The sequence below is a fragment of the Haliotis rubra genome, unplaced genomic scaffold (genome assembly GCF_003918875.1).
Source record: "Haliotis rubra isolate DU_JTF1 unplaced genomic scaffold, ASM391887v1 Scf410, whole genome shotgun sequence".
In the NCBI taxonomy this organism is placed as follows: Eukaryota; Metazoa; Mollusca; class Gastropoda; order Lepetellida; family Haliotidae; genus Haliotis; species Haliotis rubra.
The window spans coordinates 333,199-477,377 of record NW_025767092.1 but is presented as its reverse complement, the minus strand read 5'-3'; the positions used below and the strand labels follow the sequence as shown (position 1 = coordinate 477,377).

The following is a 144,179-nucleotide window of genomic DNA, read 5'->3' as shown; positions in this document are numbered from 1 at the left end:
ACAACTTCCCATTGTATCATCAGGAACTGCAACTTCCTATTCATTGTATCATATCTTTCTATTGTTTTGAGGCAACTTCCTACTATTGTTTTGAGGTACAGTAACAATGCAGGAACTTGCAACTTCCCATTGTATCATCTTGAGGTAGTAACAATGCAGGAACTGTAACAATGCAGGAACTGCAACTTTCCTATTCTATTGTCTTGAGGTACAGTAACAATGCAGGAACTGCAACTTCCCATTGTATCATCTTGAGGTACAGTAACAATGCAGGAACTGCAACTTCCTATTCTATTGTCTTGAGGTACAGTAACAATGCAGGAACTGCAACTTTATATTCTATTGTCTTGAGGTACAGTAACAATGCAGGAACTGCAACTTCCCATTGTATCATCTTGAGGTACAGTAACAATGCAGGAAATGCAACTTCCTATTCTATTGTCTTGAGGTACAGTAACAATGCATTAACTGCAACTTCCTATTATGTTGTCTTGGAGCAAATATTATACAATATCGTATTGCCGTGTCTTGTTTCTAGCAGACATTTAAACATGTTACTGTTTTCTTACTAAAACGGTTCCTTTCCAAAGTTGTAAAATATCACAAGTCCCATTTATCAAACAGAGATGCAGTAGGGCTACAATATGCCGTACATTATTCTTTGAAGATGCGACACGAACTACTCATGCTTTTGTTGGCCCAAGAAGTTAAAACGTTTTTTAACGCCAAAGATCCTGGGATCGATTCCCACATTGGTATACATTTGGAGCCCATTCCTCATAGCCTGCAATGTAACAACAGCAACGACAAAACCAACTAACGGTGATATGAAGGATAAAATGGCTCTGAAAGATTTATGCTACTTGCATAGTTTAGTTCGGTAAGGCTACAAATATAGTCATGTAAAACAGCGGTCTCTAATGCAACTGATTGATCCGGCAGCATATGTAATATGCAGGTTGTGATAAGGTTAATGTACTTCCGGGACACATTAACGTGCGCCCTTAAGTAATCGGTAATTCTAGAAATATAGGAACTAAATTACAAATCGAAATGTAGGACGTTGCTAAGGAAACTACCGTAGAGAAACGTGACGCATCTGGCCTCAAAACTATACAACACAAGCAACACGCGTGTAAACTCTTACGTACGTTTACCGAGGGATGTGGAGCAAATTGTGACCCATTTTGTGGGAAGAGGATCATGGAGCCAGATTCAAAACATAAAACATTTCGCTTTTCTTTATATGCAACAGAAATGTTGACAGTAAAAAGATAGAAAAAACGTTCTTGTAGATTAAGAAAAATATATTCTAAACGAAGGGTTGATCGAACGATTCCGACTGTCTCACGACCATTTGGTTATCAAATAGTAAAGAATGTAGATATGTGTTTGCGGACAATGAGCGACTACAAACACATGCAACGCCAAGTCATTTCACCTGAAACAAAACGTGAATGCTTAAAAAATATTCTTCATGATTTGAACATGCAAAGGTCTTCCATGAGTTTGGAAAGCTTGTCGGGGAGTGTGTAACCTGTCATTGTATAAACGTGAAAATGAATGCTCTGATGTGTTATAAAACCCAAAGAAATGTTTACATTAAAGCAAGTAAGGGTTATCATCTCAAACTTTATGGGTAGAACAAAGAATCTTTTATTTTAGTTTCATGTGGCAGTTCATTCATACTTAAAATAATTATTATAATCGTGTTGTTATTATCTTGTAATTATGATCTCAAATACATGTTTTCGTCAAAAGTATTTCTGTCGTTCAAACTGTCAAACTGTCGACGGTCAGATCACTTACCCAGCTCACAAATACGTTTTCTTCTCTATATGACTGATTAAGATCAAATCAGCGTAGTATTTCGCACAATATAGATTTGTCCCATTTGGCTACATGTTCTTAGGACCCGTGAAGATCCGGGTTAGAATTGGTCTTCAGTACCCAATGCTTATCGTAAGAGCAACTATAACGGGAACGGGTTGTCAGGCTCGCTGACTTGGTTGACACATGTCATCGTATCCCAATTGCGTAGATTGATGCTCATGCTGTTGATCACTGGATTGTCTGTTCCAGACTCGATTATTTACATACCGCCGCCATACAGCTGGAATATTGCTGAGCACGGCGTTAAACAACCAACCAACTAAAATGTTTGTAGATTGTACATGCTGCACACAGCACCTGTCTCCCAGGACGTCATGGCAACATGAAATGAAGTGGAGCAAATTTCTTTATTGTGTGTCTTGTCTATAAATTCGGTCTAAAAATTGTGCCCAGATGAGACTACCCAGTGACTGATGTTGCAAGGGTGGCGACGTCCTGAACCACGTCACCGACCCTGACCGTTGGATCCATATTGTTGCCTTGTGCGGCCAACAGAGGTCGCTGGAGATCAATTGTAGCTGGGAATCTCCAGGGATGCTCGCTGGATTAAGCTCTAACCGATATAAACATTACACTGGGGGCAAAGGACAAAGGCTGGTAATGAGTAATGGTAAAGAGTGTGATAAAAGTCGATGGCGAGGTCATGACCACTTTCAGTTCGTCTCTGACGAAATGTTAAATGATCTGCATATCACAGCAACGATCCTGGCTGGTGAATTTAGAGCACCAACGTTGATTGAGTTGGTCTTCTTGGAACAGTTATTGTGATCCGTCTAAAGTGGAAGCTATGACTTTTCTTTCATCATAGGTAACATGTATTATCATAGACAATATATATTATGTGAACTGGTCCATAATAATTTGCCAGATGGTCTCCTTGTGGAACGGGGCAGCTGAGTAGCCCTGTCGGAAATCCAGTAAAAGCTGACCCGAATATATGCCAGATAGTTTCCATATCTAGTTATGGGTCGCTATCTATCTAAACATATATCGACAAAAAACCCTTTGTATAAAGAATCTACCGCATGTTCTCAGCACATCGTCACTATAGTCGCCCTCACAATGACAAAAGCATTGTATCCTAGCCTCCATGTGACCTTAATTGTTTCTTAATTCGGTGAAACTTTTGAGAAATCATAAGTAGAGACACCCAGGTCATCTATATTCAATTCATATTAAAGCCTAAATTCAGATCCTGCGCTCTGAGATGGGTTCATGCCCTTTATGTTACGGTGTTTTCTGTGTGACAAGATCCAGAAATATGACAAGAATGTGACCCTCGGATTGGAGATCAAAACGCATTTATCCTGCCTGACTGTGAATTAGAGCCAGCATAAGTTCTAGGTTCGTAAGATCTTGATATAAATGAAGAACCGTACACCTTCCTACCTACACCTACTACCTGCATGAATCAGAAGCCGACGGATGGGTGTTGACACTGACATGATAATACATACAATATGCTTATTATACTTGCTCAGCAAAATAATCATTTCTGGGACGGCCTTTTGCTTCAAACTTCAGCTGTGCATGTTACCAATTACTTTTACACTTTGTGCTAAGGTTTTCAAAACAAATCGGAAGAATATTATTAACAATTTCTATCTTTTATGTTTTCTGCATATTTATTCAGTGTCAGTGAGTAGCCCCAGAACGCTATAGGCACATACATACATACATACATACATACATACATACATACATACATACATACATACATACATACATACATACATACATACATACATACATACATACATACATACATACATACATACATACATACATACATACATACATACATACATATACATACATACATACATACATACATACATACATACATACATACATACATACATACATACATACATACATACATACATACATACATACATACATACATACATACATGCATACATGCATACATGCATACATGCATACATGCATACATACATACATACACCAGTGTGCAGAATCGTACCATCCGTTCCATGTTCTAACACACGCAGATGATGCAATGTTTGACAACTTACTACCTAGCCCACGCTGTGTTTGGATATCGTGTGTAAATATATGGAGCATACGCCTCACAATACTGTCAGTGTTTGGATGCAGATGGCATTACGCACATGGAGCTCTATATCATGCCTATATAAACATCATCTCTACTGGGCATGTGCGTCAACGTGGAGCACAGGAGTAATTTGTCTGCGTTGACCCCGTTCATATCTCGCCGACCTGAGATACATCAAAAACAAGCACGAAGTGAATCGCTCCCACTCATACTATCAGCTAGGTCACGGCTCCAGACATATCTAGTTCAAACACGGAAGGAAACACTTGTTCCAATGTGAATTAAGAACTATATGTCATCATTTACACAAACTGCACTATCGCACGTCCGCAGCTAGAACCAACGGCAATTAGAAAACACTCTGGAACTTCAGGTCTGGCAATGATCAAAGACAGAACCACTTTTTGTCCCAGTGATACACACCATTGGTACAAAAATGCTATCAACGGGGGAAATGGGTGTCATAATGAAAGGGTTCAAATAGAATAATGGCAATTCATCATGCAGTAACAAGCAGCTTCATCGCAGAACAGATTGTGAGGGGTGGAGTCACGCTACAATCAGTGCTTAAGAAGACTAGATTTGCATTTTTTGTCATTGACCTACATTTTTGTTCAATTTACGTGATGTAAACGTCAGAATTATGTTTGATTAAACGTGGAACATACCCGTCCTTATTCACTGACACGAACCACCATTCGAGACGATGTTTTATAACTACAAACTCCACACAGCGATGTTCAGTTATATATTATAGAGAGGTTAACGAGTGTGCCGAAAGCTACATCGAAAGCAATTTCATATAGCCTGGATCTGGTGATATTTGCTTTGCGTCACGTTTATGAGGTATGTATCAGCAATATCTTTAAATCCTTTTTTTCATTTTGCCCCCAAAGCAATATTAGTTTTGCCAGTTCGATTTTATCAAACTCCATCCTTTCCTCACAGGGCAAAGAAAGAAATGGCAGAGAGGCAGATAAATTTTCATAATTCCCATATGATCGAGCAATGGAAAAAAATAGAAACTCAATCTTTTGCTTTTCAGAAGCTTCCAGTGCATTAACCTTTATATGAGCTGTGGTAAATGAGGTATGTTACAATATTCGATCATTCCTGGTTTCCAGCTTACTGTTAGTTCTCAACAATCTGTCTGGGCGGCGCGGGGAGAACCATAGACCACTACACGTCAGCTATCGGTCACGACTAATGTGTCCAGAGCTTCATAACACTCCCACACGAACACCCCTGTGGGACATTAACTACCGAGGCCAATTCATTCCGATTCCTTCAGCAGCATTGGCTAGGGACTCTCAATATTTCTTCTTGGGTCGTGGTCAGTTTACCGCAAATTAATCAATCCCATGGAATCATTTGGTCTAATTACTCGTTGAGACGCCGGTGCACGGCGCTCTCTTTCAGGTACGTTTGCAAGAACGGTTCCACTCAAATTTACAGACATGTTCAAGGTTTATGATTCTATTAAAAGACTGTCTGGTGTTCGTGTTTAAAAGACATTTCATAAGATAAGGATTTCGGAATGTGATGATATGTTCAATCGATACTAAGCGAAAACTTGAAGACGAAATCATCGATATTTCCCCTTGTACCTTTTGTAGAGTTGCTGAGGTTGCACAAGTGTGTGTTACTTAATTAGACAGAGGCATCGAAGGCCCCTTTAAATAAAAATTGTGTAGATTTCATTCTTCAAGCATGATCAATGTATACTTCATGAAGTCATTCCGAGTCACTTCATATTCTTTGTATAATGAAAACGTCCCATAGGGAATTTGATCAACTGAATTGATTTATCGGAAATATGATAATGAAATCTATTTTCAGCCAAACGGCTTTGATCTAACGTTGTACAAGATCGTGTTTCATAGGTGTCAAACTCCGAGCATACGTCATTCTTGAGGAAATCCCTGTGTGAACTCTACAAGCATCGTGTCAGGATGAAAAAGATTTCATCGATGTGTTGACCGCTTTAGAAGAATCAGCTTCAAAATGAACAATTTGCAGTCAATTGATCTGAGAGACATTGAGTGTGTAAACCAAATCAGAATACACAAACATGAAGTGGCACCGCCATGGAAAACCCGGCTTGATTAGACGCAATGGAAATTAGGGGTTGACACCAGGTGTTTATCAAAAAGGTTAGCTTGTCCTGCTCTACCGGTTGCATTCGTTACTCACACCGTTTGCACGTTCGTGAGTACCCCAACAAAAATTAATATTTGATCCTTCTTATGTTGTAAATAGGTTCCTTCTGTGAGGCCTTTCAGCGTCTTTGATCCCCAGGTAGTACAGCACATACTGTTGGTGGGTGTCCTCCTTCTCATTCTAGAATATTCGATTTGATTTGATCAATGCTTAACTTACCGCTGAAATACTCATTTGGGGATATATGATATGAAACTTCGTATACTGATGCATGTATATTTCAGTTTGAAGATGGCCAAAGAAAGAAATAATGCATCACATGCGAAGCCGTATCTGTGTATATCCGTGAACGGTGCTGGTTCTGGCTGTTTGATACGCAGTAGTATTAATCTCCAGTAATAATACAGAAATACCGTAAATCCGGACGATGTGCATTTAAGTTCCAATGGACAATTAACCGAGGGATGAATACCTATAATGCACAAGTTTATTTTAAGCAGAGGGTCGTTGCACCTTACATTTTTTTTTTTAAATCGTTCGTTTAGTGAATAATTTACGGTACATGTCTTCGAGCTGAGATGATTTTATCGAATCACATAACAGAACCATTTCAAAACAATGTAACACATGTTATATTTGGGATTATTCTTTCTCAATAGTACAGATTCTGGTACGTTTGTTGGGTTGAATCTTATTCGGGATTCGCACCCACACCCTCACAGTCAGGCACCTAACCCACTCAGCCGACGCAGCTTCCACCAAAATGAAAGTCGGACAACTGGTAGTCTAGGCCACGGACTCTGTGTACCCTTCTGACAATGTACTTCAGTGAGAAAGTGTAATCCCAAATATAAGTTGTGTTACACTTGACCACTTTCTAAATGACAGTACCGTATTCGGTATTATACCTTTCAGGATGAGACGGGTTTTATATGGAAATCATTCATATATACGCTAATGTATTCCTTTTTAAAATGGATGTATACAAGTTGCAACGTGTTGATTTACTCCCACGACGACTCGTACTAATTGTACATTGATGTTAATTTTCCACGTGTAATGTATATCGGAAATGTGGCTATTACTTTTACACGACACAGCTGGAACAAGTCCTTATCACCTGTTGCTGAACACATGGTGTCCTCAATTTATTAATATGTTAATATTGCTGAACGCCGATTTTATTTATGTATGAAATCGTGACAAACACTGACAGCTGAAAAAGGTTTATCGACACAGATCCTCTCTAAACAATGCACTATAAAGATCGATGGTCAATTCCAAACAATGGAATGCCACCCACTGTTCCGGTACGTGTTGTGGTCTTTTCAGCCAGATTGATCATTGGAAATATTATAGATCTATTTAATATCAAATTATTATTATTATTATTTCATCAAATTATGTATGAATATTTAAGTTTAAGCAATGTGTATTCTTGAAACTATCTTGTTATCCTATTTTCAAACTTGTGTTATTTCGTATTGTAAATATTGCAAACTTGTGTTAATTCGTGTTGCAAATATTGCATAAAGTTTTCTAAAAATATTCCGGGAAAGTATGTTTTCTAACATATTGCTCTGATGAAGCGAGAGCGTCTCTCCAACGATCCCTTGCCGAATCAGACGTTTATTAACGGTATCTGTTACGGTATGCGATTACGGGGATAAAGTAAGAACTGGCCGAGAAGACATCCATGTCAGACCGCGGCATCAGCGGGGTAGCGCTGTAAAATAGCCATTAGTATGGGAATGTACAACAGCAACGACGCACGCGTGTACGTACGCACTGACGCACACGTACATGCAAGTTCATCATCACACATCTACTATGAAGGATGTGTTTCCATCCACAGAAATACAAGATCAGGTAATTAATTACTGGGTCCAGAATCTTCCAAAAGTTGCTGAAATATTCAAAGAAGGCTTTAACGTGAATTAACCTGAAATGAAGTAATATATTTACATGAAAGACAAATACTGACATCTTGTACATTTCCATGTTAGAAACATTATTAGTGCGAAACTACTTCGCGAAATATACAAATTTGTTCACAGGTTTTATGATTTTATAAGCAAAAACATATTAAAAATTCTCTGATAAAGTTATTGAGAAAGAAAGTGAGCAACAATGCCCTCAACACATCCCTTCCCCGACCCTTCCCCAAGGAAACTAATCTTGTGAATATCATAAACGACACACGCATTGATTGACAGGTCAGATCGATCTGTATTAATGGAACGTTTCATCGTGAGACTTGAAAATCAAACTATATTGAACATTACTTTTCTGAACTAGCGCAATCCCAAAGGTGACTGCAGCTTTAAAAATCCCGAAGCAAATACAGCTGTTCACTGAGTGACCATGTTTACGCCAATAATAAATGTAATATTTATATGTCAGTTTGGCTCCTACCTATAATATATCTATTAACTTGAAAACATATACCAATCGATGTGTATGAATAGATACTGTATGTTTCTGTTATGTAGAATGATTAATTACGCTTGGTGGAAACGTAATGTTAATGTAACGTAAGAATGTAATATTAGTCACGCTGGTATATAAACGACAGTTTGTGTGTTTCAATTTGAACAAATATACCAACATATTAAACGAAAGCGACAGCCGCTAGTCGACAACTGATTGTGATTGCGGATAACATGTTCTACTGTAAGCATATCCGTATTGTTGATGCAGATGTAAACATATCCGTATTGTTGATGCAGATCCTGAAGTGAAATATGCTCACGTCCGGACGATTAAATTGTCTGTATCATACACATGTACTAAAGTAGCAAACAAACAATGGCCAAACCCGGAATTACCCTCACTGGCCTTGCAACCAATGTTTTACCGTGAATGTTAGACACGTGACTAACTGTTCTCAAGTAAACATATTCAGTTGAAAATTGGAGATATTAAATGATTTTGAAATATTACAATATATTCAGGAAATTCTGCATGAGAAATGTGAATGTGCGTGGTTCGTACGCCTGGGAATATGCGTGGTTCGTGAGCGTGGGCATGTGCCTGGGAATGTGCATGGGTCGTGCGAGTGGGCGTGAGTGTGGGCGTAGGTGTGGGCGTGGGAATGTGCCTGGTTGATTTGCGTTGGCTAGGGCATGTGTCTGGGAATGTGCGAGGTGCGTGGACGAGGACATGGGCACTGGGATGTGCGTGGGATTGTGCGTGGTTCGTGGGCGTGGGTTTAGCCATGGCGTGGGCGTGACTCGATGATCGTTGGCGTGGACGTGAGTGTGGGTCGTAGGTGGTAGATCGTTCGCAGTGGGTGTAGTAGATCGCTAGACGTTAGATCGTGAGCTACTATACCATTAACATATTGAGAAATTACTCTGAAATATGGAATAAGAAATGCATGAGAAATGCGATTCAAATGCATTAAAAGTTGACTCATATTTAAACAAAATTTAGGAATGAGACACAAAAATTGAAAGTACTTTCAAACAATTACATTTTCTCTCCCAACATTTATCAATGCAATTACAATGCAAACCCGAGCTCTTCTAAACGTGGAATTTCTGAACATTTTCATCAATAATTCAAAAGTTTTCATTACTGAATATTGCAAACTCGTCGTCTGGAACAGTCAGAACATATCGATCTTGATAAAACAACCTTATCACTCCTTGGATTAGGAACAAGACTTTAAATTACATGTTCAAAGACGATGTCATCCTTTTCGTCGTCCTGATGGAAGGGACGAGAGCACTGCGTTGTGTAACAGTCCAGTCCAGGACTATCTAATAATGGCAGCATATATTAGTACTAGTCATTACGGATCTAGTTGTCACGTCCAAAATGACCATCCGGGTTTGGTCTGCTACAGCATTCCTGTGTCCAAATATAGACAGCTCATGTGTAATGTCAAGGTTATGAACACTCCCGGAACAACAAATATCCCGCCCACCGCGATTATAGTTCTTGATATGGCAACATCATATGCGAGCTCGATGATTGCACATATTAGGCACATGATCAACGACTTGCATCTTGTTGCAAAATTACTCAGTTGAATGACCATCTTTATGAAGAACATTGATACGGACAATATTGTATGTGAATGAGTGAGTAAGTTTAGTTTTAGGCCGCACTCAGCAATATTCCAGCTATATGGCGGCGGTCTGTAAATAATCGAGTCTGGACCAGACAATCCAGTGATCAACAGCATGAGCATCGATTTATGCAATTGGGAACCCATGACATGTGTCAACCAAGTCAGCGAGCCTGACCACCCGATCCCGTTAGTCGTCTTTTACGACAAGCATAGTCGCCTTTTATGACAAGAATGGGTTGCTGAAGACCTATTCTACCCCGGATCTTCACGGGTCCAATATTGTATGTATTCTAAGGTGAAAGTCAGTATCGATACTAAGGGACCATAGCTCTGAAGCAGACCTAGATCTATACCCTTCAACTGTCTTATCTCATTCATTCGCGGCCCTAAGAACAAACACGATGAATCAGAAAATTGCCAATCAATTTTCGGAGGAACAGCGTAGACGCCACGATGTGAACGTACCATATGATTATGTCGTTAACGTCAGTGAGAAGAGGTCTCACAATATCCTCTTGTCACGTAATACATGAGAATATAGGGATAGCTTATGAACTAACCCATACGTATTTATCGATCAGATCGGTGTTGGTGTATGAACATTAATCTGGAATCTGAGGAGTGACAATCAACGCTTTTTAACATTTGCAGTGGTCATCAATTTTTCCGTGAATGTGCGTTGATCATCAAGTCCTCTGGGAATGTTCCGTGATCATCAGATCTTCTTGGTGCTGTTGAAGAGGTGTGAGTTGAGTTTGAGTGAGGTCTACCAACAGTGTTGCAGAAACATATCCAGCCTCTCTCTGAAACCTCAAATTGCAAGAATATAACATCCCTAATGTTGTTTCGTTTCATGTGACCAATAGACGCAGATAGCTCTGAAAGCATTGACAGCTGATACCTCCGTGATACATCCATAATGGTAAAAGACCCTCCGGCGTACATGTTCTTAGTCATGAGTTGGTGAAGAAGAACTGGGAACCACCAATGTAATCACTAGTTTTCGGGTTACAAATAATGTCTAATTGTAGTTTGGTTTCCTGCATGCAGAGTACACCTAGGCATGCACACAGTAGAGCATGTGCTTCACTGACTGAAGGTACATGTATGTCTTTAGAATGACATGCAATAGCTATGTTTTGGGGACTCCTGCTGTGGTACTTTTGTGAGTGATTAAGTGTTGTATTCCGCCGTGTGATCAATGTTCAAGCAATACTTCCAAAGGCGTAGGGCAAACCTGGTCAGGCAAACCAGACGCTGGCAGCATAAACAACGACTAAGGGTACGAAGACGAGCAGTATGTTATGTCTCACGGCTGAACCACCTGGTGCTCCTCGTAGTGGGCTCTACCGATTACCTATAGTATGTCGTGTGTGTACGGGCGTGCGTGTATAGCGGAAGCCTTGCCTTGCTTTGTTATTGTACACAGCTAGGCATATATGTATTAAGTATATTTTTATTTAGGTATTAGGTAAATATTTACATTGGAATGATCGTGCATTGAGATGGATTTTCTTAGTTTAAACTTTTCTTTCTGCTTGGCTTTAAAGTAAATATTTTCACAATCACTGATATTACTCAAAAGAATGTCTATTAAACATCCAATAGTGTGTGTGTGTGTGTGTGTGTTTGTGTTTGTGTGTGTGTGAAGGGTCGATGTGTGTGCGCATCTATGTGTGTAAGAGGGAGGGTGTGTGTGTCTGTGCGAAGGGTGTGTGTGTGTATCAGTGTGCGGGTGTTTTGTGTAAGTGTGTGTATATGTGGGTGTAGGTCTGAATGTATGTCTTGGTGTAGGAATACCTGTGTGTTAAGACGTGTATCTGTGTGTAGGTGAGTCAGGTGTGTATTTGCCTGTATGTGTATCTGCACGTCTGTATGTGAGCGTGTAATGCTTGAGGCTGTGTATGATTGTGATATGGCCCAGAACAACATCAGTATCTATATATGATTGATTGATTGATTGATTGATTTTATTTCGGAAATGTAGGCCATCCGGCCCATATTCACATATATAGTCATTTAATTAACTTGACAGAGTTCCTTGTCATATAAATTATGACATATGACAATATTTGATTGTTTTGCCAACAACATTTAAATATGCTTACATGATACATTTAAATCATTTGCAATTGTTTTCATTATATATTGTATATGTATATTGTATCTATTATGAATAATATGCGAGTTCAATGGAAACTCCACCTATTCTGTACACACGGTTCCATACAGCACTTACCGATCGACTGACTAAGCGTTATCCCTATGGTGCCTGAAGGTACTCTGCCAAGGCCAGGATCAACATGACCTTGAACTAGAAAGAAGATAACGCTCTTATCTGATCATTATAAAGGGCAGCTGTTTGCATTGTGAAATCAATCAGATATGACATTCAGGTACACTATTGATCTAACATGAACCCATTACAAAACTGACATAGGTAACATGGATTACATTCATCAAATGAAAATGAAGTGCTCGTTTATTATAGTTTATTAGTGGTAGCTAACTGATGTACATCGCGGCATCCGCCAAAATTGGGTACAGTCAATGTACGTCTTATCATTCACGACGTGCCAATTTATCGTTGTTTCCTTGTTTTTTAAGACATTATCATTGTGTTTACAGCCTAGCCCGACGTGCTGTAGTCAGCAGAGGAACAACAACATGTTGTCATGCTAGACTGAGCCAACATTCACAGCATGGTGATAATGGTCCGCGGGTCGTCGTTCAGAGTCAGCTTTGTACCTTTGGATATTTCTGAATACATGGTGGGCTTTTAGGCTTTTTCGTGTTTCAATTTCACAAAGAGGTGTGTCTACTTTTGATGATAATGGCTATCATTTCATGAAATATAACGGCGTGTTTCTTTTTCACATTGTCCGTTATCCAGTCCACGCCACGAGTTTGCGTCATCCATATCGACGTTATAGACCCGTTTTAACATAGGCGAGCGCACTGGAAGCGCACAAAGTCTAGTATTTACTGATAAGAATCATGTATATCACACGCTATAATTTTTAGAAAATGTGGCTTTGAGGATTGCAAGGGAAATCGACCGGGAAATCTTACAGTAACCGAATCACATGACGAGGAATGTGATAAAGAAATCAGACAATACATTCTGAGTAAAACTAAACATTCAGCACCAATGAAATAAAATGTTTGCGTGCGTGCTTGTGTGATGCGTGCGTGCGCGCATGTTACGGTATGTTTCTTCTGCATTCTGTATGTTGTTTGACGTTGCACCCAGAAATAATCCAACTGTACTGTATGACGACGGCCTGTAAGTGATATCAACCAAGTCAGGACGACCAGGTGATATGTATCTGGGTACGATGACACGTGAACAAAGAAGCAGAAGCTGTTGTCCCTGACACGTTCTCCAGTTATTCGCCCCTTACAACCAGGACAAATCAGGACGATCCGGTGATATGTATCTGGGTACGATGACACGTGAACAACGAAGTAGAAATGACACGTTCTCCATTCATTCATTCCCCTTACTACCAGGACAAATCAGGACGATCCGGTATTATGTATCTGGGTACGATGTCACGTGAACAACGAAGTAGAAACTGTTGTCCCTGACACGTTCTCCAGTCATTCGCCCCTTACTACCAGGACAAATCAGGACGATCCGGTGATATGTATCTAGGTACGATGACACGTGAACAACGAAGTAGAAACTGTTGTCCCTGACACGTTCTCCATTCATTCGCCCCTTACTACCAGGACAAATCAGGACGATCCGGTGATATATATCTGGGTACGATGACACGTGAACAACGAAGTAGAAACTGTTGTCCCTGACACATTCTCCATTCATTCGCCCCTTACTACCAGGACAAATCAGGACAATCCGGTGATATGTATCTGGGTACGATGACACGTGAACAACGAAGTAGAAACTGTTGTCCCTGACACGTTCTCCATTCATTCGCCCCTTACTACCAGGACAAATTGCCTGGGATTACGTCAAACCCATAATATCCAAATGGTAGTCCATATATTAGGAAAGAAACAAATTGGGTCACATTTCACCAAAAAAATTCATTAATGGAACTGCCAAAATAGCTGGAATATTGCTGGGTTTGACAACAAAGAAACAAACAAACATTAATGGAATCTTAAGTAAATTGTATCATTAGTTCGCATGATTCTTCTCAAACAAAAACGTCCCTAACACAAAGCTGGACATGCACAAACACAAACACACGCTTGCGTCACAAATATATGTACAACGTGTATTTTGACACTGAATTTTAACCCGCTGGAGATCAAACACACGGATGTGTAACTGAACCCTGCCACAGACTTAGATAACCAGATAAGTATCATATCTGGAACATGTCTCTCAGAAACCAACGTGCAACTCGACACAGACCAAGATAACCCGATCAATATCGCACCAGGAATATGTCTCTCATACACCAGTGTGTAACTCGAGGCTGAGTTAGATAACTCGATGAATACTACGCCAGGATTATGTATCTCCAGCACGAACGTTTAACTTGACAGTGTTCAAGATAACCCTCTAATGGTGAAACCAGGAACCTGTCTCCAACAGAAAATTTGACACTGTTTTAGAAAATCCGATGAGTGAGTATACTTTCACGCCGCTTTTATATATATTCCAGCAATATACACGGCTGGGGACACCAGAAATGGGCTTCACACATTGTACCCACGTGGGGAATCGAACCCAGGTCTTCGGCGTGATGAGCAGACGCTTTAACCACTGGACTACCCCTCTGCCCGATTCTAGCCCAGAGGAAACAATGCATGAATAGATACACATATTTCTCAATGTTTCTACGTGAGACAAAAAATGTCCAATCTAAATTGCTGGAAAATGTTTTCATAAACCTTTATAACATAAATCAAAAACGGTCAAAGTGATCAATTTAAAAGTCTATTTATATACACGATTCTGGTGGCACAATTTAATCTAAACGTTTACATTCTGACAGAACAAAAATTGTTGAAATTGAAACAGTGGTGTGGAATATTTATTTATGTTTATATGCTTTATGTGAAAGTAATTGAAGCACCCTCCCTACTTAACAGATATAATGAATCAAAATAGAACTCTATCAGTGATTGGTTCTAAGCTGAGCCTCCCTCGTGTTTCCAAGCGAGCATCCATGGAAACCTTCACAGCAGTCTCACAAACGTGAGCGTCGTGAACGATTGCCTAGTCGTTGCTGAAGCCTCCCAAAACAACAAGATAAGACAGACTACGAGGTGTTTGCATTAATACATAACGATTTTCGCCTGTATATTTTGATATTAAATAACCTTAAATTCCGGTCGATCATAGAAGACAAACTTACAGTGTGGACATAGTCGATATGAAAAGACAAGAGCATGAGGTATTATTTAATGAAATAATTTTCTGACGCACAGTACGAAAACAATCTTACCGCTTCATTTCAATAATTAAGTTGATGTTGTAATGAAAAGAAACAATAACATATCGATATGCATTGATATGTTTGCATTGGAATCGTCCCATTCTGTTGACTGTATATATCTTAGAAGCTACATAATGTATTTTGAGTGGTAAGACAGGTGAAATCGATCGATAAGATTTATGACATTAATTTTATGGGACATTTTGACATGATTGCTTTCTATAAATCATATAAACCAGAAGTATTCGTTATTTTTTTTACATTGTTAGACTTTGTAAACGTGATTTAAATAAACAACAGAATAAAATAGAAATAAACATTTTATTTCTCATTCGATAAATTTGATGTATTTTAGAATTAATGGATTTTCCAGTCTGTATCACAGTCCCTGAACCAAATTATTGTCCCTAAAGCCTAGCCCTCCTTGTAATGTTAAAGCCCTAAAGGAACCAAGTCTAGATTTTCTCAGGTTCTGAATCTCTGGTCTCCCTGGGGATCGTTTTCAACTTAAATGGGTTTATTTGTTACAATCAAAATTGTAATACATTCAGAGACTAAGCGTTAGTGTATGGGTTTTCGCATGAGGACTACACATTTTATCAGGTTCCCGGCCTTCTCTACCGCTGTTCAGTATCTGCAAGTCAAGCATGTTTCAATCTTGAACGAAACGTGTCCAAAGATTGTCAAATATTTCAGTCAAGGTGAACGATTGCCATTCAAGCCGGTAGTTTATGCCTGAATGCATGCATGATATGTGCATCTCAATTTCAATGTTGTGTTTGTGCGAACTCTTCCCTTTCCACAAACAAAAACATTTCAAACCTCAATCTCAAACAATACTTTTTAGGGCAAAACAGGCTATACGACCACGAATAATGTTTTCCTCAAACTTGACTGTCAGTGTATATTTTATAAAAATAGGTTCAAATACTCCATTGATACTTAAATGTCATTTCCAATAGTATGACGTTTCTTTTGCCTTTCAGTATATTACGGAGGCGTCAAATACAATAAATATGCCAAGGTCAGGTCAAGCAACAGTATGTATGGAAAGGTGGATTTGGCGAAGTAATGTGAAAATTACAACACCGTTTACAAGGAAATGTTTAAAAGCTTCATGCAGTGAGTGAGTGAGTGAATTACGTTTTATGCCGCTTTTACCAACATTCCAGCAATATTACGACAGGGCACACCAGAAATGGGCTTCATATGTTGTACCCTTTGAAGAATCTTCGGCGTGACAAACGATCGCTTTAACCACTAGGCTACCCCACCACCCACACCATTCCGTACAACTGTACGCCTACATTGAAAGTTTTTCACTGGTCACGAGGGGGAGATGGATTACTGTACCCTCTATGTTTGCTTATGTTCCCTGAGCCCTTTGGGACCATGGGCCCCGAGGGACCAGTGAACAGCGTATGTATCTTACCGAACACCTCAATGTTTATTTGGAACTGTTTGAAGTTCGAGTATTGGATCATAATAAGGAGTACCGGAGTTAGGCAACATCCCAAACACTACCAACACGAAGTACCAAACGAAATCCCACAGTTGGGCTTTTCCAGAGGATAACATAGAAAATGTTACTTGCTTGTAAGCGGAATACATTGACTGGCTTAGCCAATCAGAAAACGACATTTATGTGTAAGGTAAGATAATGTATGAGGTCTCTTGTGATAGATTCTCAACTTCCTCGTAATATTCGTAGAATTTACATTTTCACATTATATCAGTTATATCAAATCCGGGAAAAACAACTGATGACTCAAACGGAAACATCTGTTTGATGTTGAGAAAGCTTCCTGAAGCCGACTTGGACAAACTGTCAAGAACAGATTTGTAATATTACACATCGAGCATTGACATCCTGTACATTGATTTTCGACGCAATTTTTTTGATGGTTTTATATCCATTTGAAGAAAATACAAAGAAACATTATATTTCATATATTGGTAACACCATCGATGTATTTGTATCATCATAAACACAATAAACATATTCATCTCCACATATTTCAGTAATCAAAATTTGTTTGATATTTATTTGATTTATCATTTGTACGCAAACGTCGGTCACCCGTCATAGTCTATAGGTCCACGTGCAGGCGCACACGATTGTTGAGAATCGTTGCGTTTGGGCGAAGCTGTCCAATACCGGGAACAACCTCACACACTGAAAATTTGACTTGCCTTGGCATGTGTTTATGGTGCCACTGGTATTGAAAGACACGCGTACCTGTCTGTGAACACCAGTTCATGTTTAACTTTTAGTCGGAATCGTGAAAAGGACTTTGTGTTAGCAGTTATGTATTTCAATGTTCAACGTTCAAATGCATCTAATTAGGTGAGCCATTTAGTTGAACATTACAACTTCTATGAAATATGTTTGCTCATAATGTATGTATTTTCCATTATTCTTTGCCTGGTAAGAGTCTATGATGTATCTATTTGGCATTTTTGAAAAAAATGGTGGGGAGTCATTTGGAAGTGATCCCTCATCACCAGTGGTAAGTGTGTTTGAATGGGTATCAATGCTTGCATCGCATGTTCATAGGATTTTCGGGGCGGTGGGTAGCCTAGTGGTTAAAGCGTTCGCTCGTCACGCTGAAGATCCGGGTTCGATTCCCCACATGGGTACAATGTGTGAAGCCCATTTCTGGTTTCCCCAGCCGTGAAATTGCTGGAATATTGCTGAAAGCGGCGTAAAACCAAACTCATTCACTCATAGGATTCTCACCAACCACATTTTCATGCGGATGTTACGTATGGGACATGTTTATTCTTTTCACAGCGCCCGGTATAATCACTGATGCAATTTTCGGCAGTAGTTTGTTTCCTATCGCTCAAGGAATCTGCGTCGACTGATAATCAAGTCTGATTCTGAACAAGGTCTGACGTTGACGTTCTATATTCTAAGCTTTCCCTAAGCCTGGATGCTAAATGGGAACGTGATCATTTAGTCATCATCCTTTGATGTTCTTATATAAACATGGTTGTCAATTATACTGTGTCTCCACATATCTCTTTTACGTGCCAATTAGGAATGATTGCCGGCTCCACTGAACAGCTTGAATGGTAGTGCACCGTGAATATTTTAACGACAAAACCTCAGTCAGTCTATCGATAATATGAATCGATGAATGCAATAATAGTGTTGATAAAAGACAAATCGTCAATAACTCGTACACCATAAAATGTGTCTGAGGTCTCATTTCACGACAGGTCGCTAACTGTGAATGAGGGTTGCGCCTCAACTATTGACGTCACGGAGTTGTGACCTTTGGCATGACGTCATTGCGTGACGTCATCAATGGAATGTTGAGGGTTTCCTTCAACTTGTGAGTCTGTATGCTTAATTTATCTCCTTCAAACAATCGCCATCGCCTCATAGTGCCCTAGCCTATTGTTGTAACTTTCAGATACAGTTACCCGTGGCTGAAGGTGTCAATGGTGACACAAGCTATCGTCTCAGGTGCGTTACTGGGACTCAGGTATTTTGTATTGCAAATTCAATTCATTTCGACATACAAGCAATCACCTTATCGCTTTCACATACATATATTACCTTACATATTTCATCTTCACATGCCGGCATTAAACTTATTATATATAATAAAAAAGTAGGGGAACTGAACTTTCAATTTGGATAGAAGTATAAGCGGTAACAAACTCTTCAAGACAGTCATTCTATGAACGCACCACCATTTCTCTTTATCACCGCCCCTAAACACAACGCATGAGACGCCCTTGCACAACGCAATAGCCCCATATACGTACATGGGGTGTCATTCGTGATTTTGACGATTTTCAAGAAGGTCCTTAAATCACTGTAGACCATTAATTTTGACAATCATCTTGCATCACACAGCTGTTAGTGTTTGTTTCTAGCCTGTTGTTTTTTGTTTCGTGCAATTTTCACGTCATACACCAATCATCTTTCAAGAGCTATTACTGTGCAAACAACTATGGTCATAAGGAAGTGCAAGTGGTGATGTATTATCATATGAACATTGATTGAATTCGAAATATCTACCAATGTTTTCAATCGTAAATTAAAGACGAAGTTCCCCTACTTTTTCTGAAGAATATATATCCTTGTCATCATCAACGATTTATCATCCAGTTCTAGGGAAACTGCCAATCAGGACGAGAAATACTTGCATCTTGTCGGTTGAGCCATGTATTAGAAGCGGATAGACTGCATCAAATACAATGAACAAACATCCTTTTACTGGATGTAAGACGGAAGTCCGGAACATCTAACAATGACATATACATAGTTTACTTACTTGCAGGATTTCCCACAACTACACTGCTGTTTATGAAAAGCTCCCGGAGAACAAAATCGATGATTTGAGAAGGAATGTATGGAAATCAGCACATCCTGATTGTAGACTGGTATCATACATCTTAAATAATTTCGTACTCAACAGTTAAGAATAAGCACATAAGACAGGTCCGATCCTGTTTGAATTGGTCTGGTAAGCTTCATATAACTCAGTACTAAGACAGCTTTGAGAACAGAGTTCGCTTAGCGGTTTTTCCTAGGACACCTTGACGCCAATCGCAACGCAAAGAGAGCTGCGGGAATAGCCAGCCAGCTTAAACCAACTTGAAGATTTTGAATATCCTCACATCATACACTGGATGAGCTGTCGTTTACACATCAGCTGTGTTTGATTGTACAGAAAGTACAATATTGTACCTTATAGTTTTATGACGACATGAGACTGTGTAAAGAAAATATCAGCAATCTTGAGATATCTGCAAAATATTTGGCTACAAGACATTAAATAGAGATTATTACACGAGCAAATGTGTCATATGACTTATATGAAACGGGTGTGAAATTGTGTATTTCACAATACACAATTTTGCACGAGTTTCGTATCAGTCGTGTGGCACACTTGCGAGAGTAATAATTAATTTATTATCCATTTAATTATGTACATTTGTGCAGTAATTGTGCTCATTGACGTCACGTCCAATCGTTTAATGACGTCACAGACGATGATATACGGAAACAATGGTTGCTAGGCAAAAGTGATATGTGCACATGTGCACATATGATATATATGACACTGGTTATGTTTCACCATATGGATAATAAATAGTTTTACATACGCTTGTGACATTGGGATCACTTACCCCATTACCACACTGTAAGCCGACTACAGGAAGGTGGCTCATCCAGTGTCAATACAAAACGCAGTGTCAATACAATATACAGTGTCAATACAATCTTCAGTGTCAATACAATCCGCAGTGTCAATACAATCCACAATGTAAAAATTTCACAGACCTGCTATGCATAACACAGATCGTAAGCACCAAGGTTAAACTGAAGAACATGACAACGTATCCAACGTTTCACGATCTTTGATTCGTTAGATGCATATTCGAATATTAGTCAATGGCATGACTGGTACAGAATACAGGGGAGTCAATACAAGAACATGTTTTCTCTTTTTTCTGTATATTTTAATGTTGGTTAACGACGAAATCTCCAATGCCCCAGCCCTATTAAGGCGATCTGTGCATAATTTGGAACAGATAATGCGGTTGTGGACATCAACATCAATGTTCTGCACAACTGAAGTATGATTACATGCCGCATCCCAGTCAGCTACAGGCTCAGTCATCTCTTACGACATGCTGGGTTGCTGAGTATTCGTTCTTTGATACATATGACATACTGTATACAACCGCCTCCGTGGTGTAATGGTTAGAGCGTCCGCCCGGAGAGCGGAAGGTCGCGGGTTCGATCCCCGACCGCGTCATACCAAAAAGACGTTGAACTATGGTACTTGTTCGTCCCTAACTTGCGCTCGGCATTAATGGGTACAACAAGGACTGGTCGGCTCGGAGTCAGTATAATGTGTCTGAGTGGGGTGTTCATGCTTCACTGCGGCATGGTATCTCAGTGCCCTATGCAAATAGTTGACACGCCATACACATGCTAGTCCGTAATGTGTGCATTGTAGATGAATATCGTATATATCATCATTTCTTAACGTCAGCGTTTGAGCTAAAGACGTATACATTACTTACATCAGTCATCAATTCATTGCTTAAAGGAACTGGAGATCGCTAAATAATTTAAAATAATGCTAGGTATGTACAATATAGACGTTGAAAATGGGCATATGAGAACAATGCAATACTCGTCTATAGCAATATACACAAGGGAAAAAAAGTGAATGCAGAACAACATTGACAGTTACAAAAAAAGGAATATGACTATTCATGATTTGTTTTCACGAAACACTGAATAATATTAATTGCAATTAGAAATGTTTAACCCTTTTGAACAGACGCAGGTGTTACAGTTGCTTATTTAAATATATTAGAATATGTAAATCTCAATACCGCTTCTCGTTAGAAAACACAGATCATGTTTGTCACGGGACAACAGTTTACATGATCATCTGAGTGAGTGAGTTTAGTTTTACGCCGCTTTTAGCAATATTCAAGCAATATCACTGCGGGGGAAACCTGAAATGAGCTTCGCACATTGTACCCATGTGGGCTGTCGAATCCGGGTCTTCGGCGTGACGAGCGAACGCTTTGATCTCTAAGCTACCCCACCGTCCCATGTGATCATCTTGATGTTTAGGCTTTAATGAAATAAGATTAAACGTCGCGCTTATGATTATTGCAATCATATCGGTCAGAGCATGCACGTGTGTTCGTCTGTTTGTACTTGCTCTGATTTATGCCGGTTTTGTAGTGTTTGCCAACTGAGATAGCATGCCGCGGTTAAACAATGTCATGAATATCCTACTTAATCACAGTAGACTGCCTCCGAGCCGATTAGTCCTTATTCTACCATCTTGATGTCGAATTTCAGGCAGTATAACAAGCGCCATCTGTTAACGTTTCTGATATAATGAAAGAGTGAGTTTAGATTTACGCCGCTTTTAGCAATGTTCCAGCAATACCACAGCGGGGACATCAGAAATGGGCTTCACACATTGTACCCATGTGGGAAATCGAACCCGGATCTTCAGCGTGACGAGCGAACGCTTTAACCACCAGGCTACCCACAGCCCCGAAAATCTTATGAACATGCGATGCAAGCATTGATACCCATTCAAACACACTTACCACTGGTGATGAGGGATCACTTCTAAATGACTCCCCACCATTTGTTTTTTCAAAATGCCAATAGATTCATCATAGACTCTTAAATGGCTCACCTAATTAGTTGCATTTGAACTTTGAACTTTCAAATATATAACTGCCAACACGTCCTTTTCACGATTCCATGTGGGGAAACCAACCCAGATCGGCTTCGCGACGAGCGAACGCTTTAACCACTGGACTACCCCCCAACCTTTTGTTCCTGGGCCGACTTTCTATACACTAGGCTACAAAGGCGGTCTTCGGAATTGACTGATCATAATAAATATTCATGGCCGCAGGTTAATACACGAATAAGATCTTTCGACGAAGTCCACATTACTGGTGTGTGTGTGGTGTATCGTGTATGATGTTAATATCTAATGCGACCATTGTCAAAAGGTAATTATCTGATACAGACACATTCTACAACCTCAGTGGTGGTTTCATAATAGACTTACGGACATTATGCAACACGTGACAGCATAGACCGCTGAGTGAGTGAGTTAAGATTTAAAGTCACATCGGCAATATTTCAGCCATATCGTGACTACATAGACCGCTGAGACCCCTTGGGGCTATTGCGTTCAAACATCAGAGGTGGTTGGTTAGTTGGTCGGTTCTATAACACCGCACTCAGCATTATTCCAGCTAGTCTGTAAATAATCGAGTCTGGACCAGACAATCCAGTGATCAACAGCATGAGCATCGACATACGCGATTGGGATACGATGACATGTGTCAACCAAGTCAGCGAGCCTGACCACCCGATCCTTTTACGACAAGCATGAGTTGCTGAAAAACCAATTCTAACAGGATCTTCGCTGATACAAACCATTGTGATATAGCCATGTTATGATCCTTTCATGGTGTTTCCACGCCTTGTAACCAACACAGACTTACTTCGTAATGTCAGTAGCTTATCCTACGGGTAGACCAGGTCATGTTTATCATTTTCTTCAGAACCATTAATGATTTTCTGTGATCAATGATAATTTTCATGACTATTTTCCTAATTAGGCCCAACAAAATCTGTCTCGGGAGACAATCTAGACTGATTATACCCCGGAGTTTTTAAATTAGAACACTGGAATATCCTTCATAAAGATAAATATACGACAGCAGGTGGCATAATAACATGTTCATGGACCATCCATCCTTGTTGTCATGAGTTTGCATCCTCGGGAACATTTGTTAATGGATTTTTCCATCGTATTGGCAGACCTGAGATCGATCCTTGTAATAAAGTTTATTTTGGGAAATGGTTCTGTCAGTACTTACTGAGTTGTACATTTTACGCTACACCAGTGGAAAATATATCACAGCTATTGATTTTTTTAGGGAGCAAGGCCAATCAGAAGGGATGGAGGCAGATGAGGTGAACATGCTCAAACAAAATAGCTCTATGTACCTTACGATCAATACATACCTCCACACAAAGAGCTGAGCCAGTGAACCAATGCATGTGGCTTTTCACCACAGGAAGGAGACAGATGATGGTATTGACAGAAAGGAATCACTCGCATTCATAATCGACCGTATTGGGCTATTACAACCAATTATTCAAATTTACAACTTGGGGTGGACTCTTTCTTTTATATCCTTAATTGACTATTGATCTATCGGAAAGAAGAGGGCTTTGGAAATACATCACCATCAAATTGACAATTATTCGCATGAGGTGACGCAGAAAGATGCGATGATTCGTCCGACACACGTGCATCTCCTTGTCCCTGTCAAAGAGGCCGAGGTACCTGAGGCTGCAACTGAAGTGGATGAGGAACCAGTCACAATGGGTTTGGTCATGTTTACAGCGTTTTGCTGATAGCATTTATGGTCCTTTGGTACATACATATCTTGAGAAAGTCATGTAAGCTTAATTAAGGCCTAAAATAAAATTAAAGGTCTCCTTTGCATTTTTGTGTAGTCATCGTTCGGAAATAATTGACTAAGTACAATTTTGCAAATTGAATACAAGGGAACCATCTTGGCTTAAACTACCACACATACGTCGGAGTATTTTGGTTAAATTATGCTACTTTACTACGGTATAAGTCTGGTATGGTTTTATATCAGTATTTGGTGGCAAACATGTTCTCTTTCTATGCTGTAAAATCGAACATACTTAATTGAGAGTTGGTTGATTCTATCAATATTTAGTCATACTTATCGCACCAGTGCCTCACGACATGTGTCACTACAATTTACACACTGTACATGTACTTGCTCCTAGGTGCAACAATTTTACTACACCTGTACAGAGATATATTAAACAAGAAATACTTTCAATGCTTTCTGTAAAACATGTTGCAATATATCTGTAAGCACAAGCATTAAGTACTCGTTGTTTGTCTAGATGGCTCGTGTACGCAATACGTGAGAGACTGACTGACTGAGTTTAGTTTTACGCCGCTTTTAGCAATATTTCAGCACTATCACGGCGGGGGACACCAAAAATGGGCTTAACACATTGTACCCATGTGGGGAATCGAACCCGGGTCTTCGGCGTGACGAATACGTGAGAGAGTTGGAGCTAACGCTGAGGTTTGCAAATTAGGCGGGGCGGTGGGGTAGCCCAATGGTTAAAGCGTCCGCTCGTCACGCTGAGGACCCTGGTTCGATTTCCCACGTGGGTACAACGTATGAAGCCCATTTATCGTGTCCCCCGTCGTGATATTGCTGTTATATTGCCAAAAGCGGCGTAAAGCCATACTCAGCCACTCACTCACAAACCAGGCGTCCATATTTTAAGTTAGACTCCACGATTTCCACAGGGATCGCCGATATCTATAATGTTCCTCGATGAGATATTGAAAGAATATTGATAAAAGCGGGGTAAAACAAGTTACGCACTCTACCGGGATAATGACATAACACTGAGATAATTACGTTCGGAGGAATAAAGTTAGTACACATGCATAATACGCCTGGCTGACCTTCATGGGCAGGTACCAGTTGAAAGGAATGGCATTTGAATAACACCTGGTACCTTCAATGTTATTGTATGGTTGTTGAAAGTGTCTGAATTGGCAGCGGTCAATGGTAGCTTTCAATGGGTTGTTATCTATATACACCGAGTTTCAGCCAAACAATTTATCCACAGACCGACCTGAATATACCATGCATATGAATTAGGTCTACCAATCGTCCAGCTCGTGTTTCAGTTGTGGCTGTATGTGTCATTGTCAATGCATCAGATAAAGCTGTTCCCCATTTCAGCTCAGCAAATGGTCATTTTTATTGTTTTGTATTTCATTTGAAGCACAATGAAAATATGTATTCATAGTTATCATCACATTCATAACATATATCCCACGTCGAAATTGGGGACATGTAGATGTCACCTCTTGGCATCTATGACAGCATGGAATGTGTTCTGTATGAAGTTATGATGCACCAAATCCACACCCTAAAGTGCTATATGATTACCCTGAACAGCGGATTAATGTGCCCTCGATTTTCTCTCTCAACTCCCTGGGGCGGATACAATCCACCTGTGCGACGCGAGAAGGTTAACAGGCATATTCGTCTCATATTTCCTAATGCCTCTTCACTGACGGTTAAACGGAGCCATATTTCGAACTCACTTTCCCATGACGTCATCGCACGTGCTACATGTGTTTTACTGTGGGAGGGACCGACGCCCTAGAAAATTTCGAACTAGATATCTCGAATTACATTGGTGAAATCTATGTCATTGCCATAAACGTTTTCTCCAGAACCTACCAATATCGGGAACATGCTATCTCGATTAACCTAACATCTCGAACCCGCCACTCTTATTTATTAAACACCTATATAATTCTCTTTGAATAGTTTTCTATTGTGAATGGCTTCTACAAATGTATCATTTCAAAGTTTTCGCAGCGACACCAAGATTTTATCGACACATCTTATCACTATATTTTGCTTTCTGCAACACATCGGATTTCAGGATATTCGGAAATTTCAGATCGAACATTAATTACTTTCTAGATTGTTCACGAAAACCGACATAACTCTATCTCTAAGGTTTAGTAATGTGTTCTTGGCTCGGGTGTTTCAACAGCGTATATAGGTATAAAAACGATGTCCCTTTAACACGGGATGATCATGATTAAGGGCACACTGATGGCAATCAAGCACATACCTGAATGGGAAGATGGATCGTCACCTTTAATTATTCCACCATTAAGCGATACCCGGAGTTTCGATTCCTGTTAATGCATCTTTAATCAAGACAGAAGTTTCATTAACAAGATCTACGATACATTATGTGATTTAATGCAATCGATCTATATTCTGATCAGCATGGCCAGTAATGCAAGTGGAACTGGCGTGGGTTTTCTATAGTTTGACGACAGCTGTAACAGGGAGTGCAGTTGCACCGGACGTCGTCGTGTTAGTATCTATTGTGTCAGTCGCATTCATTACACAATTCCATTGTAATAATCCAAATCCGAAGCCATTACCACGTGAATTTATAAAGAAGCGGACAATACAGATCCTATCTGTTCATTATGAATTCATTGTCAATGACTCTGAAGCTCTGAAGCTTATCTCTTGGATCTGTACAATGTCAGGAGAGGCTACACTGTCATACGCTGGCGTTGAACGAATGGTTTTGAATATTATAGCCCCTGCGTTGAACCACCTGCTGCTTGTGACTATGTCTCTACAAGTAGAGAATCGGTCTCCCACATAGTAAACTATCCATGAATGATTCATTGAATCTTGTTATTTGATACCACATCAACTATAGTTCATTATTATAATACTACAATTGAAGGAAATGTGATAGCCAAAATAAATGCTTATTAAATATACATATGTTTTACGTTAAACAGTCGATAGATAGTGTTTTAAACAAACACAAAATCCGATGACATCCTTGTGCAATTTGTATGCATCCTGCTTCAACATATTGGCTTGTTTCGTAACTCGTGTAAACGTCAAGCATTGGAGAAGTTAACAATCACTATTTGTACTACACTCAAGTAGTGATGGCTGCAGCACGTTAATATTATCAGTAGATATTGGTACAAGGCATCGACAGTGTGAGATGTACTTTAATAATTAAATCCGCGAGAAGGGTGTAGATAACAGAGGCATTTCTGAACCGTTCCAGCGGTAGCGGGCGTGCCAGGCAGCCTACCGCACTACACTCATCAATACAGTGCTGCCCGGAGTCTCGCGTTGCGAGCTCCACAGTCAGTGTATATAAGACTGACTACATCATCAGAAGGACGGCTCTCAGTCTTCTCTCACATGTACTACAGGCGTCTTCTACCTAACGGAACGTACTATGGTGTAAGGCCTTCGAGTTGATCGTATCTGTTTGTCAGAATCCTTCCTGGTGTGTGAGACGTCTTTGTCGCTGACGATGGGCGGTATTCGGTGACATGTCGCTTCATTAAAGGATTGAGTTTTATATGCAGTGCCAATATCTCTTGACTTGTCGCCAGACATGGGGTGCAGGCAGGCCAAACCGCAACACACGGGGAATGACAAGGCAGAGGAAAAGGGCAACTGCGAAACGGAGTTTACCACTGCCGTCGCCATTGACCCACGTCTTCCCCTTGACCAGAGACAGGTGTTTAAGTTGAAGCAATCGTGGAAAGGGATTAAACGCAATATGGAACAGACAGGCGTTGAGATGTTCATCAGGTGAGCTTCAAAGCATGTTAGATACTATATTAATGTCAGTGTCCGCTTTAACAGTTGCTTCCTGAGCAACAATCACCTCGTTCAGAGGGAGTTGCTTCAACCATAGTTACATATAGCATTTCATTTTATTCCCTTAAGTATATACATGTACTCTACTCTATTTTCTCTCTCTCTCCCTCTCTCTCTCTTTCTCTCACTCTCTCTCTCTCTCTCTCTTTCTCTCCCTCTCTCTCTTTCTCTCTCTCTTTCTCTTTCTCTTTCTTATCTTTCTCTTTCTCTCTCCCCCCTCTCTCTCTCTAGTACACTGTCGATCCCTTTCTGGTACACCCTCTCACTCTCTCTCTCTCTCCTCATTTTTTCTTGACTTTCGTATGTCCAATCTGTTTCCAATATAAATGTTGTACTTTCAAAACTTAACAGAGAATAAACCATTCGGATCGAAGATGATAACGATGTTACTGATACATGAAATCATTTGATTTTGATATTTGTATGTAACATTGATGTCCAACGAACCAGTCTTTAGTTACGTATGGAAAATTGCTATCCTGACACTGGCAATGTCTACGTGTGCATTTAAAACGCAAACATTGGCAATATTATATTCAATATTTTAACTTCTTCATCTACGGCAACAGCTGGTTCATGCGCCGATACATCGTTGTCGTTTGGAATACGTGTATATTAACATGTGAATGTGTCTCAGGCTGAAAGTCATAATCTAAAACAATTCACAGCATGTGTTGTTGTCACATTCACTGATCAGGATATTTAATCCAGTGCTCTGGGGTTAGCGTTTGCTGTCAGAAACTTTCGGTCATGGGTAGGAGTCTATTACTTGTTACAATTCTTACAGATGGATTTACTTCTTATTAAATTTCAACCAGGTTTATCACCTACCTGACCTTGAGGTTTCCCTGAAACTTAACAAGCCACCTTGTGACAAGATGAGTGAGTTATTGGGATTAAAACCGCTTCGAAACAGCTTCCTGTTATGTCACGACATATGTTGTTTGTGTCGTAGTGGAAGAAAACCCTTGTTGAAAACAAACATATCAACAAGGCTCTGCATCAGAGTAAACCTGGAATTTGTTAGTCTGTCATACAGACCCTGAAGCAAATATATCCAAGAAATCCCCAGCAAGTATAAAAAATGTGGCAAGTCTAGATTTCCACAGCTTAGTCTCAGGGCTCCATTTCATTATATGTTATTTCTTTTACTATAATTTTTTTTCTGTAAAATATGTTCATTTCAGAGATTAGTTGTTAGTCTAGGAATCTGTCAACCAATAATCATAGCATGCCCGCACGACTAAGGGAGGCGACCGATGTAGTGTCATCTGTACTTCAGTTTTGACTGAAACACCTCGCATCATTCACAAATAACCTGTTAGAAAACCAATGACTGTATATTTTGGGGAAATAATGCTTAACACGCTATCGCCGTGAAATACGTGAAGAAGTAGCGCTCTTCACTCACTAATAATCGAACGAGAAGGATGTTTGTTTTCCTGTGTTTCATTAGATCCGTATATGATGGATATGTCGATTAATGAAGGATTTTGATGGTTAAGTAAACGACGGTTATAACGACCTCTAATTTCAGTTCGTTATAACAGTAATTCGGATTTTGCTTATACATCAAGTGATAGGGACAAAACATGGTTCGATATATCCACCAGTCCGTTAAAAGCGTGCTCGGTATGGAAATAGATAACTGTACATGTATGGATGCTTCACTGAATTATATAACCTTATTATAGCTTATCAGTATTGATAATTATACATTGTTTTAAGATATAAAATTTAATGCTTATAAGGCGAAGGTGAATTAATGGTTTACTGTAGCAAGACGGCAACTATCACGTGTTCGAAATAATTTATACATTTAAGGAGTTACGTCCCTTGGTCGCGTCAGAATCCGCAGATCGCAGGATCAAATTCCACCCATTACCTCAAACATGATCTTCGATCGGTTGGAAACCCTTCCAGGTTTTATTGACGTGTTAACAATCTAAGACCAGCATCGGTGTACGCCTTCCTCCCACATCCCGCGAACACGTCGTGATGTAACTGTAGTGATGTACCAAGCAGCGTAACGGGCCCGATCACTCACTTACTATGTTTATGTTGAAATGTTCTCTGGGCGCAGCGGACATTTACATAACCAACTTTTTGTCCATCCCGCTAACGTTGGCAGCTATTGATTGCGTGCTTTGAAATAGGCGATATGTTTGTTGCCTATCAATTGGACACACTTGCAGGCTGGAGTAGAGGTGTATAGTCGGAAGCTTCGTTTATAAACTACACAATGCCTGCGGGGGAATAATAGTTTTCAAATGGGTATAGGTATGGTTTTACGTTGCTTGTATCAACAATATATATATATATATATATATATATATATATATCGATGGTGGACATAAAAAGCATGATTAACACAATGCACCTTTGCAAAAGAACCTGGTCTTGGGCGGGACGAGCTAACACATGGGCTATTCATTTCCGAATGTTAAAGAACAAAGAAATATTAATTTCAAAAAAAATTATTACAATTTTATTATGGACTAAAAGCATTTAAAAGACTTTGTCATTTACGTTTAATTTAAAGAAGGACCAGAATGATATGCATAATAATTGTACACGTATGCGTGGCTAGTAGAATCCATGTTGTACCTGATTATTGGCTCGAATCCACGTTCGCCTCGACCGTTTTACTAGTTTGATCAGCAGCTAACCATTGCTCTTGGGTTTCAACAAAGTAGTAATAATCTGAGACCTGAATACTTTGGGACACCTTTAGTGAAAGCTGATATTTCGCGATGTAACTTGATTACGGTCCAAAGCGGCGTTAAACCACAAACTCACTCACTCCGTCCAATAGAATCGTGTGAATTATATAGCTTTGTTAAACAGGTCTGTTCTCCATCTTGAATAATTAATTTTCGAAGATGCCGATTCCAAGTTATGATCCAAGCTTAGTTATGATCCAAGCTGATTTATGAATGTCCCTTGGTTCGTTTCGACTCAAGTTCATTTATGACCCTGGAACAAGAAAGTGAAGTACTAATAAACCAGTAATGATTTAATATGCTGTCATTGATGCACACGTCTGTAGACCGTACCGCAATTAACTGAACTCGTGAAGGCGGTGTGAAATTGGTAGCAGAATTACCCCACTGTCATTTCCGAAACCTCCAAGCAGTGTTCAACTTCGTGTGACCTCTTCTCGATGTACTGAATTTCCGTCTGAATACAGTCCGGGACAAAAGTAAAGCACGCTTACAATGTCCGTTCCATGTTTTTTCAATCGTGTGTTTGTTTGTCTTTTAAAACAAAACGCTTGCGTTGCTTGAACCTTTGTTGACAGTATGTCATATCCATATTGAAGTGTAGAAACCTAAATCGATTATCGAGCAGCATGTGTGTTACTATTCCATGGCAATGACTGCCCTTGCAGTTGCTTCACATACTTTATATTTTACTATGTAAACCAGTGCTTGTGTTTACATCACAAAACCAGTCTCTCGTGTAAATCGTGTGTGAAATGGCCGGTTCAGACCTCTAAAAATATCACGCTGTGTCCGATTAATGATTGGTTGGTTGGTTTGTTGTTTAACGCCGCACTCTGCAATATTCGGGCTATACGACGGCGGTCTGTAAATAATCGAGTCTGGACCAGACAATCCAGTGATCAACAGCATGAGCATCGACTGGGATACGATGACATGTGTCAACCAAGTCAGCTAGACTGACCACCTGGTCCCGCTAGTCGCCTCTTACGATAAGCATGGGTTGTTGAAGACCAACTCTTCACGGTGTGTCTGCTTGATGATGATGAAAGTAAGCGATGCAGGTCTCGGACGTTGGTCACGAGTACGGGTTTGGTGCTGACAAACCTTGTGACAATTGTGACTGACCGGGATTTGAATCCACCATCAAAGGTTTCAGGGGCGGCGAGGTAGCCTAGTGGTAAAAGCGTTCGCTCGTCACGCCGAAGACCCGGGTTCGATTTCCCACATGGGTAAAATGTGTGAAGCCCATTTCTGGTGTCCCCCGCCGTGATTTTGCTAGAATATTGCTAAAAGCGGCGTCAAAACCAAACTCACTCACTCACTCACTCACTCAAAGGTTTCAGTAGCCAAAGGTACTCAGCTCTGCACAGCGAATTACGGGACCTTAGACGACTGGGCCTCCCATGGCATCTGGAACAACCTACATTGTCCTTTTCCAGTTTATCGTCACTACGCGTGCCACCAGAGACATTTAAGAACATGAGATCAACGCCGTATGTAAATGTTTCCAAGACTTACAGGAAAGGTCGGGAATGATGTTTAACCTTTCTCAACACTCTTTAAGAGTTTCGTGCCATTACACCACACACTACTTAAACGTTCGTTATTGATTTACATAAAGATGCTGAGCTGTTCAAGCCTTACAACATGATTTAGCGTCTAACGATGATCGGACGAGTGTCACCCGGTTTGATAACATACTAGGAAATAATGGAAGGGAGATGCAAACGAAATGTTGATCCGCAGCACTTCTCTTAACACATGGAACGATTTATTACCAACGGCCATTATTCACTTGGCATTTTAATACCAAAGGACAAAACAAACACCATCCATTTCTTAGTATTTGTTAGCTTTAGTTTCGGTTATCAGCTGTGAAAGCAGGGGAAAGTAATTACGACACGGGGCTCTGTAATCTTTAGAGTAGGAGCGACTTGGGTACGTGGTACACGACTGGCTTTGGTGTTGACTGTAGGGCATTGTAGGATCAATAGTAACAGTAAGGGCACGGACTTCTACACCACTGACACTGATGTCCAAATTAAAGGCGGAAACCCGACCTCATAAGTCACAAATATGCACGTCTCATTGATCAATCATATATCAATACTAGCGGTATGACAGAAGTGACCATGATGGCAGATATGTAGTCTCATAGTGATAGATCGAGTCTTATGACCCCCGCTGTTGTAATTGACGTTTGTTTTCGTAAAAAACACTGTTTTTACTGAAGAGTTAACTCATGACGCAGCAGTAGGAGACACACGACAGTAGCAATCTTGTGATATGCTCGAGATACGTAAATACCATGCAGGACACAAGTTGGTAACTATGCATTGAAGAACACGACAGAAACCAATTCTCTTAACATTGACCTGCACGATAAGTGACAGTCAACTGAACATTGGCCTATACGGCACACGCTAGTCAACTGAACATTGATCTGCACCATACAAGCCAATCAACTGAACATTGATCTACGCGACACAAGCCAATCAGTTGAAAATTGACCAACACGGCAGAACCTAGTCAGTTGATCGCAGATCTACATCACACAAGCCAATCAACTGAACATTGACCAACACGACACAAGCTACTCAGCTGAATGTATATCTACATAACACCAGTCAGTCAATTGAACTTAGATCTACACCACACAAGCCAATCAACTGAACACTGACCTACACGACACAGGCACGTAAATATAACATTGACCTGCACAACACAGGCACGTCAATAAAACATTGACCTGCACGACACAGGCACGTCAATAAAAATGACCTACACGACACAGGCACGTCAATAAAACATTGACCTACACGACACAGGCACGTCAATAAAAAATTGACCTCCACGACACAGGCACGTCAATAAAACATTGATCAATACAACGACCTGCAGGACACAGGCACGTCAATAAAACATTGACCTACACGACACAGGCACGTCAATAAAACATTGACCTACACGACACAGGCACGTCAATAAAACATTGACCTACACGACACAGGCACGTCAATAAAACACTGACTTACACGACACAGGCACGTCAATAAAACATTGACCTACACGACACAGGCACGTCAATAAAACATTGACCTACACGACACAGGCACGTCATTAAAACACTGACCTGCACGACACAGGCACGTCAATAAAACATTGACCTGCACGTTACTAATCAAAACACATATACGCTGACTTACACAATCCACCAACCAACATCATAGTGGCAACACTATCCACTGATCCACGCCCGACATGGTGCACATGACATTACCATTACGGATAATATATACTAATATATACATTACCATTACGGATAATATATACTTATATCGACCAAAATGATACACGGTATGATGATATACGATTAACTGCTGGACTCAAAAGCACTTGCCGTTGACCCACATTGACCAACAGAACACAAACACCATTATACATTGATCTACAAATATACAAGCAGCATCATGCATTGATCTACACAACACCATTCATTGACCTTCATTGCACAAACAACATTATAACTTGAACAACACCGTACAGAAACACAGATCATTAAAACTATGCAATGGCCCACTTAATAAAACTGACAAGGATGTATGTAACACTATTCACTGACCAACACGAGGAAGCGTGAAAATATAGATATAGAATCGTAAGATATCTCAACTAAAAGAAAGTATTTTGACTACGTCATAAGAAGGTGTTTTCTGAATCACTGTCAAATAATTAGAATATCAGGTATTCGAGTAAAGGTGAGCACATCCTGACCCATCGAAGGTACCGTCATAAACGCATGCAATGGCAAGTCAACTGTCCACTTGACAACACACGGTTCAGGTCAAAAATGGAATTGCATCGGAAATAATGTTCGTCAATGATGTGGCAATTTGGAAAATGTCCTCCACGTTTACGATACAACGTTTTGAAAGTTTTACTGAGGCTTTCAATGCTCTAACCCTGATTAGACAACTATTGAGCAAAGGTTGTATTGCGCTCCTGGACATCCAAGAAGAAAGATCATGCATGATAAGCCTTTTAAAAATGTGAAATATAGACATAGCGTGAAATTCCTTGCTTTGGTTATATTGTCTTTGAGGGTTCAGACATACATCAAAATAAGATACTGATGAGACGGTGTCACCGGGCACATATATTTCTAGCTCAGGTGAATATGTCATTGCAGACATACACGACACAGGCAGTGATGTCCCACAAGACAGAAACAGTGATGTCCAATGAAAAACACGACACAAACATTGATATTCTATGACCTCCACGACACAAACAGTCACAGCTTCACGACACAAGCAGTTTTACCTCCACGACACAAGCAGTTGCACCTTTACGACACAAGCAGTTAAACCTCAACAACACATGCAGTTATACCTTCACGACACAAGCAGTTATACCTCCACGACACATGCAGTCATACCTTCACGACACAAGCAGTTATACCTTCACGACACAGACCGTCATACCTTCACGACACATGCAGTTATACCTTCACGACACAAGCAGTTATACCTTCACGACACAGACCGTCATACCTTCACGGCACAAGCAGATATTCCTTCACGACACATGCAGTTATACCTTCACGACACAAGCAGTTATACCTCCACGACACATTCAGATATACCTTCTCGACACAAGCAGTTATACCTTCACGACACAAGCAGTTATACCTTCACGACACAGACCGTCATACCTTCTCGACACAGGCAGTTATACCTTCACGACACAAGCAGTTATATCTTTAAGACACAAGCAGTTATACCTCAACGACACATGCAGTTATACCTTCTCGACACGAGCAGTTATACCTTCACGACACAAGCAGTTATACCTTCACGACACAAGCAGTTATACTCCACGTCACAAGCAGTTATACCTTCACGACACAAGCAGTTATACCTTCACGACACTGACCGTCATACCTTAACGACACATGCAGTTATACGTTCACGACACAAGCAGTTATACCTCCACGGCACAAGCAGTTATATATTTAGGACACAGTCATATCTCCACGACACAAACCTCTATACCTACACAACACAAGAAGGTATATATACATGACACAGTTATACCTTCACGACAAAACACAGACAGTTATGCCTACACGACACAAGCAGTTATAGCTACGCGACGTAGAGATATACTGTGACCTACATCATGCTAGCAAGGATATCCATCAACTTATTCATCGCACTACACATAGGCACCTTGTGATACTACGTATACAGACCTATAAGAAGATGCAGGGACGTGCAGGAATGTTTCCTCACCACGCAAATTGTAGGCTTTGGGGTGCAGAAACTTTTGTGACCAGTAACGCGAATTCCACCTTAGTGGTAACGCTGACTTCAAGGTGATGCGGGTTGTATGAAAGCATCAATGTTCTATGGCTGTCGACCAGAGACGGTGGTGGTTTGGGTAGCCTACAGCTAGTGGTTAAATCGTTCGCTCGTCACGCCTAAGACACGGGTTTGATTCCCCATATGGGTACAATGTGTGAAACCATTTTGGTGTCCCCCGCCTTGACATTTCTGGAATATTGCTAAACGCGGCGTTAAACTGAACTCTTGACACTTGATATAACCAGGATATTGTTCAGAGAAGCGTTAACACAACTCACTCACTCACTCACCAGAGACGGGCAGTAAAGATTTAAACAAGGAAGGACGTCGTTAAACCAGAAAATGTCACAACATTTAAACAACGGAGTTGAATGTATTTCGCCAGCAGTTGCTAGATAGTTAAACCAGATGGTATAAGCGCAACTGGTAATCATGAAAAGCGATCCCCACTAATGTTTAGTCTGAGGATAAACCTATGCTCTGCATTCATCAGTCAAACGACGCTGGAAGATGTTGGTCGCATTGAACGTAAACTATAATTTTATAGAAACATAAGAAAGCATCCAATTGCATGTAAGCATGTTATCGACAAATCTCTTGTTGCATTCCCAGCATCAAATGACAACGGTCATTGTCGGGGCACGCCATCTTCAATTAATACTAAAGAGATGAAATGTATGTAATTGTCGATAAAGACTGTCTAGCGAATGTCGATGTGAAAGATCGGCACTATTATCATTCCAATTGCTCTTGTTATCCATAATTTGAAAAGACAATAATCAGATATTATTTTGCTAAACAGTTTTACCCTTATCATAATTTGTGTTGGAATGATGCGTATTTTTACAGCTGTTTCAACAGTAACTTCAACCGATTAACAGTGTCAAAATTGTTTTCATTCAGGAAAGGCCAATGACTGGTAGAGGCCTCCGATTCCAAATCAGCATTGCTGTTTTAGTCTGTGGCACACGTTGGTTAAAGCACACATATAAGTGGACAATGCAAAGCTGATCCCTTGAGGCATGACAGATTCCGTGTATTATTGGTACAAATCCAGATAATTTATAATTAGTTTGGCGTCAAGTTAGCCTTGTGGTTAAATCGTACGCTCGTCACGTCGGAGACCCGGGTTCGATTCCCCACTTGGGTACAACATCCTCAGCCCATTTTTAGGGTCCCCCTCCGTGATATTGCTGGAATATTGCTAAAAAGCGGCGTAAAACTAAACTCACTCACTCACTGATAGTTTGACAGTACTATACCCATGCTGTGTTCGCGAAAGATGTATATGTATAACTCTTGCATCAGGTACCTGTGAATATCCGGCTTAGAATTGGTCTTTGCCAAATACTTGTTTGTCGTAAGAAGGAACTATTGGGACCGGGCGTCCGGCTCGCTGACACATGTCCCAGTTGTGTAGATCGATGCTCATGCTCTTGATCAGTAGAGTTTTTAAGACCTCTGGAAAATTGCAAAGTGCGGCATGAAACAACAAGCAAACACCAAAAACCTACATAACGAAGGCTTTCCCCTTTTGTACTGTCAATACAATCTATGTCAAAACTTATAATATGGACAATGCAGTCAGAGTCCAAATGCTTATATTATTTGATATTAAACGAAATGGTCATTCAGGATGGAAGGACTGTTTACGGACTTAAACCTTGGATTGCGCCATTGCAATAAGGACCTTTTGTACCTGCATTAATTTGATTGTTATACCGAGTGACGTCGTGTTTGATATTAAACATGGCATCTATAGATCAATCACCCATCTCCCAATCCATCACCTGTCCATCTAGAATCAGCCACCCAACTAACTAATCAAATAGCCGACATCACATCCATCACAGAATCCACCCCGCGATGTGCATGCATTACTTATACCTCTCTGTTTCTCATCTATTGGTATGTACGTTTACCATACCAGATATATATTATTTACAATTTAATGAAACAAGAGCCAATACATTTCGACATCTGTTGATTACAGTGACGTTCATTGAGTGAGTGAGTTTAGTTTTACGCCGCACTCAGCAATATTCCAGCGATATGGCGGCGGTCTGTAAATAATCGAGTCTGGACCAGACGATCCAGTGATCAACAGCATGAGCATCGATCTGCGCAATTGGGAACCGATGACATGTAGCAACCAAGTCAGCGAGCCTGACCACCCGATCCCGTTAGTCGCCTCTTTCGACAAGCATGGGTTACTGAAGATCAATATTCTAACCCGGATCTTCACGGGTGACGTTCATTGTCATACGAAGGTAGCATGATTGCGTCCTTTCATGGATCAGAGCCGTCAACACCAACCTCGTGTTTCTGGTTTTCACAACAGTGTAAATGTTTACGCCATGTGCACTCTGGTAGTTATGTAAGGTGGTGTTAAAGTGTGTTAAATGTTTCGGCGAAATCCGGTTCGGTTACAAGCAAGGCAAGGAGTTTAGCTATGAGGCATCTAGCAATACCTTTTCAATGCAAATTGTGCGAGTGTGCATTTCGGTTGCTGTCGGTAAGGCTGGATATGCTTACCTCTTTTCTGAACATCTGGGCCCCGTTTCACAAAGCTCTCGTTAGCCTAAGATCAGTACAGTATAGGAGGTACGAATACTACGAGAAAGGTTACGATATCTTAGGCTTACGAGAGCTTTGTGAAACGGGCCCCTGGTATAATTACTGGTTTTCAGTGAACAGTTCATATCATTGTTACTGCTAATTATTTTTTACGCCCAGTGGATTCTGTTCCGGCAGACTGGTTATTTCCTAGCACTAACCTTCTATCTCTCTGACCTAATATTTATTGAAGATGAACTTCCATTATATACCGTTCGCATGCACCTGTTTCCATAAATAGTAAATGTGCATAAGAATGTAACCCACGTGTGTAATTGTACCATTAACGGAATTGCGCACGTGTGCAAATTTGCACGTGTACTTGCACATTTACGTCAAGTCTGGAGTTTGTACAAATGTAACATTGTAAATCGTTTAATCAGGGTTATACATGTGTTGTTCCATTTATAGTGATACGAGTCCTTTTAATGCCAGTTTTAAAGGTTACATTTTTCTCGCAGCCATAAATAACTTCTGTTAAACATCAGCCACATGATAATGATACGTAGTCGTTCATGAACTGTTCGCTGAGAGCTTCTCATAATTCATGCAAGAGAATCCACACAGTTTTGTATTCCGGAGATGCCATTCAGCTGATTATATTGCAGAACATTTTTCTCTATTGGTTTACTCAGTTAACACAAGGAATCATGTGTTCCTTGATCTTCTCACAGAGTAGGTGATGCGATTCCTTTTAATGGCAGTTTTTAACTTACATTTTTCTCGCAACCATAGATAACTTCCGAAAATTAGTGTTCTATCTATTGTCAAGTCCGTTATTGTAGACATTTTCCCACGCTGCACTCTCCTCGTCAAATCTTCATACTGACTATATTAGTGCCAAACCAGGCTGTAAGGAAACGGTCTTTTATTCTTGTGAGACGTGAAATAGGTCTTTCCATTCTAAATGCTTGTGAGAAACCAGTGATGAAGATGATTGAAAGCTTTGCATGAAAATTGTGCCATACAGTACCTACACCCACAGAAAGACAAGAATGTACAACGTCAGATCACGCAGTCATAAATAACAGTGGAGTAATGCTTATTTCAAGAGTACTCTTAAAGTAAGGTGATGAATTAAACATTAGTGCAAAAACCTTCTCAATTGCTCTTGTGAAATGTATATCAAACAATAAAACATATATATATATATATATATATATTGACAGTGTATATTTGCTATTAGTTTGGCATAAATCTAAATACGCAAATGCGATTGATGGATCTTGTGATACACTTGTCTTTTGCCTGACTCTGAGACGAGGTGCGTGCCAGTTGCCAAAGTCAACACAAATCAATACCGTAGTGGCTGTAAAACGAGCATCATTAAAACAAAACCCAATGGCTTGTCATTCATGTCCAAAACTGGATTGATTGATCCAGTAGTCAAACCGGGGATGCTCTGGCAATTCAGACACTTTGAAGGCTTAAAATGTTTTCCAACAAGTGCTTGAATGTTATGTCAGCTCGTTCTCCTTGCTGTAATGCGAAATGCGCTCTTCATCACTGTCATTGAAGTCGGATTTAATTCGTTACAAAAGCAGCTGGAGCGACCATGTAATTCGATGGAAGAAGAGTGTTCAGCGTTCCAGTTGCTGAATTCAAACATTTGCTGCTTTGAATGCTATTAGCAGTGCTGTTTTTCGAAAACCTTAGGGCTTACACCAAGGGTCTGTATCAAACTTTAATCAAAATGGACACTTTCAATGACTTACAGTGGATATTGACACGTTCGTGTTTGTCCATAAACGTTAATGTTCCAGTTTCCTGAAGTATGTGTATTACACTCAGTAATTCGTCATACCTGCCAGAAAGTAATTGTAATTTCCTTTCAGTGAATGCCCGCTGGTTAAATGTTACACTTAATCTACGCGATGCCAACACAAGGTAGATTCGGTATCAGACAGGGACGTGTTCTTGGTTAGTTTTAATTAACCTACCGCCTCATGAAATCCATCAATGACATTGCAACACAATTCTCTATCATTAACGGCGATGTCTTCAATCCGCCCTACAGCTTAGATGAAATGGATAGCATTAAACAAGACAGTTATAAAATATTGGTGAACAAGCTACTGCACATATCAATCTCGAAATCAAATTCAGGCACCGTTGCTAAGGGCAACCTAACACTTTCCTCTCGTTGCAAAGCTTTATGTTGATAAGACTGAAATTATTGACTGATTTCATTACTCCTACAGAAATAATAAACCTGCCATAGAAGAAACTTAAAAGATAAATTGTAAAATTTTCAGTGGTAATGCTTTGATAATCTGACAATAAAAGATTGAAAGAATTATGGTTACACAACCACTGGCTAAAATTGGAGTGTTTGAAATCTCCGGGATCAGATTGAGGCAAGCAGCAGTGTTTGTTCAAGGTAATTGGTTTATCTGTCTGAACATACTTGCGGATACGATCGACAGCTTTGGGGTTCATTGGCCTTCTGCGTTGATCGAAACACATGTTAGCAAAATCAAAATGAAATCTCCAATCTGATTAACAGATCACACAGCTTTGGGCGTTATATAAAAGCTCTCGTTATTCACCGCAGACTGTAGATATCGGCTTTTTTACGGCAATTACACATCCTTAAGTATAGCTGGAGGAGTACAATCGTGTTATCCAAATAATGCCTAAAGACATGTCTGTTCCTTAATCAAGGAGAGGAAAAGATTAACTTAATTGCACAAGGCACGCACATTACAAATGCCGAATTTTATACGTGCACAGATTTCGAAACATGGAAATACCATTACTCTACTGAAAATAGACAGAATGCCAAACACTAGGGAATTATCAGCCTGAGTATAGATGGGAATCTCACTGGCATTGTGCACCATTACTTGACGGGCTTGTAGCGATAGCACCAAGGGTGATATTTCAAATTGGTCTGAAACACAGTCTGGCTGATAGATTAAAGATTGGCCCTCCTTGATTCATATTACTGTTCAAACTTTTGTCGTTTGCACCTGCTGCGCAGACTTGTGGGATCCTGCGTGTTCCCATACATTACCAGATTCTGGACATTTGCAATTCCTGTTTATGCAACATGATCAGTCAGTCAGTCAGTTGTTTGCGTCTAACGCATTGTTCTGGTTAACTCACGAGTCAACTTAATAGGAGTGAGTGAGTGAGTTAAGATTTAACATCACATCGGCATTATCTCAGCCATATCGTGACGAGAACAATGTAATTCACATCAATAAAAAATAAATTGAGAAAATAAAACCTGTCATCGAAGGACAGCAAAACTACTACAATATCACAGCTCTTAATTTAAAGCTAGTACGCTATCATAAATATATATCACTATAGACAACAATACAATATAAAACAGGGCTATAGATCACCAGCAACTGAAGGCTGATCACCATACTAGGGACCATGGGGACCAACTTAATAGGAGGCCGTGAGTAATGAAAGTCTTAGTCGTTACCCGTTAGACGTTTGAAATCTTGGAGTATGGAGGACTAAAGTGCTGACAAATCTAGAAGCATTATCAGGTTGAAATGAGAAAAGAACCCACGGGACCTAACTGTAACTCCCAATTGAGAAACCCAACGCCCCATAACATGTGGAATCAAAACTCCTGACTGACTGAGTTTGGTTTTACGCCGCTTTTAGCAATATTCCAGCAACATCACGGCGGGGGACACCAGAAATGGGCTTCACACATTGTACCCATGTGGGGAATCGAACCCGGGTCTTCGGCATGACGAGCCAACGCTTTAACCACTAGGCAACCCCACCGCCCTGGAATCAAAAGTTTACATACATATTGGAAATGTAAGTGACATATTGAAGTGTTATATTTCCTAATTCATTGGGTTTTGCTTTGGTAAATCATAAACATGGAATCTTAATAGTTTTAGGTCCATTACTGTTCTTTCCCTTGCTGGAAAAGCAGAATGATGGAGGATGATTTACTTTAAGAATAACTCATAAACCAGTACCGGTGTAAGGAAGTCAGTAGCACCAGCTCAGTTAGAAATCAATGGAATAGTGACGACATTCTTCCTCTTGATTTCATTTCGATTTCGTGCCCAAAATACAGCAACCGCAATGCTATTGTTGGATGTAGTAACGCAGCTCTGTCGGGAAAGCCATAACGTGTTAGAATTAGATTGTCATCATAGCAATTTGCAAATTATTTTCTGAAAATATCCCATCGTGGATCACGTGTGGAATGAGGTGCATGCTGGGAGTATGGCACTATTCTTCAAATCGACAAGATCCATCAAATTCGCAAAAAAATGAAGATTCGGCCAGAAAAGTGTACTTAAACCAATTAATGTGCTTCACAAACTAAATAATTAAGCCTCGTTCACACCAGTATTCCTGGCTGCTTTTAGGCCGCAAGAAATCTGTGGTTCGCGTAAACCAGGCATCTTTGAATTTATTCAAATTGGATATCTGAAATGTTTTTGCAAGGTGATTTCATATTTAATAGAGAACCATGCGACTGTTTCACATGACTTATCAAATGCATATCAAATGCAAAAAGAAGGCAACAACTTTTACCTGTCTCAACAAGAATTTTGTATTTTATTGAAATTGAAGATGAACAAACAGCATTTTCCATCTCATAAATGGCCTTGCATATTCATTATCGCCAACATTTAATCACTTGAAATTATATAATACGGACAGTTAGGTGGAAGTATATTTGGTAAGCGGACGCGAACCTACTCACTCCGTGTCCTCAATGTTGGGAGATTCTGCTGTATGCCGGAGGAAATGTTCCACAGAGTTGCATCCCTTAAATGCCAGGATCAGCTGTTTTTGTTCAAGACCCCGAACAACGGTGATGACCTTTGGTCTGTCCTTACAATACCAGTACCTATGCGTTCAGCTGAGATGCAGCGGTCTAAATTACAACTGTGTACCCTGTGAGAACTTGTGTTTAAATGTTTGGATGGACTGCCTCGTACTTGATTGCATTTCGTTGCAATCCGACGGCGTGGGACTTTATAGCAACGCAGGTACACACAAACACAGACACACACACACACAAACCTTTCACGCACATGCATATTTTAGGCAGCATATGATACATGTAAATATTTGGGTGAGATATTCTTGTAAGCGAGTGAGTTGGTGTGGCGTTATGTTGTCACTGGCTGGTGTTAGTGATATTAGGGACACAAGAAATACACTGAAGTAACAATGTGGGAAATAACACCCAGACCTCCAGTGTGACAAGCCAACCACCAACCCACTGGGCTATCCAACGGTCTATAGAGACGCTGGTGAATTTTTCTGTGAGAAAGATCCACGCTGTCAGATTTTAGAAAACAGCAGTCATATATATCCCATCATCCATGTCACATCTAACGAAAAGAAAAGAAATCCCCACTCAGGACTTAATATTTACATTTGGAAATAATATGAAAATTAAGTAATTCACTGCAGTGTGCGAAATAGTTTCCAAATTTGGCTAGCCAGTCGGGCTAGCTATACCTGAAAGTTACCAACCCACAAAATAATTCACTAGCCCGAAATTTGAATGAAGAAGCAAAAGATTACAAAAAGGTAAAATACCATTATTTATCAGGCCATAATCCTTGCTGATTTAGAAGTGTATTATAGCTTTATAAGTCGGAGAGAGGTATATATTGTTTTAAAATGACGCCATGAAAATTTACTAGTCAGTCGGGCCAGTGATTGTGGAGATTTACTGGCCCGACTGGATATTTACTAGCCACGGGCTAGCGGACCAGTGGCTTTTTCGCACACTGAGAATTTGCAAATGTGGTGTCTATGTATCAAACCAACGCCCTCTATTCAAATGGTAATATGTTTTCAAAAGCACATGCATACCAAAACAGCTGTATGAAAACCTCTGGTCACCTAACACATCATTCCTGTTTTTGCGACAGCAGGTGTAGACTGGATTATTAGAAGCTGCATTGATAAGGATGGTGCATAGCTGATGCTTCTTGGAACAACATCAAACACTGAGCTGCGTAACTTGCAGCTCTCTGCACTGAGTAAACGGAAATGGTGCGGTATAAGTTAAATACCGTTCAGCTTTAAAAAGTCACAGCGACCTTAAAAGACGTCAGATACTTTATCTAAGGTGAGGTGAAATTGGGTTTAACGTCGTGCTTGAGAATATTTCGCTCATATGACGAAACTTAATCTAAACTTGAAAGTACCGATGTACAGTACTGACTGACTGAGTTTAGTTTTACGCCGCTTTTAGCAATATTCCAGCAATATCACGGCGGGGGACACCAGAAATGGGCTTAACACATTGTGCCCATGTGGGGAATCGAACCCGGGTCTTCGGCGTGAGGAGCCAACGCTTTAACCACTAGGCTACCCCCCCGCCCCCCGATGTACAGTAATGAGTGAAGGATTTAAGGTAGCTTTGAACAGTATTTCACTTGCATCACATATCTTAGACGTTTATCATACTTCTTTAGTGGATACCAAGAGCACGGGCATGGCGCTCACAAGCATAAAGACATATTAGGGGTGAACCGATAAGATACGAACAGAGAATCACAGGTTTCAGTCGTACCCAAGGGACGCAACTCTGCACAACGAGTTACGATTCTGTTGAAGAATGGGTTACCCGTGTCCCATGTTGGTGTATGTAACAGTCAAACTAATTTATTGACCTGGCTTCGGAACCCATTGGAGGTAACTTCACCTGATACACGTAAGTCAGTGAGTATGGTTTTACGCCGCTTTTAGCAATATTCCAGCCATATCGCGGCAGGGGACACCAGAAATAGGCTTCACACATTGTACCCATGTGGGGAATCGAACCCGGGTCTTCGGCGTGACGAGCGAATTCTTCACTTGATCAACATAACATTACAGTTTACTGAATTAATAAATAAAATGTAACCTTGATACGTGTATTTGTTTAGTAATACAAATATACGATAGATGATTTCACCAGTTCCCGTAATAAAATACGGGAATGTGGAATAGGAGTTAGTCAATCAGCATCAATAAACCACGTTGAGATAGGTCCTATAGCGAGTTGATTTTAATCGTCAAGGACTATTCATAAGTGTATTGATATGGTAAATATTATGATGAAAAATCAATAGTTTTGTTGGAGCAGTTGAAAGTAGCCATCAATCATGTCTAATATTGAATAGGTCAGGATGACATGAATGTGGACCAACGAGTACTTTAAAAAAGTTTCATTTGGACAGTTTGAAAGAACGTGTTGATAAATAATAGTTATTTAGAGAATTTGAAATGCACTGATGGAACTTTCAGCCACAATCTATGGCTGCTATCACATACCCGTTCTTTGAGCTCTGTCAGAATAGATTTGCGCTGAGGTAAAGTTAACACTCGACACCATCGTAACGTTCCGTTAGAGCGAGTTAGAGGATTTTTCTTGGTAGCAAGCTCTCCTGTCGCTTCATCGCGCTGTCTTCTGTGACTTTTTTGTGAAAAAGCTATTTGATTTTCGGTTGATGTAAACCAGTTGACATTATCTTTCAAATCTTCTGACACCAGCCTGGGAGTGCGTCCAGAGTTAATAAAGTTTTATATCTGTTGAAGGTGAGATGTGTGCAATACGAGCAACTGAAGAGGCCAAATCTGTTTTATTAGGGCATAAATAACAACTGGTTGTCGTTTAATCTTTCGAGCAGGATTCGTGTTTTTGTTATGCCTCTCGGAAAAGTCATGCTGATTTGACAAAAGAAATATTTTTTTCAAATCTCTTTATCATTCCATAGTTTTTCTGTGTTGAGGAAACCAAATGCTGCGAAAGCCAAGTACAGAGTGAATATCTAACGCTGATGCCAGCAATATTCCAGCAACATTGTTGCGGTAAATCAGTCAATCTGAATCAGAGATACCAGCGACAAAAAACCTCAGAGGTATGATAACGTACAAACAATCAAGTCACCCAGGATATACGGGGTTGGTTTTATTCAGTTTTCACGATTCAGTTTACTGGCGTCCTGCTGAATGAGGTTGATGTGTTCAATACTCTCAGTAGAAAAGAACGTAATATCAAAATAGATTATTTGAATGAGAAAATCTAGTTTTACGCCGCTTCTAATAATATTCCAACAATATCAGAAATGAGCTTCACACTTTGCACCGATGAGGGGTACCGAACCCGGGTGTTTGACGTGACGAGCGAACGCTTTGCCCACCTGGCCACCCTTCCAAGTATATATAAGTCAACTAAACTAACATGTAAGGTATTTAAAACTTTACGGCTGTAAGCAGGTCACTACGATTATAAATGAGTAAATTTTCAAACGGTTTGAATTATATATATACTGAGGGAAACAAATAAGGGAACACCACTTCATGGCAGTGTTCCTTTATTTATTTCTCAGATTTCCTCCCACAGCGCTATTCAAAGCTGGTGGTGAAAACTGGAAAATATTAAAGGAACACTTGAATTTTCTTATGTTCCTTTACTTGTTTCTCTCAGTATATTTCACGATATTTCACGAATCCATCACCGATAAACTCGTTTTCATGGATATTTACCCAAGGATTATTATAGGACATGCAACTAGGGGCATGGTATAGTCATGATGACTTTAACACATTTATCAAATTTCATTAAAAGGAACAAAATACGAAACGTCGGCAGAATTCCCTCTCCAGCTTGCATGTATTCAGCAATCCATTTCATTAAGTTAATTATGCTGCGTGCCAAACAGAAGAATGCACAAAACACAAAAACGAAAATTCATTACTCGTCACAAAAAATTGCGTTTTTATATTTGCTTTGTTAAAGCACAATAACCTTCTCAGATATGATTTGTCATGCTGGGAAATTATGCTTCCTTTGTTTTAAATTGGCAACGTTAGCTATTACTAATTAATACATGTACGGGGTCTTGCTGTTTCGTTGAAATGTGCGCCATTTATACCTCAAATAGTTCATTAGAGACGAAGCCTGGCTATATATCAGCTGTTTTTGGAGAAGGTGAGAGAGACAATTGCACTTGACCTTGGTTTGAGAAATGAATTATTAAGCTTATGACCCATGGGTCCAAAAACGACCGGTATTTTTTCTAATTGCATTGCGCTGATGACGTCAAACGTCTCAACTGCACGTGAGGTTTTTCGATCTAGATTAGTGATGTGGGTGATTCGCTCCTTTGAGAACGGTTAATGTTGAATATTACATAGACCAGGTTGTCATTCGTGTGAGTGGAAGGCAGCGACTGGGAAGGTTTGAAATTATCATCGTGTTTAGTTGCACTAAAGTATGATCGAAATGATAACATGTTGTAAAAGGCAATATATTTAGTTCGTTTAGGTGAGTGAGATTTGTTTCATGCCAGAACAGTTTTATAGTTATCTCAAAATCGAGTCAGCATAAGGTGGAGAAAACGCTGGAATTGAAGCAAGTTTCAGGCGTTTACCGGGACTCTGGGTCACGCCCATTTCTGGTGTCCCCCGCCGTAATATTGCTGGAATAATGCTAAACGCGGCGTAGAAAAATCTCATTCAGGCGATTACCATCTTGTCGATGAGCATGGGTATTGTATTGACAAAGATGGTAATGTAATCTGAAATGGGATTCGAACAAGGAATTTGAAAACAACAATCATAGGTTCCGGCACAGCTCTGAACGGCGAATTGCCGCGTCTTAGATCACATGGCCTGCAGTGCTCTCGAGTCAAATACACACACGGCAATCTATGTATAGTAATTGTGTACTATACTTTTCATGGGGGCGATGGGGTAGCCTAGTGGTTAAAGAGTTCGCTCGTCAAGCCCAAGACCCGGGTTCGATTCCCCACATGGGTACAATGTGTGTGTTTCCGATGTCCTCCGCCATCATATTGCTAGAATATTGCTAAAAGCGGCGTAAAACTCACACACTCACTCGCTATAATTATTATGTAATCAGTCTCCTAACATTACCTATCGGTAATATGTGTACCCTTGTTAAAATAGCATCGTATAATTATCGCTTCACTGATAATGATGCACATGATAATGATGACAAACAAGGTGATTATTTTACACATCATTTGCAGACTCTAATAAGCACCAAACGCCATTGAACCCTAATGCACCACGTTCATGTTCAATGTATTCCCAACCTTTGCACGAGTTGTCAATCCAGTGACATTCTCGAGGGTGGGTTAAACCAACACTATTTTCCCTACAGAGGTGTGCTTACAACTGACAGTCCGGCGCGGACGTTGATGATTTAATATTGATTTCATTGAAGGTGCATGTCATGCACACGTGTGTCGATTTGTAAACAATCTAGTGCAGGAACAATGTGTACAAATGTTATCCAGGGGAATCAGATCGCGCAGGAAACGGTGAGGAAATATCACGCCATGTTTACTTCATGCCAAACCAGAATCTTAATGTCAAATGTTCTGTATTTTGTTTTTTGCAATAAGAGCTTTTTGCTCAAAATAGTTATTATCATACAAGAGAAGACGTTTTAATGAATATTATAATCAAGCTTTTGACCCGTGTTTGGGGGTATAATATGCATATTGCAGTATGCATAACAATGTGATGAAAAATTGATGTCAATTCTGTTTGGGGAAAGAAATTGGATGCTCAAAATGAATGGATTGAAAGCGAGTGAATTGAGTTTCTTTGAACCTTCATTTAGATACATCAGTCGAATATCAAAAGAAAGAAATTCTTTTAATGGACATGGTGCTGACAACAACAATCAGCTCGAATCAACGATTATAATTATAACATTTGGATGCCAAAGGCGCCTATATACATCGCATATATATGGCATCCAAGTATCCTTTGGCATCCAAGCATCATAGTCATGATCGTGGATTTGCTCTGATTGTGACTGTCCAATCATCAATAAGCAAACAAACGCCGTCTCCATTCCATATGTCTCCTATATAACAATGGGGAGGGGAGGTGTCATGCTTACAACGAATGTCTTTGATGACAACAAATGTCATCCTACCCATTACTGCTTGATATTAACATGGAATTAGTCAATAAAATCCCCGACTCTCTTCTCAAATCTGTATAGACCCGTGAAGATCAGGGTTAGAATATTGATCTGCAGTAACCCATGCTTGTCGTAAGAAGCGACTAACGGGATCGGGTGGTCAGGCTCGCTGACGTGGTTATCACATGTCATCATATCCCAATTGCGTAGATCGATGCTCATGCTGTTGATCATTGTCTGGTTCAGACTCGAGTATTTACAGACCGCCGCCGTTTAGCTCGAATATTGTTGAATGAAAATTAACCTCACTCATTCACACACCAATTTATACACAGGAAGAACCGAACTCAGAACCATCCGTTATTGCTATCTTCACGTGATGTTCAAGAACGTGTTTACAACAAAACTTCAGCTTAACTATGACACCAACTCCAAGGCGCATGCCTGCTGATAAATGAAAAAGTTTTTAAATAAAATATTAATGAAACCTTTTCTCAAGGACACATGTTGATTCTTCATCATACCGTCCCGTGAGTGGGCGAGGGTTAGTCATTCCTGAATGACAGACCGCGGCAGGTAATAATTAACAGAGAATGCCACAAACACTGGCTTGCGTGGCTCCGTTAAATCACCTTCCAATGAACTGAATCTCAAAACTGAAAACTTACTCACGCTAACAGTGAAAGTGCAGCTCCACTGAACTCATTCCTAAACACGGATCGGCAATTAGTTCAGTACTGTATGATTTAACGCGGTTGTGAGTAGAGAGGCCACAGTACGCGAGAAACGAAGTTTAAGTGAACATGATAAAGAGGACCTTTAGATAAAAACCATCATAAATCAAGCGAAGAAAGACTGTGTCATTAACATGTTATCTAAGAGAATGCAAAGAGGTGTGTGGTTGATGATGGCGCCATGTAGTGCTCCGTTCCGTTAAGGTCAGAATATCTCCTGTCATGCCTCCAGAAAGAAAGAGCCAGGCTAAGCAAATGTCCTTAACACATTCTTCTTGATCAGTAATTCAAACAAACCAGTGGGTTATTGCTCATTGATTTGCAAGCTTCTAGTTGAATGTGAGAGCTTTTCCCCAATCTATCTACATTGATGTTGGGCTGCAATCACTTTCAACAATCCATTAGCCAGTTAAGATTGTTTTTCAACAGAAGTCAAAAGACTACAGCGCAGCAGGAGACATGATATCAAGTCCCTTGATATCATGTCTGCTTTTTCCCATGAAGCTACATATACATTTGAATAATTTTACAAGAACAGTGCAACATTGCTCAAAATGGCCACCCATATCCGTCTGTGGTTCATTGTCTGTGCAGACGAGTAATCCACAGGCTTCGAAGAATAATCAAACTAGTCTCAATGTAGAACTGATTGATTTGTGTTTGGACTCTTTCTGGTCGACCTCGGATGACCCGAACCAATTAAATCTTCTTTGTTGTTTGTTCGATTCATCAATTAGCAAACAAACGCTGTCTTCATTCATATATGCTTATCAATGCATTTAGTTTCGTGTATGGCGGGCTTTTCAGTCGTAAATAGTCTGTATGTCGATAACTCAATACAATATTGGGAACCGCTGAAGATTTATTGTAAGTGTATGCATTGTATGTGTCCAAGCACATGGTATTATTTGGAATTACTGCAATCATGCATTACCACCGTTCACAGACCCTATTCATATTCACAAACGTTCGGAATATGAGAATAGAACAATGGACACGTATTGGCAGCTCCGATCTGTATGCATGCCCTTTGTCTCATAAAGATGTTTGGATTAAGGTGAGGAATAACAAAGTTTTAGTCAGAGTTCCAGAGTTCAAGATTATGTTCCCATATCTGCACGTGTAGGGACTGTTTGTCACGGTCCGGAGCCACGCAAGTTTGAAATTCCGTTTAGATACTCAGACACGGTAGACTGACTCAAAGCTTAACAATCCGGTTTTCTTCTTTATGGCAGACGTCAGGCCAGGTAACAACAAGTGTCATATCTTAAGGTATTTTGGTCTTACGCCTTATCGAAATGCCAACTATTCGTTCCTGGACAGGGCATGTATACAGGTATACACTGTACCATACCACACTTTACCGCTAATGCCACACTCATTATGACCGACGTCAGGCCGGGTAACAACAAGTAGCATCTTTTAAAGTATGTTGGTCTGACAAGTCCTTCTGAACACTGTACCAGGGATACGCTGTACCATGCGCAGTTTACAATTAATGCCACACTCCTTACAATGTATCCAAGCTGTCTCCTGTGATGCCTTTGGTTACAATGGAAGCTATTGATGACCAATAGATGAATGTAGCACTTACGAAATGACAACAGACAATAGCTATCGCCGATCCTCATGGCCGACGCATAAAAGCGCTGTTCCCATCCTTGATCTTTGCTTGCAAGAGTGTTGTAAGCCCAAGCCCCAAAGGTAATCATTTTGCAATATTACAGTCGTTCATTGGCGTTTATGTGAGTGTTATACACCACAACCCTCTGGCGCAGAGTGCTTGGAAAGCTGCAACCATTGAAAATCTTTGTTTACAAAGGAAGCTCTACTATCGCTTTATGTCAATGGAACCATAGCTGTGATCCCCCTCAAAGCGTCACAAAGGAGGACAAAGCCTTTGAAGCCATCTTCATCCAAAAAGTAACAACCAAATTGGTTTATATGACAGCATTGACGTGTAGTCACATGATACCAATAAACGGGTGATAATGTAGAAGCTGCGCGTAGAATACATCCTTTGAATTGCGGAGTATAACGCGATAGGGACATGGTATTGAAACTGCAATGCGATGACAAGTGTATGCGGTGATTATGCAATTGATTTCGGATTCATTGTACACTGTACAAACAAACGTGCACGATATGTTATCTCGACAGGAGGATACTATAAGCTATAGTGCGTGGGCGTTATACATCAACATTCGACATTTTCTACATACGGCATTTTTTGCTTGGACAGATAGTTTTTGTTCGTCCGTGACCTTTCAGAGAGAAGTCCTTTCACAAGCGGTCATGGCGTCAGGGCTGCAGTACCTCAAAGATCGCTTTGTGAGCACAAAATGCATGCACAGCTTCAACCTTCGTACGTGTTTGTTGAAACGTTGGGGTTAACACACTCCTTGCGCTCTTGTCGCTTTGAGTAAGTAGGCCCTGTCTTATGAATGTATATTTAACCAGCAAGTGTTGAAGAAGTAAAGGTTGTATTCATGTCTTTCAGTGGAAGGATTCAATATAGAGGGAAAGAACGTACAAATTCACAAATTAGCACAAACCAAAGACCCATGTAGATAGTTGAGTCGTGTCACAGATGATGTATGAAAAAGATGCTGGAATATATTTAGAATTATTCGACAACATCTAAATGCTATGCAATCAAATCAAAATGGTGTATGCATCTCTTGTCGAAGCACTGTTTAATGTCTCACAGCTCAGAACATGACGCCCTCTTTGCGCTTGTACCCGATGCTATCTGGAAAGATTACAGAGCATAGCTTGAAAAATACCGAACCGCCCTAGCTGCAGCTAACTCGATTTATAGGAACAGGACTTGATGTCAGTTATACTTGTCTCTTGTAGTGTAGTCAAAGCACGCTCCATGTGTCTCTGTATTGGTCTATCAAGTAGACATCGGTGAAGCTAGAGCCTGTAAGCCGGGGCATCAATATGTAATTGCCCTCATCAGTGACCATGTTCTCTTCCGTTTTGCGCGTATGGATATCATTTCACCCTAAACAATGACACATCGTCCATGATTGCTCTCTCATTGCGGCTGTAACTGCCTCTTGCAGACGTTAAACAAGAAAAAGGAGACACGAAGTGGAAATAGAGTTCTAAGACACAGAGGCAATTCCTACTTTTTCAGACTAATTCTTGAACAATAAGATTTACACGACATAAGCGAGAGCCAGTCATCGATCATTGATTACTGGGTATTTCTTCAGGGCCAATAGCCATAAGCACATTCTGCGTAAAAAGAATTGTCGATTATGAATTATGATTTACAGCTGTGGAACTAAACACTCATATCCGTTTTCGCGTGTGAGTTATTGTTCCGTGTCGTTTCTCAAGTTAACCAGACATCGGTGGAGAATTCGATGTGAGGATTAGGGCTAAATGATAATTTGGCTTCACACATTGTTTCCAGGAGGAGAGTGGTACCCTAATAACGAATGTATATATTGTTATGCTGTACGTAAATGTTGACATTTCTTTTTTAATAAATTATCCATCGGCTGTTGCAATTATCCACGTCTGTTGATGTGTTTGGGTACTTCATTTTGGCAATTTAATGTAAGCTTGTGTAAATTTATGCCGCCGTGATATTGTTGGAAGAGTGCTTAAAGCGGCGTAAAACTACATACACTCACTGTAAATGTATGCTGCAAAAAACATTGCGCAAACTATAAGAAGTATGTAAACAGCACGATTCCGACTATATCGTGAGCAAATGGCGACAATAACAGCAGTTCTCTAAATGTGAACAGTCCTGCCTCACCTTTTGCACCTGTGTTACCCAGTGACCTGGGTCAGTTTTGACCTTAATATGGGGAGGCGTCATTGAGGTGGAATAATGATCCCACACACACATCCTAGTAGTCCACTGATGTGAATGAAAAGAGTTCAGAGTACACAGAGTGAGTGAGGTTTTACGCCGCTTTTAAATTCCTAGCAATATCACGGCGGGGGACACCAGAGATGGGCTTCACACATTGTGACCATATAGGAAATCGAACCCAGGCCTCCGGCGAGACGATCGATCGCATTAACCACTTAGGCTACCCCACCGCCCCCATAGTACACAGAAGTTTTGCTTTCATAAATCAGTATTGTCCATGGATATTCACCCAAGCGTTATCTACAGTAACCGTTGCTGGTGTAGCATGTGTATATACGAGTATGTTACATGCATTTGCCATTCTGCTCGTACAGGTATGCAACATGTTCAGAAGTCATTCTATTCTTAACTTATAAGTAAAGTACTTACAGACAGTGGGTTGGATTACCAAGAAATCGTACGAAATCCAAGGCTTTTTTGTGTTTGAGACGTTGAACCCTAAAGCTATATGTCTTCACACTGACACAGGTTTTTCTGTTTTCCATTAACCGTTTCGCCTTTTGGCACGATAGCTGTAACCTTTTTGTCTTTGACGTGCATTTATCTCTGGAATTTGAGTTCAGATGTCTCCTACACGAGTACTTCGTATTGCACATGCTGCAAAGGTAAACCCCCTGGAAGTGCGGGATATCCAACAACAGATGCTTGTGGACAGACTCCAGTTCCAACCAAGTAGATCGATGCTCATAACATCAACCTTTGGTCTGCCTCACCCATTATTTAGAGACCGTCGTCGTATAGTTGGCATAATTCGCCGTTAAACAGACGAAACCAATTAACACAAAAATTGAAGCATGGGATGATACATCTAATAATTCTAGACAGCTTTGAGTGAGTGAGTTTAGTTTTACGCCGCTTTTGGCAATATTCCAGCAATATCACGGCGGGGGACACCAGAAATGAGCTTCACACATTGTGCCCATGTGGGGAATCGAACCCGGGTCTTCGGCGTGTCGAGCGCACGCTTTAACCACTAGGCTACCCCACCGCCCCTAACAGCTTTGAGAGTAGGCTGCCAAGTTGTTCTAACGTGAAAAGAGGTTTGTCTGTCATCCAAACCAATCTATACTGAACTACTGTGGGTGCCTAAGGCCACAAGATATTGATTACCGACACTTGTTTGTCTGATATTTGGGCCAAAGATGGATAACCAAAGGCAACACCCATCATAAAAGAAATAAAACGTCAAGATTATTCCTGACTGATGTTTGTATAACTGTGTATTGGTCCGGCTGGCACTACTCGTGAACTATTGATACGCTTTAATTGCACAAATGCTTTTCCAAACCTTGACGACGACGCTTCTTCCCAAAAGTAATTATCTAAGTACTTATTTCTACTTAAGCATCATCCATCGTTACAAAAAACAACAAACCCCAAAAAGCCGACGAATTAAAATTATCCGTAAACCTTAACCTTCCCGAAGTCATGGATACTTCACCCAAATGGGAAATGGTTGCATACAAGATGCAACAGAACCTTGCGCAACATGTGTGATGTTGGGATCGGGGGCCATTAAGTCGATTCAAAGGAGCTAGTGTTTCATCTAGTTGTGCATTCTACCCAAGGCAATTGTAGGTAAGTGGCAGTACTCGAGCCTTCTTTAATCCCGCAATAATTCCTAAAAGGTATTGATTCCGACCTATAGGAGATCATGTTCTCTCCTTGGCCCTGGCTGCCCAAGCAGCCCCGCGTGTACGGAGGCTGGATCAATCGGAGGCATCCGAGTCTGTCTGTGACTTCAGTAATCTGGGAAAGTCATTTGAGAATCCCACGATGACCTCCAGTGTAAAACTTGACTGTTTGACAGTCAGCTGTTCCAGGAAATAGCCATCTTTGACGGAATATTTGATGGAAGTATATATCAAACGTCTTCATATACATAGTCAGAAGTATATTGACGCATTGTTACTAAAGAGATGGGAAAGGACGATGACTTTGCAAGTTAACAGTCTCAAGACTGACTGACTGAGTTTGGTTTTACGCCGCTTTTAGCAATATTCCAGCAACATCACGGCGGGGGACACCAGAAATGGGCTTCACACATTGTGCCCATGTGGGGATTGGAACACGGGTCTTCGGCGTGACGAGCCAAAGCAGTCTCAAGAAACAAATGAGAACGACAATAGAATGAAAATATTAACAATTATTCAGAAGAAGTCGGTATTCAATCAATATTTTATATGACAGATCACAGACATTTAAGGCTCATGGGAAATCAATCACTTCCGAAATCTTGTCTTTAATGTTCCACATGCTGTGGCAGTGAATGATCCTATGTGGTGAAAAGAGTCCCCAGTATCTCACGCCTGTGCTAAAAGAACATTAAAGAGCATTGGATGGATGGACTTTTCTGAATACGTTAGATAATGTGATTATATTTTGTTAATTGCGGGTCGTTAGGAGTCTCATTATGTTTCAGTGTTTTTCAGGACAATTGATTTGCCTTGCATTTCTTTGTGTCACAGTCGGGGCAGAATGCGCTCACCATCACGAATGTCCAGTATCATCCCTATCCCACAAACATGTATAAACACATGCTTATGATATACATGGAATCAGAGAATAAATATATGCTTTTAGCAGAGATTTGTTATCAGATCAGGAAAAAGTTCTGTCTCTCCTTGTTAATGTGTTACATTTACACGCCGCAGTGATGGTTGGTTGGTTGTTTAACGCCGCACTTTGCAATATTCCAGCTATACGGCGGCGGTCTGTAAATAATCGAGTCTGAACCAGACAATCCAGTGAACAACAGCATGAACATCAATCTATGCATTTGAGATACGATGACATGTGTCAACCAAGTTAGCTAGTCTGACCACCCGATCCCGTTAGTCGCCTCTTACGACAAGCATGGGTTGCTAAAGACCAAGTCTGACCCGGATCTTCACGGGTCCAGGCCGCAGTGATACCAGGTGCTAGTCTGTTGTTGATAGTGTGGCGGTGGACAAAACTCACCCATTATGCTAAGGAGACATGACAGCAATATATAGACATGTTGTATTAACGCGGTTTTAACATTGCTATTTGTCAGTAATACAAATGTACCAACCATGTATTGTCCCTACTAGATGTGATACTGTGCTGCTGTAATAACGATTAAAACCTTAACACGCAAAATGAAATGCTGACAAGGTTTGTTCAACCACTGGGTTCACCGGTTGTTTCCATGGACGTGTTATCATTAGTTTAGTGAATGCGAGTAATTTGGACTGAGAACACTCACAATTAATGCTGGTTTGTTGGCAGAGCAATACATATCAGGACGTGGAAATATGTGTTGATCATTCGTTAACCAGAAGCGATCGAATATTGATGGATTTTTGCGACGTATTCCTGAGTCCGTTTACAACTAAACGTGACAAGGCTCCTAATTCAACGCTTGGTCAATAACACGATAAAACGCTCTTCACATACTCTATTGCAGCTTTCAACGTGAATATCCCCTTGACATGAATCAAATACATTTATGGACCTGCATGATTTCAGAACCCTGTTGTTATGTCTCGCCTTTCGTTAATTTTGACATTTGTGTTGGGAATATGTGGAAACTAGATCGATCGTACAAATATTTAGGTTCAAGTGATAACGCGCATGTTCATAGAATGTGGTGGTTTTGTAAGAGTGATCGTTGGTTGTATATAATATCATTTCGTGACAGATAAAGGTGTCGTATGGGTGACACGTACTTACACATATAAAAAAAAGTATGTTGGTAGCAAATCAAGAATTAAGAACACATATGGTGGTAGCAAGTCATGGAAGTAGCAGATGGAAGTAAATGTCCCTCGAGAATATCTGTGTACCGCTCACTGTTCATATTCACTTCAAATACACAGAGTGGCGTTGCCCCTAACACAGATAAGCCACCCCACACGTTAAGTTTCGGACTGTACTGTGGGCGCTGATACAAAGGCTTTTCAGTTTGTTTGGTCCAGAATTTCAGTGTATTAGGAAACAGCCACACAGAACATTCATCTGAGAAAATCACATTGTCCCAGGTAAAATTTCTATGCTGTAAGCACCAGTTCAACCTTCGCTCCTTTTGTTCAGGTTTCATGATCGGTGATCAAATTCCTCGACTTTTCTGCCAACCCATTGCATGCAGCTCAGTTCTAATTGTCTCCTTACAGACAGCCACTGTTCCTCTATCAATCATATCCAGCCTTAAGTTTTCTAAACTCCTTCGTTTGTTTTTAGGAACAAGAATACTAAGCCGACTCCTGTCACCGACAGTCAATTTTCTGGGCCTACCTGCGCCTCCCTGGTGCTCAATGCCATATCCATTTGCAATATTTTTCAAAACACGATAAACAGTGGACAAAGGGATGCCTGTTCTACTTGAAATCACTTTAGCTAATCTGATGTCCTTATAATAATACTCTAAAATCAACTTCCTCGCCTCTAAATCATCCATACTGAGGATCACTAAAAATGTCGTCTGCTAGCAAGTAAACTAAGGGGGATAAATCTTCACAAACTAATGAAAAAGGATTAACGTAGTTGTCTCTCTTGAATGAAATCAAACACTTGATAGCTGGTCATGGTTGCTTATACTAGAAATCCAATTAAACATATTCCTAAAATTCTCAATAATTTCTGGTCATACTATATGATGGTAGCAAGTCAAGGACTAAGAGCATATATGGTGGTAGCAAGTCAAGAACTAAGAACACACATGGTGGTAGTAAGTCAAGGACTAAGAACACATATGTTGGTAGCAAGTCGAGGACTAAGAACACATATGGTGGTAGCAAGTCAAGAACTGAGAACACATATGGTGGTAGTAAGTCAAGGACTAAGAACACATATGTTGGTAGCAAGTCAAGGTCTAAGAACACATATGGTGGTAGCAAGTCAAGACCTAAGAGCACATATGATGGTAGCAAGTCAAGACCTAAGAGCACATATGATGGTAGCAAGTCAAGAACTAAGAGCTGATATGGTGGTAGCAAGTCAAGGACTAAGAACACATATGGTGGTAGCAAGTCAAGAACTAAGAACACATATGGTGGTAGCAAGTCAAGAACTAAGAGCACATATGTTGGTAGCAAGTCAAGAACTAAGAACAAATATTGTGGTAGCAAGTCAAGATCTAAGAACACATATAGTGGTAGCAAGTCAAGAACTAAGAACACATATGGTGGTAGCAAGTCAAGGACTAAGAGCATATATGGTGGTAGCAAGGCTTCTACTAAGAAAATATATGGTGGTAGCAAGTCAAGGACTAAGAACACATATGTTGGTAGCAAGTCAAGGTCTAAGAACACATATGGTGGTAGCAAGTCAAGGACTAAGAACACATATGGTGGTAGCAAGTCAAGAACTAAGAGCACATATGTTGGTAGCAAGTCAAGGACTAAGAACACATATGGTTGCAGCAAGTCAAGGACTAAGAACACATATGTTGGTAGCAAGTCAAGGACTAAGAACACATATGTTGGTAGCAAGTCAAGGACTAAGAACACATATGGTGGTAGCAAGTCAAGAACTAAGAACACATATGTTGGTAGCAAGTCAAGAACTAAGAGCCGATAAGGTGGTAGCAAGTCAAGGACTAAGAGCAAATATGGTGGTAGCAAGTCAAGTAAGAACACATATGGTGGTGGTCAAGGACTAAGACATATATGGATGTAAGACTAAGAACACATATGGTGGTAGCAAGTCAAGGATTAAGGACTAAGAACACATATGGTGGTAGCAAGTCAAGGTCTAAGAACACATATGGTGGTAGCAAGTCAAGATCTAAGAACACATATGATGGTAGCAAGTCAAGAACTAAGAGCAGATAAGGTGGTAGCAAGTCAAGGACTAAGAGCAAATATGGTGGTAGCAAGTCAAGGACTAAGAACACATATGGTGGTAGCAAGTCAAGGTCTAAGAACACATATGGTGGTAGCAAGTCAAGGACTAAGAACACATATGGTGGTAGCAAGTCAAGGACTAAGAACACATATGTTGGTAGCAAGTCAAGAACTAAGAGCACATATGATGGTAGCAAGTCAAGAACTAAGAACACATATGGTGGTAGCAAGTCAAGAACTAAGAACACATATGGTGGTAGCAAGTCAAGGACTAAGAACACATATGGTGGTAGCAAGTCAAGGTCTAAGAACACATATGTTGGTAGCAAGTCAAGATCTAAGAACACATATGATGGTAGCAAGTCAAGAACTAAGAGCAGATATAAGGTGGTAGCAAGTCAAGGACTAAGAACACATATGTTGGTAGCAAGTCAAGGTCTAAGAACACATATGTTGGTAGCAAGTCAAGATCTAAGAGCACATATGATGATAGCAAGTCAAGAACTAAGAGCAGATATAAGGTGGTAGCAAGTCAAGGACTAAGAACACATATGATGGTAGCAAGTCAAGAACTAAGAACACATATGGTGGTAGCAAGTCAAGAACTAAGAGCACATATGTTGGTAGCAAGTCAAGAACTAAGAACACATATGGTGGTAGCAAGTCAAGAACTAAGAACACATATGGTGGTAGCAAGTCAAGGACTAAGAGCAAATATGATGGTAGCAAGGCTTCTCCTAAGTACATATATTGTGGTAGAAAGTCAAGGGCTAAGAGTATATATGGTGGTAACAAGGCTTCTACTAAGTACATATATGGTGGTAGCAAGTCAAGGGCTAAGAGTATATATGGTGGTAACAAGGCTTCTACTAAGTACATATATGGTGGTAGCAAGTCAAGGTCTAAGAACATATATGATAGAAGCTAGTCACGGACTAAGAACTCAAGCATGTAATGACAATTTAAAGACGTATATCTACATCATTAATTGTTCGACCGCCATTCTAGGAGTTGGGGAGTTAGTAACAATAATTTAAGCATATGACTATATGGATGAAAAACAATGTTTATTGCATAAGGCACTGGTTTGATGTAGATTCTTACGGGGTTATCAAGGTAGGACTACAAACAGCTGATGAGAAGTATATGTGCAAAGAATGGGATGACTAGCAGATTACAACAGAAGGATTTGATAACAACCAGCACATAATTGGATAAGACCAGGTAGAGAGTAAGATAACGGTATATTGACATTCATTTGCGTATGTTAACCAACGTTCAGTTATCAAAGGATTCAGAGTACACTGATATGTCTGGAAATAACACGTGCACATGATCTGCCCATCATCGTCTCTTCCTCCCTTGTGTTGGAGGAAGTCGGAAAGCCATCAGTGAGGTTCATAAAACTGATACTGCGATACTGTCACCGGAAATTAGTATATGGAGAAGAAGGTAAAATATTGCACCTGTCTTGTAATATTGCTAACTTTGTTAACATTGTTCGCGTCTTAAAATACATATGAACAGACACATATACTTAGAAATTCATTGAAAGTGTTACATCCAGCAAGTTCAATAAACGCAATGACCGATTATAAAATACGGGAAAATAACCTGATACCATTAATGCTTCAAATCTGAATTAATCTCCGACGAAGGTAGTCTGAAATGACAGAAGCGTTACAGGAAGAACCGCTCGAGGTTTTCAAGTGAATATGTTTTTCTTATATCAGTTGGAGGCATCGAGCAATGTGTATAGAAGAAGTCTCCAGTCTGTGTATGTAATTCTAAATTCAAATATTTACCCTGAACTATATATCGCTTTGATCAATCTTGTATTCAGCTAGCGAACCCCCAAATTGAACTGCAAAAGGCACTGAGGTTTAAACACAGGAAATAGAAGTGACAATTTGATTCCAGCCGCAGACTCCTTTCTGAGATAAAATCTTTCATTTTACACTCTGCCAAAGGCCATTTGGCTAAAAGTCTTCGTACTTTCCCAAGATCAGACACCAAATGCCAGCCATCCTGAAAAAGTCAGATTATTTCTTACAAAAGAACCCTGGTCTCGATTCCGTTTCACTTAAACGAATGTCAAAGGCGATAGCCTTGAGATTGGTAATTAACGAACCGGTGGAATTACATTAGTGATATAAATAGGTAAGTAATTTTGAAACAAGAAACAAGCTTCTTTGACTCCTGTTTAAAGTAATGCATGTATCATGGAACACCATCACGCTCTGCGCTTAAACTCAACAGCGTGTAGGCCTCATTTAGACTTTAAGGTAATCAAACCAGATGCCCCAGACATGGCGTGGTGGTGTATGACAGGATAACATCCTTTCCCGAAAAGATCGATTTCTGTAACTAATGGGGTTCAATTCATGGGCAAATATTGACTATATTGATTATTACAATTGCTCATGTGGCCTCAGATAGACATGTCGCCAATTTACACAGGCGGTCAACACATGCTCCGTGTGACCTTCACACCAGGCCGCAACAGTTGTTTGGAATCTTCTGATTTACATTAATTACCAGTACAGAGATATTAGGGCCACAGAAACTAACATATAACGACAATGTTATTTAGGAAACTACCTCGAGCTCATTGCTGAAACGATTGCTAGAGATCTACTATGTCACTGAAATGTTGTCTGATGTTACCAAAAACATGTTAATATATTCATATTAATATCTGAAATACAACATATGTGTATATTTATTACTCTCTAGCGGTCAAGCAATTAACTCCATTTCTGCCGCGTGGACTATCAACGCACAGGTTTGCTTTTAAGTGGAACAATAGTACATTCAAGTACCTCAGCAGCCCATGTGTACTAGATGTCCTCACTATTAGGTGGCCTCTTTGTCAATAGTACTTGTACAGTACAACCAGAAATTATTGAGAATTTAAAGATTGTAATTTTTATTTTTTTTCACTTATTACTCACGTATTAAATGTGAATATTAGCAGAACATAACTCCAGATTTCAAAGACAGGTGAACAGTTAGTATTTTGTCAAGTCACCATGGGCAGTTATGCAGGCTTCAATGCGGCGGGGCATACTACTGATCAAAGTTAGAAAGTCGTGGTCCATGCTGTCCCAATATCGGACCACCTCTTCTTTCATTTCAGCAATATTTGTCAGATTTTTCTTATTGACACTTTCCTTCATAAGTCCCCAAACATTTTCTATTGGATTGAGGTCAGAGCTATAGCTTGGCCAGTTTAATAATGTAATATTTTGGGTCCGAAACCAGGCCTGTGAATGCTTTCAACGATGTTTTGGGTCGTTGTCCTGCTGGAAAATCCAAAAATTTCCATAGAACACGTGAGCAGATGGAACTGTACTTTGAGCGCTGATACAAAGGTTTTTCAGTTTGTTTGGTCCAGAATTTCAGTGTATTAGCAAACAGCCACACAGAACTTTCATCTGAGAAATACACATTGTCCCAATTAAACTTTCTATGCTGTAAGCACCAGTTCAACCTTCGCTGCTTTTGTTCAGGTTTCATGATCGGTGATCGAATTCCTCGACTTTTCTGCCAAACCATTGCATGCAGCTCAGTTCTAATTGTCTCCTTACAGACAGCCACAGTTCCTCTATCAATAATATCCAGCCTTAAGTTTTCTAAACTCCTTCGTTTGTTTTAGGAACAAGAATACTAAGCCGACTCCTGTCACCGACAGTCAATTTTCTGGGCCTACCTGCGCCTCCCTGATGCTCAATGCCCTATCCATTTGCAATAATTTTAAAACACGATAAACAGTGGACAAAGGGATGCCTGTTCTACTTGAAATCACTTTAGCTGATCTGATGTCCTTGTTATAGTACTCTAAAATCAACTTCCTCGCCTCTAAATCATCCATACTGAGGATCACTGAAAATGTCGTCTGCTAGCAAGTAAACTAAGGGGATAACTCTTCACAAACTAATGAAAAAGGATTAACGTAGTTGTCTCTCTTGAATGAAACCAAGCACTTGATAGCTGGTCAAGGTTGTTTATACTAGAAATCCAATTAAACATATTCCTAAAATTCTCAATACTTTCTGGTCATACTATAACTACAAAGCTATAATTTGAACAGGTTTTTATATAAGCTTCGTCTGAAAGACTTTTTGTGTCTGTAAGAGGCATAAACTATTCGTATAACATTCATGTAATATTCGGTTGACTTTTCAATGAGACTGAGGTTGTTCATCAATAATTTGTTATCCTTCCTAACTGCTCCAACCTCTCAAAGAAGTTAACAGTTTCAGGTAATGATTCCAAACACATATTTTTGCTTCGAACGGAGGAGCCAAACCTTTTGGTTTGGATCTACATCATGTTACAAGACATTCAACATGTACAGCAAATCGCATATTCACAGGGGTAAAATGTGATATCCTTAAAAAGAAAATCTCACCTTCCCAAAACCAGTCAAGAGACTTAAACACTAAATACATGTACATTTGTTTAATGGAGTAATCTGAGAGAGAACAATCGTTGCGCGTTACTGCTCCTTATTTAGTCCCACTGATCCCTTGACGTATACTTGTATCCCCTTTTTATATGGTGTAGAATTCCCCAGGCACCATTATGTGGCTTGAATTAATGAGCACAAGAAAGAGGCGTGTATTTATAGGCAGAACTAACTGATGGGACAGCGGGGCTGGTAAAGGAGTTGGCAAGCTTCTGCATTTGTCATTTTGATTAAGAGCCTTGGCTAGATAAATAGGTTATGTTGTTCTAATTAAGTGTGTTCCAATACAACTGATGACCGCTGACCAAAGGTCAGTTTTATTGACCAGCGGCGATAGGTCATCGATTGGTTACCATTTAAACCCTTGGGGATCCAAACGGATACGATGGCTTATTGTCACAGCTCAGATTCCCATACAGGAATCAAATCATCACGTGATCAAAATCGGCGTGTTATAGCAGATCAAAGATTGTACACATATTTTGCATTATTATAATGAATAATATCAAGAATTTTTGCCACAATAAATGCATCGTTTCCGTGTAATCACAGGAACAATATTGCCCTTTTGCATAATGCACACATGCTGAAAATCCATCATAAATGAAATCCATGCTGAGCTGGAATTCTATAGCTATTGTAGACCTGTCAAGTTTCAGTGTCCATTTTACCTTGTTCAGCTTGAAACAGTAAACGCGTCTAAAGCAAAAGAGGTGTACATTATTCTTACTTCAGCCACATACTGAGGTATGCCAACCTTGGATGTATGTTTGTAAATATTGGATTTATGTTCAACACATAATGACTACATCCCCAACAAGATGGTGCCTGTACTACCTGGAACCTGTTCCGTTGTTTACTTTTGTATACGCCATGATGACATGGAAAGATATATAGGAGTGAGTTATGTTCTTCCAGTTTGACACTTCCGGTTTAATATTTATCCTGGGTCACCCTCTTTTCGTTTGGTATAACAACAGGCAACACCTAATCAACCTGTTTATTGCAGTCAAGTGTGTATATTATTGCCTTATATTGCAATATCCTGTGCCATGAAAATACCATACACATATAAAGTATACACGCATCTTTATAGTGATCTAAATACTTCATCTAAATGAAATAAACAATACCTTCTTATTCGATGGTTCAGAAGTCATTTTTCATGTTTGGAACCTTCAGGTATCTGGGACTGTTTTCAGCCTGGTAACGGTTTGAAAACGTTGTAATAATTTTGTCAAATCCAATTTCAAGTCAACACTGTTTGGCCAGGTAGTTTATAACATACTTCCATCCATCGATCCTCTGTTGCATATCATATATCTAGGACAGAGGCGTTGGAACTGCAACTATCGATTATGTATCAAAGTGGCTAATAGAGCTATATCAGAGCTCGTCAGGTACATTCCAGCAAGAAATCGACCATGTACCAGCCCATTTATTATTCTTCCTTTTTTAAAACTCGTTGCGGTTGCTTGCTCTGTCACAACTCCTTCATTTTATTAATGATTCCTTATTGACATTAGGTAGGACGTCATTGCCATGCGCACAACAGACAGTATTAAAGAACGGACGTTTCATAGAGTTTGGCGGGCACAATGTTACCCAGCGGTTCGAGTCATTTCACATTACCATGTAAAGGCACATCCCTACCCGTGAAGATCCGGGTTAGGATTGGTCTTCGGCAATCCATACTTGTCATAAGAGGCAACATCGGGTGGTCAGACCCGTTGACTTGGTTGACACATGTCATCCTATCCCATTTGCGTAGATCGATGCTCATGCTGTTGATCACCGGACTGTCTGGTTCAAACTCGATTATTTACAGACTGCCGCCAAATAGCTGGAATATTGCTGAGGTGCATAGTTAAACAACAAACAAACAAAAGAGGTACATCCGTCGGTTTTGACAGAAGTAAGGAGATCATGTGGATCACCTCTGTTGAAATCAGTGAACTGTCATCATGAAAACCAGTGCTTGTGAGTTTCACCAAAGGTGGTAAACTTAGAACCTTCCCAAAGCCTAGTTGATGCTTTGAGATATGTAACATACTGCACATAGAGTGATTGGGTGAGTTTAGTTATACGCCGCACTCAGCAATATTCCAGCTATATGGCGGCGGTCTGTAAATAATCGAGTCTGGACCAGACAATCCAGTGATCAACAGCATGAGCATCGATCTGCGCAATTGGGAATCGATGACATGTGTCAACCAAGTCAGCGAGCCTGACCACCCGATCCCGTTAGTCGCCTCTTACGACAAGCATGGGTTACTGAAGATCAATATTCTAACCCGGACCTTCACGGGTCTATTGTTCATAGAGGGACTTCAACCAAATGACCCACTTACAATAAAATGAGCTGCAGATCCGGCAAACATACCTCCTTATGCACACATATTAAACCCATTAAACACCAGGTGTTCTCCATATGTTCTCTTCCATGATGAACACCCAATACCACAAACTCAAAAAGAGGAAATGAAATACATCCATTCTGTTGAGTAATATGCCATTCACTGTTTGGCTGCTGTACATGAAACGTTCCTGCTTGCTCCAACTGAAAATGCCATACATAGCATAACCGTTGTATGAAGTCATCTCTATATCAACTCTTTGAACAAGAAATTGGCATAAATAATGTGACTTATTCATGTATGGGTTCTTTGATAACCAAAGGAGAAATGTGCTCTCATCTTTGGCTTCAATCCTGAAGACCTGTCCTTACCAATTTGTGTATTGCATTCCAAAGCTATATGATTTCCCGTGTTACGAGAATTACATTGTAGTCCAGAAAATGTTTCAACAAGTCTCCGTATCAACAACTAATAGAGCTACCCTTAATGCCATCAAGGAAGAACTTTCTTCATATTCACAGGTATTTGAGACATATGAAATTGATACCACGTAAGAGTAAATGAAATACATCCAGGCAGATGTCGTCTAAAGGCCGCTGTATATGAAAATTACTGCTTGTTCCCTCTGTAAATGCATGATGTAGCATAATCGTTGTATGCAATCATCCTTATATGTATTCTATGAACAACAGGGCGGTGGGGTAGCCTAATGGTTAAAGCGTTGGCTCGTCACGCCGAAGACCCGGGTTCGAATCCCCACATGGGCACAATGTGTGAAGCCCATTTCTGGTGTCCCCCGCCGTGATGTTGCTGGAATATTGCTAAAAGCGGCGTAAAAACCAAACTCAGTCAGTCAGTCTATGAACAACACCGATTGAATAGCCCTCCTTACTGATCTGTTCCTTCTGTATACGAATCGGAACTTTTGTTCGGATTTTGAAATTTGCCCAGACGTTTAGCTCATTGTACGTCAGTGATCTGATATAGCAGATTTACAGCATCAATACCCTGTTTATGTTGTGCAGTATGCAAACAGGCATTATAGTACAAACGCTTGCCGTTTAGCAGAATTCAGGGCTTCAGTAAGGCATTCTAAACATGTTATGTTGAACACGTGGAGGACACTAAATGCTAGACTGACTGAAAGTAAAGTCTGCTGGAATTCTGTATTGATTTGGTTAGACTGTATTTGTTCCCGGGGACTTGCCTCGCCTGTGCATGTGTGAACGCTGGCGCAGGATACAGTCAACTTTTCGCTATTCAGTACAATTTGCACGGTGATTCACAAATCATTGCTTCTGATACAGTGACAAAACACAGAATGGACTCTAGATTTCTAGAGATTATGGAAATGGTTTCATGATGTGTCTCTGTCATGTGGTTCTAATTGTTTCACTCACGAAGTGATAAGTGCGTCACTCGCAAACTGTTTCAATTTAAAGATGAGGAAGAATAGAGATACTGTGTTTTGATCATTGAAACCGGTCGCGCTGTGTATGTACACCCGTTGATGAGAATGGAATTGAAAGTAGGATACTTTCTAAAAATGATAAACACTCATTTGCCAATTGATCCAAAGATCTCATTTCAAAGGTAAACGGCTTTGAATGTCATTTTTTCTAATAGTAATGAACTCATTTTAAAGCGTAATTGTAAGAGTGTTCAATACTGATAATTGAAACGACTTTGTTCTGGCAGGAAGGCGCAACGTCGCAAAAAAACAAGTCACACCTTTTCCTGTTACACAATCCATTTGAGATAATCATCATTTCCCTTTTAAGGACTATGTCATTATCAACATCATTTCAGCATTCTGAATGGAAAATAACAGGAAATCTCTTTATCGTTTTTTGTGGCCATTTCAGAATACGATGATAAAAATATTATTAGAAAAGCTTACAAATTATTCATGTAGTGAATGGTAAGAACATATTTATATTGTGATTACACAATGCCATTTAGAGAGTGGTCTCTGAGGGTGTGGGTTCGAATCCCGGATGGGACCCAACAAAAGTACTAGAATCTGTACTTTACTAAGAAATTGTAATCCCAAATATAACATGTTATCTTTATATTGAATGGTTTATGCTAATATACTTTTTTTGCTGCGGATTCTCGAGAGTTTCATATTCTCACGATTCAAATAACTAACGACAACATGTACCTCAGATTGTGTCATTTTGTTACCTTTCTTTTACTTACATGATTTCACTGTTTACAGTGGAGATACAGGAGGTTAAACGTTCAAGAACGTTGCTGTTACATAGTGCGACAGGCAAATAACAAGTCACACCTTTTCCTGTAACACCATCCCGTTGAGATAATCATCATTTCCCTTTTAAGGACTATGTCATTATCGATATCATTTCAGCATTCTGAACGGAAAATAACAGGAAATATATTAATCGATTCGGAAGAATATTTATTCTCGGCCATTGCAAAATTATTGTAATGCGATGTTAAACGTTCAAGAACAACGCTCGTTTATAGCGGAGCAGCCATGGCGCGCGTGCGTGCGTGCGTGCGTGCGTGCGTGCGTGCGTGCGTGTGTGTGTGTGTTTGTATTTGTAAGTTTTTTGCTGTTCGACTAATCGTGTGGACTAATCCCGGGTTCTAGAGTGCAAGTTCAACACAGTATATTTGTTCTCACTGTGAATGTCAAGAATGTCAAGTTAATATTTTATATTTGTGACCCAATACTTTAGATTTGTGACTCAATTGCATTGTACTAGATATCTGTATTGTCATTCATTGTAGCTTGCTCTTTGTTTGTTGAATATATCATTGAATATGTTAGACTTGTCTGTGTTCTATTTTGCTGGTTCAAAGGGGACTCTTAAACCTTTTGTCAGGGCAATTTAATAACCGTAACAGTTGTCCCCGTCATGAGATTGCTGAAATATTGGTAAAAGCGGCGTAAAACTAAACTCACTCGCTCACTCTAATATTTATAAACACCATTACACACAATGGGAGAGAGTGTGGTAGTAAAGTAGGCATTACAGCGAATTAAGAAACATCCCAGGAATATTAGCATGGGTTTGCCAATCTGGGGAATCCAAGTGGGAATGGATCATTGGAATTAACATACGATTGCTTAACATATAGGCTACCTCGTACATGTATAGACCGCCTCCGTGGTGTAGTGGTTAGAGCGTCCGCCCGGAGAGCGGAAGGTCGCGGGTTCGATCCCCGACCGCGTCATACCAAAAAGACGTTAAAATATGGTACTTGTTGGTCCATGCCTGGCGCTCGGCATTAATTGGTACAACAAGGACTGGTCGGCTCGGAGTCAGTATAATGTGTCTGAGTGGGGTATTCATGCTTCACTGCGGCATGGTATCTCAGTGGGCTAGCACTATAAAACCAGCTTCAGTCTGGGCTAGTGCAAGCAGCCGCACATACACATACACACGCATGCACGTCGTCATATGAGCGAAATATTCTCAAGCACGACGTTAAACCCAATTTCACCTCACCTCACCTCACCTCATACATGTATATCCACTGATACCTCGCTGGTTATATTCACGTATTGATTAATTTCAAAAGAAACTAATACAAAACCCAGTAATGGAATATACGATGTAACCACACAAAACCAGTACAGTCTCCTATACAAACCCAGCTCCAATCCATGATAGAACAATGGCGTGTTGTGTTGAATGAATTCTTCTTATACAGTAGATTGTGTTGTCTGACGTCTCTTAAAGGTTGTTCCTCTGACCTATGGGTTACCTTTGTTTTTTATTGGGGACAGGCAAAATAAACAAGCAACATCAGACACTAGGTGATATTGAATCCTGATGATGTGCATTAGTTCTTGTGGAAATGTGTGTGCTTCTTCAGGTCGATGAATCGTTCTTAGATAATGCTTTCCTTCCAACGTAAATAGACAAAGTGCCGGTGCGCCATTTTGTTTACATCCGACGAATAGCGGAAGTTTTGTATTGCTCCGCTATTTTACACAGCGTTTGTGGGTATATATGTATTAGGTTTATTTTTATTTAGGTATTACGTAAATATTTATATTGGAATGATCGTGCAATGAGATGGATTTTCTTAGTTTTCTTTCTGCTTGGCTCTTATGCAAATGTTTTCACAATCACTGATATTACTCAAACGAATGCGTATTAAACATTCAATATTGTGAGTGTGTGCATGTATGCGTGCGTGCGTGCGTGTATTTTTCAAATAATGCTTTGCCCACTTGTCATTTTATGCTGGGTACACTAAGATTTGGGTGATTTGCATTATTTTATGTGTATGTTACTTTTGGTCACGAATTGTGTGTGAACTTTCTTGTACAGCCACCATAAGACCATTGTCGTCTTACTTCAACTAAACAGGCAATCCACCTAGCTGATCAGATAACGTATATCGTTCCTTAGTAACAGAAGCATACAGACTAGTGACACAAGTCTCGTGACAATTACACCCCAAACCGTATCAATATGAAACTTTCAGCAGTGGGATCGTCTAAAATCGCATTGCAACTCAGTCAATGCAAAGATTGTTCAAAAGTTTGACCGATAAAAAACACAATAAATTTGCACTCAGATCTATAAACGTACTTGTGTGAACTTTGAATCTCTTTTGATATTTGTTTTAGCTTAATGTGTGGAATAATTTAGCGAATATTCGACAGGCGACGGGCGGCTTGTGGAATATGGATATGTAAGGTCGATAGTCCACCAATATTTTATTACAAAAAAGATAGTTTGAAATAGCGGAAACCAGATTTCTATAGGCTTATAGGCACTATAGGCTTATGACACGCTTCCTCAGGAAAGTTGCCTCTATCACATGTAAAAGTGTTAAGATGTTTTTGGGACAAAACAAAATTCCAAATGCTGTCAGTCTCTAAAAGCATGACTCATGGCGAAAACTATTCACGCTGTTTCCACGATAGATACATTTTTAATGATATCACAGTCAGTTCCCATCGTATAAATACAGGCGTGAGAAATCTCAAAGCACAATACCTAATAGCAAAGAAACCACAGCCACGAAGCAGTGATAACGCTGCAACATAACGTTACCACCTAATTAAACATTCATATCAGACTCGCTCCCAAAATAACATGCCTATTCCATGTGCCACTCTGTCAGTTATGCGTAATGGTACAAAAACAGGCTTTACGGAACTGATCTGTACTTTGATACCGGGAGGTATCACTCTGTGAAGAAAACGTTTGTTTGGTGATGATTATATAACAAGGAAGGCCGTCGATTGAGTTTAACACATATAACAGAAACATTGGTATCATGACTTGTCTGCATCATGAGGGAGTAACGCCAAAGAGATCCATGCCGTTAACACTTCGGTAAATCTGTGGGCATAGGATCGGTGCCAACACCCAAGAATCATAATCGAACCAAAGGGTCCGGGCAGCATTTCGCCAGTGGGCACCAACACTGTTTTATTTGTAAAATGAGACTGAACCGTTTTAAGTACGTGACCCATAGAAATAAAGAGAGACCAAAACAATGTTACACAGCCTTGGATGATGGTTGATGCATTCATTGCACACATGCTCTTTATGCAACAAATTATGCTATATGTCCCACTGTTAGTATAAACGAGTGGCTATTTGAACGATGGTTGATGCACTCATTGCACACATGCTCTTTATGCAACAAATTATGCTATATGTCCCACTGTTAGTATAAACGAGTGGCTATTTGGATGATGGTTGATGCATTCATTGCACACATGCTCTTTATGCAACAAATTATGCTATATGTCACTGTTAGTATAAACGAGTGGCTATTTGGATGATGGTTGATGCACTCATTGCACACATGCTCTTTATGCAACAAATTATGCTATATGTCCCACTGTTAGTATAAACGAGTGGCTATTTGGATGATGGTTGATGCATTCATTGTTGATGCACACATGCTCTTTATGCAACAAATTATGCTATATGTCCCATTGTTAGTATAAACGAGTGGCTATTTGGATGATGGTTGATGCACTCATTGCTCACATGCTCTTTATGCAACAAATTATGCTATATGTCCCACTGTTAGTATAAACGAGTGGCTATTTGGATGATGGTTGATGCACTCATTGCTCACATGCTCTTTATGCAACAAATTATGCTATATGTCCCACTGTTAGTATAAACGAGTGGCTATTTGAAATGGACTTAAAGTTTAAACTTTAGTTTAAACAGAGACGCAGGTCAGGCATGCTTCTTTTGTTATGGTGAAACCAACGGACAGACAAACCAAGCTTTATAATAATGGCAAATCTGAGATTCGAACAAGCGGTCCGTTGAAACTGGCAAGGACGGCAAATTATACGTATGATAATGTTATCTACGTACGGTTTTACTGTTATTCAGCTGCGTCAATTTTGTTTGGCCACACATCTTCCTCCCAAACGGCATACTCTACTTGAAACGTTATCATATTTTGACATCGTGCGTTTCGACTTCGCACTCTACAGCATATGAATTTACCATACATCTGTAGCTACTATTTATCTCAGTTAACCCGACTTATAGAGAGAGTGAATTGAAACATATTTCAGCCATGTAGCGAGCGACCACAGAGAAGATGAAGAGACGTTTTGAATTTGTAATTCTTTGTCACATGTCAAGATGGAGCACGTAGTTTTGTATCTTCCTACCGTCATCGCTGACATGTATAACTCAGTGTTGAAGGACACTACTATTAATTGCGCCAGGGTCCGTTGCAATCCATTTTGGACGTTGGTCTATCAGCATCATACCCTTTGGTATTTGTGCTTGTGTTACAAGTCAACGCCCCACGTCTCATTGGTGTTCCATGAAGTTGACACGTTGACATGAGCTTCTCCATCTCCCCAGCCACCTGTCTGTACTTCCAATAGACCAGCAACCATTAAGCAATGCTATAACACTAATAGGTATAACTGTGTTACAGCAGAGACCGTATAATATATGGTCTCTGGTTACAGTTTTAAACACAGGGGCGTGTCACGCTTAGAAACCTATATGTCTTTCCAACGCTGTTTCTAAGCGTGACACGCCCCTGTGGTTTTAAATAGATATGTTTAATACCCTTTGGACAATATATTATTTCTGACCCATTTCGTTCCACCTGATCTGGGAAATGCAGTTACGTTGAATTAATGCAATATGCATACATTATGTATGGAAGGCAGCTGTACTTTTCATTTGTGATGCATACGTGGTAATCTCTTTCGCTAGATACCAGAATAATGATTTGCATTCTATTAGCAACGATAGGACATTTGCTAAATCACCGACGTCCATGTCGGTCAGCAGATATTCTTTGTCCTGATTCCATATGTTCTGAGTCAATACAATTCACGTTATGTGTTGGTTAATATAAAACAAAGGAAAAACCGCCCCTTTCTCAGCTGAATTATCCTTGTTTCATTTCCTTGATGTATTCTACCTCGATTTAGTTCCTGGATTGATTAGGCCCTGGGTTGGGTAATTCTACGTCCAACAAGGTCGATAGTCTCTTTGATCGGAAGCATAAATAACCTTAGTTTCAATTAACGATGTTTTAACACTGCGTGTTTCTTTGCTCACAAGTTGAATGCCTTCTGGCAGTGTATAAGTACAGCAGGTGCATCCGTTAGGAAATGCCTCTTACGTTATTCATTGTATTTTTAATGCTGATTATGTCTGTGCTGTAAGTGTTCCCATTTATAAGTCAACAGCTTTAGTTTTGTTTCATTATCATATGACATAGTTTGAGTATTTTCAAATATTGCTAGTGTTTTACAAACAGTTGGGCCTTTCACATATTTATGTTTCACAGATTGTCATTGCTTTTAGTGATTGTCTGATCTTTGATATACTGTCCGTACTTTCTAATATCATCAAGCGTACGTTCGAATTACTCAAGATTCCTCTATGATGATAAATTATTTCGCAACAAAACCATTTAGACCTGCTCAACCCGTCGTAAATGTTCACAACTGATGGTCAGACTGGAGCTCTTCTGACCAAGAATCCTGTAAAATCACGTTCTGAAACACTTTGTATGTGGATATATCCTTCTGAATGTTCTTTACTAAGTGACCCGTGAAGATCCGGTGTAGAATAGGTCTTCAGCAACCCATGTGCTTGCCATAAAAGGCGACTATGCTTGTCGTAAGAGGCGACTAACGGGATCGGGTGGTCAGTTTCGCTGAATTGGTTGACACATGTCATCGGTTCCCAATTGCGCAGATCGATGCTCATGCTGTTGATCACTGGATTGTCTGGTCCAGACTCGATTATTTACAGACCGCCGCCATATAACTTGGATATTGCTGAGTGTGGCGTAAAACTAAACTCACTCACTCTTTATTCAGTCATGCCTACTGCATTGGTCATTTTACTTGTGGTGATTCTGCAATTGTCCATTACCACATTCTATTACCAATATGTTCCTTTAGTATTGGCAGTTGAAGTTATGCATGATTTTGGATCATCTTCTTGTCCCTCTCTTCCTCTCATAACTCAGCTGCTCACCTCTTAAGAGTGACAAAGGAGGCGGCATCATGCTCTAAGCCTGACATCATGTCGCATTAGCTCTTTCAGATGAAGATTCTTGGTGACAGCACGGTAGCCTACAGAGAATACCTAGCCACTTTGATGCCTGCAGAAATATTCTAAATATTCTGCTGGTTGTGTATCTGGTTCGCAAGCAGCCTGTGATCATAGAAATTGTTGCTCTTTTTACATGAAGCACTGCGAGTGCTGTATATCCTTTGAGGTACTCTGCACATCCTTTCTGGTTCTCATGTAGAAGACGGCGTGTACAAGTTGATATTACACTATCCCAACACGAGCTGAATTCGACGTTCTGGTGATTTCGACAATTGCATTGCACGCGCTATATCGGGGGAGTACGTGTGCGATCGGAGTGCACAAACAGTTTCATCGGTAGGGCGGGTGCCCATTGGCTGTCGTGAGAAGTTTTATTGGCAATGGAAATCGGGAAGTAAAGTTATATAAAAAGCAAACAAACATCAATATTATTTACCCGAGGTCCTTATTACCACTTACGGTGCAAAATCAGTTCCCTTTATAACAAAACATAGCAAGCGAAAATTCAGTTTGATCAGTTGGTGACAGGCAATATATAACTAGGAAGCCACGTGATCACAACACTACCTCGCAGTGCGGAGCAAAATGTATGGCTCATCGTCGAAAACCCATACAAAATACCCGGATGTTACGAGCCGCAACAGTTTCATCGATACGATGTCATCAACGCTCTTTTTGTAGGGAACACTTGATATTTTTGTGTGAAATAGATGAATATATCCTTTATCACTCAAGGTTAGTAAAATACAAACTTTAAATGATATAACAGATGAAAAATACGTTTTTGTCTTACATCGTCGAAAACCCCTGACACCGGGATATTTCAGTTTCCAGTGGAACTGATAATCAGTTTAAAACTTAACAGTGTCACCTACTGCATGTACTCTATGATCACCACAGGCTTAAATACAACACTGAAACTGGCGGGTCATAATTAATAAAACCAGGAATGAACATGTTCCGTGTATGATAAATTACTGTGTCATGACTGAATATATTTGTTTCAGCCATAGTTTAGGTAATGAAAGCGACCAAACCATTTCCACTCCAGAAGACATCCATAGTACGATTGCGACTATATCATATTCATGTGTTTATTAATCACTGTCAAATTATGATCTTGATAGCAGAGGGGCGGTGGGATAGCCAAGCGCTTAACGCGTTCGTTCGTCACACCAAAGACCCGGGTTCGATTCCCCACATGTGCACAATGTGTGAAACCCATTTCTGGTGTCCCCCGCTGGAATATTGCTAAAAAGCGGCGTAAAATTAAACTCACTCACTCACTGATAGCTGGCAAAGTATGTTTTCCCCGACTCAAGTCATACTTTGCTGACATTACCCAGCACTTACCAGTGACGCTTGACTGTTAAGTTTGTTGAAAGAGACACGTACTTTCTGTTTTCCAAACTGATTCAATCAACGGCAGCACTGATCCACCTAAACCGATTCCCCCATCGAAAACACGTTACAAGTACATGGGTTGTATGCAAGTATTTATTATACCAGTGAGGCTTGTCTTGCCCAAGACATCGCACTGAGCTGTTCCTAATGTTTCTTTTGCCTGAGGAGAAATATACCCAATTACATTGGATCGATCTAGGCGTCCGTCTCGAAACTAGTCTGCCAACAAGATCATTCATAGACTCTTCTCACCCAGCCTATATTGTCACTGGACAAATTCCTGTCTCAGAATTGCTTCTTAACTGCCATTATCACACACTGAAGCGGACCAGCGAAGACATTTACTTGATTTCACTGTACTGTTCGAATACTTGGCATCCGACGCGTAGGCAATAGAAGTTTAAATGAAACTGGTTCTGCTAACACACGACAACATGCAATTTCAGAACATTACAATACCTCACAAAATGAATCTATTCAAGTGTTGAATAAAATGTACAATTCAAATATTCAAAAATGAATAATGATAGAGAGGGTTAAAAACATTTAGCACTACAAATTGCAACTCCGCTGCAGTAATACCACTCCTGTTGCACCAGTCGTTTAATGATAATGAAGTAACAATTCCCAGTGCTCCGTTTTCTCTTAAGTTGATGTGTATTCGAGAAATGGAAGACATCTTGCGTATAAAATTTGGCCACAATCAGTTTGTTCAAATCTAATATAAGTTAAAAAAACCTATAATTACGAAGTTTGAATATGTTAAGGACAAGAAACCTGATTAAGTGCTTAGAAATGGAATATGACATTCAACCACAAAGTAAACCAATTGCATACATGTGGCAATGAAATGTAATAATCTTTTAACAGATTTCATAAGTTGACTTAATGACAGGACATTGTCAGAATGTGTAATGTATACAATTGATCAAGCAGATGTGAAAATTACTTAGCAACCGGCTTCTACTTTCTTTCTCTGGGCACAACTGTGAATAATCGTTCACTGTTTTAGTACCCTCGATAACAAATTACAATGTACTTTACCAGCGGGACATGCGAAACCAATACCATCTGGAGAATGATTTGGAAACAAGAATGCTGATCACCACGGGATTAAGGCCGTCATGTACAGTGCAAATATGCTGCGGAAAATGACAACTAAATCTGAAATAATACTCGCATTAGACGAAAAAGAATTGGAATGAAACAAAACCTCTTGAAACATTGCTAAGCTCATATCTTGTATGAATACTTAGAACGCGCGAGCCACATAAACTTGATACCGATACCTAATAAAAAATTAATAGTCTTTCAAACGGATATAGATGAACAATGTTTCTACCATGCTGGTTACCTAGCAACATGTTAATATAGCAGTTCAATTACCCCAGTGCTCACGGAACGAGAAAATACAAACCATGGAGAAGATATAACGACTTATTGACCGATATACAAGATTTTGTTACAAAGGTCATATGTGTTTCTATTTATTTTGAGTGACTGATACGGGTCGAATCTTTCGAGGAGACCGAACTGTTTATCGTCGCACCAATTAAAGGGTGGTCTCATAGCAATAGGGGCGGTGGGGTAGACTAGTGGTTACATCGCTCGCTCGTAACACCAAAGACCCGGGTTCGATTCCCAACCTGGGTACAATGTGTGAAGCCCAATTCAGGTGTCCCCCGCCGTGATATTGCTGGAATATTGCTAAAAGCGGCGTAAAAACTAAACTCATTCACTCACTCTTATAGCTATAATTGAATAATACATTCCATCAGTAACCCAGTCCTCTATGAAAATGAACAAAAGATTACAATCACCTTTGCTTTTGTTGTCATGGTGATTTAAACTTCTGATGCTGAATCACATGTCATTAATTAGAATAATTAGAATTACGCTGCTTCGATGCATTCGGTTACTAATTTGCTGATAATGCTACTTTGTGTTTAGCGATTTTATTCCTCAATGACTGACGTTCGTATTTGTTCATTGGATTATCTCCATGTGGATTGCAATTGGCGAGTGTTCTAGATTTTAAATATTTATAAGCTCTTATTTTGTCTTAATACAACAAACGCCACATGGGAATTGGGAGCAACGGCCTTTATGAAATGCCCTAGACATTTATAACATAAATAAATTTAATAGAGATTGCCTTTTCCAGAACCAATATTACTCAACCCAAATACTACATGGAATATAAATGGAAGTGATTGATTGCATTATATAAGAATTGTGTGCAAAATGCATTTCTCCCACCAAATCAATTCAAGTTAATGGGATTGTTTGTATTGGACGCACGCAATAGCAACATTTCTGTATATTTCTAATCTACAATATGGGGGCAATGCATGTATATTTTAAAAATATCCTTCTTAACAACACCCGTGAAGACCCGGGTTAGAATTGGTCTTGAGCATCCCAGGCTTGTCGTAAGAGGCGACTAACGGGATCGGGTGGTCAGGCTCGCTGACTTGGTTGACACAATTGCGGTTCCCAATTGCGCAGATCGATGTTCATGCTGTTGATCACTGGATTGTCTGGTCCAGACTCGATTATTTACAGACCGCCGCCATATAGCTGGAATATTGCTGCGTGCGGTGTAGAACTAAACTCACTCACTCACTCACTCAACCAGGCTCGCTGACCTGGTTGATAAATGACATCATATCTCAACTCCGCAGATTGATGCTCATGCTGTTGCCCACTGGATTTTCTGGTCCAGATCCGATTATTTACAGACCGCCGCCATATAGCTAGAAAATTGCTGAGTGCGGTGTTAAACAGCAAACCAAACCAACCAAAGTTTTCGTCTTACCTACATTGCAACATTGCTGTCCACAGGTGAATTTGTATTCCTTTGATATTTGCATTATAATGTCTGTCTCCGCCATACTGTTTCTAAACATGTGTTTTCTCATGAACCTTCTTGCATCGCAGGTTGTTTAAAACCAACTCCGAACTCAAGGCCTTGTTTACAAGCTTTGCAATGCTCGACGTCGAGGACGACCTGAGGGAAAACGAGGCTCTAGAGCACCACGCAACTCTTGTCATGACGACGCTGGATGACGCCTTTTCTCGTATAGATAACTACAGCTACGTCACGGAGGTCCTTCTAAAGACGGGAGAGTCCCACAGAAGATTTAGCGCATTTAGATCAGAGATATTTTGGGTAAGTAATCCGCAGGTAATCTTATTCATTATCCCATTTAGTGCTATTAAGTAGACGCCTTATATGTTTCTGAGATTACTTGGTAAACATTTAGAGACCCATGTGGAGGATTGAGTGAGTGATTGAGTGAGTGAGTGAGCTAACATTATAGTAACACCGGCAATGTTTCAGCCATATCGTGACTAAAACGATAAAATTCATTTACTGATAATAGATAGAGTTATACTATGAAATCTGTCGACAAAGGTCATTAAAATAACTAGAGTATCACAGATAGAGAGTTAAAACTAATATGGAACTTTAACATTAAACCTCTGTTATGGACAACACAATACAAAAACAGCAACTGCCCGTGTTGAAGACCTTTATCAAGAATCGAATAATTGCTTTTGTACCGTTTGTTTATTATATTGCGGCGCTTTCGCCACAATTTCAACTATATGAAGTGGATCTGTATAAAATCGAATCTGGTTCGAACATTGTAGTGATTGATATCATGAGCATCGCTGTACGCAATCGGGTCACGATAATGACATGGTTCAGTCAAGTCAGCGGGACTTACAGCTTGATCATGATCTATTTAGTCGCCTCATGCAGCAAACATGAGTTTGGGGATACATGCGGGGCGGTTGTGTAGCCTGGTTGTTACGATTCCCAACATGGGTACAGTGTGTGAAGTCCAGTTCTGGTGTCCCCCGCCGTGATATTGCTGGAATATTGCTAAAGGCGGCATAAAACCACACTCAATCACTCACTACAATGTACATGCAAAACCCAGAGGCGAAGTTTTGCACCCAGTTATTTGACCGCCATGCACAGAATTAATTAATAGTAAATGTCCTGATTAAATCTTAAAGCATATTTTCTCCATTTCACAGTTTGGATTATGTCATAGAGATTTCATATTGTACGTTAACATCATTTGGTTAAAGGTGCCGTTGGACACATGTGCCTTTATGTCTTAATACAGTTTATAAAATGATATAAGGCATACTATTACTCAGATTCGGCACTTCTGAAATACTAAACATGTAGTTTTGCCTACCAGTTTGCCCGTGAAAGACCTTCTTCTTTTAACTTATTTTATCAGGAGCTTGACAAACTCAACACACATTGCACAAATCAATTTAAACATGCCTTCTGCCTGGTGGCCTGCCATGTGGTGTTCATTTTGGCTTGATGACGAAATGCCAGTCGTCGCCCAATCGTCTAGGGGGTCGCAATTCGCTATATTTAGTTGCTGCCCTTGGGACCAGCAACCAACTGGGGAACAGCAACCAATTGTTGTAGTGAGTTCGAATTCCTGTTCGGTTATGTTCCGAGATTTGGCAGCACCATGGTCAACATGCCCATCATGGGTGTCATCACAATGATAAACATTCTGAGAAGTGCATCACTTTAGGCATTACACTAACACTATGCTACCACGGCGAGATACAACTGGAATGCTATTCACAGCAGCGTTTAACCAAACAAACTCATTCACGACACATTCTTACAAAAATCAGCTCTTGAGCCATGGCTTAGTGTATCGTATTATTTTCCATTCCTGACAAAACAATTATCTTACAGATTATTTTCAAGAATACTCTCTTTACCAACACGTTCAGTAATCAGAGCTCGCTAATATCCATGAAGAAATCATACAAGTTGTACACGCTCACGTAACATGCCGTACTTTCACGGAGTTGTATATTCTGTGTATGTACGTCAATACAACACAGGGTGTTTGTCATGTCGGAGATGTAACATTACCTGACAACACAGAACGTTATGGCATATGTTATATGTTAGTTGGAGAGTGTTACGCGGCTTACAATTGTCATGGGGATGGGGCTCTGTCTTAGTAATCACGACTGTATCAATGGGATGTGTGTCATAATCCTTCATTCATGCCAACCGCTGGCAATACATCTGTCGACCAGAGCTGAGAGGTTTGTCATCAATCCATGCAGGGTTTACTGACTGGATTTACAACCCCATTACGTTTCTCTCCTGCCACGATGGGTTCTGTTTAAAACAGGTTAATAACACTGGGAGGCATGTTTATCACCGTCGTTGATATCAATATGCACTGTTTCGCCGGATATCTACGAGGCTTTTAGTTTTACAGCGCGATTTACCGTTTCTTTTGACGTAAACACATATGCAGGAAGCCACACACGGCTTTGCGGTATTGCGCCATTATCGACATAATCACATTACAAAAATACGAGGCAATGAACGAATGTTCCGATAGTGTTAAAACAAACAGGAAGACCTCATAAGTAATCAACGAGATTATGGAGCAATTGAGATGCTCTTGAGTTGTAAAAAGGTATCATTTTCACACATCATATGACGTCATGCTTAGATAACGGCTTGTATAAATCACATTGGGAACGGAGCGCTGAAAAGACATATCCATGTTTGTTCGCGAACCGTCATAATAATGTCCAATTATTATCAAAGCACAGTTTGATAGTTTATATAACACTGCATACACAAGTTAAGCTGGGTTATGTATAGCACCATTCTACGTTGATATGGTTCCATTCTTAGCATTACCGTCGCTTTAGTCAAAGACTTAAGTTCCCCTTCGTCTCCTCCACTGTTCCAGAATTGATTTTCGTGACCGACTTCCAACCAATTTCTCGGCTCCGGGATTTGATAATAGTGGTAATGCAGCGGGCGGTTAAACCACTATCTAGGTCAAGCAAACATACTTGCTCATGCTTTGAGAAGCTCAAACTTTGGTTATGAATGGTGAACGCTCAGTAAATTTGCCGTGTAAGATCAATTAATTTATTATGAAAGGCCAGTGATTTTTCAGGCTGCAGTAATCCTGGATTGTGAAATCAAACGAAAATAGTATAAAGGACATTTAACAGGCAGACATTTTATTGATAATAAGTACTTGATAATGCTTTGGAAAAAGATCCTGTCGTTGAAAATAGATTTACAATTATAAGATTGAATAATGAAGATATAATTTGGCACAGGGTGCTACACAAATAGTGCAAAAGTTTGAATAAAGAAAGATAAATAATATGCGAGACGAGTGAGTGAGTGAGTTCGGTTTTACGCCGCTTTTAGCAATGTTCAAGCAATATCACGGCGGGGGACACCAGAAATGGGCTTCACACATTGTACCCATGTGGGGAATCGAACCCGGGCCTTCAGCGTGACAAGCGAACGCTTTAACCACTAGGCTACCCCGCCGCCCCTTATGCGAGACGAAGTGATATCTTTAACTAGTAATGATCTACACAAATTGATAGAATCTATTCATGATTATAAGATCTGATCGATTGGATGTTTCATAAATACTTTCATAAATCTTGATTGCTGATAAATAAGACTTCTAACAATGTATCTTATGTTTCCGTATTTACTTGTACATGTATTTATTTATGGGAGCGGCCTTCAAATAAGCTCCTCGGAGCTTGGTCACCAATCCATTCATATTTTCATGAATAGATATGTTTAAACCAACTAGTGGTAGAAAAACGTTTTACCTAGATAGGATTATTGTTGACAATTTACCATAGTCCCGCAATGCCTCATAAGTCAGAAAATAAACTCGAATAAGATAGCGTAGGTTGATGTATAAATTGTTTGAATAATGAAGTTTTAAAGATGTCAGCAGTACAATAAGATACTTAAACTAGCATGCATCACGTTTTATTTCTTGGTGTGTTTTTTGTTTAATTGTTGTTGTTTTTCATGAAAGATGAATGCCGAAAGTTTCAATGAGATAACATGATATTTCCAACCAGTTGGAGATAGAAGCTTTGGCGGACTTTTTCACAAAAGACACTTTACCACAATCTAATTCTAACACAGCCGTATCTCCTAGACATGGGATGAAATGAAACACACAAGATGCCAACAACACAACTAGATTTCAAGGAAAAAAAGGCAGCTGTCTCGGGAAATATGCAGCTGTCGAGGGATATATCGTATCTGGTAATCAGTCCCCGTGGACGCACTGGCCCGGAGTTCCAACTGGTTAGGTTAATAATATAATTTTGTGATTAAAGGCCAGTGGGTGTATCTGTGTAAAGCCTATTTTCATGTCTTTGGTGTGTTGAAAAAACCATACAATTTATCTGACTCTGAATCACAATAAATAATAATAATAATAAGTCATCTTCTATAGCGCACAGTCTCCAAACACCAAGTGATTGCTCGCGGCGCTTAATCAGAATCTGATTCTTATTACCCCGGATAACCCAAGCTGCCTGTTAGGCGCTAGAAGGTTATAGTCACATGACTTTATCCCACCGGGTACCCATTTTCTGCTGGGTGAACAGAGGCAATTTGAACAAACTCACTTGCCAAGGTGAGACCACATGTGCTTCGTTGTGGGGCAGGACTGAAGTCCTAGAAACTCTCAGGAGTCAGGCTGCCAAACACGGTCACCCATCCAAGGATTGTCCGTAACTTCAACTGATTCGTGATCTGAGCTCTGTGCACAGGGCCATGCGCCACCACCACAATGCGACGAGAACAGATGTATCAGTATCATCCCTGTCGTCCCTAATCATGAGAGGGGCGGTGGGGTAGCCTAGTGGTTAAAGCGTTGGCTCGTCACGCCGAAAGCCCGGGTTCGATTCCCCAAATGGGTACAATGTGTGAAGCCCATTTCTGGTGTTCCCTGCCGTGATGTTGCTGTAATATTGCTAAAAGCGGCGTAAAACCATACTCACTCACACTACTCCTGATACTTGATACTGATCTGGAGAACTGAATCTTGTCGGAAGGGACCTTGTTTATCATGTCTACACTGTTCCTGATATATTCCACGTATTATACCTGTAAAACTCATCCATATATTCCAGTCAGGTAGGTTGCGTGATTACTGAATCCTGTTGGAAAAGGCCTTGTTTAACATGTCTACACTGTTCCTGATATGTATTATCCTGTAAAACACATCCTTGGATTCCAGTCAGGTAGTTGTCGATCTAGGTGATCGGGAGAATTTAATCTTGTTGGAAGGGACCTTGTTTATCATGTCTACACTGTTCCTGATATATTCCACGTATTATACCTGTAAAACTCATCCTTGGATTCCAGTCAGGTAGTTGTCAATGTAGGTGATCGGGAGAACTGAATCTTGTTGGAAGGGGCCTTGTTTATCACGTCTCAAGTTACAACCGTTGATACACCGTTGGTAAAATGACACCACGTGTCTGATGTGTTTGACATTGTGTTATTAACACCCCGTCCAGCAATATGCCCTCTTTATACAGATGGAGAACGTAACCAATCGTTTCATACATTGTGCCCATGAGGTGCATCCAGACTGATTATGCCGTGTCAAGGCTTAACCTAATGCCTACACCATAGCCAGAATTCCGATAGATTTTTGTGAAACTCTACATTGAATACAAAAGCTTGATATTAATCTGATGTCAGTGTTTGTTTATTTTTGTCTTGTTATTGTTGATGTTGTTGTTGGTGTTGTTTAATGCTCCCATGCAGCAATATTCCAGCTATTTTGCAGCGATCTGTGAATAATCGAGTCTGGACTAGAGAATCCCGTGATTAACAGCATGAGCATCGATCTACGCAACTGGGATACGATGAAATGTGTCAACCTAGTCAGCAAGCCTGACCACCCGACCCCGTTATTCGCCCCTTACGACATGCATGGGTTTCTGAAGACTAGTTCTAACACGGATCTTCACGGGTAGTTTAAATTATATTGTACGTACGAGTATTTGTCAATATTTAATTCCAGTTGATTAGTACCAATTAGAAGAAGTCACAAGGGTCATAGCTTCTTAAGTTAAAACATATATCAGGGCCTCGTTTAAAGCTCTCGTAAGCCCAAGTTCTCGTAACTTTCATATCCTATGTTACAGTATAGGAGGTACGAATGCTACGAGGAAAGTTACGAGATCTTAGGCTTACGAGAGCTTTGTGAAACGGGGCCCAGGATTATATCCAAACCCACTACTAAGTGAACCGTGAAGATCAGTTTAGAATTGATCTTCAGCAACCCATGCTTGTCGTAAGAGGCGACTTACGGGATCGGGTGGTCAGGCTCGCTGACTTGGTTGACACATGGCAGTGAGTCAAAGCATACAACTCTGAGGATAGATACACATAATGTCAATTATCGGATTACTTGTCGGGACTCGATGCTGTAAAAACAGTCCTTATATAGCTGGAATATTGCTGAGTGCGGTCAGCAATAAACAAACACATAAACACACAAACACGACTAAGGATCAGCCATCTGCAGTACTATAAGGTTGATAATACATTATATACTGATCAATTCACTTGCTGCAGAAAAAACGGATTGTGGCGTACATTCGCTTTGATAATTGCCAGGAGTTGCCCAGTGTCTTGTGACAGCAGAATGTGATCGCTGTTTGCATGTGTTCCAAGTCTGATATAAGCACGACACACGTCAAACGTCACATTAGCAGAAAAATAAAGGGGCACCACTTGCAAATAAGAAGGATTACCGAGTCACGCAAGGTTTCTTTTTATTGATTTGGGAATTTGTCGACTTATACGATAGGAACGTCTCCGGGACAGCGGCATTTGTTGACGTTGAAACATGATTTGAAAATGTGTTGATTTAATTTGTCTAAGAATAGTACTAAATGTGGGCGAAGAGCGAACGGTGTCGTCTTCTCTTGTCGGTGATCGATGGTTTAGACACGGAATGGTTAGAGAGGAGTGGTATTTCTTCGTTTAATGTGGCCACAGGGTAACTCTCAGGCGCCACAATTGTTTGATAACCTTCGATGTTAGAATAGCAAATGACGTTGTCTCCTGTAATCTGATGGAAAGCCTAGTTTCCCTATTCAGGAATTGCTGGTGGTCCGCCGGGTCATGAGTCCGTGAAAAGCTGACCCGATTATCGTCAGTCACTATCGATACATCACCAACAAACTTGTTCATTCCACCGTGGTTTGATGCTTGTCTGTCATAAGTGATTGTGTTGTAATGATCCCGAGCGAATCGTTATGAAGAGTGACTGAACTCATTTGATGCTGAAAGATTCGGAAGATGTGCACTGGATTTATATAGCAATTCAGTGGCTTCACCAGTGTAAACTGACTGCACATAAAATGAATATATAGGGTTTATGTAGCAATTCCGTCCTCTCGCTAGGCTAAACTGAACGCTCCAAAATGAATATATTAAGTTATATGTGGCAATTCCGTGCTCTAACCACGTTAAAGGGAATACTAACGCAGTAATAGATTGATCTTATATTAAAATATATAATTCACAGATTTATTTAACAAAGACATAAAACAGAGTAAACTCTAACGCACCACAAGTGCTCTCTTTACTTGTGTATCCGAAGTTATGAAACAAACCTAGGACCCCATTTCACGACGATAATTTAGTTCCAATGCGATCGAAAAGTACATTATTTAACACTGACCGATATTCGAAGCTTCAACATCGATTTTTGAAACAGTGCCCCGGTCTGTTATGGATCCCTGGGGTAGTCTGGTGGTTAATGCCTTCACTCGTCACGCCGAAGACCCTGGTTTGATGCACAACATCGATACAATGGGTGAAGCGCATTTCTGGTGTCCCCTGCGTGATATTGCTGGAATATTGCTAAAAGCGGCGTAAAACTAAACTCACTCACTCAGCTGTGTGTTGTTCTTTGTGGCAACAAAACCCGAAGCTATAACACATCGACTTGTCCAGTCCGACACTATTCGACCCAAGCCCAACCAACCCAACTCATCCCATTTTATCTCTGCACCCTCGCCAGCCAGAAATACACTAATGACTTTTCCCACGACAATTAAAACTGGTCGTTATTTCATTCATAAAAGACAACATGAAAGAACGCTAACCGACGACGTCATCGCATTTATGACGTTACGTAATGCTAAGCATCCACTTTGCATCACAAGCTCGTAGTGCGAAACTCTCGGGATCCCTTGGCAAATGTTCAACATTCCGGGCCCTGCGAGCTTTCGCGAAAAGTGAAACCGCCTCGTAATACTGTTTTCACCTTGTAATCGGTTTACACAGCCAGTAAACGTTCCGCCGACTAGGCTACTGACGATTTCAATGTAATGCCTCTTGAAAATCCATTTCCCTTGTTGAGTGTGTTTGTTATAACATAATTATGAGCTTGGTTCAACATTTGAATTGCAAAAGCGTCAAACAAACAAAGAATTGGATTTCTAGATTTCATTGATGAATGAGTTAGACCGCACCACAGGCACAATTGAGCGGCCAGCCAGAAATATTCATTATAAAAAGACCAAAATGTAACAGAATTAGAAGACCAAATGACTGGTGAATAAAAAGTATGCTCGTATAAAAAAATCTAATTTTCTTCCTTTCATAAATGTTTCATCACTTGTAGACGGAATTTAATTTGGGAGATACCTGAATATTGGGCTTGTTTTCCTGTGAAATGCATTTGCCTTGCTCTGTATAGACAGATCGTCCAATTCTTCCCAGCGTTTGGTAATATCACTGGAAGCACATGTCGATATGCTACTCTCTCCGTGGAAAGGTTAGAGGCTTCCAGATGTTTGAATGTTCAAGATGATTCCCCTTGCTCCTGCAACAACTGGGAACACTTCTATTAATGATGTAAACATGAAACGTGTATGGTGGCAGCATGTTATCATCTTGAATAGAGATAGACTGGTATCAACAAAAACTTTGCACGGTGCATTAGAATAAATCTACGAAAACCTTTACAAGATTGGGTTGTTGTTTAACGCCGCAACAACATTTCAGCTACAAGAGGCTATCAACACGTTTTTTAGCCTAGAATACTTTTGATATGTACCTGATAAAAATAACTGTATGATATTGAAGAATGGTTTAATCATTCACATTAACGTAATATTGACATGCGCATGTCGTTAGTTTCCGGTCATGTGACATCATTTCACGAGTACCCCTATTGAAACGGCTGAAATGGACATATGCCGTTTCAATAGGGGTACATGTAATTAGATCGCTGTACACAAATAACATGTGTCAACCAAGTCAGCGAACCTGACCACCCGATCCCGTTAGTCGCCTCTTACGACAAGCATGAGTTGCTAAAGACCAATTCTAACCCGGATCTTCACGGGTCCTTTACCAGCAGCAGAGTCAGACTCCGATTCCAGCTATGTCATTATGAAGTGAGTGGGTTGGGTTTAACAGTACTCACGTTATATCATGGAGTGTCTGCTTACTGTGGGAGGAATACCCGAAGTTTAATGCAGGTCTCAGATATTTACCACTTTGGTGAAGCGAGCAAAAACATGGAAATTTGGTGTGTCCAGGGGACAAACTGAGATCGAATTGCGACTTCGACGACACTCGTGATCCACGACATCATCTACAGCTATCTGGTAGACGGACACTTAAACTGGAATCTTTCCAGAGAACGTGTTGTGTCTTGTCATCAAGGGATAAAAATAACCTGCGATCAATCGTTAATGTAAATACCAGCAAATAAAAGTCGACGAGCAGTGACCGGACTCCTCACCCCAATTAATCATCGGCGGAAATTTCAGTTATGTCCCTTTGGGGAGAGAGAAAAAGAGAAAGCTGCATTTTGAAGTGAGCTGAAATTAATGATGCTTAGTAACATATGCCTCATCGGTTAACCAGAAACATAGATGGAGCTTTGACCACTTTATACAGCATTCTGTGCACATCACGGCGTTAACACCAAGAGTTGTCTTCAAACACCTAAGTGGGGAATCGAACCCGGTCTTAGGATTGAGGAGTGCCCGTTTCTGGAGTCCCCGTTGTCACGTTTCTAACATATTGTTCAAAGCTGCGCAGATTCCCTATATGGGTACAATGCGTGAAGCCCATTTCTGGTGCCTCACTGAAACCACTGTTAGATGGCTCAAGAGTGACCATATGCCCACAACAACTGCTTACAAATTTGTCGAGGGTTACGGCAAGGATGTGTTGACCAAACAATATTAGGTAGAGTTATGTTGGGATGGTAATTTGCATATTGATTAGATCTTCGAAAGTGTGCCAGTCAACTGCCCCTAAGACGCCGTCAGACTTACCTGCAGTAATTTCTAACGTCGTTAATATTGCACTCAGACTAGACTTTTGACATGGAGGGAAGCGTATGTATTAGTTACTCATGGAGAACCCGGGTTGAATAGTTCCCTGAACTATTCATGGATTGGATAGTGAACTGGTGACATCGTTACCTGGTGGTTTTGTAATATGGCGCTTCGTACATCTGAAAAATTTGCACTTGCTCGAGCCCACTCACTCACTCACTCACTCACTCAAAGAAGATAACCACTCGACAGCCATTTCCCATAGGCCCCATGAAAGAACCTTGCCATGCAACTGACAATTTCCCGAAAAGAAAAAGGGTACAACATTCTTATGATTGTAATGCCTCTGTTCAAATTCATCAAGAATGCCACAATTCACAATTAATAGCAGAAGCACGCCACCGGTTGACAAGTAATAAATCAATGCTCTAACCCAGCGCAAAACCAAAACAGAAAATGTGCGAGGATATTAACTTCGTTGAAAAGAAGCATTTCTGAAAGCTTTAATTATCTGGCGACTTCTTCGATGACCTGTTGACATTTCATCACGGCTTGCGCTTAGAGCTAATCCTATTGATAAATGTGCTGGTTTAATCAAACTGTATGAGGTAATTTCAAACACCTTTACAAACACACTTACACCGAATGATGTCTGATGTCCGTGAACGGACCTCGAGGTTCATCTTGCTATTGATGGGACCAGGGGTTATTTGCCAACGTGGAGACGTATTTGAAGACAAGATGCCCACAGATGATGTTTACGTTCTGCTGCATCCATTATTGGAACTGACCATCAATGTCATGACAGCTGATTGACTTGCTGAGTATGTGCCTGGATTTGAAGATGGTCTGGAGACCTCTGGCGCCGCGACGTTGCTAATTCCAGAACGTTTCACACCCTGTAGTTATTATCTACAAGTAGAACCCTGTGCTTAGTTGGTCTAAAAGGTTCAATCTCCATCGGTTCCATTGTGTAACCGAGGAAGATGCACCACGAAAAATTGTCTAGTGATTCCATGTCCATGTTGTCCAGTACATCAGTAGACGCCGTCTACGTTGTACAATGCAACTCATTTCCATCCATGTTAATCATTAGAACTGTCCTCGGTCGTTTCATTGGTATAAGTGCAATATATATAATAAATCGCAATACTCCCGATAACGAACCGCCAAAGTTTCAATTTCTCAGGTCTAGAGGCAACAGAAGACCAATGAAGATTCAGCCTTGACAGGCTCGGAAGAAATGCAATAACAATCTTTTCTATTTTCAGTTTTAAATTTCCCTTGGGGCACTCGTGATATTGGAGATAAAATCTTCTCGGCCTAAAAAGTAGACACTTAAAAACGTGACCAAACATTGCAGTAGCTAATAGAACGTTACTTGGCTTAAACAGTTGCTGAAACACTAAAGATCCGAAACCTATGATCATTGTATCTTACACATCATTGTCGAAGAACCATTTCTTGTTCTATTTTTGGAACCATCAAACAATGGCGTATACGTGGTTTTGCCCGACGGGTTTTAAAGGCCCCCTGTATCAATATAATGCTTCCAAAGAACGGTTGTGTTCATGGGCACTCGCGCTTTAATAGTATTATTATAGCCTCTTGTTGCACATAATGACATGTCTGACCATGAAAGGATTGTAGTTTGATATTTTGATGTGTCGCAGACTCCAAATGAGCCCAATAAAATCTTACGCATTCGCTTTACTCAGTGAGTCAGTGCTTCTAAATTATAGGTAATTATTACCATTTGAGGTAGGTTTCTTTAAACATCTGGAGATAAGATCATTATAATGACTTCCTTCAGACCGCTGTGATTATTTGAACATTTTACTGGGTCAGCATTTCCGTGTTGCGACGCTATTTGGTTACTGGTTACCATTGCAGAACATATCTGATCCAGTAATTGTTGATTACAGGTTAGTTTCCCCCAAGGTGTATCGAAACTTAGAGAACAAGTCTTTGTTGATGTTCATGTATACTTCTTATCAGGTTTATTTAATTTGATTCTTTAGAGATGGCAGACAATTGGGCAGGGTTTTGAAACTAAATCGCTAATTGCTACAGAGTGTTTTATCCCAAACACGTTTCTATGAGTGAGTGAGTGAAGATGATTTACACCGCTTTTAGCAATGTTCCAGCAATATCACGGCGGGGAACACCAGAAATAGGCTTCACACATTGTACCCATATGGGGCATCGAACCCGGGTCTTCAACGTGACGAGCGGATGCTTTAACCATTAGGCTACCCCACCGCCCCCGTTTGTAAGTAGTCAAGAAGGCTTGAGAAGTCGGCAATACCTAAGGAGACTGTCCTTCAATCGTCATTCTCGCCACCTCGTAATAAGATACCGCTAGATTTGGTGATATAGACCAGGCAGGTCTTAAATGATGTTCTTTCAAATAAGCAAATGTGTGCATTCCATTTTTAGGTTGTGTCGAACCTCCGTTAACCCGAATTATTTGTGTAGGTCCTTCAGTTTCTTCTAGTTTCAGTATTCTTTTGTCAACCATGTCGTTATTAAGATTATTATGTGATTCAGTGTTCTTCAAGAGCATCTCAACAATGTCAACCGTCGTGTATATTACGTGAAAACATCCCACTGACGCACTCAAATCATACATATTTCATTCGATAATTAGTTTCATTTTCGATATACAAGGTGTAAGTGATACATGACGTCAGTATGAACATACTGATGCCATTATATATAGTACGTTCTTGTATCATATTACGTGGAATGGGAAGTTCAAATGAAATACAACTTCTTCGTCGCAATGCAGGAGTCATTCTTTGAAGCGCCAGGAAACAATGCCAATTGTATGCATGGCATGTTCAACAGGTAGAACAGGTTATGCTTTACCTTTCTCGAGAACCTGGCATAATCACTAATTTTCAGAGATCAATTCAAATACGAATGGCGAGTGAGTATGATTTTATGCCGCTTTTAGCAATATTCAAGACTTACCACGGCGGGGGACACCAGAAAAGGACTTCACACATTTTACCCATGTGGGAAACAAACCCGGATCTTCGGCGCGACGAGCGAACGCTTTAACCACTAGGCTACCCTACCGAAACCAATTCAAATACAGTTTACGCCCACTGGAAGCTCTTATAGAGGACGAACAATCGAGACTGGTTAAACTCTGGTGATGACGTATGGTGTTATTATAACTGATGCGATGTAGTTGGACGTATGCGTGTAGATTCTAACACCCTTATCACGCAAATACTGAGCTGTAAGGGTGGAAGCTGATAACAAGTGTCCGATATGTCGACTCATCCACAGTATTGAAGATCTGTATCCTTCTCAATGTTCATCACATAAATTTCTCCATGCTACTCAAATACTTCATATGACGTTATGATCCCCGACCGCGTCATACTAAAAGACGTTAAAATATGGCACTTGTTGGTCCAGTCTGGCGCTCGGCATTAATGGGTACAACATGGACTGGTCTGCTCAGAGTCAGTATAATGTGTCTGAGTGGGGTATTCATGCTTCGCTGCCGCATGGTATCTCAGTGGGCTAGCACTATAAAACCAGCTTAAGTCTGGGCTAGTACAAGCAGCCACACATACACATACACACGCATGCATGCACGTCGTCATATGAGCGAAATATTCTCAAGCACGACGTAAAACCCAATTTCACCTCACCTCATATGACGTTATTGAAACACGATGGCATATAACAACAAGCGTCTGTAGTAAGGCAGGGTCTGTTGAATCATGCGAGCGCAATAAAAATCCCGACTCTGGCTGCAGGTGAATGATTTTAGTACGCTTCACCCACATACAGTGTTCTACAGTGTTACTGCAAATGTTGCCAGATTCACAATAGATATCCTTTACCGAAATCAAACACACATGTCCGAATACCATATACGTATACACTGTTCAAAAGATAATATTTAGATAAACCTTAGATTTCTTCGCTAATATTGCTTGACATTGACTCCAGGTATTGTTTATGATCCTTGGCGATTGGTGGGCTGACGCAATATAGAAATGGTTTGCATAATTCAACCTTGAATTTTTTGTTTTTTTGTTTTTGTTTTTTGTTTTTTTTTGTTTTTTTTTGTTGTTGTTTTGTTTAACGCTGCATTCAGTAATATTCCAGCTATATGGTGGCGGTCAGTAAACAATCGGGTCAGACAATCCAGTGATCAACAGAATGTACATCGATCTACAGAGATAGGAAAAGCTGACGTGTCAGCAAAGACCAACCGATCCCGTTATTCGCCCCACGCATGGGTGTTGAAGACAAATTCTAACTCGGCTCTTCGTGGGGTTTAACGCTGCGTGTTTACCCTTTACAATTTCCTACAAATACCAGCCTCGCGCATTTCTTATTTCAATGAAGCCTAAAGGACAACAGGTGGTATCTATACGGGATGCAACATTTGAAATGCAAAATGCACAGACTACAAATATGCATTGTGCAACAACATTTGATACCCAAGATCATTCCTTTTCAGATTATCATAATGGGTATTTGTATTCTTCATAAAAGAATCCTTTCTTGTGTTTTCTAGAAAAAGAACAAATTTCAAATCCAACTCCACATTTTGAAATAGCTGATCCTTAATTATTTAAAATAATAACGAAATTACCCTATGACCTATCGTGTTTGTATTGATTTCCACCGCCTTATTAAAGTTTCATATGACCCACTGTCCAATATGAAGAACATATACGTGTTAAAGATACTGATTTTCTATGGTAGTGTTTTCAAGCACCCTCGGGCCTTCTCTCGGACTCATCCCTCAGGCCGTGAAGCATAAGACGAGCTGATTATAACAGCAACTACCTCTAGAGGTATTGATATTCGTGTTTCGCCACGGTAATAAAGAGGAAGTTTCATCGCGAAATAACTGCATTAGTGATCGCAGTATCTGTTCACGCCTTGAAAGACGAGCTGGCCTGTCCGAAAATGCCATTATTTCGGTTCTGGAAATCACTATCCCGCGTTAATTGGGAATAGGGTTTCCCCTGCATTGATCATTGGTCGTTTGGATGGTCATGTCCCAGGAGCGGAGGTCAAGCTGAAGCTGTGGTTTCAGTAATGAGGGGACGGAATGCACTGACCACTGTAATGGCCACTCCAGAGATTATCTGGGTCCTGCAATCAGGCTGTATAAAATAGCCACCGTTAGATCTAGATGATCAATGATCTGTATATATGTACAGAGCAGTTAGATTATTGATATTGCTGGGCTGGAAACGAGGTGATTCATAATCATGAACTACAAACCAAACACGATAACTGAAATATAAACAAGGTGTATTTACCTAACTATCTACAAAGTTACGATGCAGCTAAATGCACGTTACACAGTACAAAACAAACAAAACCCGATTGCCTTAACACGTTTGAAAGAGGCGCTTATAAAGAAACTGAAAAAAAATGTTTTCGAATGTATGACTTCATAGCACAATACCAGAGTTAATTCAAATTAAATGAAACAAGTCATTGTATTTCCTTTGTGAAATTAAACTCAAAATATTTTTATTGTTTTACTGTTGTACAATATCCACAGAGCAAACACATGCTGCAGTGCGTGATCATAAATGGTGCCAATCAGCTGACCTCAGTATGAAACTGGATCAGCTCACACCATTATTACATCTCATTACGAATGCAACCGTGGTATAAATACCATTCCTTCCTGCACCTGATCCATTCCATCCGGTAATTGGTCCCCTCAAAGATGAATATCTGACTTACCATTTCTAGGTCTTTGATCCGGGATTGCTGCAGCAAACAATGGATCGACCCGATGATGTATGATTTGTAAGATCAGAAAGCATTACCACTGTTATTTCCATGTTCTGTTATTGTGTGGATGATTCGCAATTTCTCAACCCCTGGTGTCATTAATTGTTTCTCTGATTCATGTTTGGGGTGTTGAGTTGCTGTGCAATGTGCTTATATTGTCAATAAACGCATTGGAAGAGGCTATAACCTTTAATGATCTTATCTGTGGGACCATTTTAAGTGAGTGAGTGAGTGAGTTAAAATTTAACGTCAGACCGGCAATATTGCAGCCATATTGTGACGAGAACAGTTTATATCAATATTCAATCAATAAATGTATAACGTAAAAACCTTTCATCGAAGGACAGTAAAACTACTAGAATATCACAGTTCACCATTTTCAAGTATGTTTACACTTAATTATCAAAATATTTAACATGTACGTTTGATCTTTTTCAGTCACCCATTATTTTATTATGTTTGCATTTCTATATGTAAACAAATAAACAACACTGATTACTTCTTCCTCCGTCGTGTCTCATTCCTACCATCGCGGAGACACGGTTATAATGCAAATGAAAAAAAGGTATTCAGTGCTGCGGTGTTATCATATTTAATATATTGAACTGTACACCATATATGTAAATATACTCAGCAGCAATAAAAACGTCAATACGAATTCAAAATTCGATAGGCACTGTAATCAAATCATTACAGAAATGGACATAATAAGCAGATCAAAAACATGTTTGGTGTACAATATCTTGACACATCAATGAATAACTCAGCACAATTCCAAGACATTACGTGAACGTTTGCAGTCCATTCAGACTCTTGACTTCAGTATCTAGTGTGACCACCACGAGCGGCAATAACTGCAGCACATCGTCTATGCATGGAGTGCACCAATCGATTGATGAAGGCCACTGGCACCTGGAACCACACTCTGAAAAAGGCCTGGCGCAATAAATCGGCTGTGTTCGGCCTTGGTATGACATTATTCAGTCTCCTCTGAATTTCATCCCAAAGATGTTTAACCAGGTTTAAATCAGGACTTAGGGCCGGCCACTGCATAATGTTGACACCGTTCGGCTGTAGGAAGTCCCGTGTAGTTCTGGCCGTATGGGCCCGGGCGTTATCATGCTAGAAAATGTTGTTCCGGTGACGTGCGGAATGTGGTATGACGTGGGGTCTGAGAGCTTGGTCGATGTAGCGCACTGCTTTGATGCCGCCTCCTCTCCCTGGACCAAGGTTCTGGAACACCACAGGACCCACTCTCTGGTTCAGGACTATTCCACCCCATACCATGATGCTTGCACCACCCCATGAGTCTCTTTCCAGTCACATTGGTCTGAGTAACGCTGCCACGTCGTCGCCCTATTTTTGTTCTGCCATCTGCAGTTGATACGCAGTACCGACTCTCATCTGTGAACAGAACAGTTCTCCACTGCTTGTATCGCTAGTTTTGGTGTTGTAGGGCAAACTGTAAACGTTCACGCCGATGACGAGGGGTGAGGATAGGTCCACGGTAAGGTCTACGGCAATGGAGGTTCCCGCTGTTAAGACGTCGGCGTACTGTATCAGTACTGTTTGGTCTTTCGTGTTTCCCACTGTCTGGCGTGCTGTTTCGGATGCCTGCATAAAGGGATTCTGCACATGCTGTCGCACAACATGGCGGTCTTGTCGTCTTGTGGTCACCCTTGGTCTGCCAGTACGGGGGCGATCATTTGTGGTGTTGGTGGCCCAGAAACGTTGCTGCAGCCTGTAGATGGTCCGAACATTGACCTGGAAGTGTTGGGCAACGGCTTGTGTAGTGTGGCCAGCTTTAAGTCTAGCGCCTGGTTCCTCTGAGCTGTCGTGAGAAGGGGCATCCTGCTGACGTTGTAATGTGAATGTTTCAACCAGGTTTGGGGGTGCATTTTATAGGGCTGGTCCTCGTGCAGCATGAGTTGCATGAAAAACACGGAGAACACCGTGCCATCTCCGAGATCAGGTTGCGTTTTTGAGACCATTTCCTGGGTTCCATTCTGAGTTTGGGAAGGAATGTCTGTTAATGAGTTAACAGTTATCCGTTTCTGCGAAGGAAAATTCCAAACTGACGTTTCTTTTGCTACTTAGTATACATGTATATTATATTGCACGTTTATCATGGTTACAGGTTTCAGGACTCATCGTAGATTAAAACATAATCTGTGAGGGCTGCGGTGATCTTTGGGCACGCCAGAAACAGATTATGAGTTCGAGGGTTCATTATGACTGTGTTTCTGGTTTGTCTTTAACGTCATCATGTCGGGTTTCCCTCCAACATTACGATGTAAAGACCTGATATAATTTGAATACTCTTTAAAACAGGTTACCGCACTAATTCACACATATTCCGTTATAATCTGATTATCGAGCCCCCAAATAATCAAATCTTTACATAATCCAGAATATATATGTCACTGGATTGACTAACTATAATTTCAGTAATCTATGTCATATTTTGGTCGATGCACCAACAGTTTCGGTATACGATGTTTGGGCAAGTAATTGACGTTGTACAGATTCTTAATCAACAAATAACCTAAAGTAGATACCATAGGTTCATATTTGACAGATTCGTTGCTGGTTCTAAATGCAGGCTAAAAAGCAACAATACACGAAGAGCTTAATGGCTGCCTTTCTGTGTCTAGGCTGTCAATAATAATGTCACGCAACAGATGTTGTGGAATTACAAGGCAGTACCTTCACGTCAATGAGGACTGACAAGCCATGCGACACTATCAGTGTAGCTTTATGGTTTTACGTGGTTTTCAGCAATTCTCACAATGTAAACCCTGTACAGAATCAAACTCAAGAGGCTACTTTATCTACCCTGAAGCATCGGTAACCCAATGGACACACTATATCTGTGACACCAGACCTGCATCTTTTTATCATCAGTAATCATTTGAAGACTCCCATGGATATATCGGGTATCATTACTTCCTCGGACTGTTCCACCGCAAATTATAGGCGGTGGGAAAGCCTAGTGCACGTGGTTAAAGCGTTCACTCGTCAATCCAAAGACCCGGGTTCGATTCCCTACATTGGTCAATGGTTGAGGCCCATTTCTTGTGTACCCCGTCGTGATATTGTCGGAACATTTCTAAAAGCGGCTTAAAACTAAACTCACTCACTCACCCCAATTTGATGAGCAGCGACTCACGGGCATTTTGCTGATGACACCATCTGTAACCAAACAGGTCTCCCGTGGTTTTTAGCATCCCCTAGTTCAAATGTCAACACTTAATCCCCAGTAACTAATGTGTCCTCTAATGCGGGTGGGGCGGTGGGGTAGTCTAGTGGTTAAAGCGTTGGCTCGTCACGCCGAAGACCCGGGTTCGAATCCCCACATGGGTACAATGAGTGAAGCCCATTTCTGGTGTCCCCCGCCGTGATATTGCTGGAATATTGCTAAAAGCGGCGTAAAACCAAACTCAGTCAGTCAGTCTAATGCGGGTACTGCACTGTGGTGGTTTCATTATGATAACTGTATATCATCTTATCTTAGCCAAAGAATGACTGAAGTTCTTTTTTAAAATAGAAATTCATCTCTTCAGCTCCACGGAACGATGGCCTATCACACATTATGATGATAAGCATTGACATAATAGTCTGACATTGCATAGTGCTGTATTGACAGACTGGTGGGAGTCTCTGCTAAGTGTCTTCCTTTATATAGAAAGTCAAAGGTATTCGTCTTTGATGTGGTTGTATTAATATTGGGATTGTAAACATTCACTCTTTACTGCGATGTATTTCCATATTGATTGAAAGCCAACCCGGCACATCGTTCCACTCTAACAGAGGCATGTGTTATGAAGCCCCTGACGGAACTGTCCACGATCGATTGCATGGCCGCTCTATACAAGCCTCATCATAATATCATATGTTCCTGCTGTGTAGGCATTATAATATATAGCTTATTGACATGATGGAGCTCTTTTGAATCCGTGTATATTTTGCACGCATTCGTTTGAAGCCATATTTGTCTTCACCATCCAATATGACAATAACTGAGTACATTCTGAAGATGCTCGTTCAGTATGACAATAATTGAGTACATTCTCAAAGTGCTCATTTTACAATGGTCTGTGTTTGTCGCTTTCTGCAATTAATTCATCTTCTTCGACAAAAGGACAAAGTATATGAGGTCATCATACATGTTTTACGTACAAACACAACGAGGGTTGTGCTACTTTAATCCCTTGCACCACATGTGCCTGTGAGTTGCGTTGCGGCTGTAATTGTCTGCTTCTTGGAAGAATACGCCATACAGCTAAGGATCTAACAGGAACTGCCTCATCCATACTTCAGAATGTGATTGTCTGGCATGAACAAGTGAAAGATAACGTCACTCAGGACCACTCGTTCCATTTTTTTCCAGTTGAAATTGGGTTCATGTTGGCTGTTAGAGAATAATAAAAACGAGTATTAATTGAAAGCATAGTTCGAAGTATTACTTCAAACTTTATGCATGGTACCAATTCTTTCAAATTCCAAAAATTACCGGAAAGTATTCTTCGTAATGATTAGTTTATTGTTTAACTCCCTACTAAACACGTGACGTCCGCCTGTAACTCTGTCTGGATCAGGCAGTCCAGTGATTGATATTATGAACATAACAGATCACTGGCGCGTTATCAAGCACGCCAACGATCTTAACCACCAGAACCAATAGACCGCCTTTTATGTTCAGCATTGGTTACTTGAGACCAATTCCAACCAAGAACCCAACGGGAGCGTAATCCTGTAACGTGTTTCACATGTGACAAACCTCTCATTCACTTTGCTGTTAGGGGTTCCAAGGGAGAAATAATCCTAAGTGGAGAAGACTTAGTGGATCTGGGGTCAGGTACCATACCGCAAAACACATCTACTGAAATGTTTGTAGATGAATAATACAACTCATTTCTGTAGCTGGTATGTTTTAACGGCCGTTTTTATTTCAGCAAATCAATAACACAAATATAGGGCTATTAGCTTCTAAATCGCCCCTCTGTCTGGGTTGTAGCCATGCCTTGGGAAAAGTATACTATCATCAATTTTTATTTTATTATTTGTCAGTTTTCTGTCTGGCTCGTTTCGCATTCAAAACAACTGCCCCTATACTTCGCTCTCAAACACATGTGTTATTCTGTTTCAGACAATGAGATCACCATTCTTGGAAGCAGTGAAGATTACCCTCGGGGATCGCTACACAGACAATATGGAGTCAATATACAAAATTGCTATCACGTTCATTCTACAGGCTCTTTCTGATGGTTTCAACGAGGATCATAAAGTCAACAACAGTGCATCACCGGTGGAGTCAGAACCTTGACAGGATGTTCTGAGATGTTTCTTCTCGTGGCAGGCCAACTCAATGAGGATGCAAAGCAAATTATGCGTGAACAGTGTCGGTGGCTTCCACTGAGCAGTTGGAATTACCGTAGTTCCAGTGATCAACGGCTACCATCTTTGGCTGACCATACATCAACGACAACGTTCCGAAAGTATTCCATCAGTGGTGGCATTGTCATTTTAAGGTATGCCAGCGAAGGATATGTGCAATGAAGCGAATATGCCTGTACTATGTGCTTAAAGGACGAAGGAGACTTATCCTGGATAACTGATGTGCAATGTTGAAATCTCGAGCTTATCGGAAGGATGGAATCAAGTAACACTGATTCACCAGAATGACAAGAGAATATCTAAATTTACACCCCAGAAGAGATGCTTTGTGGGGAACAACGTGTGCAAGCTTGGTATACATGTAAAATGTATCATGGAAATACTAGTAATAATTAGTTTAAAATTGTGTAAATACATGGTGAAGACAAGCATAATAACGTGCTTGGTGTGTTTATGAGTATAACATATTGCCATTGTGACAGAGTATACAGTTGTCTTGCAACTATTTAGCTGTTTACAAATCAATATAAAATATCTATATAGACACTTTAGTTTTCTTCCATTTCCTGCAGAAACTTGATTTAATTAGTCCCATTTTCTGAATATATCATTCTAATGCCACAACGATGTAAATACATGAAGACAGTTACCGTAATCCATACATTCTTTTCTTCTAGTTAGTGAAAGGCCTATAAAGTTACACATTCAGTTTCGAGAGGAACTGAATTTAACGATTTTCGTTTGTTTCGTGTCTAAGACCTGGCATAAATGGTGCCCAGGAATAAAGTGAGACCTGGTCGATGAAGGTAACTAATTAATGAAACGTCCGTGTCAAAGCTCGTTGGACCTCACATTTGTGCAAGTTGAGTTCCTTGAAACAGAACAAATCTGTTGATTACGACATTACATACCCATTCGGTGACTCCATGTCGAAATTGAAACAATTCTCTAAGCACAGTTGGCAATATTATTCCTGCAGAGAATCCAAAACTTTGTCAAATTCTAAGTCAAATCCGTAATTTTTGAAGTGTGTCTTTAAAAGCCTATCCTAGCAGTAGTAACTACTGGAATCATGATCCCATATGTCATGAAGGACATTTTCAGTGACACTCCTTCTATACGTGGATGGACATGATATTCCACTGTTAGGTCATCTTGTATGTCATTTGAATCAATCCTTTTATCTATATGTTGAAGCACTGGCTCGATAATTCCATAGGTATTTACCCCTATGTATTAGGTGCCAGTGGTGTTCATTAATCGACTTCTTAATTGTGCAACTTCAGGGATATTTAGATTCTATGCATATCATCTTATGATTTCTAACCACATTCTCGTGCTGTCCTATTTAGCTGTTAGAATTATGTGCATTGTAAAATAGTATTATATATACCATAATGTGCATTTGGACATAACTGTGAATGCCAGAGGAACCAAGGGAAGGCTGGTTGAAATGACTGACCAACCACTGTGTTGCCTGTGTCAATGTATAACTATTGTCATCATGTGAATATTTGAAACTCTCAGTAACTAACAAAAGAGTCACTTGTTCCAGAAATGTAAGATATTATAATATGTAACATGTAACATAACTTTTGCTTACCCGTTGTGTAAGTTATCTGTTGAGATGAATTTCCCATTGTCAGGATATTGCAATCCGAAATACCGTTGTTTCTTTCTAAGATTTCATTTGAAATGGAAAGTTTAGATTTCAGACAAACACTTCCCATCTTCGTATAAGGGGGTCAAATATACGATTATCGGCCCTTGCAGGTGCAAAACATCATGTGAATATTCTGAAGGGAAGGAATTTGACAACTTGCCCCAAGCCAATGCAAAACAATATAACGCCTTTGCCGAAACTCCAGCTTAGGTCACGAACTGGCGCATGCTCTCTTCAAAATGAACATTCTCTATTGGCTTTAGACACACTTCTGTGCAATTCGTTACACCAAACCTTACAAGTTTAGGACAGACAATTACGTCTTGTTGGTCATATGAATATCATACCTTCGTAACAATATTAAGTTTTGCCTTAATCTTCCATTAACAGCAATGGACATTGTCGCATGCAAGCCCACCATTTGTTTCAGCACTCATTGAACATTGTATGGTTTCAAAGTGATATTTAGTAACTGATGACACCATACTATTTATGAATATGGGTTCTCTGTTCTTTGTTTAAATAATCAATCAATTCGAGCCGCGAATTCTTTTTCATTGGCGCAACAGATGAAAGGACGGGTACAGGGCAGCGAAAACAAATATAGCAAGCTGTTTTTCTGTGGTTTGTGCCTTTCGTTGTTTCATGATACTCTGACGATATCTATTCTAATCTTTGACAAAGTACAAAGAGCCATTGCTGTAACAACTGTATCGTTTTATTCATACTTCATAAAGAGCTATGTACAGTTACGGTGACACATGTACATGGAATATGTACAACACTTGGTGCTGGAAGCGAGCGATTACGTCATTCATGACGTCATCCCTGCTCTACAGCCACGTATCTTATATCGTCACCTGACATTTCTTATTCCCATACTTCTATGAATACACGACCGGCGAGTTCTCTCGCCATTATCATTACTCATATACATATATAAATATATATATATATTAGTTATCAATAAACATGTTGTTATGCCACAATTCTCTGTTGTCATTAACTGAAGGGCAGTTAATTAAACGCAATAGCAAACTATCGGTTTGACGAACTCATTATCTAGATGTACGTTCTATACATTAAACCGAATACAGTGGTTTACACATGACAAGCAAACGTGTGTCAACATAATATTTGCCAATGCAGTCAGAGAATTGGTGGCAATGTCTTAATGAAACGTTCATACAGCTTTAATTCCAATATCTGGAATTCTTCTATGGAATACCGAATACATTTTAACACAGATCTATCCATACACCTTGGAACAAGTCGGGATAACTGACAAAGGAGACAGGTTGGTCACCCTATGACATAAAGTAAATAAATAAATTAATAAATTAATAAATCCTTTCCTTTTAAACTTGATATATTCAGCAGGGTCTCTCCATCTTTAACCTTCTTGTTCCGCACAGGCAAATACGACAACTAGGAAAATACTACCTCTTGTTTGAAACTAGTCACATGATATATATTTACAAAATACCACAAAGCACTGAAGGTTGTAAAAACTCACCTAAAGAGTTACAGTGTACTGCTTCTGTCATTTTACGAACTATTTCCTGAAATGTGTGAATCTCACTGTACAATAGAACGTGTAGCAGTATAAGAAAAGAAGTGGACATCATCAACTTATGAAAATAAAAAAAATATGCAGAACAGATTACAACATGAAACTATGCTAGCCATTGGTGATTAACTCTCGAGGAATCTCACTGTTACCTCGTGTTTTCTTGAGAGGGAGACAACATGAATCTATTGAGCTAGCTCATTTGGAATCTTAGGAAGCCATCTTCTCGTGTCCACTCTCAGCTGAAGACGTAAAGGAGACGCACGATGCTTGCTGTAGAGGGCACAGCCACAATGCGACTAAATCAAACAATGTGCTGCCAGATGTACACAGAAGGAATTCTTTGAAAATAAGCATTATATATATATATATATAATCTATCATTTTTCCTTCCTCCGTTTCACTAAGACTGATATATGTCTATGTCAAATTACCAGAGTAACGGTCGTATTAGAGTTCTTTGTGAAACGGGGCCGAAGCATTTTTTCACGCATCGTCAGTCAATGGTAAAATAAGTTTCTAAATATATTGATTTGTAGTCGACTTGACAAGTGACCTGAAAACTGTCGTATAGACAGAGACATAGAGCAGGAGTATGTGTATGTTGAATGAAAGGAACAAGCTGCCAATGCCATGCTATAAACGTCTAATGATGTCTGTGAGCGGACGTTGTCAGGAGGTCATCACGATACCTTGCTACACCTGTTTAGATCAATCAGTGACTGGCAGACATAAATGATCAGAGATATAATCTTTGTTTTAAAATCGGTTTCATTCCGGTTAATTTAAATAATGTTTTCAGTACTATCGTGCGACATTCTCTAAACATATCACAATATTAATTGTCAGAATATATTTTATATCATTCAATGACATTCAGGGGAGAGAATTCATCACGTACTATTTTAGCATCCATTTAAGCTTGTTATTTTGAACAATTCATAGATCCATAGATCACATTACCAGGCTCAGTACCACAATCTGTGTGATTCTTATTATGTTATTAGTGTATGATATTGTATCAGTTTGATTACAAGCGACCCATTGAAGTACATTTGTATAACGTATTAACAGGTAACTGCCCTACTCAGACCTGTTCCATTGTGGAAGGTGCACCTTAACCGAGTTCTCTAACTCTAAAGTGTTGACCAATCCTTGCCCCTTCCAGGTGAGTATGTGTTTATGGTATGGCGATGACACGTACCGTTGACCTTCAACATGTTTGTTTACCCCTGAACACAATAACCTTTGTGAACGATGTTTACAAATTCTGTGAATGACGGGAGGCTACGGTTGGGCAGAACAAGCTTACCTTCTTCGCGAAGATCTCGTTTCATTGATCCTTTTATATAATTTTCACAGCTATTTCTTTCCCATTCACAGCAAAAGGAATTTGTTTCTGAGGATAGTTAAGACTGACTATTCATTGACTCTGATATGTATGATGACAATCGTCATATCATTCGATTAATGGAGAGTTTAATGTGAGGGTGGCCTCGTTTAGGGAACAGCATTGCATTTTATGGCAAAACTATTCATATGAAGTTGAGAACAAATAAGGCCCAACTCATTTCCAATGAAAATTGACAAATGTTTTCCAGCTGAATCGATGTTTTCCTCGGGGCTGTAAAAGGTAAAATTAGCTCAATGATAAAATAATGTTTGGCACTAATCATTAGCGCGGAATATATCAATACTGTAACCTTTGACCAATGTAGACCTCGGAAACACAAACAAGATGCCCTTTCAAGTTAGTGCCCAACTGGATAAATATGAAAGGAGCCAACGATATCTTACCTAAGACCTTATTATAATTTATCAATTTGGATAGTGTCTCATGGCATATGACCCGACTAGAATTTAGTTAATAAGTTTTATGACATTCTCTGGAAATCAGCTCAGCACCATTATTAGCGCCTAGACCGTGGCCTCATTTATAGGGGCTGCTTTTTGTTGTTAGCCTGCATTGAGAAATGACGTTTAAGTAAATTTATCCGCGACAAACATAGTTGGCCAAATTGGCCTGGATTTATACTGATGAAATTGTCAGTTCTCAGATTCGGCCTGATATTCAAACAACTGTTTTTGACATCATCAATCTGAATTTTGTAACCTAACCGTTAACTGTCATATGATAATTGTTCCGAGTGGTTTTCGTGTTCTCCTGGCTCAAACCAATTGAGCACATAAGGTACATTAGTAATATATATGTCGTTATAAAACTTGAATCTACGGTGCGCGATCCAGTGGTACAATTGTTATTCCTTCTACCATGACATTTAAATATGTTCGTTTTTGATTGTCTGTTACTAAAAAATTAGAAGTGAACAATTTTCAATAACCACTTCTGAGAGCCGGTTCACATCGCGTAGTAATATTTTGCACTCATTAACCCTTACAATGGTAAACAACACTACGCAAGGGTAATGAGTGCATATTTAAAACGCGTTTTATTCATGGTGCATATGTCATCGTAGAATGGAGATAATCCTTTTGTGTTTACATTTTGGAAGTGATTATAGTTGGTTGAACGCTGCTAAATGTTGGAACCAGCCAATGAAAGCCTTCGTTACACTTGAAGGGGCACTGATCCAGAGCGATTAATGTTTCTAGCCAAGAGTCTAATTACGAAACCTGCTCCCTCGACCGTGGCGGACATGGGGACTGGGCTACTGTCCACCGGGGTAGTCCCATTTAGCAGCGTTCAACCAACTATAATCACTTCCAAAATGTAAACACAATAGGATTATCTCCTAAATAAACGAAAGCAAATCATGTTGGAAATACTTCTATGTTATTTCTGACTATCGTAAACTGCTCCATACATTATCTTCTATGTCTATCAGTGCTGAGCAATCCCGTCTCGTTATTCTGAAGCATTTCGAAAAACCCATAAATCATGCTGAAAATATTTGCACATATTCAAGAATGTGGGACCACTTACATAACCTGACTTCTCTAATATACACTGTGTTTTTCTCAGTGAGATGAAATAGTTTCATGGATATTGTAGACAAGCGTCGTTAAAGGAGGAAAGGTTTCTAAATAACCGGAAATACATAAACGTGTTACACTGACATCCCATACTTGTATGTTAGACTTTTATTCATTGTGTTACGGCCGTGGGGAAGTTTTGGGAAACGATTCTTCAAGTGTGCCACGTCGAGTGTTAATGAGTTGGAAACCAATTGGAAAGTTACACATCTGAGAAATTGTTACCGAAAGTTAATATGACGTTTTCTTTTGCTTATGAGAATTTGAAATCCAGGTTTAGTTGGGCATCGTTTGCTCAGATTTTAAAGCTTTGTTGTTTAAATCAACAATGACAAAAGTGGTTATTAATATTTTGCAGTAACTTCACTGTTTTCAGTTAGATATTTACAACAGCGTCCTCTTTGACAATGCTTGATGGCCAACATTCCTCTTTGAGAATGGTTCCAACTACCAAGAAACATTAATTAAATGTTGAGAATGTTTACCAAAATATATTAAATTACAACAATACAAACAGTTCATAAATACAGTGTATACCCTTTCAGTCAGCAGTTCTGATTTGCCGTACGGTAATACCAACAACATACAAATTCACAGAGATTCCAAGCAGGAACTTTTGTACCGGTTCCTGTTTCTCCCAATACACTTGGATATTGATTCAATCAGGCAACTGATATAGAATATTTCCTAGAGGCGTGCAGAAGGTGTGATTGTAGCTGGCGATAAGTTCACATTCCCGGTGTATTAACTGTGCCTGGATCTGGCAGAGGGATCGCTTCCGGGGTTACCGAACCAGTAGGTACAGCTTTAGAGATACACATCCCGAGGGAACGTTGCCAACACGTGTGGTGTTCATGACGACGCACGTTAACAACATGAATTACACACAAAACAGCAGAGTATAAACAACGCAGTCACTCATCAGTCGTCTTGCCACAACATATCCTTGATGAGAACTTTGTTTTCAAACAAATCCGATTTGGTGAGACGTCATGTTGGTCAAGGGAAGATGTGGCGCATTTGATTTCATTCGGTCCTTCTTGAAGATACGGCAACGTTGCAATACAATACACACGTACTTCTATTTCAATGAACTGTGTGTGAATGCCACAAGAGATAAGAGCCCCTTCACTGAGATATGGTCCGGCCGTTACGGTCGAAAGGGCTTTGGTTGAGGGCCTCGGTTCATGTAAAATGGATGAAGAGTACACACAATCTCAGGTATCCTGGCATGCATCCACGCATTGGACGTATGGTGATAACAGAGTGGTGACTCGCGTACACACACATGCCTCACACATCAAGACAACGCATCCTTGTTGCCTTTCACCATATTGTCTAAAATAAACTTGATAGTTATTTTGTAAATAACGTCCATGTTGTCCGTATAGCGGTCCCCTAAAGTCTGTTTCACGGCCTCCAAGAACGGTTGTTCCATCCACTGGAAAATAGATATTACAGATTAGTTCATGATTTAGTTTATGATTAGCACGTAAGGTCAGCTTTTGTCAGAAAGTTCCATAATATAAACTAGCACAAATTAATGTTTGGCATACTTTCCGAAATAATAACAACGTAGAAGCTGGGGCAAGGGCCAAGTAAATAGATATTGCACTTTTATAATTACAGCTTTGAAGAATGAATAGCCGATGATTTCAAGGCTTGAATGTGACTGCTATCACTATGCAAACATGCTGTGCGTAGCTAATACGCCGAAAGTTTCGTAAAGAAGTACATTGTAATTGTGTTATACATAAAACCGAATCGCAGTTTAACCACGTATTATATTTAATTGCAGATCCGAAACTGCTGCATACATTTCAGATTCTGCTAATGTGAATAACAACTGCTAAGTTTACATGAGATATTTGACCTTGCTGATAAGACGTGAATTGTGTTGTTTTCTGTCATCAAGGCAAACTAACGAGTTGCTCTTCTGCACTATCCAATAAGGTCATAAGAGGAAATATTCCCGTTCTATGGCCTCACAAATTGTGTTATCTGCCCAACTAGCTCTTAGGAACGCATATAACGGGACCCAATCCATAGGCCAAAGATCGCGAGGTCGGAAGAGTTCAAGTGACTTTTGACACCTTTGCCCATCGATCAACATATGTTGCGGTTAGTGACCGCCGGTGTATGAATAGCATAACTAATAAATAGCTAGTCTGGCACATAATCTAACGGAAGACTTTGAGTACAGTTGTCTGTTACCAACCATGCTGAAATCGCTCGATACAAACAAATGCTTGTGCTGTTGCAACCTGTGGCCGAGATAAGCACTTTTCGCGAACACCTGGTGTCATTGAATTTATATTATGAATAAGAAACACACTTCTCGTGACAGTTTGCGCTTTTGGTAATACTATTTGTTTCGTGATCAGTAAAATGTTTTTGCAGTGTTTATTGCAAACATGTATACCGTGAATAAAAAGTTAAGCGCCATCCAGTATATTTTGCCAATATATGTTGTCTCATAGGAAATCTTTCAGAAAAAAGCAACTATCATAATTTGGTTTAATACTTTTAGTTTAAAAACAAAACCATTATGGAAATTATCTTTTACTTTAAACAGGATACATGCGCTTTTGGAAAAGATGCATTTTGTTTTGCTCAAAAAGGTTAACTCCTTTTGAAAAATGAAAATCAGAAATGACTGTTATATGGTCACATGATTGTCATTTTTGACAAGTGAAACCTAAGTTTAATAGCGTTGTATAAGCAGAATAGGAATAGTTGTTTGGCTTTAAAAATCAGTGCCATCATATCTTTAACAATATTTCCTTTAATTGTAAATACAAATGATTATGATATCTCTAAATCAGTTACCAGATGAACCTTCTCTAAATATGGATTGATCTTCCCAATTATTTTAGCCTACCATTTCCACAGCTTCACATCTTCGTTTTGAAATAGACAGGCGCTTAACTTTTTATACTCAGTATATATGTTCGTGTTAGAAGTTTTGTAGTGTGTATTTCGTTTGCCATGACATAAAACAGCCGACACTATTATAAAAATATGATGGTTATGTGTGAGTGAATCCTATTACAGGTGTATGACGGCGTGTATGTTTAATATGGAAGCTTGGTTTGTTGGTTTCTTGTTTCACGCCGCACTCTGCAATATTCAAGCTATATGGCGGCGGTCGGTAAATAATCGAGTCTTGACCAGACAATCCAGTAATCAACAGCATGAGCATCGATCTACGCAATTGGGATACGATGACGTGTCAACCAAGTCAGCAAGCCTGGCCACCCGATCCGCCTCTTACCACAAGCATGGGTTACTGAAGACCAATTCTGTTCAAGGTGTGTGTGTCAGTATTCGGTTCAAGAATACTTTTTATGCGTCTGTATACATTGGTAAAAACAACCAGCATGCCTCACAATCTTATCAACGTGGAGTTTGGAGAGTGTGCAATATTATTAAATTTCATTGTAATGAGCCCAACAAGTCCTGATTTCTTTTCCACTCTACCAATGAGAAGGCTGGTAGCGTAAAGTGATAAGCGCACGTAATCTGTTTAGCGTCGCGATGCTGTCCCCAAAGTAAAGACTTATCAATTTACAATGGTTGGGTGACAGCTTGTTAAAAGGACTTGGCACATGGCACCATATTTGCAAGCACGTATTGTATTTCTTCTTGACGACTCATCGGCTATAAAGGACCGTTTCATGGCACCCACAGGCAGACGCTGGCTATCAGGCTACTCCCAGTTGCAAGCTTCAGAGCATGAAATTTTAATGAAAATATGAATACTATCATACATAATTTCGCCTAAAGCAGACACTCTCTGAAAGCAGTATAAATACGATACAGTGTTTTTGCCTTTCAGAATGCGGATGTATGTTTGATCGAGTTAATTGAGCTCGAGTACGGAAATACCAATCGATCTATCAGAATACGTAGAACTGATAAGCATTTTGGGGTAATACCTATTGGCAAGGCACTGACGTTGTTCTTCAGTCATACAGAAGAAGCATTTCCCTTATAGATCATGCCTATTATTATTACTTTTGTTATTATCAAGCTTGAAGAACAAAATTATTACTATTGGAATTATAACGGTAAATTGATGCACAGGTATGGCAGTACTTTCTAATGGTTTCAGATATTTCATGTCAATTGTGAGTTAAATACCCATGGCAATTGACATTCAAACCAATGATTTTACAAGTAAGAGCATAAATACTTTATACGACATTGGTTAAGTATCTCTTAAATGTGTAAACCGACCAATAACATTTGATGCAGTAATGCAGGAATTGTCTAGCGACATATGAGCCCTAAATGTTACAAATTAAACCTTCAGGGAAAACCTAGTATTCTCTGAAATGTTCGTGAGAATATTATCAGGAGACGATTCCTGACAGGTTTCCTGTCACATGCTGACATTTGGTGAATAATTCATTTATGGAAATACATTTTCGAAAAACAACAAATATATGCAGATTTTAGGCATAAAAGCACTCAAGGCTTCTATTCTGTTACCGTTGATGTGGTGTGTAAGTTTGGTTTCAGCTTGTTTGTACAGTATATGATATATTTGGTTTGAGTGGCATTTAGAAGTATGATGAACAGGAACGATTTTGTATGGAAAGACAACTTTATTGCAATAGTGAGTGAGTGAGTGAGTATGGTTAACGCCGTTTTAGCAATATTCCAGCAACATCGCGGCGGGGTAACACCAGAAATTGGCTTCACACATTGCACCCATGTGGGGAATCGAACCCAGGTCTTCGATGTTACTTTATTGCAATATATATTATCACAGTGAGTGAGTGAGTTTAGTTTTACGCTGCACTCAGCAATACTCCAGCGATATGGCGGAGGTCTGTAAATAATCGAGTCTGGACCAGACAATCCAGTGATCAACGGCATGAGCATCGATCTGCGCAATTGGGAACTGATGACATGTGTCAACCAAGTCAGCGAGCCTGACCACCCGATCCCGTTAGTCGCCTCTTACGATAAGCATGGGTTACTGAAAATCAATATTCTAACCCGGACCTTCACGGGTAATATTATCACAACGACCATTAGTAATGTCATCAAACTGTACATCAACCTGGTTAATTGTATGAACTCTAATATCCTTCATGTGTATATTCTCTCTTCTTCATAATGTTATGTATTACCTGGTTGATAAAGGTGTTAGCATCTACACCGAAACGCCGCATCCATTGCAACAAGAAGACAAAGTCATCAATATCCCCCGCAATGGCAAAATACTCTTCATGATTATGTCTATAAGTTATGATTATGTCAAATATTTAGGTGTGTATATAGAAAAGTGGAAGGAGAGTATTGAAAGGTTTTAAAGTTCTGCTCCAGAAAGGAGCACTATCACCAATTTCATTCTAAGTCAAACTTGTTGCCATATTCAGAATTCCAAAACTACCAAAAGGCACCAGTACACCACCAGGTCTATCTATGTGCCAAGTTTCGTGAAGAAATAGTGAACGGTTTTAGAGTTCTGCTCCGGAAGAGAACACTACCATTAAATTTCATTCTAAGTCGAAATTGTTGCCATGAAAACGCCAAAAATGTTTTATTCAGAATTCCAAAACTACCAAAAGGCACCAGTACACCACCAGATCTATCTATGTGCCAAGTTTGGTGAAGAAATAGTGAACGGTTTTAGAGTTCTGCTCCGGAAAAGACAAATGTGCACGGACGGAGTCCATTTTAATAACACACACACCCACACACCCTGCAAAACGCGTTGCGGGGGATAATAAAGAAGTTGTCTATCCATAAAAAAGATCGTTCCTGTTCAGTATATGATGTATTCAGTTACATATCACACTGGAGGCCAGAAAATCTATTATTGATACATCTCACTTTATGTAGTTAGGAGCTGCCAGAAATTGTATTCACACGTGTCAATCATCCCAGGCATGACGTATACGTACCACGAAGAGGTCTGGCTCAAAGCCCGGGAATCTGGTGTGCGTTCTTCCCGCTCGATGTAGAACGTCTAACGTGTAGTCGACGCTGTCCACGTTGGAGATGGCCTCGTCAAGGATTCCCATCACCAGCGTTGCATGCTTTTCTAGCGTCTCATTAACGCGAAGGTCATCGTCATTGGTCAGATCACGGAAATTGCTGAACAACTGCTTCAGGTCACCGTTGGCCTTGAATAACCTGTAAAGCAAGAGATATATCTCATTAATTTAGATATCAATATTGATTTTTTCTTCCTGATACATTCAAACCCGGCCTTCGCTGTAGGGACACGGAGACTCTGAGTGTGCGTGTGTGTGTGATAGACAGAGAGGGAGAGAGAGAGAGAGAGAGAGAGAGAGAGAGAGAGAGAGAGAGAGAGAGAGAGAGAGAGAGAGAGAGAGAGAGAGAGAGAGAGAGAGAGAGAGAGAGAGAGAGATTCTCACTCAATTACAGCATATGCAGGAACAGGTCAGACGTGGGGACTGAGCCACTGGGGATTAAGTGGTGCATTGTATATAGTGTCTTTGTGTCTGTCTATCTACAGTATATGCAGGAACAGGACAGACGTGGGGACTGAGCCACTGTGGATGTATTCAGGGGTGTATTACTGTGCACTATAGCTTTTATATTGTGAATGAGAAACGGAACTAACGTAATAGATAAGTATGTATGTGAGCCATTTTTCACCTTTGGGAAGGAGAGAGAGACAGAGAGAGGGAGGGAGTGAGAGAGACAGGAGAGAGACAGAGAGAGGGAGCGAGAGCGAGAGAACGTCGCAGAGAGTCAGAGAGATGAAGATACAGACACGAAAGCTAAAACAAACCTTCTTCAACCTTTATGAATATTGGAAAAATGACGACATATATAACGAGAGACGCGAATATATATAATTTATCCCTACATCTAAATAATTGATGTTCTATGGCTGAGCATCCTGTACCTGACATTTTCTATTCATCGTCTCTTTATGAATAATACACGACATTGTATCCAGTTCAACATCCATGACAAGGTACGACGGTTGTTCAGTCAGTGTTTCAGAAAATGTTTATTAAAATATACAGTTGCTTATAGTGCAGATACGCTAAAAAGATTTTTTGCAGCATGGTATGCGTGCAGAGGAAGGAAACATTCCATCAAAACTTGCAGCATGGTATGCGTGCAGAGAAAGGATACATTCCATCAAAACTTGCAGCATGGTATGCATGAAGAGAAAGGAAACATTCCATCAAAACTTGCATGTCTCTGACATAAAACTACTTCGTGTTTGATGACGGCAATTGCGGTAGTTATGTATGGAATAATGAGTGAGTGAGTTTGGTTTTACGTCGCTTTTAGCAATATTCCAGCAATATCACACCAGAAATGGGCTTCGCACAGTATACCCATGTGGGAAAGCGAACCCGAGTCTCCGGCGAGACGAGCGAACGCTTTAACCACTAGACTACCCCACTGTCACCTTATGTGGAATACGGAAATGATGGTAAATGTATCAGAACAGACACAATCATATCATATATCGCATTGTGAATGTTAATATGCATTCCATGCGCTTTAAAACAGTTGCAAATGAATGGAATGAATACAAATGCCATGCAAGACCTGGAATGAAAACAGTTTCTAATTTATTTAAATTTGACATTTCATTACAGTTTCTAAAGTTTTAAATACTAAACTGTGATATTCATAAGTCAAGGACACACAATAGTGCCCTACATATCTACAGGAGGTAGAAGAAGAACTCACCTGTTATATGTTATTTTATCGGTGAGATTGAGCAAATATCACAGGGTCATAGACATTATACCAGACTGGGTTTCCTCTGATTTCTGTCATGTTATACTTAATGTAAGTAGCAACTGCCGACATCCAGTACAATAACCTATTTAGCCGTATTGTTTGAATAATCTTATGATTCCCTTAACACAAACATCCAGTATCTGCTTTAACGCAAATGAAATCACGAGAAGGTGAAAAGCAATCTGACATTTGGACATACAAACATTGAATGCCAGGATGAACGCGAGAGGCAAATCCTGCAGTAAAACGCGTGGCTATCTCCATGAGTGATTTGGCTTTACGCTCAGTAAGTTGATTAGCTTAATTTGACCCCTGAGAGCGATGTCATTACAGGAAGATTACTAGTTCCTATGGAAGGCATCGCCGGTTCGTCGTACTCAAATTTCAAGAAGTGCCTAACTGACCCTTTAAATTAGGCCCAAATGTGTTGTTTCAGACAAGTCATTTCCTGACGCAAATACCGCGTGGTTTAACCCGGCAAGGTATTTGTCAGCTATCGATCAAATAGAACAGTCAGTTCTAGACCATTAAAAGTTTGAGCGATTTGCAAATCGAACTCGATTCTAAGAGACCTAGACTTTGGATAAATTGCCTGCCTGCTGTAAATGAAGCGAATTGACCCATATTCTGCTAACTCCAAGCGATAGACATCTTGTCCCAGAAACAAGAACCTCTGCGGTGTGCTGTGTTTCAAATACTCCGTGTTGCAGGCTGCGCAGTTGACACGCAACCCACTTATTTCCCGACTATAATGCGTTCATTTTTCGTTTAGACTGTGTTCCATTTGAGAAGCAAATCGTTATATTTCTCTTTTTGATATCCATTGAAGAATATTCATTGCAGAAGTTGATAACTGTTGACTGAAACACTCAGCGGGAATGCTCAAATCATTATTGACAGTGTTCATTCTGCAGCTTCCATTTCCACAAAGGCGATATTCAAACTGAATTAAACCATGGATTTAAAGGTCCAATTCATCTGATAATGACTATAAAGTGTGAAATGCATTATCTGCGAGGGAAAGACACACATTATCAGAACAACGTTATGTAAAGAGAGGAGAAAAAGAGCTGAACGACCTCAACCTCCAGAGAAGGTTAGAATCGCAGCTTCAGGGCAAGTCCACAGGGCCGATCACATGAGGAGAGGGTGGTGAGCATTACGACCAGTGGAGTGGGCAGATATTAGTATAGAATTTCCGGTAAATGGGTTGTTGTGAGTGCAAGCAACATCTTGTGAATGTCTTGAGATGGGGGTCTGCGAGTGTCTGGGGTAATCAGTTTTATAGGAGGGAGATTGATGGGCCTCATCGCACTACGAACTACGAATTTAGCGGTTATCAAACAGTAAACGATATATTCTTCATAATATAAACATTTACGATTTTGGGAGATATCCACTTTGGGTACAAGAAAACAATACAAGCGATAAAACCCGTTCCACATCCGGAAGAAATCTCTGCTAAAAGCAGTCGATTGTACAATTGTGACTATATCATGAGTATATATTTGTTTCAGTGTATTCAGCTGTACGATGATGTTTGTAAACGTCATGATCTTAAAGATTCATTACAAAAAGTCAGTAAAAATTAAACTTGTGGTAGTTCGATTCCGAAAAACCATTTCCTTGAAATTTATCACGCAAGGTTATTAGAATGGACTCAGACAAAGCAATAACAACGCAAAGCAATAACACCGATTGCTTGCCTTGTGCATTGGCCTTCCATTAACGCAGGTTCTTATCAACTCATGTTGATGCTGATAATGCTTGCTTCCTATTCCAGTGTTTACTCAGTTCTCGGTGCTATCAAACGTAATCTGTCAGTCCCGTGTGCCTCGTCCACAGATATCGACAACCCTGTCTGCGTTAACAGTAAATGCAATCGAAACGTATTGCAGACAAAGCACAATACGGCATAAATCTGGTACATTAAACTGTGGAAAGATCATAACACAAGGGAGGGTCAATCGAAAATGAAAACCATCAGCTGAGCGTAGCACCTGCAGTGCAAACAATAAAGTTTGTAAACACATTGATCAGTTAAGTATTTTACAACTCTACAGTTAATTCAGGCAATCAACCTACTTTTCATGCGTAATTTTCAAGTAATTAATTAAGTGTTACTCTCATGGCCATACTTCATTGTTAGGTGAAGAGGTTGGACAAGCGCCACGGAATGGTTGTATTTAACATCAAGGGTAATTCTGATAGGGAGAATGTGATATAATGATACTAAAATGTAAGTTTCTAATGCCAGACAATATGTTTTATTGTACATTATACAAGCAATATAATTTTTCATGAATTATTGTTCGAGTTATTTATATATTTATTGCAATATCTTAGATATTATACATTTACAAGTACAGTGATTGAGGAAAACATAGTATTGATGCCATTATATAAATGTCGTCGTAACAGTACTTAAATTAAATTTTAAATAACATAATAGATATCTCTCACGCCGACATCATTCATATGGTCAAATTACAATGTACTTGCACATATTTACTCTGTTCCTTCTAAATGATTTAATGACATTAGTGTCCTCTTTAACATAAATACAAAGAGATAGTAAGCAGGAAAGGAATATGTGTGAAATTTCACTGAAAATTTAAATATTCATGTAAGAGATTACTGAAATTATTTTCGACATTATGGAAAAGGAAACGGGAAACAGCCAAAATATAATATTTCAACAGGAAATTTACAATATACTATTTAACATATGATAGGGATTACGGGATCTGTGTTACTGTTGCGAAATTCAAGGAATGGAACTAGTGTTCTTAAATGATAAACTGACATTATTGAACATTAAATGAAGCTGAATATGCACTATTCGTTTGGAGATATGTGGAAAGCTACGAGGGTCGATCAAAAAGTACGTAGCCTAACTATATTCTCGATGTCCAATGTTTGAAAAGCTTCCATTTCATTTTGAAGGAGTCTGGTTAACCAGATATTTGGGGTAAAATATTTATAACAAAATTGCAGAAAATGAAAAACGATTTGACTTTTGGTACCTCTGGGATAATGGTATGCCCTCAGATAATGTCATATAAAATATGTTCAGTATAGTATTGGATGACTTCCCGTCATGATCAACAGTCAAAGACTTGAATTGCCTTATACTAGTATATATTTAGTCGGGGGCTATTTTTTAAGGACACCACCATTTTAATCTTTCAAAAACATTGTGTCCAGATATTCAAGCTGGCACTGTTTACAATAAATTGTGATCTGACACTTGTGTGGCCATTCAGTATTTAGTTTGAACCCTTGGCATCATGTATGCATAAGTGAAAACTTTAGAATAAGCTATGCCCTTATGATTTCGTCATCTGAAAGGGGGATGGGTAGTGTCTCCAAAACAAGCTCTTTCAGTCAACATGAAGGGGGGAGTCACTTTAACAAGCGATTGTAATTTCAAATTGCTTTTTTGATGAACTTCAATATCTAAGTGTGATTCTAGGGGGCTTCTACCAATCTAAAACACACAAAATATTTCTTGCATATTTTGTTTCCTGAAGTTTTTGATGCATTTATTGCAGATTTTGCGTTTTTTAGGGTACCAAAATAAAAGGTAAAAGAAAATGGGGATCGTGAGACTGGAACATAGCCAAACTAAATTGCTTGAGCTTGACAGATAATATGTAGAAAAATAAAACATAAAAATAACTGCATTTGTATCGTTTTATTGGTGATTCTACATACTTTTTGATCGCCCCTCGTATATGTCACCCTTTGGATTGGTACTCAGATTTTGACGGCCATTTTCACTCTACCTAGCACACAGCCGAGTCCAAGTCTGAGAATAGCCTCATCAAATGTTGATTAAAATATTATCAAACCTGGTATATGTAGTTCAATAACAAAACACCTTTTCATCTCAAACCAAGAGAAATGCATGGAATCGATATTCAAACACGTCATACGCTTCAAAGGGGAAATAGTTTGATCCGGCGTCCCGGGATACAGCAAAGTAACTCGATGCCTTTTAGAACATTACCAACTTAATAAAATGTTGTAATAGGGTGTGCGATATAAAGCGGCACGAAAATGCTTTTAGAATGTGACAACTGCCCTGCAGTTACAATATACTTGTAAAGGTAAACGTTTGATGTAAAGTTGTAAAGTCACCTCTGGTGTGATTGTGACATCATGCACGTGGGCGACGATATGTTCTTTCGCTAATTGGCCATGTTGGTGTGTTAAAGTACCTACCATACATTATACAAGAGGATCGGTGGGGTGGCCAAGTGGTTAAAGCGTCCGCTCGTTACGCCGATGACCCGGGTTCGATTCTCCACATGGGTACATTGTGTGAAGCCAGTTTCTGGTGTCCCTACGTTGGTGATATTGCTGGAATATTGCTAAAAGCGGTGTAAAACCCAACTCACTCACTCATTACACTGGACACAATGTACGAGTAAAATGTGTCATGGACGTCATCTCGCTTGTGAAAGTTTCCATCATTGCTGGTCTGTGCAATATTCACTAATAGATCTGCTTTAATGCGCCAGTGAACTTACGTCCTTCTATGATTAATAAACGGCTGAGCCGACCGTACAGATTTCTCAGCCCACTCGGTAAAGATGCTTCACCGTCTTGATTTGACCTTTGTATGGGAGTTAATCAATTAGGATCACTCATCCTCAACATTTCCCGGACAGCTGTTGTTTCGGCAGCTGGGACACTGGCAACACGCGTGACAGTACAACCTTGATTGTGATCAGCATAAGTTACATGTTGTGTACATGGTTTTGCAAACACCTATTCTGCTGCATGATAATACGCGGATTTTCTTTCGGCTCAATTTCATTGTTACTGGACCGGTGATAGGCGCAATGTTTCAGAGTCAACTTCTGAATCTCCGACTACTGCGCTACCGAACTGATTCTTGGTTATAGTTGTTTAATGTTACAGTATATATCATGTAATCATAACCCATTTCATTTATGAACCCATGAAGATCCGGGTTAGAATTGATCTTCAGTAACCCATGCTTGTCGTAAGAGGCGACTAACGGGATCGGTTGGTCAAGCTCGCTTACTGGGTTGACACATATCATCGCGTGTCCCCATTTCTTAGATCGATGTTCATGCTGTAAATCCCTGGAGTGTCTGGTCCAGATCCGATTTTTACAGACCGCCACCATATAGCTGGACTATTGCTGAGTGCAGCGTAAAACTACACTCACTCACTCACTCATTTCACTTATGGATGCATAGAGAATACTATACGGTGCCCCGTGTAGTACCATGTTTATGAAACGAATGAATGGCTTGGTATCTAACGAGTGAACAGAGTTAGATACCAATACCATTCACGAGTTTCATAAATATGGTATTACTTGGGACAGCGTTTAGTGATTTGTTTATTACTCACCCAACATTAGAAAAATAATATCTCAGAATTAAACTTATAGAACGAGTGTATTATGCCGTCATAACAGAGGTCACGCGTATGAATAAATTCCATTCATGACTGTCAACATTAGTCTATTTAATTCGATTTATTTTAAATAAGGAAGGGGGTATGAAAGAGGGACCGAATGACTTCAACCAAAACATCAGTCTATACCACTGGTGGTTACACTGGTGCAATGCTACATGTGCAACTTATAACAAGTATCCCTGGCTGATATACTGCTGTGTTTCTTCACCTGTTCCTGATAACCTACATAACCTGGGTACGTTGCATTCGTACACCTGTACCTTACAACCTCGACAGCTGGTGGATACATTGTTGCATTCTTACACATGCTTCTTATAACCCACATCACTCATAGATCATCTACTGCATTCCTGCACCTGCTACTAATAGCCACTAACACTGAGAGATACACTATGGCATTCCTACATTATCTACGTATAACCCACATCACGTATAGACACACCGTGCATTCCTACATTATCTACGTATAACCGACATCACGTATAAATACTCTATTCCATTAATGCATCCTGTAGTTTTAATCCACATCACGGATAGATACACTGTTGCATTCCTATACCTGCTACCTATAACTTACATCACCGAAAGATACTCTGCTGCATTCCTACATTATCTACGTATAACCCACATCGCGGATAGAAACACTGTTGCATTCAAATACCTGTTACTTACATCCCACATCACTGACAGATAAACTGTTGCATTCATATACCTGTTACTTACATCCCACATCACTGACAGATAAACTGTTGCATTCAAATACCTGTTACTTACATCCCACATCACTGACAGATAAACTGTTGCATTCATATACCTGTTACTTACATCCCACATCACTGACAGATAAACTGTTGCATTCATATACCTGTTACTTATATCCCACATCACTGACAGATAAACTGTTGCATTCATATCCGTGTTAATTACATCCCACATCACTGACAGATAAACTGTTGCATTCATATACCTGTTACTTACATCACACATCACTGACAGATAAACTGTTGCATTCATATACGTGTTAATTACATCCCACATCACTGACAGATAAACTGTTGCATTCATATAGCTGTTACTTACATCCCACATCACTGACAGATAAACTGTTGCATTCATATACCTGTTACTTACATCCCACATCACTGACAAATAAACTGTTGCATTCATATACCTGTTACTTACATCCCACATCACTGACAGATAAACTGTTGCATTGCATTCATATACCTGTTACTTACATCCCACATCACTGACAGATAAACTGTTGCATTCATATACCTGTTACTTACATCCCACATCACTGACAGATAAACTGTTGCATTCATATACCTGTTACTTACATCCCACATCACTGACAGATAAACTGTTGCATTCATATACCTGTTACTTACATCCCACATCACTGACACTGTTGATATACCTGTTGCATCCCAAATCACTGACAGATACCTGTATACCTGTTACTTACATCCCACATCCCACATCACTGACTGACAGATAAACTGTTGCAACTGTTGCATTTGTATACCTGTTACTTACATCCCACATCACTGACAGATAAACTGTTGCATTCATATACCTGTTACTTACATCCACATCACTGACAGATAAACTGTTGCATTCATATACCTGTTACTTACATCCCAAATCACTGACAGATAAACTGTTGCATTCATATACCTGTTACGTACATCCCAAATCACTGACAGATAAACTGTTGCATTCATATACCTGTTACTTACATCCCACATCACTGACAGATAAACTGTTGCATTTCTATACCTGTTACTTTCATCCCACATCGGTGACAGATAAACTGTTGCATTTCTATACCTGTTACTTATATCCACATCATTGATAGCTACATTGTTGCACTCGTACACATGCTACTAATAATCCACAACCCTGAGAGATGCAACATTGCATTTGTATACCTGCTACTTACAGACCACATCACGGATAGACACACTGATCCATTTTTATACCTGCTACTTATAGACCACATTATAGATAGATATATTCGTATACCTGCTACTTATAACCCACATCACTGAGAGATATATTCGTATACCTGCTACTTATAACCCACATCACTGATAGATGCACTGTTGCATTCCTATACCTGCTACCTAAAACCCACATCACGGATAGATGCACTGTTGTATTCTTCTACCTGCTACTTTTAATCCACATCACTGATAGATACACTGTGACATTCCTATACCTGCTACTTATAGGCCACATCACGGATAGATACACTGTGACATTCCTGCATCTGCTAGTTTTAAGTCACATCACGGATAGATACCTAGCTGCATTCGTACACATGCTACTTATAATCCACATCGCTGATAGATACACTGTTACATTCCTACATTATCTATGTATAACCTACATCACAGATAGATGTATTTGTATAATTCTCATGTTGAATCTTTGAAACTAAGTTCCTTATTGACAGACTTGCGTGTCGTGTCTGCTTTAATGTCACAGAACGATTTGACGTTATTCATGACAGATTGTCATGGTGAATAAGGCATCGTCACTACACGATTAGTGCAATGCCAGAAAATATACCGATTCCAGACATCAGCATGAATGATGAAAAGAGACGAACGAAAGCAAAATATGATAATCAGTTTTTCGTGGTACTGCCCAAGGGGGAATTCACCAGTGCATTTCAAATTAGAGCATCCGTGTCCAGTTTGCCGGAACCAGAGAGACATTTTGCTGCTAATTTATCAAATTATGATGCATGGCATAAATTTGCAAATTCGTTTTGCAGCCTACCTGCCCCTCGTGGATTTAAATAGGCCACTCGAGTATTGAATTAACTCCCATGGGCGTTTTATCGATATCTGAATCAGAAGACTTAATTCACAAATAGGGGCCAAGTGGGAGGCTACTGGTTCACCATAATCTTCATCATAAAACGCCTGTTGTTTGAAAATATTGCATTTCGTCTATCTGCCAGGGCTCAAAGTGAGGACAATTTGTCGAGGCCAAGTTCTGTTCTAAATCGATAACAGGCACAATGTATGGCAATCGAGGAGAGGAGGAGATTGAAATGGAACAATGACGGAGGCAAAGCCTGTCACTCAGCCAAATAACTCAGTGGCTATCAAACACGGGCCGTAACATACGTGAATGACTTCCAATTCTTGTTATTGAGTTGCTCCAATCTAATAAGCAAATATGGAAGTGTGTAATCCGAAAAAAGGACAACAGATGAACCGGATGAATTGCAATGTGCGGCCTGTACCTTTGCAGAACGCCAAGCCAGAACGGGAGAGCTTCGACCATCATGCCCATATTGATCCCGAATAGGACCAGGATCTGCCGACTCGTCGGTACATATAAGACAGGCCGGCAGGGTCGTCGATGCGTTAGAAACAAGAATTTATCGTATTGATCGAGTCCCAGAGATGTGAAGGTGGAATGGAGGGCGCAGATCGTCTTCCCTACAAGTAAGCTCGGCGAGCAACTTAATTGATCGCCTTGGAAACAGCTGCAGTTCCCCACCTCCTCTCTGACAGTGATGTCCACCCCCGGCACATATACCTACATCACGGACAGCAACCTTATCGGAACGGTTAATTTATAGCGAGTCAACTGACGTATTTCGCTGCTGTTGCTCACGCTGCAATTAATAATGGCGGTTGATGTCGGCGAGCAACAGTTGGTACACAGACCAGTTAAGCTGTGAAGATTGGTGCCTAATTGATCCAAAAGAATATTGCGAGAGGTGATGCAAAGATTTACACAGCATAATCAACAACGACGCAGCTGCGGTAAAAGATGGCTTTCCAGGGCCAGGGACCTCATCAGAAGTCTTCCTCTTGAACACATTGCATCTGAAGACATTTTGCTCGCATTAGTTGACAGCTTCAAGTTGATAAAGTATCGAAAATGTCAACTCTTAACAGAATTACAACTGTCACCTCAGCGAAGGGATGTCTTTGTTTAAATGTTCTCCTTTAGGACAACTGGACCAAATAACAAAACCATCAACATCTGTAACGTTACTGTAATCAAATAGTTGAGATGGCCTTGTAATTACCCAAGCTGTACATCACCTTCCATGAGCAGCTTTCATAGCTTCCAGCAACTAATGAAACCACAAAATGATATTACGTTCAGCATGATCGTAATTGGGAAGATATCTCACGCCGTAATAATGTCCTTCAGATGTGAAATTAAGTTGGGATATTAAGACTGTTGTGTGGTTAAGTCACAAGGTCAAATCATCATTATCAGGCATTAATCGCATTGCTAGTACGCTCGGTTGTCTTCAAAACAAATGTGGTCCACAGTATGGCATGAAATGATATGTGTTCTCTGTGATGTCCTTTTATACTCTCCTATACTTCCCATCAAATGTTTAGACTCACTAGTGTAAATGTAGCCACTTACTTCAGGCAACTGTTTGAAACTAAATTTTGCAAAATATTCCATACAGTTAAAAGGTACTGCTTACATAAGAACTGATGTATTGTAAAGATTATTGTCATGAGTTCAGTAAATGATAAAAATCAGTGAAAATTGGTGAATTCTTAACAAAACTTTACACCAAAACGCAGTTGTTCACATGCACGATATTTGCACATGTTTTTTCAGCAATTTGATGCATGATCCTCGTGCAATTCATCTGCATAAAGTTTGCAGTTAGTGGAGAAATCAAGTTTCGATGTAACTATATACATAACATATTGTGAGTGTTTTAAGTGAGTCTAAACTTTTGATGGGAAGTATATAATGCTTTCCTATAATCCTTTCCTATAATGCTTTGCTATAATGGTTTCCTATAATGTTTTGTTGTAATGCTTAACTATAATGCAGTAGCATGCAGCAGAGGTTCATATGGGCTTACATAGAACACAATTACTATTTTATAACGTTAGTTAGTGATGAGTGCATTATAGTTACACAAGAGATCACGATTCCTCTGAGTGTATCTAGGATTACGACGCTACAGTATATTTCTGTTTCCACAATTTGCACAATTTCAACTGATATCTCTGGTTCGTGACAATAATCTTTTTGTTGGTGGTTGTGTGTGGGAAGGGTGAGAATCGTGAGATTGTGCGCATGTGTGCATGTTTGTCGCGGCAGGCTGGGTTCCTTATAAGATCGGAGCTTCACATCATTTTACAATCACCGTTGCCTTCTTCGTGGTTGTAACCAGTGATACCCTGCGTGGCAGTTAATTACACTGGATTTGCTCTGACAAAATCTGTATCTTTGGAGCATTTTTACCAGAATAAATCGATAGAAAATGCTACATTATTTACACAGTCATGGTGCGTGTGCTTGAATATTTTGTTTTAAATGAGGCACTGTTTGACACAGATAGTTAAAAGCCTCATATGTCAAATTCCATTTAACAGCACTAAATAACGAGGCGGGAGTGAACGTTATTATTCTGAGAACATTTCACTTCATGAAGATCCTCCCCATATGTGCAAGTGACATTTTCAACGCATTGTTTTTTGGACTAAACATATTTACTAAGGAGGGAAAAGCAGCTGTGGCATTAGCAACACTTTGAGAATGTCCACATCCACAAATTACTTGAAATAATTTCTGATTCAACATTTATAGAGATTCAACCTCAACATGTGCAGCCACTACGGAACGAACCCGTGTAGATCCGGGTTAGAATTGATTTTCAGTAACCCCTGCTTGTTCTGAGAGGCGACTAACGGGATCAGGTGGTCAGGCTCGTTGACTTGGTTGACACATGGCATCGTATATCAATTGCATAGATCGATGCTCATGCTTGTTGATCACTGGATTGTCTGGTCCAGACTCGATTATTTACAGACCGCCGCCATATAGCTGAAGTATTGCAGAATGCGGCATAAAACTAAATTCACTCACTCTCTCATTATGGAACGATGATGTCAAATGTTTCATAAACACCTAATGTGTTCTCTATACCTTACACAATATTTGTAAATTACATTTTTAATCTTTAATATTTCACGTGTACTTCATCAATACATCTAAAATCACTTTAATTAAGATACTTATTCTGTTAGGACAATGACCTCGTCAGTTATTTCACTGAAGTGTAAAGTCTTCATCGTGAGTCACTCCTCTCACACGAAGGTGACATACTTTCGGATGAACACTTGAATCACCGTGTCGTGACAACTGGCATCTTCCTCTTGTCACAACAGAAATCCGGATCAACATCAGGTCAGTGCTTGGTCAAATCAGATAGGATGAACTATGTCATACACAACTATTCCTCAGCTTGAGTGAGTGAGTGAGTTTCGTGTCACATTGGTAACAGTGCAGCGATATCGTGACGGCAACAATTATATACTAATATCAAAATCAATAAATTTAGAACATAAAAAACCCGTCATCGAAGGAGAGCAAAACTATTAGAGTATCACAGCTCGTAACTTAAAACTAGTAAGCTATCACAAAATCATCACTATAGACAACAGTACAATATAAAAACGGGCTATAAATCACCAGCAACTTAAGGTAGAACACCATACTAGGTACCATGGAGACTTACAGTGCTTTGGCTACCTGCATGGGCCCTAGCTGGATTTACACCATCCCTTCAGCCACTGGTGATAGCAGTGATACTTAGCCAATATTTTATAACAACACATATTCTACGATTAATATTTTGTAGGTCGAAATTGACTTTGAAGGTTTTGGGGCTTACGTATCCTCTCGGGAGGACAATAATTTTGCAACACATTTATCATATTGTGTCAATGACGTGTGTTATAATATCCCCATATGTTCACCACGACTTTTAACGGGAACGTAACGCTGTCATGGACAAAACCAAGTGATTAGCTTCAACAGACCGCAAGGTAATACCACCTTAGTAAGACTTTTGCCTTGAAGCTCTTGTCTACTGGAGCAAGTGGCTTTGTTCGAAAGATCTTTTCGTCTTGCAGTGAATGGTTACCGAGAAGGATGAAATGGTAAGGTGACTTTTAACCTGCTAGTCCCTAACAAGCAACTTGGGTGGTATACTCCCCGGGAAGCTGAGAATAAAATTATCCATTAAGCTTAGTAATAAAAGAATACATTATACACCATTTGGAGCAAACATTGTGTTTGGAGTTATACGATTTACAAATGCTTAGTCACTGAATGTATATGATTTTGATAGTGACAAATAAACCCATTTGAATTGAAAAGGAGAACCTGAGGAACTCTAGACTTGCTTCGTTTATGGCTTTAGTATGGCAGGGAGTGCTAAGCAGTAGGGAGAATATTGTAGTTCTTGGACTGTAATACAGACCAGATTTACAAGTGTATTCTTCTTCTAATCTTGTTTGTGTCTCAGTTCAGGTCACCTCTGCTTTTGTCCCAAGCAATTTGACTGTCTTGGTTTTCTTCAAACTGTATGTCCATATATTAGTTTAGTTTAATTTTGTATCCTATTGTTCTTGTGTCAGGGCTCACAATAATGTGTTTGTAAGGTCATATTTGGCCCCTCGTTTATTGAATCAGTTCACACGAAATATTGAGAACAAACATTTGTCCCCTCATGTAATTATGAGAAACATTGTACACTACATTCCAAAGCGTATTAGGCTTCCATGATGTAGCTGAGGTTTAGGCCACGCCTTACGAGAGACAGTGTGATGTTTGAGAAATGTCTGAAGTGGTTAGCTGGTCGATATTTACCAGTTTGATGAAATTGAAATACATGAGCTAGTGTCTGGTCCTGAAACGCCACGGATTATAGAGATCATCGAAGTGTGTGATACTATGATGAAGCAACAAAGTTCATGGTGCTAGAAACATGCACTCCACGACCATGTGAGTCATTTGAGGGAAGTTCGTGGGTGTGTGAAAAGCAAACAAATATTCTATATACAGAAATATGTTATTTCCACCAGCGAGGACACACACGACGATATGCGAGTCAATTGAGGGACGTTTGTCGGAGTTTGAAAATGGAAACAGATCTGCTATATCCAGAAATATGTTATTTCTATTTACACTATAACAGATCCTGGCATGATTCAGTGAGCTAATGTTAACCCTTTTCGCGAACACCTGGTGTCATCACTGATTTTCTTTTGTCCAGTCATAAAAAATCACAGCTGTTCCGTTCTTTGCACCAGATGGAATCGGTTTCCGGGGAAAAGTCAAGACTGAGAGTTCTCTTGCACTGACATCATGCATCCAAGTAGCACTGAAGCCATTAGAACTGAGCCTAATCGGAACATATAGTTCCTGTAATTTTTGGAAAATATTCCGGGTACCAATCTTCAAGAAACAGTAAAAGACTAAGAGATACGTATATTATGAATTTGTTCTTCAAGGCAACCCTTTATACCAAACAAATAGCTGGTCTACTCTTTTCATTCGAGGCCGTAGTGCTCGTCAACCAAATCCACATTATGCTAATAATGGAATCATTATCTTGAACTAATGTAAAACAAACTATTGAAATAAATGTTGAATGTCTGAACTTTCCAAACTACCCTTTGACATTAAGCGTCAGCTCTTATCACAGGTAATATGATAGCCTGGAACCTCTCGTATATATTCAGTGTACCCGTTTCAGAAGCAGGACTATAAACTTTGTTATCGATTAGTTCTTTCCAGAGTGTCGACCTATTTCATTTTCGAGTAAGAAGCAGATGACAGGTTTGGCATTATACTGATTGGTTGATACATAAAAACCTCAGTTTTCATTTCAGATGATTAGATTCACTGTAACAAATGATTAGCACTAAATGTTTCAATTTTGGTTGATTGGTTGTTTACGCCACACTCAGTAATATTCCAGCTACATGACGTCAATTTTGAAAATACATAAATCATAAATTATAACAGACAATTGCTTTGGTAAACAGATCATGAATGTGGCGGATTCAACCTGCGGAACAAGTGAGTGAGTGAGTTTGGTTTTACGCCACTTTTAGCAGTATTCCAGCTATATCACGGCGGTGGACACTAGAAATGGGCTTCACCCATTGTACCCAAGTGAGGAATCGAACCCGGGTCTTCGGCGTGACGAGCGAACGCTTTAACCCCCAGGCTACACCACCACCAACTTAGAATTTTATCAAAACCATATACTGTCCCTTGAGCATTGTTAGTATTCTCTTTCTGTTTTATTGGTCTTATTGGGATCTGTTATCTTCAGATGGTCGTTACTCGAATGACAAGAAACGCTTACAACTACAGGCTGCTGAAATGTCAATGAATCGTAATATGATTGAAGCCCTGATAAGCTTCATAAAGTCAATGATTCGTGATTCATTGCTGAAACAATCGTTAACCGCTGTCAGTTTCTCGAACCAAAGTACAGGATAATTCTGTAAGAGGCTTTTTATCACTGTCGTATGTAGAAAAATAGGAATTGTTGTTCTATCAATGTGTCCTTAAACGTTTTACACCAATAGAATATTTACTACTTGGAGGTAGTATTCTAATTAATTAGATACGGATAAACAGTACATTTACCTAACCTCATAATGATCTTTCTTGATGTTTTTTCATACTCGTACACATAATACGGTTTAGAAATAAACATTTAATTATGATAGATGAAATAATGAATTCGTTCTAATTTGACTTTCACAGGGTATTCAGGTGACTACTTGACTTTCCTGTTCGTGTGTTTCTGACCATAAGCTTTTCTTAGAACACCTGTCATTACTATGATAAAAGGATGCGTTAGCACATGCCAGGATCCCACAATGGGCCCAGCTTTCAGCTCTTCAGACTGATGTGATTGATTGAGAAATCATTGAAAAGATTTAGCCGCTGGTATAATTATTATTGGCAGTATCGCTATATTCGTTACTACTAGTATTGCTATCAGGAGGTAGTAGCAGCGATAGTAGTAGTAGAAGCAGCAACAGCAGTAGCAGCAGCAGCAGCAGCAGCAGCAGCAACAGCAGTAGCAGTAGCACTAGTGAGTGAGTTTAGTTTTACGCCACACTCAGCAATATTCCAGCTATATGCTAGCGGTCTGTAAATAATCGCGACTGGACCAGACAATCCAATGATCAACTGCATGAGCATCGATCTACGCAACTGGGATACGATGGCGTGTGTCAGACAAGTCAGCGAGCCTCACCACCCGATCCCGTTAGTCGCCTCTGACGACAAGCATGGGTTGCTGAAGACCAAGTCTGACCCGGATCTTCACGGGTCAGTAGCATTAGTAGTAGTAGTAGTAGTAGTAGTAGTAGTAGTAGTAGTAGTAGTAGTAGTAGTAGTAGCAGTAGTAGTAAGAAGAGGAGGAGGAGGAGGAGCAAGTGTATCAGCAGCAGAAGTAGTAGTATTGTGTTTGAGACACTGCTAAACGCAGTGATTTCTCATCTTTGTGAAATTGATCTGTCGCTGTATAATTCATCAACTGTACATTGTGTGATGCCTCACACTGAAAAATACATGTGTCGAATAATACCCATCCATGCATGTAATAGCGTGTCTAAGGACGGAAGCCCTTACATGCAACACACTATTGTGATCGGAGATATTGACTGATCGGAGAAACACAACAGAAGGAGAACATCCAATATGAGTTAGCGTCAAAATAACGTTGTCGTCAGTGACGAAGTGCCTAGACAACAACGTTGCAAATATACTGTTATAGGCTGATAAATAATTCAATCTGGCACAAATGTCAGGTCATTATAAACACAGTCAGACTGACTGACTGACTGAGTTTGGTTTTACGCCGCTTTTAGCAATATTCCAGCAACATCACGGCGGGGGACACCAGAAATGGGCTTCACACATTGTTCCCATGTGGGGATTTGAACCTGGGTCTTTGGCGTGACGAGCCAACGCTTTAACCATTAGGCTACCCCACCGCCCCCAAACACAGTCATACAGGTCAAGCATTGTGAGCGCAATATACATCTTACAAATGGGGAACTGTGATCTCGCAGTTCCATGCTGAAATGCCATGGAAGCATGAGGAGCGGTGGGGTAACCCAGTGGTTAAAGCGTTGTCTTGTCACGCCAGAGAGCCGTTTCGATTCCCCACATGGGTACATGTATGGAGCCAATACTACTACTACTACTACTACTACTACTACTACTACTACTACTACTTGGCGGTGGGGTAGCCTAGTGGTTAAAGCGTTGACTTGTCACGCCAGAAAGCCATTTCGATTCCCCACATGGGTACAATGTATGGAGCAGAATACTACTACTACTACTACTGCTGCTGCTGCTACTTGGCGGTGGGGTAGCCTAGTGGTTAAAGCGTTGACTTGTCACGCCAGAAAGCCATTTCGATTCCCCACATGGGTACAATGTGTGGAGCCAATACTACTACTACTACTACTACTACTGCTACTACTACTGCTGCTGCTACTTGGCGGTGGGGTAGCCTAGTGGTTAAAGCGTTGACTTGTCACGCCAGAAAGCCATTTCGATTCCCCACATGGGTACAATGTATGGAGCGAATACTACTACTACTACTACTACTACTACTGCTGCTGCTGCTGCTGCTGCTGCTACTTGGCGGTGGGGTAGCCTAGTGGTTAAAGCGTTGACTTGTCACGCCAGAGAGCCGTTTCTGATTACCCACATGGGTAGTGGTTAAAGCGTGACTTGTCACGCCAGAGAGCCGTTTCGATTCCCCACATGGGTACAATGTCTGGAGCCAATACTACTACTACTACTACTACTACTACTACTACTACTACTACTTGGCGGTGGGGTAGCCTAGTGGTTAAAGCGTTGTCTTGTCACGCCAGAGAGCCGTTTCGAGTCCCCACATGGGTACAATGTGTGGAGCCAATTGGCGGTGGGGTAGCCTAGTGGTTAAAGCGTTCGCTCGTCACGCCGAAGACTCGGGTTCGATTTCCCACATGGGTACGCTGTGTGAAGCCCATTTCTGGTGTCCCCTGTCGTGATATTGGTTGAATATTGCTAAAAGCGGCGTAAAACCATACTCACTCACTCATTCATGGAAGCATGAATCAGTGTCGAATTATCAGAAAGATGTAGACCACATGCGGAGGTCAAACCACCATACACACGTCTGAGGAATCCTTCCGCTGTCATGAAGCACAGTGGACCGGCCAAACTAGGTAATGGCTTAAGTCTATCACAGCTGCACGATCGTAACGATACCAGTGTTATCGATAAACCATGCCGTGAAAAGAAATCGCATGATCCCCATGATTATTATATCCTATTAACGTGAAATGTGATCCTGTAACTGTAATGGCGTTCAGTTACTGAAATAGAATAATAGGTTCAGATGTCACAATGTACTGGTAATCAACTTTAGCTGCATCCTACCCGTGAAGCTTGATGCATGAGTGAGTGAATGAGTTCAGTTTTATGCCGGTTTTAGCAATATTCCAGCAATATCACGGCAGGGATACCAGACATGGGCTTCACACATTGTACCCATGTGGGGAATCGAACCCGGGTTTCGGCGTGACGAGCGGACACTTTAACCACTAGGCAACCTCACCGCCATGGAGATTGATGCAGTGAAAGAAGCAAAAGGAAAGGAAGAACTCACGAATACCCTAAAACAGGGTAGAGTACAAATGGAGACTTTAAGAAAACAAGCGATGAAGTCAAAGCCAAAAGAACCATTCTTTCGTATTTTGGTGTTAATGATTGGGTTAAGCTAGAGTATTGACACATTCACATGGCCGATCATGTCAGATACGAAATCCAATCACTATTGCTCTCCCTTCAATTTCTTATATTTGCCAATTTGATTAACGTCTATTATTTGTTTATTGATCCTTTTGTGAAGCGAGCGAAAGCTCATGATGAAAACAGGGCATTCCACAATTTTCTTAAACGAGTCAAGGATGGAGGAGAAAAACGTAAACTCATTGTTGATTTTGTAGATGGTTCTGTAGTGCTAACTGATACAAAACGGTGTCATAGCAAAGTTCCATACCAAATTAAAATGGTTCGGCTTTTCAAAGGAAGGCTCTTTGAAAGACCACTGCAACGAAATTATTTGCAGTGTGCTGAATAAAACACAGCTCAATGGCAACGCTTTTGAGACGTGAGTCTGAGTGGATAAAGTTGGCTGGCCTGAAAAGTGAAACAAAAGGTTTTCTCTTTGCAAATTAGGACCAGTCATTTCAAACTTGGAATGTGCGATATTGCATCAAAATGTTATATGAAATGTAGATAATGCAATAAATTCAATGCGATTGCCCAACACCTTGTCAGCGGATGCCCAGTATATACAGTATCTTAACCGACTTGAAGGTGTAGTTTGGCTCATGCATTGTCCGTCTTCGCCATGCCTGTGGCTTTGACGCAGAGGTGCATCCATGTTATGACCAAGAATATGAAGAGGTCGTCATGGAAAAGGATAATGATAAAATCCTTTCCTCTATAGCCGGTATACAGTCACAGACATATCCAGGCCAACAGTACCTTGTCGTACTGTAATCAGATATAATCATCTGTATCATTGAATTGTCTGTTTCTTGTGACACTAATCTGATTGACAAGGTTCATGACAAAACCATGTGAACGAAATGTCATCACAAGCACCAGATTGTCCGACTTCCCACTGTTCTCGGTGCCTTAGGTTTTGTACCTCTCAATCTGTTAACTGGCATTTGGAGAGTATCAGGATTCTCTGTCAGGAACGCGACCATTCCGACTGACTTCATCCGGATCTCCTGAACCATTTTTGCCGCATTTATTATGGATGATATGTATAACACTAAATACTGACAAAAATCAGTAGTGGTGGTTGTAGTAGTAGTAGTAGCAGTAGTAGTAGTAGTGAGTGAGTGAGTGAGTTTAGTTTTACGCCGCTTTTAGCAATATTCCAGCAATATCACGGCGGGGGACACCAGAAATGGGCTTCACACATTGTACTCATGTGGGGAATCGAACCCGGGCCTTCGGCGTGACGAGAGAACGCTTTAACCACTAGGCTACCCCACCGCCCAGTAGCAGCAGCAGTAGTAGTAGTAGTAGTAGTAGTAGTAGTAGTAGTAGTAGTAGTAGTAGTATTGTCGTCGTCGTCATCATCATCATCATCATTTGTGTCTTAGTAGTAGTGGCGTAACTGTACCCTCAGGACAAACAGAGTTTAAACGTTCACTAAAACTTGATAGACAATGAAATGTTGTGTTAAGACTGTAGGCGAATTGAGATGTAGGCGAATAGAGAACAACCCGACGTTCACAATTTTGGTGGAAAAGACACATAAAAATATCATGAGGTGGACCTGTGCGTGAGTCGAAACCAACAATCGGATCCGACAAAGCATCAGCAATAAACTAATCTTTCACAATGCAAGCTGTGCTCCATCGTCTTTACGTAAGTGGTAGCACTCACAAACTCAGCTGCGTGTGTACCTTCACTACCGGATGCCTTTGAATATTTACTTTCCGCCATGAACATGTAGCGCTCATACCTCTCCTGACGAGCATGTTTCGTAACAAGTTAAATTAACCGGTCTAGTTAGTTCAATTAGCCGTGTTAACCATAAACCCACTTTGCAACGCGTAGAGCCCCCGAGACAAGTCGTTAAGGCAAGAAGTACCCCTACCGTATAAACCATTACTATTTCAATTACCGTGATATCCAATGGTGTCTTAATATTATGACCCTCGCTTTTACCTAACCCATGGGCTACGGACTCATCACTCGCTCCCATACCCAAATCGACCAATGTAAGATTCAATACACCAACAACAACTTCATGAAATTAAACGGGACTCCACATTGATCGTAACATTGATAAGAGGCCGGTTTAAACTGGAGCCTGTTGAGTTGTTTCTCATAAATTTTAAATACGTTGAGCTTGACTTAATATTTGAAAGGATCGGATGTTCTCATTGAAAGGTTAATTCAGCTGATCATAATATTTTCCCGTGATCTAGTCGCCACCTTGCCATATCGGTTGTACAACAATCATTAAAATTATGCGAAAAAGCAATGACGTAATCGGCCTTCACGCTAATGAAGACACATTGTTATCATCAGCTGTGCGCATATGTTATTATGTAATATTTGTTGATGACGTCAGAAAGGTGGGTGGAAAACGGTCATCTTTCTCAATGTCATCCTAGCATCAAGTCCAGTCAATCAATGGGAGCTTCGAAATCAATAGCGACAGTTTGCGATAACACACAGACCAGATGGTACTCACACTACCTGCGCTGTAAACAATGGCCAGTTTGTTATAAAGATACCTACCGGTGCCTGTCAACAGCAATAGAACATGTGTTTTGGCTGGTGACATCTGCTGGCCTATTGATTGAATTCAGAAGCCTATGAGCATGCACGCGCTCAGTAACAATGACAATTGCAGGCTGTTGTTTTCTCAAGATTAACATCTGTTGTGACGAACAGCAAGAGTGCTGTTTTAATTTTGTTAGTATCGGATATGAAAATCAAGCCTTAATTATCAGATTGTGGATATGTAACCGCGAGGGCTGTACAGAGTGGATCAAAGACACATCAGAAGCGCCTTACGGTGAGGCCTCGTCTTAATCCATACGGCTCACCAGCGTTATCCCCGCTGTCTGTTATTGTGATAGCGGGCTGTGGACTTCATGCTAGCCACTGACATCCCACACCTGATTGCCACACGGCGAATACCAGCACATCAGCATCCACAGACACAACTTGAGATTTGAACTTAGCAAAAAGACAATGGTAAATGTCTAGCGACCAACAGCGCCACAACGTCAATCTATAATGGGAATCAAAACAAATTACGTGGGTTGTGGGTGGTTGTATATAGTCGACACCTGGGGGCCAGCATAGCCTATTGAAGTGGAAGAGGTTATTTATAACGCTTCATCGCCGGCTGAACCTGCTCTCAATCTATCATTCCGGGGTTTATTTAAAACAGCAATCTCACGGCAATATCTCACAGCGGATCAAAACATTTAGTATGCGAAGGATAGCATCTGTCTATTGTCAGACAGATACACACAATACAATGTTTCAAAATAATGCCGTGGCGGAATTTTACTCCAGCACGATAATGACAGGCAGCAGTGGACGATGTCTAACGATGGATTAAGCATGACTTTGCGCTCATGAGGTGAGGTCTGCTTTGCCTCCGACTTGGGCACTGTGATAGCATATTGCAAGCATCAACACCGACACACATGGCGCAGACACTTACCTTATGAACATCTCTACCCCTGTGGCTTCCATACATCGTTTGATACCTTTCCACGATTTCTTTAACTTGAAGACTTGGAGGGCGCTTAACGGTAGCCTAGGATCCGTAGGTGCTGGCGGAGCCGGATCGCAGAAGCCGTCCGCCATGTCTGGAGCCGACGCAACCTCTCTTTGGATCTGAGGGCTACTGCGCGACTGGAGGCAGCCCATCACAGCGGTATTGATCCAGTAGCACACACACATACACAAAGCACGCCTCACACCCGCTCAATGTCGCACTATGCTACACACCTTTCCGCCGACATCGTGACAGACAAATGTTGCTTTAACAAGGCTACAAATTGTCACATGGCGTTTTCTTTCTAATGTTCATTTAAATCCGTTAAGGATGCGTTCCTTGATAGGTAAATCCATTCAGTCATACCTGAAAGAGATGGAAACCATGTTTTATTTCCGAATCTTCACATTCATTGACCATTTGTTTATATATTTATAATCGTAACTTCGAAACATGGCATTTGAATTGAGGTATCTCTTCTACCAGCTGTCAACACTTACGATGTTGACGTAGGAACATTATGTTTGCATAATTATGTTTGTTTTCAGTGTTAGTGTTAGCTTAGGTTGGATTCTCGAAATGTATGCTGTTACAAAGGCTAATGTCTGAAATCCCTGAAACTGAACAAGAACAATACACTCTTTAGAAGAACGGAATACCTGTGAAGTTTTGTTTTCATTTTGTTAAGGTCAAGGTATTTGGCGCGTGGGTCTGTTTGTGATTGAACAATAGATGCCGGTATATTGTAAACAATTGTGGGTTTGGACTAAATGAGGGACAATTTGTAACCGTTATAGCAAAATGATGAGATATTTTCTTTCATTTTGAGGATGAAGAGAGCACTTTAATTGCTTGATAAAATCCTTAATTCCTTAATTTGGGCTATTGTATCGATTTTAGTCTTGATACATCCATTGTGACATACCCGAAAACTCTCCGGAAGCACAAATCTTAATGTTCTTTGTATGATCGCCATGTGAATACTAAGTAACGGATGTTTTTAACGTATTATGCCAGTTGAGTAATGTCTATCAACACAATACATGAAATCACAACGTTGATGCATATGAAACTATTATTGTGTCATCACTGATTTTCAGTGATCCACTCATAGCATATTCACGACTATTTGTCCCTTTACACCAAACAGGATTTGTTTCTGAGGATAGTCAAGACTGGGTATTTTCTGGCACTTGCTCCTATGGCATACTAAAGACATTAAAGACATAATGGATAGAATTATTTCATTTTCTGAATGAACATGAGAACACTTTGAATGCTGACACCTTGGAAAACGAGAATGAGCACTTGTTGAATGAAAAATGCTGAATGAGGACATAACATATTGAATGATGACCACTTGCTGAATGCGAATATCAGCTTACTGAATGATAACCACTTGCTGAATGAGAATATCAACATACTGAATGGTAACCACTTGCTGAATGCGAATATCAACATACTGAATGATAACCACTTGCTGAATCAGAGTATCAATATACTAAATGATTACCACATGCTGAATCTGAGTATCAACATACTGAATGATGAACACCTGCTGAATGAGGATGTGAACACGTTGAATGATTTCTACTTGATGAATGAGAATAGGAACATACCGAATGATGACCACTTGCCAAATGACAATTTGAACAAGTTCAGTGAGGACCACTTGCTGAGTGAGTGAGTAAGTGAGTATAGTTTTGCGAGAATGAGAACATCAACATTTTGAATGATGACCACTTGCTGAATGAGAATATCAACATGCTGAATGACAACTACTTGCTGAATGCGAACATCAACATTTTGAATGATGCCCACTTGCTGAACGAGAATATCAACATTTTGAATGGTGACTACTGCCAAATGAGAATAAGAACATTTTGAATGACGACCACTTGTTGAATGAGTATTTTAACACGACGAATAATGACCAGTGGTCTAAATGTATTACAGATATTCTAGATAATGACCACTTGTAGAATAATCAAATGAAAACCTTGCATGATGACCGCTAGCTGAATGGGTTACAGTCATTCTGAATGACGACCTCTTCCAGAATGAGAATCAGAAAATGTTGAATGACTATGTACAGTCGAATGAAAATTAAAACATGTTGAACGAGAGAATGCTGAATAAAAATTATAACTTGATAGACGACCGCTTCTGAGAATTAGCTATATAATAACTACTTGTTGACTAAAAAAAACACACGAGCAAATTGACTGACGACTATAGAATGAGAAAAAGAACATATTGAATGATGGCTACTTTCTGAATGAGAGTAAGCATATGCTGACTGAGCACTCCTCCCGGCTCTTCAGTCATTACAAACGAGACGACTGCCATCGCCTAACTGGCACGACTACGGTTGATCCAAATTTTCGATTTTCAAGAAAGAAATGAACTGTTTCTTCAGTGAGAAAATCAATGCAAAGTGCCCCCCGGCCGTGATGAGACTTGAGCTGCCTGAGTTCCGTACACCTCTCCCATCGCCAGCCATCACAGCCAGGGCATCGTGGACAGGGGTCATGTCTCTCTTAGATAAAGTCGAATTGAATATCATTATCGTAGCGTTACGTATCTGATTTGGATTATGCCGAATGCATCTCTCGCCATGGGTTCTCAGTAGCTAGGAACACATTTAAATTACATTGATGTTTGATGATGGTGCAGCTGATGTCGATTCTCTACCATTTGTATTGTCATGTAGTTTATGCATGTGTATATGTTGCAGTAAATATATATGATCAGTAAATATGAATATTTACTGAATTTGTCAGTAATTATGTATATTTACTCATTTTGTCAGGGGTTATGTATATTTACTGAAATTTTCAGGAAAGATACACATTTACTGAAATCTACACTGATTCATCATACATATTTACTGAAATAAAGATGTGATATATAACAAATATTTGTTTGCTTGTACACTTTGTTTATGTCTGTTTGGTAAGTAAAGGGACTGGTCAGTTATGTACATTCAGCACATCGGTTTTTATTGTTACAGTCCTAGCTGTAATGGCACCTGGAGTTGAAACTTGAGCCTTAAATACATTTACACCTGCTTATTGCACCTATATATATTTCATCTTCCTCTACTAAAAGGTAATACACGAGTGAGTAAGTATTGTTTTAAGCCGCTTTTAGCAATATTCCAGCAATAAAACTGAGGGGCCACCAGAAATGGGCTTCACACATTTTATCTCTGTGAGTAATCAAACTCGGGTGTCTTTCTCTCTCATTCTTTCTCTTTTCTCTCTTACAGAATTTAATTGTGTGAGCTGCAAATGTACCAGCTTGAGTGTTCATGTAATTCATATACCAAAAGGTGCTGTCGAATTTGTCAAATAAGATGGTTAACTGTTGTTAGCATATATGTAAAGAAATGACAAATGACACGAATATCCCTTTCTTTTTTCTTTCTCTTATATCTTTATATTCATCCCTGAAGATAAAGTTGTAACGCGTAGGGGTGTGTGTGTGTGTGTGTGTGTGTGTGTGTGTGTGGTGTGTTCCAGTTGTGCCACTATTTTGTGGATTTCTTTACATATATACAACTGATCACTATATACATAGGCTACACTTTATCTTACCTTCATGTAAAATACGTTAATTTCATTGGTCAATGATGCTTTAACAAGTTTCCGTGTCACCCCTCCCAGGACGGTGGTCAACTGCAAAAATTATTAACCGCTGCCACGGTAACCGCCAAGCTCTCCACCGAGAAGGTGAAGCGCTAACAATCGTATGACGTCGTAACCGTTCGATCAGCTGTTTTCGTGTTGACTTTGTACAGATTTATTTTGCCGACTTTCACTGCTTTATTTTAGCTATATTTATGCATTGAGGGGTTTGCACACTTGACTTAAACATAATTAACCATTTTTATAGCAGTTTTAAGCTTGTCAGAATTTGTTTCACCGATTTTAAAAATCTAGTCGAGAGGCAGACGCCATTTTGTTTACATGTCTTATAGCCGGTCGCGATCTTTAACATAAAATAAAATGATGTTTTGTACATTTAACATGGAGCTAAGATAAATACATTGTATGCTTCTCTCTCGGGTAATAGGGTCCGCCCTTTTGGACACTGCTACAAACAGGCGTACATCAGACCGTATTACCCTCGAGAGAAGCATACAACGTATAATATATTAATGCGTTGGAGAACATGCGCAGGGAACATGAGTTCACTCAATTGTTGATTCATTTTATTAGTAAACTCTTCAATTAATACATTCTGTTTATTTATAAACTCCATGGCTGTTTCACTCTACGCACAGATAATTAACAGCACCAGAGTATTTATTCACTAATGCGTTGTTGTAAGGGGGATATTATAATAGTTTATTCCAAATATCAACTAATTGCTTCTTCATTAGATTCACGAACAGCTGATTTTATATACCCCTTAAACTGTAGTTCAGCAATATGCAATATTGTTTATTCAATAGTTCCGTGTTGCTTAACATGATTCGTGACATCATTTATTCATTTATTGATCAGCTAAAACTAAAACATATTGATGCACTTGGTTACTTGGTATGTAAATTATTTGAATGTTACCATGCGTGTCAACCTCAACGCTCCATCAGAGGCTGTTGTGGGACGTAGGCGGTGCAGTCACAGGGAATCACGCAATCTCTCCACAAACGTCATTTATAACCATCATCTATATACGTCCGATCGTTTGTTATCGTTTCTAAATAATATACAAAGACATTGTTATGTCAAGGATATATTTGTCACAATGCATGAACCGTCTCAGATTGAAGCATATAAATGGAAGCTGATTATGATGGAACTGTTTTGTTTGATCCAGACCAATACTTACATTCAGTCTTCTATATACATTATTCGTGAAGGGTCTTTAAATTCAGTAAAACCGAATGTAAAATTACCGCATTTATCCATATCAACATTACATTATCTTCAGGCCTTTATGAAATCGTGGCTGTGCTGTATAGCCTATATGCCGAAAAAGTCGTGTTTTTTTTCGAAGACGGCTGGGGTTCGATTGCCAATCGGGTACAATCTGTACGTTCATGTTTTTCACGCTTAATTCATTAGGCCACACAGAATGTCTACCCATAGTAACATATTTTCCCCAAAAGAAATACGAAAGGTCTCGTATATGATCGTTAGCGGTGGGAGGGGTACTACTCCTGGCGTGAAAAGAAATACACGCGTGTTTGCAGAAAACAGGAGTTGTATATTGATATAACATTGTGATACCTGTGCCACATTCCCTTGAGGTACCTTCTGGTCTGAGGTGCGTCTGTGGTCCTAAATTTATCCTGCTGCCCAAGCACATGTGTCAATCTGGCATGTGTGACTCTTTATACATGCAACCGTTCTCCAAAAGCTTAGCTCCCATCCAGCTGAGACTGACCTGTCACTCTTTACAGCCTCTCTCTCTCTCTCTCTCTCTCTCTCTCTCTCTCTCTCTCTCTCTCTCTCTCTCTCTCTCTCTCTCTCACTGTTTCTCTCTCTTTCTTTCTTTTTTTCTCTCTACTCTCCTCTCTCCTCTATCTTCCCTCTATCTTTTTCTCTCTCCTCATCTCTTTCTCTTTCTTTCTATCTCTCTCTCTCTCTCTCTCTCTCTCTCTCTCTCTCTCTCTCTCTCTCTCTCTCTCGTAGTCAAAGTCACACCGTGGAAGTAAGATCGTACATCTATTGATAGAGTTCATCACTTAAACGTCCCCACGTCTCCCTTGATCCTGCATATTGTCGAAAGGAAGACACAAAGACAGCATATGAAAGACACCAAAATAACATTTGTCGTTCAGGCTTCGCCATTATTTCTCTGGTGCGGTGAAAACACACGCGGTCGAATCAAAACATCACGAACACTTTGCGGTGAATCGAATATAAACCGTATCAAGGTTCAGACTGGATTTGTAGGCGAACACCTTCTTAGTAAACCAGGCGCTGATCAATATAAGCTAGACTCCTCTAGAAATTTGTCGGTTAGGGACGAAAACAGCCGTTTCGCACTCTGTATGGCGTGAAGCGGCAAGAGAAACTCGACATTTCTGTGGTACGTTTACCATGTCTCATTGATCCAGCCATTGAGACTATGGCACTGTCGATATGGAATTTCCCCCGAGATAGCAGGGCCATGTGACCCAGAGGCCTCAAACTATGCCTGAAGCATCAGATCCAATCTTAAACGTGGAGCAGATGCCTCATACTTGACCTGACACATTATAGTCTATCCACACCCGTTGCCAAGATGTTTCAAGCTTGGCCTGAAAAATTATATCTCGCCCCATATCTCTCAACTGGAACATAGAGAACCTCCTACATATGTACGATACACTATTGCTTGCTTCATTATCAAAATTATCAAAATTGAAACTTAGTTTATTCTTTCGACATGTAGATAAACCGGGTTATATTTGTAATGCTTCACTTGCCATACTATTTGCTTTAAATTTGGGATTAAAGCCTACCAAGTTAAAACAAAATATTACCATTATTTCAAATCTTGTTTAAAGCATATGATAGTCATTTTATTTCATATTCCAGTATAGATCCCCAAACATCATAATAACATCCATGGCAGTAGGCAGGATTTTGATTTTATGATACATCTTTTGCACCCACATCTGTTGCTTCCACATCCTAGATTATGAGGTTCTTGAGCACATTCTCCTTCAGCTTCAACTTCACATTATTGATAAAGTAGAGGTAACGTTCATGTTATAATGATTGAAATTCCGCTTCAACCGTCACTTCGTGAAAGTAATTTTACGATTTGCCATTTTCAACCTTCGGAACAGTTTTCATTTACAAGAAACAGTTGTATATTCTGGGGCTTCATTAAATTTGTAGCTATTGGATTCTATACGACGGTTAGTTTCCAAAATGTAGAGCGTGGTTAATGA

General features: G+C 40.0%; 2 protein-coding genes across 2 annotated transcripts; one reads left to right on the top strand and one right to left on the bottom strand.

Annotated features, from left to right (window-relative positions):
* Positions 1-27,684: 27,684 nt before the first annotated feature.
* Positions 27,685-103,430, top strand: LOC124288053 (neuroglobin-like). The gene is made up of 3 exons (XM_046724623.1): positions 27,685-28,396; positions 80,249-80,480; positions 101,439-103,430. The coding sequence occupies exons 1-3, from the start codon at positions 28,197-28,199 to the stop codon at positions 101,613-101,615; spliced, it is 609 nt and encodes a 202-aa protein (XP_046580579.1). The 5' UTR covers positions 27,685-28,196; the 3' UTR covers positions 101,616-103,430.
* A 4,181-nt stretch (positions 103,431-107,611) lies between these two features.
* On the bottom strand, positions 107,612-137,626 carry LOC124288068 (globin-5-like). Its single transcript, XM_046724636.1, has 3 exons — positions 137,228-137,626; positions 113,832-114,063; positions 107,612-109,354 (listed from the first exon to the last, which is right to left on the bottom strand). Exons 1-3 carry the CDS (start codon positions 137,467-137,469, stop codon positions 109,214-109,216), a joined length of 615 nt encoding a protein of 204 aa, XP_046580592.1. The 5' UTR covers positions 137,470-137,626; the 3' UTR covers positions 107,612-109,213.
* Positions 137,627-144,179: the final 6,553 nt, after the last annotated feature.

What these genes read in the sequence shown, in the direction of transcription:
- LOC124288068 (XM_046724636.1), bottom strand. Translation starts at nt 137,469, where the DNA reads ATGTGTGTGTGCTACTGGATCAATACCGCTGTGATGGGCTGCCTCCAG. An exon ending in GGGGTAGAGATGTTCATAAG is followed by an intron (nt 114,064 to 137,227) that starts GTAAGTGTCTGC and finishes CTTGCTTTACAG; the next exon opens with GTTATTCAAGGCCAACGGTG. An exon ending in TTGAGCCAGACCTCTTCGTG is followed by an intron (nt 109,355 to 113,831) that starts GTACGTATACGT and finishes TCTATTTTCCAG; the next exon opens with TGGATGGAACAACCGTTCTT.
- LOC124288053 (XM_046724623.1), top strand. Translation starts at nt 28,197, where the DNA reads ATGGGGTGCAGGCAGGCCAAACCGCAACACACGGGGAATGACAAGGCA. An exon ending in GGCGTTGAGATGTTCATCAG is followed by an intron (nt 28,397 to 80,248) that starts GTGAGCTTCAAA and finishes CTTGCATCGCAG; the next exon opens with GTTGTTTAAAACCAACTCCG. An exon ending in TTAGATCAGAGATATTTTGG is followed by an intron (nt 80,481 to 101,438) that starts GTAAGTAATCCG and finishes ATTCTGTTTCAG; the next exon opens with ACAATGAGATCACCATTCTT.